This window comes from Zosterops lateralis (assembly GCF_965231275.1).
Source record: "Zosterops lateralis genome assembly, chromosome: 5".
NCBI lineage: Eukaryota > Metazoa > Chordata > Aves > Passeriformes > Zosteropidae > Zosterops > Zosterops lateralis.
The window spans coordinates 69179303-69323481 of NC_139766.1; the positions used below are offsets into that span (position 1 = coordinate 69179303).

Consider the following 144179-nt stretch of genomic DNA (forward strand, 5'->3'; position numbering starts at 1 on the left):
CCCATTCTTCCATTTATTATATAACCACATTAAACACAGCAGGTATCTTTTGATCAATCTTCATATGGTATCTAATTTTTTTTTTTTTTTCGCGGAGAATCACAACAAACTCGGCATGTGAAATGGCACAGGAGCTTGTGCATCCACAAAACCTTACTGCCACCCACCAGTCTGCAACCTGGAATGTGCTGGGGACAGCAAAAAGGAAAATGTGAAGAGCTCAACACTGCAGGGCCCAGGAAAACTGGAGTTTCCCTCTGCAGAGGAGGACAGGTCTGGTTTTCCCTGTCAGCAGCCTAAGAGCTTGAGCCTGCCTGCTTTGAGCCTTTATATGGATTTCAGTCCTTTTCTCTCCAACCTTCACTGCTTGAAACGGGATTGGCCTAGCTGCTTCTCTGAGGAGTGTTTTCTATTAAGCAGCTCTCTACAGGCTTTTGAGTCAATGGTGGTGACATGCAAAAACAAAGAAAACAATTCAGAAAATATTGTATCTAGAAATATAATATCTCAAAGAAATCTACACCATGGAAGTAACTGCAAATTAAATGAAAGTACTTGGGATTTTGGTGGCACTACCATTCTTGTAAATGGAAAAAGTACAATCTTTTTAGCTTATTACTACTGTGGTCAAACCAGCAGCATCCAGAAAGCAAATGCTTCCAATGACAATCCAACAAAGTATAACAAATGATCATACAAAAGATCTGCATGGCCTTTCTAACTCAGACTCCAAACCGCAATGAAACAGGAAAACTGAATTCAGTTTAAGTTTCAGCACATCTCTTCTGTCCCCATGTTTGTCTGCCCCCTTAGAATGTAAAAAAAAAAAAAAAAAAAAAAAACCACCAACAAAATGTCAGCAATATATAATCTAATATTTTTAATTTTATGTACAGGAATATAACGTTATGGCTACTTTGTACATGAAATACATACAGTATTTAAACATGAAAATCAGCTAGGTAAGAATTTACATTAGCAATGAAACTGCTTCATGTGCAGCCCAGGTAATACTTAGTTTAGATCTGTATTTTATTGAGGGAAGACTTTAATAGTTTACAATCATAGAAACATTTAAAACAAGACTCTATAAAATAATTTACAGAAACCCTACCATCTACACTGAGAGAAAGGGCATATGTCTGTGAGTTGTGTGTGAGTAACAAGGTGGACAAATGATGTATCTCAGCCTTTTAAAGTATAAAATAATTTAGAAGCAGTTCATGCAATATGGAAGCAAAGGCGTGCCAGTTCCTCCGAGGTTTTCTGCTACCTTGGACATCTACTGAGCATCACATGTGGGTCACTGGACACATGATAACACCACTGCCAGGTGCTACCAGACAGCACCAGCCTCAGTTCCTCTGGACAACAACTTATGTAAACATAAATATACAGGTTGATATCTTTTCTACACAGTACAAATACAGGGCACAGCTTCTCAGCTGTGCAAGTAGTCAATCCGTATACTGGGAAGCAGGATAATGCTCAGTCCGGAGTTCCCTGTATTCCTCTGTCCAAGGCCACTAACAGAACTTCCTTGTTTTCACCAGTTTGCTCTGGTATTTCACCGAGTGCCCACCGTGCCCTATCACATAAACATCCAGCAGGTAAGACTTGCCAGGCTGCAGGCCTCTGATTGTCTCTGTGGTCACTGCTTTCTGGATGTTCTGGCTGTGGAAGTATTTACAGAGAACCTTATCCGACTTCTTCCTCGTGTCTGGACCCAAGCACTGGTTCTGCTCCCTTTTCTTCTGCTCTTCGTTGTAATTGTCATCCACTTCCCTCTTGTAGATGCAGAATTTGTTCCTCTCCTGCGTGCCCAGCCACGCCACCGTGACCGAGGAGCACGTGCGGAGCTTGTCAAAGGCTTTGATCCGCGTATCTTCAGGGAGGGAAGGGAATGACTGCTTGTTAGGCCTGGTTGTAGCCAGGACCTTCAGCATGGAAGCACCTTTCTTGCTGCCCTTCAGCCTAATAAGGTATTTTGCTTTTGCTTTCCCCCGGAGCTGGAACTGCCGCACGCCCTCCACGCTTTGAGACAAGAGAAGTTTCCCATCCCTCCTAACTTGGATCTGAACAGCATCCAGGCAGGAATGAACAGAAAAGGTGACTTTTTGGTGAGATGAAACAGGGGCAAAGCGTAGAAATTTAGCTCCCTTTCTCTTGATGAACACATCTGTAACTTTGCCATCCTTCAGCTCGATTGTTTTCTGCTTCGCCTCCTCCTTGGTCCTGGCAAAGGTGCCGACATAGGCAGTGCTCATATTGGTGTTGGTGTTCACTGCAAACATGTCAAAGTAGTACTGCGTGTCTGGCTTCAGGTCAGACACAGTGAAGATGTTCTTGTTCCCAATACAAACTCTGTGCAGATCAACTCTCGGCTTTGGGGACATTTGCCGCCCAGACTTGGATGATTTTAGGAAGCCACGTTCTTTGCCGGAGTTGTTGTCTGCAGGGAAGCCAAAATGGGCAAAATCAAAGGGACTGAAATCCAGGCCTGGCTTTGGAGCCATCATGAAGGCGTCATCAGAGCTGAGCTTGGCTTCAACAGCACAGAGGCTTTTGAAGTTGTGCTCCTTGTTGATGACTATGCAATACTGGATGGGCTGTCTCAGCAGGGAGGCCGTAGGGCTGGGTTTCCATGCCAGCGTCACTGTTGTACGTCCCAGAGAGGTGACATCGATTCTGGGATCGTAAGGTAACTCAGGATAAGGCTGGTCTGACTCTGGAGTCGTGGTTGCATACACTTTAAAATGGGTGTCCTTTTCTGTTGACAGCAGATCCAGCTGGTACAGCCCAGAAGGGGAACTGGAGGACACAAAGTACTCCACGTCGTTGCCTTTGTAGGAGAAGAGCTCCGTGCCTTCCTCGTTGGTAATCTGCTGTTTCTGTTGTTCAAGGGGCTCTGGGTCACCTGGAATAGAAGCAAAAGGAAACATTTGTACAGACACTCTCTGCAAATGTGAAAAACAGACCTCTAACAGGCACATTTTACTGCATAAAATACAAATGTGAGATGGAAAAGGAAGGTTTTGTCTTCTGAGGAAGATGTAATTGATGAACACTTCTGTCAAATCAGAGAGGAAAATTGGTTTGGCACTCAGGTTCAACCCAAACACAATAGAAATTCCACCTGATCAGCGTCAATGGAGTCTCATGAATGGTAGCTAACACCTTCCACTGGAGTGTTAGGCATCCCACTTGGAGCTGCCCTGCAGTTTTCCCCAGGGGAAATAAACTCTCACCTGCCTGTTCCTGGATGTGGACCCTTGGCTTTGGCCATCTGAGTCACACTAAAATTTTGTTGCTAAACACAGTGGGGACCAGAGGTGTGTCTGCCATACTGTGTGGTGTGTGTGACAATTTAGCACATGTGTCAGAGGGTCTGGCACCCTTTTCTCTCCTGAGCAGCAGCTACATGGCTCCATGTCTGGAGATGAGCCCCTCCAAGGGGTGAGCTCAGTCCTGCTGCAGTGCCAGCCCTGTCTCTCCAATTCTTATCTTGTGTAAACATTTCACAGCAAAGCTCCCATCAAACTGAGTCACTCTGGGCAAACAGTTTGCTCTGGCAGCATCCAGACCTCTGTGACTGTAACCTCAGCTTTTATTTCTGTGTAGCCCTTTTCCTTTTCATGTTGCTCCCTGCACTGGAAGACCAAAACAGCAGATCATAAAGACAGGCCTGCTGTGTGACTCAGTGTTTGAGGAACCTTAAATCCAGGAGAAGAGCAGGGAAGGGGACAGGGAAAGTCACTGATGGTTTGTTACCTGATCCTTCCCCACTGGCTTCCTCTGGGAGCTCCTGCACACTCAGTTTCCACTCCAGAGGGGCATCACACGGTGTCACTGTCACTGCTAAGGGAGTGTTGTCCTCTTCAACCACAAAAAAATACCTAGAGGGAGGTTAACAGACACACAGGTCAGGAACTCCTGATGGCAGCCAACGGGCAGGGATTAACTTGACATGATCAGGGATGGTCCTGGTGGGGCCACAGCATCAAAGGTGCTCCCAGCAGGCAGAGGGAGCATGGAAAGGCTGGTGAGCCAGAGCTAAGGAGCAGAGTTCACACTTCTGTGTCAAGGCAGAGCAGAGGGGTTTCCGGCCTCCTACCCTCCCCTCCAGCAGCTTTACTTTCTGCCTCTGTACTACCTAAATACAAATAATCACAGAGATATAAATGAGGGAAACGGGATCTCTCCTAGAACTTAGGGATATGCTCTTCCAAGCAGGACACACATTTTACGTTGTGTCTAGGTAAGCACACAGAGATACACCCACCCACCAAGCTGCCCTCCCACACCCCTCCAGACACCACACATCACCTACTGTAAAATGTTCCTCACCAATGAAGGCTGGAGAAGGTATGTGATAATGAGGTAATGCAGCTCTTCCCTGAACTCTCTGGGGTGTCAGGGTCTTCCCCAGTCTAACTCTCAGGATTTTTTGACCCATAGGGTGGAGTTTGGGAAGTGGGGAGTTCAGACCAGGCTGCCTAATGCTGCTTCTTTAAAGCACAGTAGGGAACAATGAAGAGGGACAAGCGTGGTGGGTCAAGCCTGTAGTTTCTAATTTCCTCCCCGCTCCCATTGCCTTCAGATGTGTTAGCAGCCCCACTTCAGGGAAATTCTGCAGTCTGGGGGAGCTCTGGGCTTATCCCAGAAATCAAATAAGTTGGACAGACCCTCAGATGTGGAGGCCAGATTGGGATGGAGCCTCACATATTTACTTCACCAAACAGAACACTGTGGCATTTGTGTTTTTCTGGTTGGGATCCGGTTTTTATCTCAAAGCACCCAGCAACGAGAGCTACTGTCCTCAAAGCTGGCCTTCCTCGGGTCAGACAGAAATACCTTTTGGGGGTGTCTCGGAAGAGGTAACTGCTGATTTCAGCCCCGTCAGGGATGACTGATGAGTCGTGGAAAAACGCCTTGTCCCGGATCTGCATCTGGAAGAGCTCCTCATCCCTGGTGGGCAACTTCTGGGGCCTGGAGTGGAGTGGCAGCAGCAGCAGCAGGAGCAGCAGCGGGCAGCGCAGCAGGAGCATCCTGCAGCAACGACAGGGAGTCCCACCTCAGGAGGGGCACCACATGCAGCTCCTCTGTGCTGGAACATGGGCACTCACTCCTGCACCAACCTCATGCACACCTCGTGTTCTGCAGGCACATTCACTGCCCCACAAGCATCAGCAAAACTCACTGTGAGCACTGAGCTTGCACTGTCACGGTGCTTGGGTAAAGGGGGTCACCAAGAGTTTCCCACCCTGAACTGTGACTGAAGCAAGCCCAGACACTGATTTCAGACTGGAATCACTACCAAAGAGCAAAAGCCTTCCACATGCTTTGGTGAGTTACACGTTGGTGTTTTGCTGCAGCAGAGACAGAGCCCACTGGCTTTGGGAGCTACAGTAAGCACAGAGCAGATGGAGGGTACATCGGCTTCACTTCCTCCAGGAGGTTTTGGTTGGGCTTCCAACAATCCTCTGGAAAGTAAATATTTCCAGTGAAACTGTTCTTTATAAAAATAGCGAATTAGGAAAACATGTGATACAAACTCACACATATTCAAAGCACATTGGTATTAGCATGCAATTCAGCAGGGTTTAATCCTCAAGCCTGATGGGAATTGCAAAACACAGAAGTGGAGAATCCTTTACAAATTAGGCATAATAATTCATAATCTCAGCCTTTCATTATTATGTCTGTAACTAGGTCAGAAATTACTACCTTAACACGTAGGACAGGCTAGAAATCTTTCAATACAGTAGGTGATCTCATCTATAATGGCTCTGGGATGGGCAGGGGAAAGGGGAAACAGCCCATTTCTGGTACAAGTATATCAAGTTAAAATTGTTAAATGAGAACCATTTTTAATTAGGAGGGGAGAAAAAAAAAAAAGAAAAAAAGAAAAAAAAGACATTTAGGACATTTAGGCGATTACCTAAACTGTGTTAGCACTGATTTTAGAGAGAGACATGGTAAAAGCTGAGCTGGCAGGAACAGTTTTATCTTGTCCCTTGGCTGAGTGTGCAGTCATACACTGCTCTGAGTACTGTGAAGTAACTACTACTTTCTAGCAAACTCTCTCTTTTACCTTTAAGATCAAATCTGCTGCTGAGATAGTTCTTGTTCCCACCATCCCTAATATTTTATGTGAAAATAGCAAACATGAAGCTCCTTGAGAAGTGGCACACTGTGGTCCAAGCCAGCTGCTCTTCCTAAATCCCTCTCCCTGCTGCCTCCAGCTCCCCTTCTGCCTGTGCTGCTCTCAGGATAGCTAAACACAGCCCCCCACATGCTGCACAGCAGGGCTTCTGACACCAGCAAGGTTATGGAGGGCTATTTTCACCCTCATTTTGCTTCTTCTGCCTCTGTTGGTATTTAATCATTCCTTCAGACCAACATGCAGGTCTCCCCCACTCACCCTCTCTTGCTCTCCCCCAATATCAGCTCACTGCCTCCCTCGTTTCTAGTGTTTTCTCCAACTCCTGCTGTCCAGCTCAGATCCTTCATCTTTCTATTTTCCCACTGAAAATGAGGATGGGAGAGGGAAAACACATGGCAAACTCAGCATATCCACAAGCCAGGAGTGATGTGCACTTAGTACTCCCTCACAGGATGCAATTTTAGGTCTCAAATGCTGTGCTGTTATCATTTGGGATGGTTTAATGACAGGTAACTGCAGTGCTCTGCCCTACAGAAAGGAAAGGAGTCCAGGGCTTTACCTAACAATGCAATTGCTACCTGCAGGTAAATCCTGATTTAGCTTTCCCAGCCTTTGTCAAAATCTATCCCAACCAGGTCCTGAGTTCCTCAAATTCAGACTGAAGTGTTGATTCTTACCAGCAAAGCTGGAGACATTTGACCTTTTGGAGCAAAGATCGTAAGTCAAAATACTTGCTGGCTTGAGTCACCAAAGCTGGCAGAAAGCTCCCCTCACACAAAGCATGATGAGTTTTGTGTGCTCTAACATGCTGTTTATTGATTTTTCGAGTATTATTGTTGGCCAACAGGGATGAAATTCCTTCCAACTTAATCACAACAGTTACAGCAGATTATTTGGTTAGGTAAGAAACTCTGACACTTTCTGCAGACAGCGTCCTCCACATGAACCCCCTGAAATTGCAATCCTGTGTATTCCCATAGTCAGTTCTGGTACAATGTAACCTCTACTAAAATAAACCATTTTGATCACAGGCTAAGCCTCACTTCTTAAATAATTTCACTAGCTAATGCACTTTAAAAACTCCCATAAACAGTGTTTCTGCCCCCCTTACCAGCTACAGAGCAGTGACACAGTACAGATTTGTCTACAATTTCTTCTTCTAAATGCTTCTAAAAAGCATTTCAGCTTAAAAATAACTCCAAGAAGACACATTAAATTTAGTTCTGTGATCCCTGCCCATCCCACACATGAAATGCGTTGCAAAGTTGTCAGCTGTTACTGAAAAGGGAAACTTTTACAATCTCTGTTCTTTGGCAAATTAATAGAATTTTGAGTGCTTTCATTTTCACGTCTCTAACCTCAGAGGCTTAAAATGGGCCCAGTTTTCATTCACGACATTTCCAAAAGTGAGACAACAGCAAAGAGGCATCCAAACCTTGCTCACAGTTTTTGGAAGCTGTGCTGTCAGTGTTACACTGCCCTTTCACACCAGTTAATAAATAGATTTTAGTTTTTGCAGGGCACTCATTGTAATTTGGCAGGGTTTCAAGCTAAACCCTCTATAGTTTACTCATACAAAACATCAAGAGCAAAGCAAAAAGCCCATTTATTCATCCCATGTTTGTTTCTGGGCAAGCTCACCAATGACTTTGACAGAGTCCCTCAGAAACGCACTTGCTAGATGTGAGCCTGTGGATTTGTGCTCTGCCACCCAACCCTCAGAAAGTCCCAACAAACCATTTTCTTGTCTTGGATTTGTTTTTGGAAGCCAGGTACAAGCTGAGGCCTAGCACTGCACTGCTAAGCCACACAAATTACGTGAAATATGTTGTGTGACTTTTTTTTGTTCTCTAGGCTGTGCCGCCTCCTTAAATGTCTTTTATTCCATTTTCTACAAGTTTGTCTTGTTTTCTTTTCTTTTAAACTCTGAGTCAATATTTTATTGATATACTCCTGCTGACTGGAGGGATTTGCCTGCTGTTTATCACTGAATTTAAGAGAGTGCCAAAATAAACAGTTCTAAGTGAAATAATAAGCGCTCTTTTCCTTCTCCAGGATTGCAAAACTGCCCTCTAATGGCCCATCTGTACCTCTCACTTCTTCCCCAAACTCTGTTTCAACTGAGCCTTAAAGCCAGAGGGTAAAGTCCTGCTGGCTGACCAACCTAGGGAGTCAGACTGAGCATGGAGCACCCAGAGGGTCCCATCTCCCCCCAGGCAGGGCTGCACCCAGGGGATGAGGCCATTTAGTTTCTCCTGCCAGGCACCAGGACACTGAACCCGAGCAGGCTGAGGGATGCCAGGGTTACATGGCCAGGGTTTCCTTGGATTTGATCCTGGAATACGGCAGTGCCGTCCCCAGGTGAGCAGCTGCCAGGCTACATGAACACTCCGATAGCAAGAGCCACACCTCAGGAGAGGTTTGCTCAATGAACCCAGCTGTATTTACCCAGAAAGATCAACAGAAGAAAAATACATGCTGTACATTGGAGAGGGAGATACACGACTTTAAACACTTCAAAATTCACCACCTTGCCAGAGGCTTGGGGCTTTTCCCTTCTTTCACAAAATATAAATAACCATTTTATAAATGGCATTTTATAAACTTGAGCTATAAGCACATACATGAAAACAATCATTCAGTCAGGTTGTGGAGTTAATGACAATTACAATTAATTCCTATCTTTTTAATAATCTCCTAACCTAACTTTTCCAAAATCCCACCTACAAAAGCCCTACACAGCCCTCTCTCTCCTGCCTTTAAGACCTCCAGGTAGCAAATTCCATCTGCAAATCTCCAGGTAACCTGCAATTAGGACCAGAAATGGAGACAGTAATGGGATTTGCAGCTGGCTCAGGTTCTCTGAGGGACAAATTAGCTGGAGCTGTGGCAGCACCTGGTGGGGTTTTCCCAGAGACTCAGCAGGGTAAGCACATCCTCACCCAAGCCAGAAACAGGTGGCCTTGGGGACAAATGACCCTATTTTTTAATTTCCCTGCTCAAGCCTATGGTATTTTCTGATTGACCTTTCTTCCCAGCACTGACGTGTGGCTCTGCAGGGCGTACTCTGTAAGAGATCAGAGGCTCCTACATCCCACCACAGAAATCCCACCCAGCAAGCCAAGGACCCATTTTGTTTGGCTCTTGGGGATCCAAGCAGTTGTGTCCTCCTGTTTGAGCGTCACTGTGCATTTATTTCACACAGACACTCACAGGAAGGTTCAATCTCACCAAACACAACTATGCTGTGGAAAAAGAGAGAGAAGTACTGGATTCACCACATGCAACACTGGTACCTGTTCACACTCATCTTCCTTGATCTATGGAAATAATTTGCTTTACTCCTCAACTGTCTTCAGGTCACCCAGACCTGTGAAGGACTTAAAATACCAAAACAGAAAAGATCTGGGGTTTACCTGGTCTGGAATAACCAAACTCTTACATTAATTACAGAGAGTGGGAAGAGCACGACTGTAATTTAGTGAGGATAATTTCAAGGCACTGCCTGACACAGTGCTCTTGGGTTGCATTTCTTCTCTTTTTATTGTATAGATGGTTAACTTTTTTTCCTCCTTACATCCTATTTTTAAACTCTGGTGTGCTGGGGGTTTTTTTGTTTGTTTGTTTGTTTGTTTGTTTTTTGGTTTTTTTTTTTTTTTTTCTGTTTACATTACCCATGCTGCATCTCATAGTAAGTCTGCAGATTTATTGACGTGATTTAAGTCCAGCTTTGGAAATAAAAGGGCACTGTGTGACTTTGACTTATTATAGGAATGCTGCAAGTAAAAAGGCTATGAGCTTTTCCATTATACACTCCTTTTCCAGAGATAATGCCACAAATACATGCACCTCAACACACACAGTTACCACCTGAGCAACAGAGGAGTTTAAAAGCACTTATAAATTTGGATTGTAGTGCAATTAGTTATTTTTAATGTGCAAACAAGGAAAAATAACACCTTTGCAATTTAAGCATTTACTGGGAGCTGCTCAGTTTGTTTGTTTAGGGGGAGACCAAAGGGGAAAAGTGAAGGCCTGCTGTTTAATGCTGACTATTCCCTAAAGGATGTGGAAAACGTCTGGTATGCTTTTCATTTGGGCTTTTTTTGTGGCTCCTTTTTTTTTTTTTTTTTTTTTTTTTTTTTTTTTTTTTTTTTAAGCATTGCTTTTGAATACTTGTTGTCTGGTCCTTGCTGGTGCCTAGGCAGGGGCCAGGCAGGGCTGTGGGACCTCTCCAGGGGCTCAGGGCAAGGAATGCAGCCCTAACAGGGATGCAAGAGTGTATCACTCTCTCTGTGGATTTTAAAGACCAATTTTTTGTGTCATGCCACAGCCAGCTTGACATGGCAGCCCCCATTGGCAGGACCAGCTGTAACTGGGAGGGAAGGAGCTCTCAGGGACCTGTAATTGATGGATTAAAGCTCCATAAGTACACAGGGACATGATGGACTATAATGGTGCCTCTGAAGCATGGAGGGTCCAATAATCTGTGGATTGCCCCAGCACCTCTTGCAATTCCAATTCAAGCCACCACTTTTCTTTGGTGAGCATATTGTTTTAGCCAAGCAAATCGCTGTAGCATTACAGGGAACAAATACGACCATGTAAAAATAGGAAGGTATGAAGAAATGAGGGTACATTTCTACCAAATCTTAATGGACAACAGTAGCAGTGGGCTAGAGCTTGGGGGAGAGGTTGACTCCAAAGGGGCATCACTAGAAAATGCAGAGCTGTCTCAAATTAGACATGTTGAAAAGCAAACCTACTTGGGGAGATACAGTATCAAAAAATCAAATTTTACGTGGACTATTCTGCTTCTAAACTGAGACTTATTTATTTTTCCACTTTTAGTGGAAACAGATTCCACCCCGATCACATCAAAATCATCACCCTGGAGCTGGTGGCAGCTGGACGCTTCAAAAACCAGCTGAGCCAGGAGATGCCATTTGGGACGCTCAAGGAAATGACTCGTAGTTTTCCTTTTTTTCAAAGAGAGACCACATACCAGCGCTTCTCTCTCTCACAGCCACCTCTGCCCACGAGTGTCAAACCCAAACAAACAGCGCGCCCCCAGCGGCCCCAGTTACAATGCTCGGTTGTTCCGCGCCTCGCCTTGAGAGGGGGTGGCAGCGGCGCGGGAAGCAGGGATGTGCTGGAGCAATCCAGGACAGATGTTTCCTCCCCTGGCCACTCCAGCACCGGCTGGATCCCCGCTGCTGTCTCTGCTCGTCTTCCCAAGGCCGTACAGAGCCTCCAGGTGTGCTGGATGTCACTCCAGGAGAGGGCACAGGCGTCATGGGAGAGGTGACTGGTACCAGCTCCTCCAGAGGAAAATGTGTCACGCTCGGAGAGTCTAACCCAAGTCGGAGTAGAGGAATTTTTTCCATAGTCTCAGCAGAGGTCGAGCCCCAGTTGGAGAAATAAGGCAGAGAAATCTCAGTTTGCACAACTCCAGGCTGTTCAAGATAACCAGCCCTGAATGCTACACAGCTCTACCGCAAATCTTTCAGTGCAAGCGCTGGAGGTGTTTTGTAATGGAAAGTAATTATTATCCCCTTGTAACAAGCAATAAAAGTAGGGCAGAGACTTTCCTCGTTCAAGGAAATCCCAATATAATCCTTTCCTTTATTCATAAAACAATAGCTACTTTCCTTGGCCAAGTCATTCTGCCTTCAGCACAGCTCTCCGGGTGTAGGTTGCTCACTCTCTGTAATGAATTTCAGCGAGGGGATTAGCAGGGAGGAACACACGAACAATTACAAATTACAACCAACACCAGCCTGTTGGTATTTCCTACAATTTCCCACTGTTCCTCTGGAATGCTTTGTGATGACATTATGAGTGAGCATCCTCGCCAAAATCCTCCAGGGACAGAGATGAAATGTCAGGGTGTGATACTGTGAACAGAACCAGGAGCCTGCATCCTGCTGTGGCATCAAACTGCCAGGGCAGGAAGACTTAGGAAAGTGCTACATCACAATGCCAAAGTTGTGAACTTTGTTAACTACAGAAGTTTAGGTTGCTTGAGCCATTCCTAGGGAATAACACTGGCATGGCAGCTGCTCCTGGCCAACAAGGTGTTTGCTAAAGGGGAGAATACGAGAGGTAGAGACAGGCAGAGAGCTGCAGGTCACCAGAGTGACTCCCAGAGCAGGAGCAGGAGAAGCTGAGCTCCGGCAGCTCCAGCAACAACCGGAGCACTCACATTCTGTGGAAAGCTGTACCATGAGCACGCTGCAATTCCTTATGCACTTCTCCCCTTCTGCTTTTTGGTTGGTGATTAATAAAGGGAATACTGCTTGGAAAACCTGTCAGGTGCACAGGGGCTGATTCCCAGAGGTTCCATCAGACATGCAGTTTCCTTCAGCATCAGGAACACCACCACGCACGTACACTGGATTACAAACCACAGGCAGCCCACAGGTATTGCTATTCCCACTCTCCTACTTCTACACACACAGATTTCCCACAACAGCAGCTCAGGAATCCTCCTTTGCCATGTTACCACACCGCCCTTATTACCACTGGGGGTTTCTCACCTGCCATAGCACAGAGAGGAACAGCAGCAGCTTTCCAGAAAGCTGGAAGAGCAGAGGAGAGCAGCAGTAACAACCCACGGTGCTTCTCCGCAGTACCTGGGGAAGAGACTGCATTCCTGTGCTGCCACCAGAATGGTGCCCTGCAGTGGTACTGGCTCCAAAGGAATGGTGAGTTTGTATACTGAATTCAGAGTTTAGCCCATTTGAGAACGGTTTAGGTTGGGAAAGCCCTCTGAGAGCATTGAGTGCAGTTGCAAACCCAGCAATAACCTGTGTCCTCAAGTGCCACAACTACTCATATTTTAGATACCTCCAAGGATAGTGACTCCACTGCTGCCCTGGAAAGCCTGTTCCAGTGTTTAACAGCCCTTTCCATGAAGTTGTTTTTTCTAATATCCAATCTAAACCTCCTCTGGCACGGCTTGAGTCCATTTCCACTTCTTCTATTTGGGAGTAGAGGCCAGTACACATTACGTATGAGCACAGTAATATGTGTTATATTGATAGCTGATCCCTTAAAATTTCCAATCCCTGAATTATCATCAGAATCTAAATCTTTCTGATTGCACTTACAATCCAAAACTGGATTCAGTTTTAGTATTTCCTATCTTCAGCTTTAAAAGCATGCAAAGGAGGCCTTAGGCCCTGCAAGTCCTTAATGAACCGTTGAGGTGCTCTCTCATAATGATTTGTTGCATATCAGAGTAATTCATAGATTACGTGTCTCATTTTCCCTAGCTGGAAAAGGGCTGCTGAAAATATGTAAACATTTGTCAAGTGTTTGAAAACGGAAAGTATCAAATGTAGGGCTGAAGCTGTTGATATTTACATATTTCTACCAGCAGCTCTTTGTGTTAGAGCTCACAGATCTCAGCCACAGTTACAGCAGCAAAGATCCAGCATGGATATTGTCTCCCACACTGATCCCCACCATCCCCAGGAAGCAGCACACACCATTTCTTAGCACTGGTTCTTCAGGGGCTGCAGTGGCTGAGAGCACAGGATGGCTCATCCTGGATGAACCACATCCCAGGGAGCACAGTCACCTCAGCACTGCTCCTGGATGTCACACAGCAAATTCCCTCTTTTCCATGCTCACTTTTATACAGCACATGGATAGGTATGAGAAGGAGAAGGAATGCTCACACTGCCTACATTTTGTATTTATTCCCCCAGCATCCTGCTTTAAAGAAAGACACAGATTCCCACAGATAAATTAGTGAAATTAACTCAATAAATTAGTTAAAGACGTTAGTGGAGGGCATGAGCTGCTCCAAATTTCTTGACATAGCTACTTGCTGTCCCTACCATGGTGCCTGACACTTCCCACTGCTTCCAAAGAAAATCCAAACTTCCCCCAGCTGCTCACCCAGCATCATTCAACCCCTCCAGCACTAGGGAGCCACATGACAGAGCAAGGATTTGACTTCAAAGGGCAAAATGATGGGGAGACAGTGAGGCAGAGCCATGGAGGTTGCCTTGGTCAGAGCTGACACTCACACATGTTTAAGGAGTGGCTGTAAGACCCCACGAGTCCAACCACGGCTCACCAGCCACCAGCCCATCACACCAAAGCAGGACAGGGGCATGTTTGGGAGCTGCCATTCTTCAGTCTTCCTTCTGGCACTTTTTCGTTTTCTAAGCAGTGGACTTGTACATTTCCAAGCTGGAAAGTCCTTCCCAAGTGCAAAAGGGATGGGTGTTCCAAAGGGATGCGGTGCCAGAGTCCAAACCTGCCAGGGTCACCTGCAGAGCTGTGGTAAGGGGTCTGAAAAAACACATTATTGCAAGGGTTGGTTTCAGCTCCACTTGACTGCTGGGCCAGTGTTTATTTGTGCAGGCTGGCAGGGGAAAGGTGAGCCCTTTATGTGCTGGCTGCCAGCAGAAGCGGAGGGGACCCGTGTGGGCAGGGAGGCCGCGCTGTCATGGGTGAGAGAACATCCGAACAGCCCCAAAGCCTCTGGCCCTCCTACGGCAGCCACACATCCTGGGCTGACACGGGAGGAAAGGGGAGAAGGGAGGAGCTTCTGCATTCAGAGATGACTGAAATGTACACCAAGGGTGTTCCTCTTCCCAAAGGGGGAAGATGTGATAAGAGCTCTGGGGTGGGATCCGGTGCTGCCTTCTGGGGGTGTCCCTTTGCTGGGGACTGGAAATGGCCACGACATTCTGGGATGAAAGTTGCTGCTACAGGACAAAGCGTCATTCCAGCATCACTGCTGATTGTTGTTAAACCCAAAAAGGTGTAAATTCATAAAACAGTGTCTGCTTCTTGGTGCTTTGTCCCCTCAAAGCATCTCAGCAGAGGCTTGGGCTGGAGCCGTGTGGGGGGCTCTGCCCACAGGGACGATGCTCCCTGGTCTCACTTTGTTCCCACACATTTTGGGAGGAGCAGGAGTCAGGGCTCTGCCCAGGCCCTGGGTGAATAGACCCACAGTGAGCCCACAGAGCCCAGTGGGGATGCTTACGTGCCCTATGAGCAACAGGCTGAGCCAGAGCGTGTTTGGGGCTACTGGAAACACACTTTGCTGAGGTCCATGAATTTTGCATTTTCTAGTTTAAGCCCTAATTGCCTGGATTTTCTCATAAACACCTTGCAACTGCTTTTTCTTAGATGAGTGGGAATTAGAATGTGCTCCATAAGTTAACATAGCACGTTTCTTTCCCTGAGCCTGCCACCCTGCTATCACACACTGCAAGAGATGTCTTAGACTCCTGCTTTAAAATACCTGCTTAATTCAAACATTAAATTTAGACTTGTTCACATGATGTGAGAGGGTCTTAAAACCTACTTATTTTCCCTCTTATTATTTTTTCTGACTATTGTTCTATAACAGGATTATAAAAGTTTTAATCAACTGATATTAAATCTTCCCTGCAAAATTGTAACTTTAATACCCCCCAGGACTATTAGACTTTTATTCATTATTTCTCATTACTGAAAAATCAGTTTAAGAGAGCCCCTAGGGCCTTCCCAGAGTAAAGATAAGATCCTATTAGTCGTACAAATCATACTCAAGTAAGTAATTCTTATCCAGGAGAGAAAACCCCCAGGGAATTAAACATAGATTTAGTAGCCAAAGAAAGGGAAGGACCAGGGACTAGAAACTGCTCACTGATGTTTTCCTTCACATCCAGAGACCAGTTGGCAGCTCCAAGACACTAGGCTTTTGCACACCATCATCATCCCAATCTGTAAACTGCTTAATTTCCATCAGGTTTCTGGATTTCAGAATGCTGAGGCATGTTTAGGCTGTTTGACTATTAACAAATTAGCAGTAAATCTGCTGCACCTAAACGAAGTAGAGAGAGACAGAGAGAAAGAGAGGGAGCACTCACTTCTTCACGATATTCTGGCTGCTTTGTACAAACATCTTCCTTTCCAATCATCCCTGCAAATGTGTGTGAGGAACCCACAATCTCACCGTGCCTTGTCTGGTCTGGCACTGCTCTGTCTTGGTATTGAGCAAATTAAACGTGAGAAAGATGAAAAGCATAATTTTTCCCACCCCCTAATAAAGTTTCAACAAAATTGTGCTTTCTCAAATAATACAGGGGAAAAAAAATAGACTAAGTTAGGCAAACAATGCTTTTCCCCTGTAAATCACGGGGGAAGTGTTGGCCTCAGTGCTGTGTCACCTCGGGAGCGTGCAAAGATGACGCTGGAGGGGCATTCATATCCGGGCCCCTGGAGCAGGGAGGGAGGTAGGAGAGATAAATTATTGCCTTGTGCTTTTCAGTTTTCCAGATGCTCGCAGCAAGTACCCACTGCTTCCTATCTCAGCTGTCACACAAGCAACAAACATCTTTCTAACCCCTGAGTTTAATTACCCTGAAGCCAGAGCAGTCCCAGTTCAGGCCAAACAGAAACAACCCTGAGAAATCTGTGAGAAATTATCTGTGAGAAAATACCTACCTGGGTGGAAGGCCAGAACCCACTGTGAGGTGCTGTGTGCAGGATCTGCTGCACCCCTCTGGTAACTCAGGCATGTTTGTGTTTAGTGAAGCAGTTATAGAGCGGGGCTGGCTCCTCAGGCTGCTCATGTTGCTGATTACTGCAATGTCATTTAAAACCCATCCTGTAAAATGCCCTCCCCATCAGGTTTTTGGTGAAGTTGGACTGTCAGCTACCTCAGATGTGAGGTGACATGACACACTGCCTGTTTCTGCCGTGTCCCACATGACTGATGTGCTCCCTGTGGAGCAATCCAAGCCATCCACACAATTGTGAGATTTTCAGCTGGTCCCTGTTACAGCTCTGTGTTAACATTTATCCTTCTGCTGTTCAGTGGGTGTCCTTGCATGCAGCAAATGAGAAAATGAATTCTGAAAGAACTAACTTCTTTCTAATATTTACTCTCTTTCTCTCCCCTCTGGATGTATTTCCAGCTTTAAGCACATTCTCCTGGAGTTATGATTTATTATCCTGACCTGTTTCCCAATTTAAGGGCAAATACTTCCTCTCCAAATGACATCTTGCTAAAGTTTTCAAACATAACATCTCCTCAGCCTTCAAAGCTCCTTCCATCCATCCACGAGCTTATTTCAGTCAGCTTCTCAGGCAGAAACTATCCCTGTTTGATCTAATTAGGCTTTTTGCCACAGAAGTACATCTCAGTTATGATGTGAAACAGAACAGTTTCTGCACTCTGTCTTTTCCCCAAAGCAATGCTTACTGCTCCACTCATGAGTTAGCAGAGCTCAAGCAGTGCCTTAAGTCCCTTCTCACTGGTCTTACCCAGGATATTCTCCTTCCTTGGATGTAGTTCTGATTTCTTCTGGTTTATGCATGCCTATACAGTCAGTGACACCAAAATACAGAGCTCATCAGCATTCAGTATCACTCCAGGTGCTCCATGATCAACAGAAACACTGATTTCACACCCTCTGTGAGCTCTCGCATGGAATTTATATTCCAAACACGTATTCTTTGGTACATAACTGGCTGGGGTTATCCTCCCTGATGCTGGAGCATTCCTAGCAGTGTGTGCACCCTTATGTAAGGGCAGGCAAACTTTTTTTCTCATATAAAAGAGGCAGCCCTTCCCTCCTTCAGTCCAGTCTACTCTTCTCCTCTGTATTTTATAATCCAACAGAAAAAGAAAGCAAACCCTTTCCCATTACTTTAACTCTCACGAGTGGCCCAGAGCAGCCCTATGTCCCTGCAGGTTACCAACCTCAGTCCCTCCGGGTGCTGTGAAGGAGAAAGGCGCAGTTTTCACGAGGCTGCCCCTAATGCAGAAAACGTGCGCTTTCGGCGGGGGCGAATGGAAACCTGCCCGCCCTCCCCGGAGTGGCCATCGCTACAAATTAGCAAAGCTGCCTCCCGCCCAAGCGAGCCAGGCACCGAGAAGATAAATACCCATTTAGCGCAGCAAAATAAAACCGGCCCCAGAAAGATGCAAGACCCCGGAGGGGGGACCCAAACAGCCCCTTGCAAACAGTGAAGTAATGGGCTTAGAGTTTTATTATTCATATAAAGTTTAGTGACTTCAAAATGAAGGCAAAGCCAAGCAAGGCTTGTTATCCCACTAAAATCTGCGCTGTAACTGAAGCCAGTGCCCAGATGTTCCGTGGTAAAATCCACCGCCTCGCTGCATAAAAGCGCCACGAACCCTGACATGCAGCTCTGGCTCGCCTTTAGCCAAACCTACTCAGATTCTGGATTGTTTTTCTAGCAATCCTTTCGACTGCCATGGGAAGCATAAAAGGTGGTCTCCTACAAAACCATTTGGTACCAGGCTGAAATTTAACCATTTGCAGAAATAAATCAAGATTTCTTTTTAATAAACTGTTTATCACCAGCCTCTCGGGACATAAATCGTAGAAGAAAAAGTAGGGTCTGAGTTTAATAAACATCTCATCTTTTTATATATATTAAAGGAGAAGACCCTGGCATGCTTCAGAGTGAAACATCCGGTAAACAGCCTCCATCCAGCCCTGCTGAGGGCATGGGATGGAGCAGAAGGCCCCTGCATGGATAGAGCTTTCAGGAAAGGGTTTATCCCTTCGTTTTTAGGGGACATCCAAGGTAGGCAAACCTTCTAAGGAGGACAAAGGGGACTTGCAGACGCCCTTTCTGCCCCTGCACTCAGTTCTAACCTGTGAGTCGGGTTGCGTTGGGGCAGCCTGGGCCCTGGGAGCCCTGAAGGGGGCTCAGGCTCCAATGAGCGGGTGGAGCAAAGGCACCGACCCTGCCCACAGCGCTGCAGCCCCAGCCCGGCTGGCAGGAGGAGGAGGAGGAGGAGAGGGGTACTGGGAAAGCCCCGCAGATGGGCCGGGGCTGCGTGCCGGGAGCTCCAAACGACACATGAACACACCGGCCCTGCGGAGAAGGCATTTTAGCCGGGCGGGGAAGGCAGCGCAGGCGTGACGTGATTTTGAACAGCTTGCTTGACAGTTTGCACCAGATCGTATTTATAAACATTGGGGAAACCTCGGAGCTTTTCCTCAGCGTTTCCGAAGCGTTCACCCACAACAACACAGGCGGCAGGGCGAGCCTAAACAGCTCTGCCTCGCCTCGGTGACAAACTAATCACAATTAAATAAAGGGGCCCACGGTCATCTCGGTGGGGTCAGCATCCCACACAGTGCTCAAATTCCCTCTCATCTGACCACCAAACCCTGACCTTCCCCGGGGCGGCTGGGGCGTGACCTGCTGGCCCCATGACACCAGCGGCACGTCACACTCCTGTGCCACCACCTGCCAGGTGTGGCTGGTGCCAGGGAGGTGCTGGCAGAGCCCAGCATGGCCCCATTCAGGAGTGGAACATGCATATTTTGTCACTTCGCTGGTAGGGCTGCAGTGACATGCTGTAGTGCCCACCCTCCACAGCACAGGAATCAACAGGGTTTCTGTCCAGGGCTGAACGGAGACAAGGAGAGTGGGATGCACCCACAGTTCTCATCGTAGAAATGTGACAAGGAATTTTGCAGACATATTATAAAGCTCTTTCAAAATTCAGAAGGGCTCGTTATCTGCTGACACAGAAAGCCCAGAAGGAACAGATATCACTCTGCTCACAACAGGGTCAAATCCAGCCACAGGACCCTGGATACATCCACACTGTATCCACATGTGATGCAGTGCTGCCCATCTCACCACACTCCTAATGGTCAGACCAGAAGGTAAAAATCTCTCAGTGTTTTGTAAAGTCCTCTCCTGCTTCAAATATCAGCAAGTTTTAAATTCTAGGCATTGCTCTGAATACTTGAGGGAGTTGTAGTGGCACTAGAAAGCTGACCTGGGCAGTTCTCCTGCAGGTACGTGTTTTGCTATGAGGTAGGAGACCACGGCCAGGAGGATGAGGCATTCCTGACAAGAAGCAATCCGAAATGCCATTCCTAAAATAGCTCAGATTCAGCGATTTTCAAAGCAGGCTGAGCAGAAACTTTCCCCCCCTGCTCTCTCACGGCACGGCCAAGGGTGCTGATGGTGTCTCACACTCAACACACCTTTTTATGGAAACCAGGTTATGGCCGAGCCCGCAGTGCCCGGCCAGGGTCACCGATGCCGTAAATCACTCGCCGCCGACTGCCCGGGGAGGAATTCACCCTCACATCGCTCTCGCCCCTTCCACTTTTACAGACACAACTCCACTGTCTCCACCAAGCGTGGAACGGCTGGGAGCCCATCCTGAGTGCTGGATGCGGCTGTCAGAGCAGTCCGACTGCGGGATGTTCCAGTGGAGTGCAGTGCCACGCGTGCCACTGAACATCTCCTGCCGTCCATGGCTGCTCATAAACAGCCGGCTGGGGCAGGGAGGTCCGGGAATTTACGGCGGGGACCTTGCCTCCCCCCCTCTCTGAGCTCGCCTCCTGCCGCTCAGTCGAGCCAGAAGAACAGAGATACTGCTTACTTGTTCTAAATAACATTGTAACTAGATGCTAACCAGCTCCTTTGGTGGGGAGGGGAAATCCGAGGGAAGCTACAAGCTTCACGACCCGCAGTCTGAAACCAGCCGTGCAGAGGCTGCCTGGTCCGTGTCGGTGTCTGCCGGGATGATTTCCAGAGCAGCCCCGGGGGCACGGCACAGACAGGGTCACACTCACCCCTGGCACCACGCTAACCTGTCCGGTGAACCTGGGCATGCTACAGCTCAAGGGTTAATTCATCAAGAACAAACACGCTCAGAGAATCACAGCCTTTCAAAAATAATCTACGCTAGCCTTTAACTGCGAAGCTTTAAATGCATAGAAGTTCTATCTGCAAGTGATTAAACAACGCTTTGTAGCCATTGTCTCCGCGCTGTCGAAATAAAAACAGAACCAAGGCTGCACCTAGCGAACCTCAGCATTTACATCCTACCGTAGAGTTTTCTCTCTGCCTGAGAGGAACGTGCGATGCTGGCGGAGCCGGAGCCGCTGCCTGCCTGGCACTCGACCTCCCCGCGGCAGCGCCGGAGGACGGGCCGGGCTTCCCGCACGAGCTGTGGGGCACCGCGGACTGCAGAGGGGCAAAAACGGGGAGAAAAAAAAACAAACCTCGAAGGCGAGGGAGGGATCCGAGAGGGCGCCGAGGTTTCTCCCGGCAGCGTCCCGCAAAGGGCTCGGCGGAGCGGCGCCGCGACGAGGCGGGCTCAGCCCCGCAGCCGCAGGGACGGCACCGGGGTGGCCGCGGCCCCCGCCCCGCTCCGGCCGAGGGTCCGGCAGCAGAGTCTGGGCACTGCGGCCCCGCCCGCCTCGGGGCCACCGGAGGCACCCCGCTGCCTTACCTTGCGGCGTCCGCTCCCGGCCCGTCCCGTGCTGTCCCTCCCGCGGCGGGGGAGGCTGGGGTTGTTTTGACTTGTTCTTTAGGGGGGCGGGTGTTGACCGAGCCCCCCGCTCCGGCGGGGTCGGGCTGCGGCGGGGACTGTGTCACGCACGTCCCTTCGCGCTTTATAGCCCCTTCCCCACCCCACTCCGCCGGGAAGAAGGAGGGAAAAAAAAAAAGAAAAAACCAATAAAAATCTGGGGAAAGAAGCCGGGAGCGCCCCCAGGCACCCGCCGCCGCCCGGGGCGAGGGCACGGCTCCGGCTTCGCCTCCCGGGAGGAGCCGCGGGGCGGCCGAGCGCCGGCAAAAGTTTGGCGGAGGGGGCGCGGAGCGGCGGCGCCTCTCGCTGCTGCTGCTGCTGCTGCTGCTGCTGCCGCTGCTGCCGCTGCTGCTGCTGCTGCTGCCGCTGCTGCCGCTGCTGCCGCTGCTGCTGCCGCTGCTGCCGCCGGGGCGGGTGGGCAGGGGGTGCCCCGCGGGCGCGGCCGCCCCGCCCCGTCACCACTCCGCCACCGCGGGGGCGGGCCCGGGGAGAGCCCTCGGCACCGCGGGGAGCCCGGCACGGCCCAGCCCGGCCCGGCAGAGCCAGCGCCGCCCGGCTTTGTGCCGCGCTGCCGGAGCCTATTCAACATTCATCTTGCGGGGCTGGATCCCGCCCGAAAGCAAAGCCGGGACGGGGGAATGCGGGGGCCGGGGGGACGCGGGGCTCCCGCTCGTCTCTCTCACGCAGCCGCCGCCTGGAATCGGTCGGGGCTGCGGGAGCGCCGCGGAACATCCCAACAGCGATGGAGGCGGGAGAGACCGTCAAGGATGCGTGAGAAACGGGATTTATTAAACCCTGCTGCAAGTGAGCAAACGGGTCTCGAAGCTGCGTGTTCAGCCTCTCACCTTTTCCCTCGCCGCGTTTTGGTCAGAGGCAGCTTTCAGGTTCGGGGAACGAGGGACAATTTTCCTACCATTACCTGAGAGCTGCAACGAAAAGACAAAAACTACCCTTTGCCATTTAAAAAACAAACCCATCTCTTTCTGTTTCCTTTCTGGCACATCAGTCAAGAAATGTCAAGTGCTACATAAGCATTAAGCAAGTTATTATTGATAACAGCTGATGGGCAATGCCCAGAAATTAATCATTACTGCCCTATTATTTCAACAGATTTGGGGAGCAAAAATTAAATAAACCATTTTATTTTATTTTATTTTATTTTATTTTATTTTATTTTATTTTATTTTTTGCAAGACAGCTGGAGCAAATCTGACAGCAAAGCCTCAGTGGAGGGATGCAAATTGTCATATTCTGTAGCGTGATGTGTAGGGTGACAAACAGCTCCACTCTGAAGACACAACCCCCAGAAGAGCTCATGCCTTCAGGGACGCGTAGCTGTCCAGACCTCTGCTAATTGTCATTAGTTACTGCCACTTACCTCCCATTCTGTCAAGTCACAGAGCAGCAGGGTCCAGCCAGTCAGCATTCTGCCCAAGGGTCTGCTCAGAAATACAAGTTCACTGAAAAAACCCAGGATTAAGGAAAAAAGCCCTGTGGGAGCCCCTATCCAGTTATCTTTCTTTGTTCATATCCCTATTTGTACATATTTAACAACTCTCTATTAATTCTTTTCAAATAAGTTTTAAGGGTAGGAGTCTGGAGAAGGGAGAAAGACACAAGTTTAGGATTAATTTATGCACGTTTAAGGAGAACCAAAAAATACCTGGTATTTGCACACAGCACCCCCACTTCTCCCTTCCTAGAGGATCGTTTGCTTCCAACTGCAACACCTCAGTAAAAAAAATCTCAGCAAACTACATGTGCTCCTCTTCTGATGCAGAAGACATGGGGATTCAATCATCCAAAAATGGGAGAAGCTGATTAAATGAGAAAGCTGAAATTAGTGCAGGAAACCTGGTACATTCTGACCAGCCTCCCCCAAGCCTGTGGGGCGTGCAGGAGCCAGCAGGGAGGGATGTGCTCACGTGAAGGCAGCAGCTATCTCCGGGTGCAATTCATAGCACAACAAGGTTTTGTAGAGCCTGCAAAAATGGCTGGCTCGGGTCTGAGGTCATTAGAGGTAAAATATTGCTACCCAGCCAAAGAGCTCTGGAGACAGTGTGCCTCACACGCAGACAAACCGATTATTTTGAAGCCAAGGACAGTTTTAGTGCTATTGTTCTTAGGAGGTATCACTGTCTGTGATTCCAGGGGAAGCAATGTGACATCCCTGGGATATAATTTCCAGGGGTGTGTGCACACCAGCTCCTCTGCACAGGTAACTCTTGGTTTGGATGCCTGCAGTTCCACCTCTATTGCCACTGTAAATCTCCGTTGTGACTTAAAGCCCAGCACAGAGCGAGGCTCCCAGCCAGAGGCACAGTTAAAACACTTGCACAACAAGATTCCCCTCTCCCAAAATTTATAAGGTACAAAAACATTCAACACAGATACAGGAAGCAGATTTGGGATTTAGATGCTGGAAACTACAGGAATGTCTGGAAGGTACTGGGGCAGCCTCCTAAAGGGAAACCAAGCAATGAAAGCCAAACACGGAAAATTCTCCTGTGTAGATGATTCCTTTGAAATCCATTAAATAGTAGCTGGGATAGTCCCAGCTTGTATCTGAGCTCCCAGAAAACTGGCATTGAAGTACACCCCCCTGGAACCAGAGATGATTCACAATCATTTACAGGAACAGGTCCCAGGCATGGTCACGTACAACACCCAAGGCAAGAAGTCCTCAAGTGTCAAATGCTGTTCCTTATGTCTTTGGGGCAAAGCTGAGAAAACAGAACAGCAGAAGAGAAGCAAACCTCTAAATGATTTCTCTCTGGACACTCACCTTCTCCTTCCACCCTCTCAGAGGCTTTCAGGGAGCTGAGTGACCAAATTATTCATCCACATGCAGTCCCACATGCTGTCTGGAGCTGTGGATCACTTTGTCAGGGGCTGAAATAGCTTGGAGTCCAGTGAGCAAATAAATATCCCAAATTTTGAACATCTCTAATTGGATCCCAAGGAGGGCTGTAAACTCTCAGGGTAAAAACTACACTCCTCACAGTTTCCCAACACTGGGAGGCCCTGTTAGAGGGGATGGATAGGTGCTACCAGGAAAAAAGACGCATGTTACCTACAATGGAGAAAAAAAGCAGGAAATGTTTAATAAGCAATCTAGTGAAAAAAAAAATCCCGAATAATAAATCTTTCCAAAACAAAAATGGAAACAGGCAATTGGATATTCTAGGAGGGGAGAAAGAAGGATAATTCATCATATAAATAATTCATTGCAAGTTTTAGCAGCTGGCGCTGCCGTGCATTTGGTGTGGAAGACAGATGACACTGGGAGTGCCTGTGTGTGTGCTTAATTTTGTGTATACACATTTTTTTTTGCCCAATTATATGGTTCTCATTATGGTGCAGGTCTGAAGATCCATTATCAGTAGGCCATTGATTAGCATTTGTTATTACAGGGAGAGGGTATTGCTATTTTTTAACATCATAAACCGAGGTGCTAAACCAGCCTTGCAGATCAATGCTGCCTGATAAGGCAGGCTGTGATGGGTTTTAGTTATGCAGCATCACACAGAGCTCACTCTCCCTGAAGAGGGATGGGCGGGACAGCAGGGGCCTCCAGAGGCATCTTGGAAGCCTCTGGCTTGGGAGCTGCCACTGCCTTCCCCACAGGAGCCACACACGAGTGCCCAGGTGGAACCCGAGCAGCGACAGCGACAGGAAGGGCTAAAACCGAATGCTGTGAGTATGGAGATCGTGCTCCTACTTCCAGTAGGAATACTGATGTTGCCTACAGGTTCCATCTGAGGAAGAGGGGTTTCTTTCTGCCCTGCAGGGAGCAGGTGGGTGCTGCTTGAAGCAGTGACTTGTGACACAAGTGACAGCCTTGTGGGCCTGGCAGAGCACGGGCCTGAGCCAACACCTTCCCCGCTGTGCTTCTGCTCCGTGAGCACAGCCAGGCAGGGAGCACCATGCCCAGCACTCATGGCTGGCTCCCTGCTAGCCCCAAGCCCAGTTTCTTTTCCTAACAAGAGGCATTTTCCTTCCTCTCTCCTGAGGGAAATCAAAAGCACGTGCAGTGGTTGGTGTGCTGCTCATGACCGAGCCCAGCTCTGTCCCCTGGAAGTGCTGGCGGGAGCAGGATAAAACGAGGCACCCCAACGGCACAGCCCTGTTAATACAACACCACAACACCTCCAGGCTTCAGCCAGATGCAGTGCAGGCTGATGCATTGCCACTGACCCCAAGAAATTACACATTTGGGCTGCCCTCAACTCATTACTTGCCCATTTTATCCAATTATGTTTCATTTATTAAGCTACTCTTGAAACTCTCCCGGCGTTGACTTTTTTACACCTTCAGTGCATTTTTTTTAATCCTACTGTTTTATGAACAGATTAACATGACTTACTGCTCCAACAGTGCAAAAATACAATACAAATCTAAAATATAATCCAATTGAATCAAGAATCCAGCATTGGCTTTTCCATATCACCATTGGAAAACAACTGCTGTTAGACACTATTACAGCACTTGTTTTATTTTGCCAAATCAATATATTATAAAACCAGTTTGAAGATGAACAACTTCACTCTAAAATCCCAAATATGAATGTGAAAAATAATGACAAGCATAGCTCTCATGCTTCAAGCGTTATTTCTTAATCTTAATTTCATTCTACTTAGAAACAAAACCAAAGCTACTTTGCATAATTTAAATAATCTAATCTACTTTCCAGATAAAATCATTAACAAACCATTGATTTAATCTCAAGTGCCCAACAGATCCCATAAACTCTGATGCCAAATATCTATTCTTTTAATTAAAACAAATGAATTTAATAAAGATGACTGGTATGGTAATTAGACATGTTATGGAGTATAGGCTACTTTGATCTGAAACACACAGCCTTTAATTCTTGTGTGAAGGTATGCCCACAGACACAGCCCAGACCCAAGTTCTTGTTATGTTCCTGTCTTCAAAGAATAATTGTTTCAGATATGTCACTGCAAAGTCACTGTTTTCCCACCACAATTTACACAGTCACACAATGGAGCACCAGGATCAGCTGTTCCAATATGGCACTTGAAACAAAATGCTAAATTTTAATTTTTTTTTCTTTTGCATTTATTGCTTCATGTGCCCTCACCTTCAGCTCTGCACACATGTGGGCAAATAGAACCTTCTGCTGCCCATAAATCCTCAGTGCAAGAGCAGTAATTGCAATTTTTAGAGCCAATTTAAGGGCTCCATAAGTGGTTGCCTGTGAAATGCAAAAGACTGCAAAACCTAGAAGACTGGACTGAGTTTGAAGAACTGATTTTGGGTTCATGTGATGGCAGCTGATCAAGGATTTACCTTCACACGGGACAGACAAGGGAAGCCTGTAATGTCCTAATTCCTTCCACAGAGAAATCCACAACATCAACCTCCTCTACTTCTCCTTCCTCCCTCAAAGTGAGGACCAGCCTTTGATATCCTCAGCTCCCATTTCAAGACCAAGACTTCTTCCCACCTGGTTAACCAGTGGCACACAGGATTCTCAGGAAATTGGAATATGCAGTTTACTGAAGAGACAGAAAACACCGAGAAATAAAGAGAAAACGGAAATTATCACTCATTGACTAGCGATACCTTAACTGGGAGAACCTGAAAGGCAGCAGAGCTAAGATTTGATTCTCTGTCATTACTGACAGGGAGCAATGAGAGAACAAACCTTTCTCCTCTGGGGAGGAGCCCCAGGTTTCAACTTTGTCCATTTTCAAGGTCTGCACTACAGGCTGTAACAACACAAAGAGAGGTTGAATTAAGCATGGTGCCACATCTGGCAACTGCAGAACTACAGCCAGCACTCAAAGCACACATCCAGCCCTCTTAAAGCACATATGCTCCTTTTTTCCTACCCAAGTGCATGCAGCAGCACTCAGCAATTAGCAGGGATGTTTTGTGTGTTGGCATTCACATGCACACAGTGGAGGAGAGCTCCAGGCAATGACAGAGTGGTTCTTCTGAAGGCATTACTGAAGGCAAGCTCATCCTATATGATTTAGAATAAAAGCTCATCTGACTGGTTTTTGTCTCACAAAGCGAGAAATCCCATGGCACAAGACAGGAGGCCCTGCTCTGTGCTGGCTGAAATTAAAGGCCGTTCAGTATAAACACATTTTTTTGGTTGGTTGGTTGGTGGAGCTTAAAATAAATTTGATAGCAAGCGAGCCTAACTCAGCTAAACCTTACCCCCAAGGATGTCCCCAGTGCCACCAGGATGGGTGGCAGGGAGCAGAGGTCTGCTGCAAGGGCCTGTCTGTCTCATCAGGAGGTGAAGTCATCAAGTGGCATCCATTTGCTGTATTTTCCATGCAGACTTGTGGCCACCTCGGGCTGTGCAGGGAGCAGGGGCCGAGCCCCGCCGGTGCCTGCACCGCCCGTGCTGAAGATAAGCACCATGTCCTTGTAGCCAGAGTGTTTACACTGCTCTCTGATGTATTGCTGGACCAGTTTGACTGCACCAATAACAAATGGGCTTCTAAAAATGTGGTTTTAAAAGCCTTTGAAGCACAAGGCTGAGAAGTGACGTGCACACCAAAATTAGCACAGCAGTGATGGACCACTGAATTCACAGGTTCCACCTTTGCAGACTAAGACATGCTTCATGCTGCTTTCTTTGCCACACTCCAAAGTTTTATTAGCTGTCTTTTAGGTAACTAAGTTTAAGGCTGAATACTTTTCCTTTCCACTCCCCAAATGTTTTCTCCTTTTAAGGAGGAAAAACTAAGGAAGTTTTCCACTGCTTTGATTTTACATGGATTTAGTAACTAAGGAGTGAAGTTATTATAATTAAATATGAGAAGCACATTAAGGAACAGATATATTTGAGGGAATGAGTGCTAAAACAGTTCTACAAAATAAGACAGAGACAAGAAAATTAAAACATAAGTGAAAGCTCCAAGCACTTCTAGCTGCAAAAACATTTCCTTTTTCCGCATCCTTAGCATTGCATGTTTCCTGTTACAAGCAAGAGCTTGGGAAGCCAGGCTTCAACTCACCCCTGTTACTGAAACAATCCAATAAAAAACAGGTCTATGTCCTATTTTCCCACCTCCTTGCTGGGGCCTGATCCCTCAAGCACGAGCTCCATCTGGTGGGCTTTTCCAAAAAGTCGGAGCATCCATCCCGCTCTCCCCGAGGCCAAATATACGTGCCCCAGTAGCACGGGAATTCCAGCCATAACTTGCTCCGGGGGATTGATTTTGGTCCTCGGGGTCAAACCCAGGGGTACAAACAGTTCCAAGGAGAACTCAGAGGACCGACCATCCAGCATCAGCCCTTTGCCACAGAGCTGGCCTTGCTTTGGAAATTAAGGCACTTCAGTCTCTTGAAGAAAGCACCCAAAATCCTCTGAGAAATCTCTGGGGGTCTTGTCTTGCCACAGCTCCCTGTACTGAAGGGCAAATCCTCTCATTGCCAAAAGCATGTCTGCAGATGTTTTGGTTACCCAGGAGCATCTCTGATGGCACTGGGTGACTGTTTTTAGGTGGCAAAGTGAGCCAGGTGTGACACATGGCAAGCAGGGACAGCAGCCCCAATCCCTTAGCGCCTGCTCCAGCTGCCTGTGCAGAGCTTCATTGATGGGAGACAGCACAGCTCAGGAAGGACAAAAATCCTCTCTCCTATTTATAAAACATGGTGTCCTGTGAAAGACATTTTGCTGGGTCTAAGTAGGACATCTCTCTCAAAGATCTGTAATTGCTTCCTGACTCAAGCGAAGAGATGATAAAGCCAAATGCAGCAGATTACAAGTTAATTGTAATAAATTGCATTGGCCAAGAAAGCAGAATTTGAAAACACATGAGATTGAAATGACAGAGAGCACAATTATGCAAAGCTTCAGGCCCAACATCTTATGTAACTGCAGGAATTTGTCTCTGCCTCAAGAACATGGCGTGTGGGAACGCACATAACCAGTTCTCCTTTGGAAGCGCTCGCTCCTGCCCAAACTGGGCAGGGGAGCAGGATTCATGTGGATACAACCTCAGCCCTGTGTGTGGAGGCAACAAGCCCCACTGGTGAGTCTTTTTTCATAGCATTCGTATGTTGTGAGGAGCAAAAGGCACAGCAGAGACACTTCTATTGATTTGCCATTCCCTGGGAGCGGAGCACATCCGAGCTATTCAGAGGAAGTTGTTTGCCACTCTGGAGAAGCTGCTTGTTAGAAGGTGGGTAATTAGCAGAAAAAAATGCCAGAAGAAGCTGAGTGTCTGTGTGGTCCCCAGCAAAGCCCATGGGACAGCTTGCCTCAAGACATCTGTACAGACAGAAGAGCTGACTACCAAACGGCCAAGGAGGAATTGATGGGATACATTTAATTAATCTTTCCTGTCATTTTTACAACCCCAGCTGGAGGAACACAGGGAATCAACTGAACCAGAGAACGTGGAAAGAGCACCCCTGAACTAGGGCTGGAAATGCTTTTGGGGTGTGTTACTATTCCAAGTGGAATTGTTTGCTTAAAGATAATTATTTTCCTCTGTCGTGGTTTGAAAGCAAAACGAGTGAGAGGCCCCAAGTCAGAAATATAATTTAAAAGGAAAAAAGGTAAAAGGGTAAAAATAAAATAAATGCAATAACACAAAGGACCACTGACAGAGTCAGAATACAACCTGAGCAGGATAGTGGAAGCAGTCCAGATGAGATGGTCTTCCTAAAGCAGTGATCCTGCAGAAAGGTCTGGTAGTTCTGCTCCTCTGGGAATCCAGTGGGTCAGGGCTGCTTGCACTGTCTCACATACCAGCTTATATCCAGGTGAGAATGCTTGGCTCCTCCCCCTGGGCAGAGCATCTCACAATGGGATGAGGAGTGTGAAGTGGGTCCTTGATGGCCCATTAAACAGAGATAACTCCTGGAGGGAGTTACCTGTGAGTCATGGGCCAGGCGTTAATGGGCCATTAGCAGAAGAGGCAGGGGCTTGGGAGAACACTGCTCCACCTGGTTTCAACAGTTCATGAAGATGGTGATAGAATAAATACTTTGTGTACATCCTACACTGCAACCCAGGACATCTTCAGCGCCAGCTTTAAGGTTTTTCATACAAGCCAATGAAATATTTTCCAGCCTCACTTTCTTCTCCCACTTCTCCACACAGAACTGGCATTTATTGTCTGTAGACACTCCAAGAATCTCTTACATCTATCCCAGGGACAAGTCCCAGGAAATAAGGCCATCCCCTACCTGGCAATATCCCCAGTGTTGCTGAGAAAACGGGTCTTCCAGGGTTCCTGTCTAAGATTTGCCAGGGTTGGCTCAGCAAGGAGAAAAGGAAAGGAAATAGCATTTTAAAACCGGGCAAAAGCCAAATAGGAAACACACACAGCAGCCACTGATTTTCCCCATCGCCATCAGTCTTTGAAAGCAGGGTAAGATGCAGTACATTTGTTTTCAAATGGCATTTTACTCCAGTTAAAAAAGAAAGATGGAACACTAAAGAGAGAGATGGCTTTTAGCACCAGCTGCTTCCTTAATGGTCCCACTTTTCCAGAGAAGGTAAGAGTAGTTCCTTTGTTTAGCCATCAAGATGATGATGACCATGTCCACAAAAATCCCATTGCCAAATCAAGGGAAGACCAGCACCTTCATCAATGACATTTCAATGGATTGATGGGATCAGCTGCCAGCTGATAAATCAGCTCATTTATCATGCACTAATTCATCATGTTCTCCTGGTTTATTGACAGCTTTGCAGATTTCCTCTGCATTGGCCTGGATCTGGATTACAAACATCCCACAATTTACAAGCTCCTTCCCTCCAGAGCCAAGGAAGGTCCTTCCTAGTGCAAAGTCACACAGGTAATTGTTCAAAGAACTTTAAGATCCCCAAGGCAGACATGTGTCTGTACAGCAATGACTATATTTTGACACCCTTGTTCAGACAAAGTTCCCACTGATGAAAACGGCCAGGTTGGACTCCATCTTCTGACCTGCTCTGCCTGGGTGCCTTCCCCAGAGCTCCTAAAAATATTCTGTTCCCTGTAATGAAGAGTTTGTGCCTTGCAGAAGGAAACTATCTCTGTGAGGTGAGGAAATGGCCCCAAGAGCCTTTGGGGAAGCCAATTTTTGTACTGTATTTTCTCTCTACAAAAGAGAAGTGTTTAAATGGCCAGGAATGCTTTTTCAGGCTGGTCTAAAATCATGTCATTTTGGACAAATCTTTACTCTCAGCTGTGAGCATAGCTCTGCTGAGGAGGCACGAACCTTCTCCCTCCTGGTGAAACCCCACACGGTGCTGGGTGGAGGAGGCTGAGGAGAGGAAAGGTGTCCGTGCCCATTCCCACTCCAGAGATGCACCACGAGCCTTTCCACAGCCTGCAGGAAGGGAGGAGATGGTGGTTTAGCTCCAGAGGCCCCTCATCACCAAGGGAAAAACAGAGGCAGAGCAACAGCGCAGTTTTGTGAACAGGAGAGAGTGCTTTGGAGCCCAATTAAACTCTTCCAGTAAACTGGGAGCAGTCTTATAAAAGAGTAAATAAAACCCAGTGGAAACACAGCTTCTCCCTCAGCAGAGGATAAACATAAAGACCTCACTGAGAAAAGCAAGCAGGGTGGCAGTGGGCTCTGCCAGCCCTGAGTGCAACACATCCAACAACTACCACAGGAAAAGCTACTCAGCCTGGGAAGACCTTAAAAATCAGACTCTGGTGAAGTTTGAACTCCAGGCTGAAGAGAAACCTTCATTTTCTCTCACTGCAACATTCTCCCCTGGGGACACTGACTCCTGTTATGTGGCCAGGGTAAAAGTTTTAGCAATCTTGCTAAACACCTTTAGGAGATTTCTCTCCTAGAGGGAAGAGCACGGGTAGGGATATATTTAGTTCCTACACTCAAACCTTCATAAGTGAACACTTGTTTTCTATGTATATACTAGAAATGGTAAAATGCAAGTAGACACAGGAGCACAGAGTGTGCACAAACATCATCACCTGCACATTCAGGCCCTAGACCACCTGGAAGAGCCTGAAATTTCCACACACTCTTTTTCCTACAGAGCAAGGAAAATCCATGCAGTTTAGCAAAGCCAGACTCTGTCTGGGCTCTGCAGAGCCCTCCCTCTGGGGACTTCAGAGGCAGAATGTCTGCACAATTTCAGGGGCTAATATGTCAAAGCCTAAAGTAGCCTGAAGAATTTAATGGGGATTTAGATGCCTGCAACTGAAATGCAGTATTTTTGAGAACAGTTGGCTGAGATGAATGGCATCTGCTCAGGAGTCATGAAACATCCTGCCAGTGTCACAACCTCCCAGAAATCGAGGTGCAATGCCTGCATCATTTTCCCCTCCTCCTCCTCACAAGAAGAAAGGCTGACTGACAGCTGTCATAAGCTGAAGTTGTTCCAAGCCAAAATGAAACACTGCTCATAAACAGTAGTGGTGTTTACATAGAGAAACTAAACAAATTTGGGCAGAATAGGCTGAATGAATATAAACAAACAAGAAACTCATAAGGGATATTCCTTCCTTATTAATATCCTCCCCCTCCCTGGTACTGCTCAGGGTTTTGTTTGCATTTCCCACATCTCTTATCTGTGCTTTCAGATTCAGAAATTCACACAGCATGCCATAGCTTGAATGTTTGCATTCATCAAAGTAAAAATGCCTATTAATAAGAATTCAATTATTTGGAAAAAAGTTTCTGGCAATACAGCACCACCTTTCTAAGTTCTTTTCCAATGGGAATTTTACTTTCTGCAAACCTTGTTTGACTCAAAAACGAAAAGAAAACAAATTACAAATAGATGGTCTACTGTGACTCCAGAGTGAAGGGCTGCAAAGAAATGAGCATGAAAAGCAGAACTTGTCACAAGCATCTGTGGAACAGCAGGAAGTTATGGCCAGCTTGTGACAGTAGCACTAAGACTCCACATGGGAATACTATTAAATTAACAGCACATTGAGATTAATTGCCTTCTTTGTTTCTGGAGATTTTAATTTATTTTTTTTTTTCAGTTGCCCAACAGGTACCTTGTAATGCAATGGGTCTGATTTGGTGGGGAGTTTTTCTGGTTTTGCAGCTCCTTCTGAGCTGTGTTTCCAAGTCCTGCGTTATTAATTTATCACCCAGGAATAGAAAAGCATCTCCAGTGCTCTGACCCAACCACACCTAAATCCTCAGGGAAGTCAGATGTCTCTTCAGAAGTCATGGGCAGTGAGATAACAACATCACACACACACTTTGAATTTCAATTATCACTATTAAGGATTAGGAACAATCCCTGTGAGCAACCAATTTTGCTGGCAATACTAAGCCAGATTCAAGTCTGCTTTTAGTTAACTCTAATGCAATATTCATGCCTCAAACCTGATTTCAGCAAGTTCCCTTCCCTTCTGGAGCAAGTATATCACTGGAGGCTCCAAGTCCCCTCTTTGGCATCTCACCCTCACTTAATTCTTGACCACAGGGGAATTTTAACAGGGAATAAACTAATCCCTCTCTTGCTACTGCCAACATAAGAGAGTACTGTTATTCTGGTTCAGAAGAGATCAGCTTTTTTCTTCTTAAGCTTCTCTTTCCTAAAAGAAAGCTGGAAATATGAGGAGATCGACTGTCCCTCCAAAGCTGCTTTAGTGTTTGAACAGGTCACTTACACATAGAAAGAATTTTCTTTGAAATATCCTGGTGTCAATGACCGTGTTTTTCTGGTATCATTGCTAATCCCCTCCATTCTATAACTAGGATTGTTTCTCCTGACATTATTTCTATTATTTCTACAGATTCCACGCTGAGGCATGACTACAAAGGATAGGCTGCAAATCTGGCACCGAGGAGAAAGAGGGAACAAGAATAGGAATTGCAAAACGACCATCTCTCATTTTAACCTCCAGAAAAGTGCAGTTTTCCCTAACTTTTGGCACAGGGAAATAATCTGGCTGGTGCTTTGTGCCTAACCTTAAGTGAGAGTTTTAAGTGACTGTTATATTTAATCAAAGGGAGAGCTGTTTTGGGGAATAAGTTGCAAGGAATCTCTGCCTGTGCCAGCCCTGCAGGGTAATGCCATTGTCTTAAATGGATTAACGTGGGATTAACATGACCAACAGCTGACACACAGGATGTCTGAACACAGGAAGGCACAACACGAAAACTTCCTCCAGGAAAATTAAAACATCTCCCTCTCTTCTCCCAGCTAAACCAAGCAACTAAATGAAAGGAACCACCCAGATGACAAGAAGGCCAACGAAGGAGCTTTACCATTCGCCAGAACTGTCACTTCTCTCTCAATCAGGTCATGTGCTACAAACATTAGCAGCACACATCCTTCTTTCCTTCCACAGACTTCCCTTCTCCAAATCCTTGCCCTCGGCCTCCTCCTTGGGCTGATATCTCCCATTAGACCAAAGCTGCAACCTACAGTCTCACTGTTGTGAGGTCTTAACCCCTGCACTGATCAGCAGATGATGAGGAACCCACCAGGAGCCCTCCCTGGCTGGCCCAGCCCTGCTCTCCCCACTGCCAGCCCATGGCCAGCGTGGGCCCTTGGACAGGAAGCACCTGGGTGCTGCCCTTTTATAGGGCAGGTGGAAGCAGGGCTGTTGTTGCTGCTCTAAGTGAAAACACAGCATCGACCAGCATCCTGGCTCCTGGGGGGAAAGTGTTTTATTAATCAGAGAAAGGTTTTCCATCCCGTGGCGTCTGGCAGACCTTTAAACTTGCATCTGCACAAATGAAAGAAATTCTTCTGTCATTCTCACAACAGTTAAAATACAGAAACCACTTTTAGACTTCAGGATTACTTTTTTTTTTTTTTTTTTTTAAAAAAAAAAATAAGAGAGAGAATTTTACCCTGATTAGAATTACTCTCTCAGCTCATCACAGGGCGCTATGGGCAAGGCAGGATTTCCAGGCTACATTACTCCCCATCCATTAGAATGGGAATCTGAGATTGCTTGACAAAAAGGCACAGTCCTACACCACCTGCTTTTTCTCATTCTATTCTAGAGCAATGAAAGAGAGAGAGGGGATGAAGACCAGAAATATCGGGCACCCCATAATCCTGATTACCCAGAAACTGCTGCCATGACCAAGCAATGACTGGTACGAGGCTGGGAAGATGATGTGAAGGTAATAGAGTGCAAGTCTCTGGGCGTGAGGACCCAGAGCCAAAGGGTACAGAGCATTATTTCACCCACAGTGCTCACCATGCATTTCTAGTTCTACTGTTCATACTGTTCATTTCAGCTGAGAAGAAAAGACTTTTATGGATGGTGTGTTCTTGCTGTAATTCACGAGACTTTGTGTAAAAACAAAATATTATTCTCCACAGGAAAAAAAAAGGGACAAAAATTCCCCAAAGACCCCAAGTTTTTAAGGGAGAACGGGGAGTGTTGATATCTAGTTTTGGCAGAGCTCGAGGAAGGAAAAAAAAATCCCAGTTAAGAACACTACGGTTGATTTTAACTAAAATAATTCTCACCTCCTCAGGGCTGACTGGGTCACTGCAGAAAGCGTTTCATTTGGGGGTGTTTGAACCCGACAATGCTAATTCAGACAGATGACAGCACCTGCATCGGGGGAACATACATCATTCCAAGAAAATCAAGTGGAAAAGCAACTTCCAGGCATTTAAAGTGCATTTTAAAAGATACAAACCCTCTATCATACAACACCAGGAATACCCCAGGCTTGGCGTGATTAAGGATTCGTGTGAGCCAAAGTTTACAGTCTTGTGCCCAAGCCTGACAAACATTAAAAGCCTGTGACTAATAAAAATAGCCCTGCAAACACCATTTTCTCCCTGTGAATAGCTCGCGTTGAATCGTCCATTTGGGGCGGCTAATGCTGTCAGAGAATGAGTTAAGCACCACAAACGGCCGGAGCAAACCTTCGCGGCCGGCTGGGGAAAACAGGGGCGGTGAATGGAGCGGGGTGGCTGCCCCCACACCCAGCACACAGAGCGCGTCTGTTCGGGGGATTCCCGGCGGCTTTGAGCGCGGGGTGCTTTGCCCGCAGCGCTGGTCACCTGCTGGGAGCTCCCATTCAACGTGGTTACATTCTAATTGGATTTTCCGAATGCAGTGCATTAGCATTTTCCATGATCTCACCCTTATTAGCCAAATCACTAATCAGGAGGAGCGCGGCTATATTGTGTGCTTGGTTACATTGCAGTGTCTGCAAGCCAGCTCCAAATTCATGCAGAGATAAAAACTCCTCTCTCTCTAGCAGAGACTCGGGAGGCTATCGTGGAGCTGAGATTGCAGTCAAACTCCAATTTTCAATAGTTCACCAAAGAACAACTTCTGCCAGTGCTTTGCTCCTGCTCTTCCTGAGTCCATAGTATAAAAGTGAGGAACGTCAGTTCTTTCATCCCTGTTGGCAGAAGCAGCATTGCTCTGCAATGCAAAAGCAGAAGACTCCTTTCCCATGGACTGTTCCCCATTGAGTCCAGAATCAAATGCTGAACATGTTTAATCCTGTAAGGTTATTATTTCTATGCACAGGCCTTTGTATATTGAAAGGAATGGAAATTCCTGTTCTATAAGCAGAAATGACATACAGGCAGGCAGTCGTGTAGCCAATGACTCTTGTCTTTGCACAGCTCAAAAAACTGTTTGTGTCAGAACTTAAATCCACATTAAATACTCCTGGGCTACCAGGAAAGCACACAGGACATCTCACATCCTGCAAAAATCTGTTTCTTCTTTCAGCTGGGGTCCCAGCAGGTTTGGATACCTGTTTCTCAACAGCAGCCTTCTTGAAAGCCTGAAGGAAAGAGACAACCTTGCACGTAGATAACCAAGTAATGCTTGCTGGACATTCATCCACTAAAATGTTCTGAAAAATTTTCTAAATACAATTTCACTAAAAAAGCCAGGTTTTATTCTTGGTCAGAGGTTACATGATGATGTTCAGATTCATCACAAGAATAATTTGGAAATATAAAGCCATATTCACTGAGAAGTTAAACCCATTCCATATTTCTACTAGAATTCTTGCAATACAAATAAGTACACACAGAAGAAAACCCCCAAAACAACACATGATTATGTTTTACGTGTAATTCTAGAGCCAAAACAAAAGGAGATCTGATCTGGACTCAAGAATGGGAAGTGGGCACCTTTCACCTGGCCTGGCATTGGTGGTACCCTGATTACACTTACACAAACGGGTTTAAACAGTGAAGCAGATTTCCCTTTTACCAACCAAGAAGGAGAGGACAGAACTCAAGGTGATGTATCAACAAATCATTCACTGGGATCAAATAAAACCCCTCATAATTCCCAAACAACAACATCAACAAAAATCACACCAATATTGGGCTTGTAAGCTCTTGAATGTGACACTCAGAACCAGATCTGACACTCTGAATCCCCAGCAAGAACTGCATCGCTTCTCATCGGGCTTTTAAAGAGATTCTCATGAGGCAGCACAAACAGCATCTTCAGAACAAAGGGCAGTAACGCTTCCCAGCAGAGTTTAACTGGATCCTGAGGATCACCAGCCTGTATGAGCTGCTTTTCTATTGTCCTCGCAGGGATTTTACCAGACATAAATCACATGCACTGAAGAGATAAGGAGCTAGAGGCAAAAAAACCCAAACAAACCCAGAAGAAAACAGCATAATGAAGTTGCAAGAGTCCCTTGCAGCCTTTGGTTTACACTTCTCCAGGCCGGAGGCTGTCAGCGATGGGCTCCCTTCTCCAGGGAGGAATCTGCAAAAGCAAAATCAATGGGAATTATTGTGACATTGAGAAATACAACTCACTCAGGAGTCATTTTCCTCTATTTTGTAACACTTCCACACACACACCCACACATCCCCCAAAGCCAGCACTGTACTTCACATGACTAATCAAACCAATACAAGTGGCAGTAGGAGTGAAGAAGCAAAAGAGAGTGGGGATATCACAGAGTGCTCCAGGAGTCTCTGTCTCAACTTTCCTCTAATCCTGCTGGTTGACACAGAGCAAACAGCAGGGTCTAATGGCCTAAAGCCCCCCTGTAAAATCTTTCTAGACTTCTAAAAAGGTCAGCTAACATTCAGCAGTGCTCAGAGGTGTACACTGGCATTAGGTACACACAGCTAAATCTGACAGAAGGAATAATTAGGTGGTGGTACCCATGGCTAAGCAAGTGTCTGTGGTTCAAAAATGTGTTTGATAGTAAGTCACTCAAGTTAGGAAAATAAAACAAAATTGAAGAAAGGAAACATGCTATTGCTGGTGCAACACATGCTTCCTGAAGCTTCAAAACATTTTGGAAATGCTCTAACACATCTCTAGTGTTAGAACATGTGATAAATCTGGTGTAAAAATTCGTGGATAAAATAATAATCAAATGTATAATAAGAATGATGTTAATAAACTGTAAAGTCTAGTAGATAGAAATCTGTATCCCCAGTCTCCGCGGCTCCAGTTGCGAAACAGGACAAGGACCATCAGACCAAACAAAGACTCTAGCCAGCCCTGATAAGAATCACATCCTTTCCAATGCAAGGAGAATTCCTTCTTGAACGGCGAAGCAGAATTCATCAACGCCCTGGCACGATATGCATACTGGAATCAACATAAGACTGGCTGGTAGAATTGGCATAAGAAAAGACCTTCCTGGAACGGATCAACGGGACTTGGCAAATCCGGGAAGGCCATCGAGAAGAAATTTGGACTATTTGGCCCATCCTGGACACCTGTACTGCCTCAGGGCAGAAAAATCCTATAAAACTGTGGACTGAGAATCGTTCGGGGTGGATTTGGGCGACCTGTACCCTGGTGTGCAGACCCCTCATCCACCCGGCGTGGCGCTGCTAATATCCTATTTTGTGGTTTTCTCTTTTATTGGTGATTGATATCGTGTTATTAATAAATTGTTTCTTTGTTAATCTGATATTTGCCATTGCATTTATAACAGAACAGAAGTGCTCTCAGTATTTCAGTTTAAAAGAAACATTAGGAATGATGAATCCTGATGTGCTGGCTCACAGAAATAAAATTATCAAATCCTGCAGCTGTTTAAATCCCATAGCCTGTTCCTCCTCCCATGAGACTTTTCTGCCTGGTACCCTGAAGAACTACAACATGTTCTGTGATCTTCAGCTCAAGCTGACTTTAAAAAGCACTTTATCTGCACATGTTCTGGAGTTATGAATCAGAAGTGTGCTAATGGCCTTTTTGCAATAGCAGAAATGAAGCTGTATCGGTAAAAATGCTGAAAATAATCACATTTTCCTTCCCAATGGGGATGGCAAGCTGCTAATTAAATCTGTCTTGACTACTTGGAAGCACTGATAATTTCTCATTTAATGTATGCACTGAGGACAGGCTAATACCAAAAATGTGAAGGGTCTGGGATTTTTTCCAGGAAAATTAAGATGTCAATTAAGTGACTTTTTTTTCTGTCTGGTTTTTATTGAAGACCTCCACAAATCTCCTTTTTTATCAGGTTTTCATATTTTCCCCCCTTCTCCCTACAGCTGACATTATTTTCAGTGGCAAACCCCACACTTCTCCCTCCTCTTCTTCCAATTAGCTGTAATTATAAAAACATTAGCAGCAAATTAGGAGCCTCGAGGGCAAAAATCTGGGAAGCAGCAGAGTGTGGAAAGGAGGAGGAGGTGACACTGCAATGGAAGTAAGAGGGCACATCCATGTGCTCATCTGGGCACCCTTAGGGCTTTGCAGGTTGAGCTCTGCCTTCCCTGAGCTTGGCAAGATGAGGAGGTGACCAGCTGCTCCCACAAGTCTCCAGAGCTATCCCCTGGAGAGGGAAGCAAAAGGCTCCATTAGGGCTTCTCCCTGTGCCTAGCATCACTGGGCCCAACATAAAAACACCCAGTTCAGGCTGGAGAATCCCATTGGTTGTATCTGATGTTCTGAAGGGGTAACTGCAGCCCTCAAATGCATCTGCTGGAAATCTTTCTGCCAAGGAAAGAAATGCAGGAGGATTAATTGTGGAAGTGAAAAAGCCAAGACATGCCAGCAATTGCAGAATGCAAAAGGGTTCTTGCTCCGAGTAGGCTTTTGAGCAATAAACCTTTTTTCCAGAGAATTTTGCATTAAAACTCTGGATCCAGGGAAAATCTCCAAGATCAACCTCTTTTTCACAACTGTCTTTTCAATTTTGCACAGTTGGATAAGGAAGGAAGTCAATGCTGCTTGCCAAATAAAGTGACATTAAGTACATTTGCTGGAAATCTTTCTGCCTTGCTCCTCAAAAATTTAAGAGAAAAAGCCACACAAAAAAAACCCCCACCAAACAAACAAACAAACACCAACAAAAAACCTGAAAACCAAAAAACCCCCAAATCAACCTCAAAAACCAAACAGAACCACATAACCAAGAACAAAAAGGTCAGAAACTAACATCAGGAGTGTGACAGAGCACAGAGAGACTTAGGAGCTCAAGTCCCTCCTAAGGCAGAGCTGGTGGTCCAACAAAGCAAGGCTGGGAGAATTTAGGCACAATTTAGGGCTAAGACTTCCTGCACAGCAAGGTACCTGGGGAGGGACCAATCCAGAGGTGGGAAAGAAGAGTTATTCTCTTGGAAATATATTGCCAGCGCAGTAAGGAAATACCTCACCATCTTCCTTAAGCTCTGTCTTGTATTACTTACATTTCCACTTTTCTTCTCCTCCTTTATTGAGACCTTAAAGGAAACACTTCTGCTTTTTTTTGGAGGACAAGCTGAACTCTGCTATGAGTTATATGAGGTTCTAAGCAGTTTTTTGAGGGTTGGGGTTTTTATTTCCTCTCATGTTGCCCACCCTATTCCCCTCATCTTTTTCTGTTTTCTGATGAATTTATTCACAGTTTATTAGAAAGGGCTCAAATACAAAAGTGCCAGATCCAAACCATCACACAACCATGAGAGCTCAGTGCTAGACACAACATTGCGTAAGTGATCCTCTGCCAACTACCAAAGCACATCTCTGGGTAAAATAACAGTCTGGAGAGCAAACTTTAGAAAATAGCATCAAATACTGTTCATCAAATTTCTGTAGCAAAGGGTTGGGTTGTTGCTTTTTTTTTTTTAATTAAAAAAATTCTTCAGAGATAATCCTGTATTATTTAAACAAAATAGAAAGACAAACTGGGCTTAACAAAGGCAGCAGTCCTTTGAGACAGCCTCCTCTTACCATGGGAGCAGCTAAAGAAAGTGATGCCAGTCAGAAGAAAAGTACAGATATGGTTACTGGAGAAGCAGAAAATGAGATTACAGCTGGTTACAGAAGGACCTGCAGAACCCAAATCAAACCCCAAAGTACCTGGGTGCGAACACCTTCCACCCTCACAAGAGAGGGAGGAAAACACAATGAAGATGCAAAATTATACAAAACTACAGAAAAAAATAGTAATTTCTGCTTAGTGACATACACCTTCAAAGTTCCAATCACATTATGAGGCTCTCACAGATTTCAGGTATCTCCTAAACCAGGCTTTTAAATGGAATATTACCAAAAATATCACTTTCTGAAATAATTTCTCTTGTGTTCAACTCTGAAGTTACAACCTGTGATCTGGATCTCATAATTATTGCTTAAGAAAAAATGCCCAGTGTCAGAGGAAAATTTGTTAAGGGAAATTTAAAGGTTTTCCTGAGAAATATTTATCTACTGAGATAGTATTCCTAGAGGAAACTGCTTCATGCCTAAAAGTTGCTGCACTGCTGATTTGTTTCCTATAATGAAGGCCTAGCTCAGCAGAGAGAAGATTGATTGGTGCATTTATAATCTACTGAGAAAATGAAGGATGAGAACTGAGAATCAGGAATGCTGCTGCACATACTGGCTCATTTAGACCCACCAGTGTAATTAGCACTTGTAAAAAATGGAGCAAAGAAATGGTAACATCAAGAACTCTGGCTCATCACATATTCTTGGAGCTTCTATCTTGGAAACCCTTCTCAAAATACTTACAGGCAGATTTAATATAGACAATTATATATAATGCATAAAGCCAGGCTAGTGACTCAATATTTTGAGAATGGAGTTTGACCTCTGTGTGACTAATGGATAAATGATCAAAATCATCTGTTTTAGCCACAAGGATGCTAAAAATAAGAGCCCAGAAGGTGTTAAAGCAGACACACTACACAGCACTAGGACGGGGCTATTAGGAACTTCCTCTTTATAGGGACTGGAGCAAAAATGGAAGGGCAAAGTCCCCAAGTATCCTAATTCCTGTCCCACTGAGAAGGAGGTGCTTGGATATTCTGGCCAAGGAACAGAAACAGAAAGACAGAGCACAGATTTTGAAGAAGTTTTTTTTCAGGGAGTGAGAAGTCAAGTCACACAGTCAAGCAGGGTAGAAGAAGAATTCTCTTTCTTCAGATCCCCCAAGTGCACTGCCCTGGACCACAGCTGCAGTTGGTGGCTGGACTGGTTTCATTCCCTGTTATAAACATCCTCCCTGTATCCTCTGGTGCAGTAAATCACTTGGAGTTTGAGTGGGAGGAATGGCAAAATTAATCTCCTGTCCTGTTGTGCAGGCACAGCACTACTTTCCCTGTGACCACATCAGAACCCTCCAAAGAGCTGCCGTGTAATTATGGGATGCCCATCAGCCATTTTGGTGAGCTACATTCCCACCCTGCCCTCTCCTCTGGGCAAACATGGATGACAGCAAACAATGGAACAGTTCCTCTGTAGCCATCTTCTTCCTCCAGGTGTAACAAAACAGTTTCTGGACTCAGCAGTCCCCACATGGATGGCACCATGGGATGGCAGATTCCCACAAAGAAGAGTTTCCCTGTGTTGTCCATCTTTTGAGTGGTCTGAAACAAGTACTTCAAAACACCCAGGAATGATTTCAAATCCAGATTCAAATATTAATTACTCCTCCTCGTTTCCAAAAAATAGTTTGTACTGACCCTTTGGCAAGTATTTAACTCTGTTCACTTGCATGGCTCTATTTTCCAACCTGGCACCCTGAACTACCAGAACAGATCAGGAACAGTAACAGGCATTTTCCCTTTAAAGTGAAACAGCATCCTAAATCCTGCACTTTGTTACCATGGACTCCTAAACCTACCCCATGCTGGCCCTCAGTTTTGGCACATCATTAACTTTGGTCTTTGCTGGAGCAACAGAAGCTCTAAGGAGAATTCTGAGGATTATCTTTTCTTCAGGACTATTCCTAGGTGTTTAATGAGGCAAATGTGTGATCCTATAATGTGAAATAGAGATATTTTATGAATTGCAATAAAGCTATAACATAGATGGTATCACATCAGAAACCTCACCTGTTTTGCACACACACCAGCCTTGACTCTCCAAGGCAAAGCTGTCACATCAGCACTCAACAAATAGACAAGAAAGTTTACTCTACATCCCTCAAAGGCCTCCATTTGAAAAAAAGTACATTTAATACATGCTCTGTACAGCTGTTGTCTTACCATTTGCCTTGTGCTGCACATCTGGCGGAAGCTGGTCAGGAACATACCACTGATAGTCTGGCTGCACAGAACAATAAAACATTATTGCAGCAATATGGACTTCACAGGCACTTCAAACAAAAGAACAGTGACATGATAAAAACATAATTGTGTTGTGAAGCTTCTCATTAGCCATACACAAGCAGTTTACAAAAAAAAAAAAAAATCTTAAAATCTTGTATTTAGGTTGGTCTCCACCAATTCCAGTCTCCCAGCTTGCTTCCTCTCCTATGGCATCAGGAAAACTGGTGTAAATCTTTCTAGATCCCACAATCACAATGAAACATTAAGAGAACCAAACCAGATTTTAATAGGGCTAAGGAATAAAGTGCAGCAGAAGATACCAGCAGGTATCTCACTCTACCAAAGAACCCCAGAAAAACCTGGCCCACCTGACAGGTGAAGCTGTTCCAGCTTGAGTGCATCTGTAACAGCTGTAAAATGCTCCAGAGTGACAGGAATTAACCATGGAATAAAGTTCTCTCCCCTCCTCCCTTTCCTCACAGGTTAGCACTGCTGTTACTATAACATTATCTACTATCAAATAGATTCCTGAAAATACCGTGGGATAGGGAAAATTCCCATCTTTCTCATAAGAGAAAGTACTGGGAATGTTATGTCCATGCTGACATAGTTTTGTCCAGGGAAATCTTGGAAGAAATAGTGCATTACAGTTTATACCACCCACTGTGGTAAATGAGTAGCAAATCACCACTAGAGAAAACAACCTTGTGACCAGCCATTTCAGCTGAAGCTGTGTTAGGCTCTCTGTCTGGAATAAGAAGTCCACACAAGCTTGTCAAAATCTAGGTAATTGCTGCTCCAAATTAGTTACACTGGAAAAATGATTCTTGTCCTGCAGAAATTACTCTGACAAAATCATTGACTTGTCCCAAGGGGAATCCAGCAGATTTCAATTTGCAGGAAACAAATTTCATAGACTCCTACAGAAGTTTTGCCTGAATAAAGATGGCAGGATGAAGCTGTAGATAGAGAAAACAGATTTAACTTTTATGTTTTGCTGTCACTCATGCTTATACAGCAGTAATCACTCTCATACACTGTCAGAAAAAAAAAAAAAAAAAAAAAAAAAAAAAAAGGAGTTATTGTATTTTAACTTAAGTTGTACCAGTCACAGGAATAATTAACTAATTCTGTGCTCGTGGGCAAACAAAATGCACTTTGATACAAAGCTTTAAGAACAGGTATTTTTCACCAATGGCTCAAATTACACTCATTTGCATTGCTTTTTGAGTTTCTGGTGAATTTTATGTTCTCTGACCAATTCTTCTCTTTTTATGTACCTAAACCACGCAAACTTGAATGAATTTTTAGGATCAAGATGTGTATTTCACATCAGACTACCCAAAGTGTTTCTACTAGAGTGTAAAAAGGAAAGAAAAAGTGCAAGAACAGAAAAAGAATGAAAAAGCAAAAGCACAGCCTAAACGTGCAGGATTATGTATCAGGACACCCATTAAATTCTAACACCTTTCTCCATTGCTAACAAATTGCTCAGGGAGGTACCCAAAGCTCAGAGCAGCAACTCACACAGGCAAAGAATTGAAAAAAAAGGGTCAGAGTGAAACTAGGAGTTACAAAGCAACCAGTCAGACTGACACCGGTGCTCCGGCAGGAATGACAGAGTTGTAAACCCAGTGATCCCTCACAGAATTAGAAACCCAGATGATGAAAGTTCAGGGAGAAGAGCCAAAGTAACCTGGGCCAGTGTCCAAATTGCAGGGGAAAACATTCTGCAATACTTCCAACTTTGATAAATAGGCAGATAAGCACACTCCTGAAGCACAGAAATTACTTGTCTGACCACAGCTTTTCCATTGGATTTCTACAGCCTGAAAGCCTTACAAGCATTTTGCAAAAATCCAGCTATAATTTCTCAAATAATGAGCATCTTTCCATATGTGACAGCTTTATAGCCAGAAACAGATATTGTGTATTTAAAATGACATTCACCATGTTTAAATGCATTCTCACTAGATTGGAACAAGCCAGCCCGCTTAGATAACCCAAACCACTTCAAAAAAAAAAGTTCTTTGAAGCAGTATTTTCCTTGGAAAAAATAACTTCCCACTCACAGAACCTGCTCCAGTGCAAAGCTATCCTTTTTCATGCTGAGGAAGACAGGACCCTGTTGTGTTCCAGGAAAGAAGGCACATTTCCCATTGTGTTAGCCACACTCAGATAGAACTTCCACTTCTGCTGATTTGGTTTTTATTATCTTATGTTGAAGGCTCAGAGTAGAGAGCAGATCCCTGCTTCTGAAGTGAGGTAATTATACAGCTAGAAAGGGCTCTGAACGTGTGTCATGGAAATAAATTAATCTAAGAAATCAGCAAGACTCCAATCAAACAACCTTTTAAAAAAAAATAATAAACAAATGTAAAAGAATCCTCTTTTTCTTCTTAGTGCCATAACAGACAAAGAGTATTTGCCAAAGTAAATTCAATCTTGACCTGGACTAAACACCACACTAGGAAAGCATAGATTCTGTTGCTGCTGAGGATGGCAGGGTGATGGTCACCATGCTGTGAGAAAATCAATGTCCTTGTCACACAGGTGATGGGGGGAACCTTACCGAGCACTGTTCCTGCTGCTTCTGTGCCCTGCGAGGCACTGGGTGCACCCGAGGGTCCGGATAGTGAACAACCATCCCACAACCCTCATAACTGACACATGGAGAGAGGAAGAGTGGAGCTGGGTAACTGGGCCTCTCAGGCTGTACCAGGAGGTCTTTTGTCTGTCAAGAAAATAAGAACAAGAAGAAATGCATTTGCAGTGGAATACAACCAACAGAACATTCAGGTACAAGTGGGTTGCAGTGCTGCTTGTTTAGACCCTTCAGACTACTTATCATTTTAAAAAGTATTTAGGACAGCTGGCTTGTGCCACACCAGAGTCATGACACCTTTTATGCAAGGAAAATATTGGTTCCAAGATATGACAAGCACAGTTTTGTGTGTCTTTTATATTCCAAAACAACTCTATATTTTCATTACACACAGTAGCTTTCAATAGTTTGAAGCAGAGCTACATGGACAGTCACTTGCATGACAAGATAAGTAAATCATTTTGATATAGGACCAAAGTTGTTGGCCTCAGATTTGGGTCTGCCTTTTTTAGGCCCTCTGCTTTCCAGTAGAGCCAACAGGAATTTGCCTAAAGACAGAACAAGGAGGGGTAAAAGATGATTAATATTCTGTGACTGTGAGTCACAACTAAATAATTTGACTTAAGAAAACAAACTAATAAATATTTTATATGCTTGCTCTCATCTTTAAAATCCTCCACAAGCTCTGTTTAATCAAATCCCGAGGCAGGAAGAGACAAACAGTTCACAAACAGTGAACTGTTGGTGCACTGCAGGGACAGTCAAGCACAACAGCTCTGAAACTGGCCAGAGTGAGGGGCACAGGGCAGCACCTGGCCTCTGACACTTCAGCAAGACCCCTCTGATACATGGCTTGGTAGAGAATAAGATAATCCTGAAGTTTCTGTGTCACAGCAGTGTTGGGGAGGACAAAAAATCACCACAGAGCATTTTGGTAATCGGCCGTTCTTTTAAAGTATTGCACAATTTTGTCAAGGCAGGAAACCTCAGAATTTCGTCATTCTTAAATGGGGATTGAGAAAGCTCAGAGTTTTGCATGCCATGATTTTACTATGGCTTCCTACTGACACTACTTTGAAGAGAGAAAAAGGATGTTGCAAGAAAAAATTATTGCAGAGGCTGTTCAGCTAATTTGTACGGAGACCATTTTTTTTCCTCAGTGATATTAACATCACTCTGTAATTCAATTGCAGAGGTCAGGATTAACTACAGAAGCTCTTTATTTCAAAAGTTGGTTTGATCTTACAACTCTTACATCAAGTGCCAGTGAAACAATCAAAGTCCTCTGGATTTGTTTTTTGTTGTGTCCACCCTCCCCCTCCTCCATTTTCAGCTAAGTTCGAAAAGTTTTTGCAATAAATACTCCCTTCATCTACTTATTTTGGAAGTCTTCTCTAATCGTTTCTCATCTTCTTACTGCATTACTTCAGAATGATTTCATCCCAAGTGGTGACCTCATATAAAATCCAATGTCAATTAATGGAAGCCAGAAAGCCTTGAGTTGTGTGGAAAGTGAGAAAAAAAAATAAAATACACATGTGCTGGCAGTGGGAGCTTTCTTTTGACTCATACCTGAGAGCTGAGTTTACTCAGTTGAGATTGTAATCTCTCATTAATTTTCTGCAATGCTTCTTTCTCCTCATTAAGTCTCTCTCGGTCAGATCTCTCCTTTCTGAAGTCTTCCTCGTATATTTGGACCTGCAATCGTCATGAACCGTGTGTGAACTTCAGCAGAGCCACTCTGTGGTTTGGTTGCTTTCTAAGCACTGCCCAAGCAGAAGGGTGAATTCCAAGGGGATCCCTGCCCTGTACAATTCTCCAAACAAAAGTTTCCCTTGTCTTTTTTTGTGACCAATACGAAGTGACAAGCAATGGCCATTCTCCAGTGGCACACATCAGTTGAAACAGTCTCCAGTGCCAGTTTTTGTACAACCTTGCAATTCAAAAAGCTGAGACCGGCAAACATCAGTTTCAAACATTATAAACAAGATAGCAAATACTAGTATTGATCTTTTTAAGGGATTAGTAGTAGCAGGACAAACATTTTACCAATGTTTTTCCAGTTTTGTCCTCAATTATGTGCACTTTTAACTCCCTCCTGTATCTCAGGGGCAAGGAGTGAGGGAAGAACCTCCCCACCCCAGTGTAGAGACAGAGGGGAGCGTAATGTTCACAATTCCCAATGGAAATACAGATGTTTGACCTTGTTCCTAGAGAATAAGCTGCCTTGCAAATGCTGAAGGATACAGTGGCTTAGTTCTTTTTTATGTGGTCAGGAATCACAGAGCTTCATCCCATTAAAAATATCTGACCACCCCAGGCATAGGCAGTGAGCACACAGATTCGGAAACAAAACAAAAATCCATAAATTATTTGGTGTTAAGGTGACTGCCTTAATTCTTCAGCTCATGGGCAGGCATCCACCTGGTGAGAAGCTGGAGGTTGGTGGCACTTCTACTGACAAATAACAGCAAAGGCATGTTTAGGTGGGAAACACCACCAGAACTTTCAGAAGCCCTTTCATGTCCTCTTGGACATGAAGCCCTTTCATGTCCTTTTGCTCACTAAAGCCTGCTGACAGTCTCCTCCCAAAAAACTTCCTTGCTGTGGCTCATGCTCTGCCCATTGGACAGACCCAGTTTTCTTTCTGCTGGAAGCAGTGCTATGACTTCACAGAAGGACTAGAAAACTGATAATATCTAAGTGGAAGAAAAATATCAACATGGGGCTCTATAAATTCCTTTCCTGACCCTCCGAAGCAGAGACAAAGCTGTCACTTGCAGAAATCCCTGCATCCCTTGTCCATCTACACACTTCTCTCCTCAGCATTTCCTCATTTCTTCTCTCCCAATTCCTTCTCTGCTGTCCCACCTCCCTCCCACTCCCCAGCTGTCCAGCTCCTTGCTGGAGCTGCAAGGGAACCTCTTTGGCACAGTTTTGCCATTTATTCTGTTGCCCTGAGAAAGAGGGGACACCTCCCAAAGGAGTGAATGCCTTCATCTCCACTGCTGTGACTGGGGATGGGCTGACGATAGCCCAGCTCCTGTGGGACTCTGTCATGTCACTCTTTGCCTCAAAGTCCCTCCTCCTTCCAGTTAGAGCTTTCTGCTCCCTTTCATGTAGAAGGAAGTCTGGACTCACTGTACTGATTTATACAAGTAGAAAAACACATTCATAAAATGGATACCCCATGAGAATTTTGGAAAAAACATGGTTTACTCTATTTTATTGTGTAGAATGAAATAACTCATTACAGTACAATCAAGTGCAGGATTTTGTTCTCCAGCATGTGGCAAGCATTACATTAGAAAGAAAAATCTGGCTCTGCTGTCAAACGTGACAGAAACAAGTATCTTATTCCCATTGAATAAAATTCCCATTCTGATCACATCCATTTGTGTGTCAATAACGTTAACCCTGACACTATCCAGGACAACAGACCTGAAGTGTTCAAATTATCTGAAAACTGCATTGTTTTTAAACTGATTCTTTCATATGGGAAGAAAGAGTGCACAAAGCACTTGAGTTGCTCAGAACAAAGATGCAAAAATAAATACATGTCTGTAGTGCTTGGGATGCAGCTTATGGATGCAAATACTTTGCCTCACACTTAGAAAACTGCAACGCCAATGCTCTAGTTTTCCAAGACTAGGATCTTCGGATAAATCACTACACTGGCAATTTCTAAGATTAAAGAAGCAGAAGACAAAATCAGTAACTCATGAAATTTAGCATTCTGGATGACATTCAGCCCCTAGCAGAGAGCTGGCAGCACACCTCCAGGAGTCAGGAGAGCCATTCTGCTGCTTTTAGTCCTCCACAAGTCCTTGCTCCAGTCCTTTGCCAGGACTCAGTTTCACTTTGTGGACACTGATGTGGACAGCATCTGGGGGCACATCATTGGCTAAACTGGGTCTTGCTTTCAAAGGCTCTACATAGCAAGTCTACCAGCCACAATCCCTGCCAGAGGAGGCAAAATTATGCTGTGTGAAACCTATCCAGGCTCACTTGAGCTGTTCTTACCTGCTGTTTAAGAACTTCAAGCTGGGTTCTCATCTCCTCAATGCTGCTCCTGTCACCCTTCTCTGGAGGAGTCCCCACAACAGGCGGGTGCTGCTTTTGCAACGCATCCAGAAGGGCCTGCACCATCAAACAGCAAAATTACTAAACAGAGGTTCACTACATGAAAAAGAAAAAAAATATTCTTTAAAATTATTAAAAAGAATTGTTCCCCATCACTTGCAGTTGCTTCAATTATATACACCGGATAATAAACTCACTTCACTACAGTAAAGTCTGACTGAAACACTTTTTGCACTAAAAGCAGAGATTCCTCCACGTGGAACAAAGTAAATTCTCCTGTTTGAGAGGAAGTTGTGTAGTCTCGATAGCGTGTCACTAGAGGGAGTTACGGATACACACAACACCAGTACCACACTTAACTGTTTTACACTGAAATTCTGCCACAGCTCTTTGCAGACTTTGTTTATTTGTATTATCAGCACTACACAGCTCTCCCTCGGACTGGAATAATCTTTAAATCACTCCTACAGCTCTCTGTCCATAACCACACATTATAATTATCTATTATTTTCTCTACTCTAGCACAAACACCATTCAGTACTTCTCAAATTCTCTCACATAAGATACAAATCCCTAACTTCAGCCCTTTTAGAAGTTGAATTAATGCAAATGACCCTCAGCTCTCCCTCGATGCCCACACTCCATGCGGGAAGGATGGAAGATATTTGGAGGAGGAAGAGGCAAAGGAGGAAGAAGTGGCCAAGCAGGGGAACCAGTATCCAAAGCAATCCAAGGATTGGTATTTATTATTCAAGGCCCAACAAACACCAAGCACTTTCCATGGAAGGGACAGAAAAGGAAGATTTTTTATCTGATGAGCTGCTGTCCCCAAGAATTGTGCAGAAGTGAAACTGGTATAATAGTGGCAAAGCTTGTGTTCCAGGCCTGTACATAAAGAAGGTTGCACTAAACTGTGAGGGTGAAAATACAGTTGCCCTGATTACTGATAAACCCTTCTTCTGCCCCTTTGAGCCCCCCTTTAATACCTTTTTGAGAAGATTCTACAACTCAGAATTATGAAGGGGAATAAAAGGAGAAAAATCCAGAAAATTAAATGTTCAAAAGGTTAATTGTCAGGTGAAGATTATTTTCAAACTGCATTTGGAAACAATACTGTGAGACCCTGCTTTATTCATTCAGATAAAAAGAAGAAAAAGTTGTTTGCTTTCAGAGAATTTGTAATAACTTCAAGTGGCTGAAATAGCAGGAGACTAAAGTTAGAAGAGCACAGAGGGTCCTTTCCTGTCTCATGTGTATTCATGACATGAGGCTTGAAGGATGCAAATGCACAGAAAATCAGTTGGGAAAGTGTATATGAAATTGATGCTTCATTCAAAAGAATGCTCGATATACCCATCTGTCTTATTACAGCCACATCATAAAACAGTAAAATAAAACATTTAAATAAGTTGTTTAACAAACAAGGCCTTGAATTAAAGTTAGACTGGAGCTCTGAGCAAGTCCCTGTCAATGCATTTCAAAAAGAGCTAGAGACATGAGCTCTGTCAGATTTTTTCTTATGGCAGCATTATGTTTTTTGGCTTGACTTCTGTACATCATGGCCCTTTAGCTTATTAAAGCGTTTATTAAAGTTACACAGCAATGGTTACTGCAATGCATTTCCTCAGGAAGTGTTTGTGGCTCACCATGAAATACAAAATTGTTAGAAAACACCCACTGCTTTATGTGATCTTTTGATGAAACAAAATTACATTTATTACTTTCCCTCAGTTTAAAAAAAACCCATTTAGCTATTTAATGACAATTTCCTTGGTGAGACATATATATTCATATTATTATAGGTATGAATATGTGTATGTGTGCATATAAACAGTAAGGCAGGACCATGTCTTGTGAAGAGAAGCCATTCTTCTCAAACACAGAATACATATGCAACAACAGTTTTTAAACTGTGTGACCTTTCTTCTCAACCACAGTCTTTCACTAGATGCATACAGAAGCATCTTTGTGCCATTTCCCTTTTGCTCTGAGGAGGAAGGATGTAGAAAGGGCTTAGACATGACATGTAGAGGGTTTTATAGGAGAAGCCAAATACTCTCTGAATTTTTCTCCTTGCAATGCAACCCTACTACCTGCCAAGAGCAGCATGCACAGGTCTGAGCTGAAGTGAGGTCTTGCATGTTTCCCCAGCTCCCAAGTGATGATTTGCCACGTGTTTGCCACCAGGCTGTTCACCCAGGATTGAAAATATGTTATCTGGGAGGTCACTGACAACAGAGATCCCAGAATTAGAGGAGTCAGCAGCTCACTCCTGTTCCTACCTTGTTGAGACGACTTATTTCACTCTCATACTGTTCTTTCTTTCTGCTCATTGAGGCATTCTTCTGCTTCAGGAGCCTGTTCTCTTCCTTCATCTCATGGAGAGCTTCACTGAGGACCTCTGTATCTTTCTGGGAAGCAAAAATACAGAGATGCTGCAGAAATGCAGATGGAAACATTTTTCAAGAACTATTTTCAGAATACTCTTCTGTCTGACAGATGTGTTGCATTTTTGTTGTCCCAAACATAGTTGGGAAGGGAGGCAACAAGAAGGCAGATCATTAGTACATGTCGGAGAAGGGAGACGCGGACACCATTAGGTCATCAGCAGAACTCAGTTTATTCAAGTACAGTCTTAAGTTATATACTTTGCTTAATTAGCTCATACATATTGCAAAAGCCAAGCTCCTGATTGGTAGTGACTACACAATAGTTTACTTCATGTTATATCAGCATATTGCAACAGTTGTATCGCCTTGTAGCATTTAGTTCCTCTTTTCTCATGATCTCAGTTTCTCTCCCTCATCCTCATGCTGGCCTTGTCCTAGCTTCTAGTTCTGAGAGCTATTGTGTCCCTTATCTTTTTCCCATTTCTCAGCTATCCTCTCCACAATTCCCCCTTTTTCTTTAATGGTTGCAAGCACTTGAGAATGACTACGCATAGAATGACAATTAAAATCATAAACAAAAATCATAGCTCATCATTGGTTATCAGCTATTATCATCATAGGCACAGTTGGAAGCCAACTTTTACATTTTTGTGGATAACACATAACTGTCTGTTCCACTCACATCTCAAGGCTGCTGCAAGCAACAGACAAACCCGGTGCTGGCTGCAGGCCAGCGGGTGAGGTGTTTCTTTCCTCCCTCCTCGCTACACTGCTGCTACGGAAAAGGTTTTTTCCAAAGGTTTTTTCCCCTAGAGTTCCCTCCTCCCGTGTTCTAAACTCAGCTGTCTTACCAAAATCGAAGAATGCAGTGCAGGTGTTCTCAAATTCAGCTCAGAGGTTTCCTGATCACCGACCTGCAGATTTCAGGAGACGAGTCCTGGGCCCTTGGAACTCGTCCGTCCGAGGTGAATTTGCAAATAGCCGCCATCTCAGCATTTTGTTTGCTACATTTCTATACTTCTTCCATATTCTCTAAGTTGCTATGTTTTTAGGCTTGCTCTAAACTTACAGCGCTATTAAATCTACTCGACTGTGGCCTTTTCCTTTCAACCATTCCTCAACCAAATCCTCCACACTTTTTCCTTTTTCTTTTTGTGCCAACAGCGTGTTATGCCACATTTTAATCATTGTCTGCTTCATCACTTGTTGCATACATGAACAAAAGCATGGAATACAAACAACTAGCATCATAAGCACAGCTAAACACAACAGTCCAAACATGAGTAATGAACGCAACCATCCTGACAATCCTAAGCCTTTTAGCCAATCTAAAATATCCCATCCATTGCTAACTTGTAGGTGTTGCGTCAATTCCTGAAGCTTTTGAATTTGTTTGTGAATCGATTGTGAGTGATCAGACAAATTCATACAACACATACCTTCACAATTCAAATCATAAGCAAAAATCGTAGCCCTTCTTTCAAAGGCTGAGTTAGCCATGGTGTTAGACCAAAAGTCTGGGTTAGCCAATCATCTAGGGGATTTTGTGAAAGCTTAACCTCTGTCGTGTGCCTTTTTAGCCAGTCCAGTTGTGCATGTATTGATTGGCTATGATCGGATAAATTAAAGCAACACATCCCTTTGAACTCAGAGCACCCGTGTCCTTGAGCAAGAAGAAGGAAGTCAATAGTGGCTTTGTTTTCAAGAACCGTGTGTCTCAGGCTGTTTACGTCCTGAGTGAGTGCTGATATGACCTCCGTAGTAACATTTGCCTGCTTTATGGCCCAACATGCAAGTTTACTGTATTTGCTAAACAATCCTCTGTCCTTTGGATTAGTAAGATTAAGGGGTAACTCTATCAGGCAGGTTTTGAAAGGCTGTGAGACACTGGCTAATGACAGACAAAAAACATTAGTCCTGGTTGCATTTGCCCAAGTAACCCACACATTAGCATTTTCTCATATTGGAGGCATTGCGTTTGCCTCTCTTTTTAGATTTATGCTCCATCTTAGCAAAACGAGCACAAAGATCATTCCAGTCATTTTCTGGAATTGCCCACCTTCTGGGGACACTTACTGTTTTACCACAGCATGTAGCACAAATATTTGAGCGTGCAGCAGCAAGCAAGCGTGCAGCGTGATGCTTTATCTCCTAGCGTACTCCGGCTATTATTCTTTGTTCCGGAGACTCAAACAGCTGGCTTGCTAAGTGGGTGGGAGGCCCTGTATCTTTTTCTAGTGCAGTAACGGGTGTCTCCCTGCGGTACCGATCAAAGCACAAGTAACAAATTCGAAAAAGTTTGTAAAGAATCCCCCTCTTCAGTAGGCAATATTACTTCTTGCCATTCATTTCCCTGCTGCCATGTAATAGCAGCTTTTTGTGACCTTTTCCCAGCATCTGTAAAACTGTGATTGCTTCTGGGATGGGCTGTTCACTTCGTAGAGGTTTGCTCAGCCACTGTTGTTCTCCCACCTATCGCAAGGGTGGGGGCCACTTTACCGTTGTCACAACCGTGGCCCCTCCTCCCAGCAGAGCAAGGCCCACCTTCTCATGATTTTCAATGTACCATTGCAGTATATCTCGAGCTATTGGCAACAGAATAGTGCCTGGTTCATTCTCTGTAATCTGTCGTGCACGCTGTCTACCTTTATGGATAAGGACTGCCAACATTTCTGATTTTTGAAAAACAGTTTTACATTGTTGTAGGGGTGGCTGTAACCATTCTAATACCCGAATGTCTTTCTCCTCTCCCCTATTCTCACCCTTTTTCTTTAATTGCTGAACAAGGGCTCCAAGAAGATAGCATTTCCCGAGCCATATAGCCAAATCAATAGGCAGGAGAGGGTTACGACGAAAAGTACTGCTTTGCTGAATGATTTCAGCAAACCAAGAGCAATATTCCCATTGTGCTGTTGTCTCGTTTTGCCAATGAGAAATGTAACTTTTCCACGCTTCCCTTGCACATTCTTGTTTTAGACAAGTGCGAAATGGATTGGAAGGCATGGCAAGTGATAAACACAAATTATCCTGACCAGATTGATTAACCCAAGTGACCCACATGTTTTGCCTTTTGTCTATTTTTGGTAGCTCTGTGAACCCAGCGGTGACAACACATATCTGTATCAGCAGGATCCACCTGATGCATATGAGGTATTCCCACTCCATATTTGCAGGTTGTCTGCAATATGCGAGTAGCCTTTTGTGCCAACAGGCGACACACCTCTCTTTCTATTAAAAATACCAATTCCAGCCTATCTCTTTGACCTAAATCTTGAACAAGGTTTACTGCTTCTGGCACAGTACTGCACCCTGTATAATTTTATATGGCTGTTTGCCAATTATAACGATGCCAGTAAAAGGAGCAGCGTGGGCACCATGGCTGTGCAAGTTGCTGTTGAAAGACCCACCACTGTCTGCAACAAGCCCCACAATATGTTTTTACCCAAGCACCACAGTTAGGCTTGTCGCAGTGCAGACAGTTAGAACTCTTAATTAATCGTAGTCGGGTGCTTTGTAGTTCATGTAACAATGTTAGTACATCAGTTCTATTTTCTACTACAAGAGGATTAGGCCACACTGGCTGGAGCCGAGCTATCACAGGTTGAAGGATCAGGAGCAGGCGATGCCGCTCTCGTTTTGCTGGACTGCTGGGTGCTGTCATTCCCTGCTTGCGTCCAGCAGCTGGTAATCTACACAGGACCTGTGGGTGTAAGCACACACATGTGACCTCAACTAATATATTGTACTTCAGCAGGTCCAGTGTTAAGAATGCTGATCCTCTTGTAGAGTCAAAACTATAGTATCCTCTTTGTGTTTCCGAGCGATGTTCCGGAGCCAAGGTCGAAAATGGTAACAATTGAGCTATCCGGGTGCCAGCTGGAGTGAGCACTGGAGGATACAGTGTCCGTGCTAAAATACAAATCTTGCCTGTAAAATCAGCATCAATAAGTCCCACAGTAATGTCCAATCCTTTTAAAAAAGTAGAAGATCATCCCAAAAGTAAAGCAGGAACCGACTGTCCCTGATAGGTTACTGGTCCCTTTACTCCAGTGGAAACTGGCACAGTGCAATTGTCCTTAATAGATATGTCCACTGTGGCTGCCAAGTCCAGGTCGAGGCTTCCGGAGGTGGCGGGGTGCAGGTCACTGGCTGCTGTACAGCTGCTATTTGTGTCCCGGCGCGGCGGCTGGATGGCGCGCTGGTCTTGCCGTTTCCCGATTTCTTCCGACAGGCTCCTGTGTTATGGGTATCAGAGCGACATTTCTGACACCATACTCCACTTGCAGGACACTCTTGGCGAAAGTGACTTATTGCTTTACAACGGAGCACCTTCTTCGGTTTCTTTCGCTTTGCTTCGGCTGACTTGCGGTGACAGTAGCTTGGAGTGGAGCAAGAGCAGCAAAAACTTGAGCCTGACTACTCTCTGCCTGTTTCTGAAATGTTTCACCTAGCCCTTTAATAGCCTTGACAATAAATGCCTGAGGCCCAGAGGGCACAGATGCTGCTTTTTCTAGGGCCTCTTCTACAGACCAATTAGCTCCCAAGGTGTTAATTAGGTTTTTTGTAGCCTGATTACCATTTTGGAGTATACACTGTTTTAACATAGCTCCTTGCATATAGAGTGGCACTCTAGCTTTTTTTTTTTTTTTTTTTTTTTTTATTCCCTCTACTAGTTGATCTACAAATTTACCTAATGGTTCTTTTCTACCCTGTTTTATTCTCATATATATAGGGGTTCCATGTGGATCTTTTACCTTATCCATGGCAGCTCTAGCGAGCTTTAGGACCTCTCAACATTTTTCTGGTCCTAACAGAGCCTGTGCCTCTGTCTTTATCCAATTGCCTATTCCCGGCAATTCGTCTAAGGTAACCCCATGTAGAGGATCCTCAGGTTGTCTCTGTGTGGCAACTGACTCCTGTGCTAGGGCTTGCTAGTGAGCTTGAAATAACAAAAGTTGGTGGGGTGTAAACACAAGCTTAGAAATACCCCAACAACCGTGTTCCCTCTGGTGGCACCCATTTGCTCTGGAGGCACATGTACTGTTGTACATCCAGGAGGCAAGGGAAAGTCTGACTCTGATGAATATATCAGATTCATTCCCTGGGCTGCTACTGCCTGCTGAGCTGCTCGTTTTTCTACTTGGTATTGCAGCAGAGCATTATGTACTGCTTGCCACTGTTTCCGTAACTTCTTAGCTGTTTTATCATCATCTAAACTCGCCTCCCATATCTTATCTCCAAATTTTCGCCATTCAGAAAGTTCATGTACTGAATGTGGATTAACAAAGTAGCCTTTAGCATATCCCCATGCTAGTAATCCCGGAAGGTCTTTCCTTATGTCCTTAACCCCCCGTTTCTCTAACCCTGTCATAAATAAATCATATGCTGCTTGCCTGTCCATTATGTCGTCAGCGCGCGCTGTTGCAACTCTCCGGCTTCGGCAGCACGTATGGCCCAGGACCACCTATATGGCTCCTGGGGGCGTTATCCCTTCGTCGTTTAACGCCGACCCGGTTGCATCAGGCCCCAACCCTACTTCTCCAACCGTGGCAGACGTGCTTCCCCTTTTTCTTTTAGTCGAGACGAGAGGCAGCTTCAGATTCAGGTCCCTGTTCGGGCGCCATTTGTCGGAGAAGGGAGACGCGACACCATATGGTCATCAGCAGAACTCAGTTTATTCAAGTACAGTCTTAAGTTATATACTTTGCTTAATTAGCTCATACATATTGCAAAAGCCAAGCTCCTGATTGGTAGTGACTACACAATAGTTTACTTCATGTTATATCAGCATATTGCAACAGTTGTATCGCCTTGTAGCATTTAGTTCCTCTTTTCTCATGATCTCAGTTTCTCTCCCTCATCCTCATGCTGGCCTTGTCCTAGCTTCTAGTTCTGAGAGCTATTGTGTCCCTTATCTTTTTCCCATTTCTCAGCTATCCTCTCCACAAGTACACCCAGATATGATAAAGTCTGTAGGTATTGTTTTGACCACTCACCATATGATGAGACAGAGACAACATACCAGACTAAATCCCTGCTCTCTGCAGTTGCACAAAGGCGTGGGAACGCTGGCAAGCCAAGCAGATCAAAATCACATCCACAGTTACCCCAGACCCACATTTCTCTTATGTACTCAGAGAATAAGGCCAGGGTTAAATGCTGGTGGAATCCTAGCCATTCCCAGTGCCATACAACATTGAAGAAAAAAAAAAACAAACAGAAAAAAAAAGTATTTCAAATATTTTCTGCAGCTGCTTTATGTGAATAAAAAAGTGAGATCCAACAATCACAGGCACAGCAGTTTTTTTCTGTGTAAAAGGCACATCTCTGTGCAGCCAGTCACAGTTTGGGCTCATCAGAAGTTCATCACCCTGTGCTAATTGAGCCAGTGAAAAACACCCCTGAGTAACTGTTGCTTACACATGAGGAAGCTTGACACTACTGTGTTCTAAGTTACCTAGGACATTTCATTTTCTCCAAAAATTAGGCAAGATTAGCAAGGTATCTCTGCAATAAGTACAGGAATTCATCCTATACTTATACTAGCTTGAGCTAACTCAAGCTGACAAGCACTTACTGGCTGAGTGTGTAACTTGAAAGAAATTACAGATTTAAGACCAAGGTTTCATGCTGGTAAACCAGTCCCCATAAAAAAGTTGTGGACTAGATTGTCATTTAGTTCATTAGTATGCAGTAAAAAAATCTGATAGAGTGTAACTACTCATCCTTATTTTTATAAAATGGTAGCTATTTTCCCAGGTATCATACATTAAAAGGCAGACAGTAACAGGAACAGAAATATGGACTGTCTCACATTGAATCAACACTCAGAGCAAATATAGGCAGTGATTCAGCAAGTACATAACATAGTTTGTCTTAAAACATGTAAATTGCACTATGGATTTGGAATCAAGTATGTGCTTAGCTAAGACTCACTGATAAGCAAGTAAGATGAATGTTCTGCTTATGCAGATGTAAGCTAAGAGGGTTGCACTTCTTTTCCTGCAGCAGCTAACTCACATCTTATCAGAGTCTGGAAGTGATGCAATTGCCAGTTGTTTCAGGTTACTACGTGAATAGAGAAGCCCAACTTCAGCCATCATCACCATCCAGAAACTCTCACTAGAGGTCATGAAGTACATGATACCACAAAGCAGAATGAGAACAGGAAGCACCACTCTGTGGGGTTTCTAAAATGAAGCACCAAGTTTTGTGTAGGTGCCCATCATTCAGGCTGGTGGTTTTACTGAGGTGGGAATCCAGCTCAGGGATCTAACTTTAGATGCAAAAGCCCACCACAAGCACCAGAGCCCAAGGAGTCCTGAGAGAGCAGGACTGAGAGGGTGAGATGAACACCACTCTGGAGCAGCTGATCAGCCCAGACACTTCCAGCCCTGATAACTGCACTGACAGTGTCACTAATATTTGCAGGGAGCTGAGATAGCTAGCACATGTGTGAGAGCCTGTACTGTCAATACCAAAACCCGGGGAACTGGAGCTGCATTCTTTCCTGGAGCATTTCTTGTCAAACACTTTGTGTAACATCTGCACTGGTGCTCCTCTTCCATTTGAAATAATGGCAGCATTTTCCTTCACAAAGAAATTCACCCTGAACTGAATGGTGAGGAGGGAAATCTGTGCAGTGAAGATACCAACCCGCTCTTTACTCACCCACACACACACACACTAAAGCTGTGCTGTCTGCCAGTCATACTGAGATGACTCTCTCTACACACAGTCCTGTGCTGAGGCAGCTCAGCAGCCGCTGCCTTGGGTAGGATACTGAGGAGCCGCAGTCTCACCTCTGGGCTGCGCACAACCCACGCTGTGCCTCATACAAGGGGAGAGAGATGAAAGGCAGGAGAGAGCTCACCACAGAGCACAAAAGGCTTGCCGCAGGGCACCCTCCTACCTTTTCCTGCAGCAGCCTCTCTCTGCCCAGCACTCGCCACCTCTCCTCCTCTGGATGCTGCCGGTGTCTCTCCTGCTCCAGCTCGCTCACTTTCCTCTCTGACATGTCCAGCTTTGCCTTCACCTCTGTCAGCTGAAAAGCAAGTGACAGACCGTGCTGGGCTCACTGGGGATTCTGAAAGGCACAGCACCTTCAGGGTGTTGAGCCAGAGGCATAAAACAGTTCCAGATTAAATGAGGAAGAGCCATTTGGATTCCTCTTCTCTTCAGGGGAAAATGAATGATTCAGATCTCAGTAAAGCTTTCAGGAAAATATTAGAGAGAAAATTTTCCTGAGAAGCATATTAAGTCATTCTATAAACTTCCTTTTCATAGCAGGAAACAGTAGATGAGAAATGTCAGTAAATGAAGCAACCTGGGTTCTGGAATACCAGAAAAAATTGTAAGCACTGAACTTCACTAGGCAGCTGATGATGTCTGCAGCAATGATGCCACACAGACATAAGCAAGGAATAAAAGCTACATCAATTGGACTTTGGATGTAAAAAAAAAAAAAAAAAAAGGAAATTAAAATATTTATTTACAATTCATGTTGAAAGACTCTGCTTAGACACGGCAACTTTCATGGAGAATTTACCAGGGAGCTCCCAGGTCTTACAAGAACCAGCACATATATGATGATGTGGCATACCAGGCTGATTCTCAGTGAATTGTGCTCTCAGTTATGTGCAATTTTTACCACAGTGTGGAGGGCATGAAGATGCTGTCATGTCTACACCAGCCCCTACTACTTTAGGGACACCCTGCTTCTCTGGTGAAGTTTGCCCTACTGAAGATTGACACACATTGGCTTCACTTTTATATGATGAAGCTTTTTCAGTTTATGAGCTCAAGACAAAGTAAGATATTTACCATGGCTATGGCTGGCTGACATTTAAACAGACTTAACTGTCAGCAGGTGGCACACATATTGCAACAGAAGTTGCCAGCATTGTTACCTGCTTTTCATAAAGCTGTTTCATACTTCTAAATTGATGATCCCATTGCTTGTTCACCTCCAGAAGCTGTAATTACCAGGAATGCACAGTAAATAATCCTTATTTCAACATTTTCAGTAAATCAAAAACAGACTGGCATTCTAATCCACTGTCAGTGAGTGTCCCCAGCCTCCTCATCATCTGGCCAGTGCATTTATTTCAGAAGAAGCAAGTTTAAAGTTTGGCAAGTCTCACAGCCCATCTGCCAGTGCTTTGGTATTTCAGTTAAAGCACATGAACATTCAGGAAGCAATACTCAGGAAACATGCAAATACATGATAAGCTACAGGTGGATCATTTGCAACCCTGCACAAATCCCAAGCAACCCCTAAATGGCCAAGGACTTTCCTGCTACTTTGCTACAAGTTCCATGAACACATTTCCAATTAGAACATCTTTGACTTCAAACAAATGAATGGAAGACTCCTACTACTGGGTGCAAACCTTTACTATTCCTTGGCCTTTAGCAATAATGGTCATTAATAAAATTTTCCCATTGAACTAAATAAATCTCTGCTCTTTCAGATTCATGGACATGGTACAATCAGTCACCATATGATTAAGGGTATATTTAGGATTACCTCTCGTCTCTGTCTTTCCAGTGTGAGGATCTGTTGCTCCAGAGAATTGGATGATAAAGGCTTCTTTTTGCTCAGTAATGTGTGTCTTGACTGGAGAAAAGGAATGTTCAAAAATTAAAGCTTCTGGCCTGTCCTCTTCAAGATTCTCATGTAAAGCTCCCATCCACCCTGACAGGTGCACATAAAGAAACTGAAACAAACATTTTCTTACACCAAATTTGTATCTAAATACCTCCACACCTGCTGACAGCTGATTCTGGAGTGTACATCTGCTTTAAACCCACCCAGGCTGTGTTTTAATTGAAGCATTATGCAAACAGCCACTGAAATACACAAAATTGCTTCTATTTGTACCATCTGAGACACAGAACACAAAATAGGATTTTAATTATCTTGCAGATGACAATACAAACAAGTAGTGCAAGCCACAAAAGTTGAGCATGACTTGGAGTGGGTGTAAGTAATTCCCCTCATTTACAAGAACTAGAATAATTAGTAGGATTGCCTCTGCTGAGTGCTTGCAGGCCCAAGGTGATTAAACTTTAGGACAATGGGTTTAAAGCAAGCAACACAGAAAACAAATAGACCATTTGGAGAAATTTAGAGGATCAGTCTGTAACTGTTACATTTTTTTTAAAGTGTGGAGTTTCACCCATGCAGGACAGCAGCAGCTAGACCCTCATTTTATAATGGCAGTGTTGTATATCATTATTTCCAAGAAGCTCCCATGGATTATCATAAAAACATACATGTGATCTATTAGAGAAAGAAAACTGTACTGGAAAAAAAGAGACAGCCTGATAAAAACAGAACATACTCCATTCAAATACATGCTCAGGGATTTTTGTTTCTCTCCCTAAATTCTCAGCCAATACAAGAAAAACAAGAATAATAGTGTGAGCACTTCTGATGTCCGGAATAAATTTTCTGTAGATAGAGAATTTAGTGCTGAAAACCAATGAAGATCAAAGGACAGTTTTGCTGTGTCTTTTCAAAGGCAAAAATCCCAACCACATATTTGCCCCATGGCCAGTCTTGCTGAACTCTGAAGTGGAGCCCTTGACTTCCAAGCCAGAAAACACTTAATCCCTCTTCTTGTAGTTCATAGACATGTTTAATTTAGAGTATCTGAAGCAATACCTGGCAGCTAGTGGAGTTATTCCCATGCTGAATTGCTTTCAACATCTGGGCCTTAGGCCTATATTGAAGAGCATGTTTAAGAATAGTAATAAAGTGAATAGGACAACTCACAAATCTAACAACTACACATACACTTGGCACCAACAAGCCCAAATACTGCTCACAGAAGTTGTGGGGTCACTCAAATGAACCACCTTGCACCCTTTGTGCAGGTTCTGGAGGGCAAAAAAACCTTATTAGGAAAGGGCTGCTTTCCAAGAATGCCATCTGCAAAAATATTTCTAACATTTCCTTCCACTCTTACACATTTCAAAGAATTTAGAAAAATTTACTAGAACAAGAAGACTGGCCCATAATTGTCAACCTACAAAGTGACCTGCCCCAGCTCCTGACAATCAGAAACCACTTCAGAGAACAGCCAACACAGTCACTTACTTCCAATGGTTCTGCTGGAGCTTCCATGTCACTCCCACCTGCCCAGGTGCATCCAAGCCGGCCTGGAGCTTTTCCTTCACTGTGGGTCTTTGGAGGAAAAAGAGCAATGACACAGGGATTTTATGTTGGCTAAAGGAGCAGGAGAACTGCTTTCAGATCTAGAAGATCCAGGAGTGCTGCCTGTGGAAGCAGCCAAGATCCAGACAGAAGTGGTGGAATTCTGATTTTAACCTTTTCCTCTTTCCTGGCTGGGGCTTCCCAGAGTGGATGAAGCACAATGCCTATGACTAATGTGCCAGGCAAGGCAGCTCTCTGCTTTGTGTGCATGGAAATCACAATTGTCCGGCCAGTTCCTCCCAGAGAGGAAGTTGCATGTGTAAGGGAAAGAAGGGTATTTGCTTTTTCAGTAAATAAGAGGACAGGCTTTTCTATCCCTGCTTCCAGTTATAAAAAAGGACTTAAGTAATTGCAACAATTATTAACACTAAGAGTGAACTATCAGAACAGAAAAATGAGTGAGTCATGCTTCTAAAGGAGCAGTAACAAAGTCTGTTAACAGCTACAGGGAAGAGCACCCCCACAGAAAAACCCCAAGATGTTTAGGGGAAAACCAAAATTGGAAAATTTATTTGTTTCCCCGAAGAAAAGCTGCACAAAGATGAAGAATGACAGATGTTTTATTTGCACTTCTCCTACTTGCCTTACCTGAGCACAGATCCAGCTTCAAGCTACTCAAGACTTGGGTACTCAGAGGTACCCAGCACTCCAAACCTGTGCTTCAGTCCCCCATTTGGAGGAACAGGTTAGCCTTACCAAATTAAACTCACAGAAAAGATTAACAAAGAATAGGCTTCCACAGACTTCCTATATAAAGTCAGAATGAAACAGAAAAGTGCAAAGTGTTCTCATCTTCAGTCTTGGAATTCTGAATAATAATGGATTTTAGAGGGAAGCACGAAAGAAAAAGTCTGCTCCTTAGTGTGGAAAGATCTCTGTGTCTGTGGCTTTTGCAGTTGCTTATTTCATATGCAAGGAATGAAATGAAACCTAGCCAGTGAAATTTGACACAAGATAATAGAATTCCCTCTTTCAATTTCCAAAAATGGATTTAGACAAAGTAAAGCAATCCTGTGAAATGCTGGAATTTTGCAGCCACATTCCAGGTCTCTGGTTCACAATGTTTGACTGAGCAACTCCTCTTTTGCAAGATACAAACTCCAATTTGGAAGAAAGCTACTATTTTATAATATTTGCATATGAAATATGTCCTGCTACCCTGAGGTTTTTTCCATTTTTTTCTCTCAGTTTATGGAGCAGCTGGAAAACTTGTGGTGTTCCAAGAGAAAAAATAAAAAAACTCAAGTTATTTTAATGAGGACATTTTAGATTCTACATAGGAATCATTCTACTCATCAAAATTAGAAGAATTTCACCTGTACCTATATCAAAACTAGACATTGGGCATATCAGGTACAGCATTGAAGACTATAAACTGGTACAGAAATCACCAGCACTGGGCATCTGATTAATAAAACCACAATCACAAACCTTCCACATTACACATCTGCTCTTGAGGGTCATGCTTCTCGAGCCCAGACACTGTCCCTTCCCCAGCTCCCACTCTCACCAATCTCATCCCCACTCCAGAAGCATGTCCACTTTTGGAGAAAGCCCAGGTTGAACAGCTGCATTTTATGGTCTAGCCTGCAAAGGTGAAGCAACCCCAGTCTCTGGTTTCCTCCCAAGAGCAAGCTGGGATGTGGTGAGTGAGGTGCTGACAGTCCCCACAGTGGGGACAGAAGACCAAACCCAGGGCACGGCCCCACTCATGAATCACAGTTCCCACTTGAAAGATATTAATGCTCAAATTACTTTGAAGAGAGGATGAGGCTGAGACCTTGGTTGACACTGTAATTTAGGTCACAACAGTTTCCTGGAGAGCTGAGTGGTTTTCTGGAAAGCTACCTGGACATTAGGACACCAAGTGCTTTGTTAGTGATTTCTTCAGGACTGCAATAATGATGACTTAAAGATTTTACATAAAATTGCACAGAATAGAATTAAGACTAAAGTACTTCTCAGTGCCTGTCTCATTCACCTTAGCATTAATAGGAATAAAACCAGTAATAAGTAATAAGATAATCTGTAAAAACAGATTGGAGAGAGAAGAGTATGTCTGAAATCTGTATGAACAGAAGAAATGTCAGCGAGTAGGGAACAAAAAGTCAAGCTCTTCAGAAGAATCTTGGTGGTATTCTTCCAGCAAAAACTGGGAGGTTGAAGCAAAATCATTCCCTGTCTCTGGTGAAAACACTTAATAGCACTAAAAAGAGAAGGAGATGACAACATTAATTTTCACTGATATTGCAGTGATTAAGACACTATACTTGTTTGTGTTTACTACTATCAAGAAAAAAAATCTTGGGTGTACAACAACACTCCAGAAACCTGAGACATACAGAAATCCTTGAAAAAAAGACACTTTCAGACCTATCAGGTTTCAGAATTCAAAAAGCCCCACAAATATTTTAAAGCCTTTATACTAGGTTTGAAGCTATTGAACAAAACACACAGTTTTAAATTGCTTGGAAAATTCCAGTTGACAAAAAGGCTGTAAATGCAGCCACAAACCCAAAAATCTGCCAGGTATGGAAAAAGCTGCTCAGGAAGTAAATGGGAGAATTTGCTGCCCCTCACACTCCCTAAATTAACTCCCAAGTGGCATCTAACAGCAACTTAGAAGCCTCTTAATTTTTTTTTTTTATTTCCATGATACTCTGTAATTTTTATTAGTAGCAACTTTGAGATTGTTGTTTTGTTTTATTTTAATGTCCTGTTTAAAAATGAGAAATGTTTTAGTTTGTATTCTAGGATGACCTGGACTTCCTGAGCATAAGGGCCTTTTAGGCATCTTTGGGAAGCTTGCAGTGGGAGAAAAACCAGAGCTTTGGAGCTGTGGCCATCATTGAATCCTCTCACAAGCCTCAGCACCACAAGAAGATAAAAGATCTCATTTTCAGAGCACTGGATCTTAATTCTGGGAACAACTTGTGTCACAGTATTACAAAATATCACTCAAATTCAGATAATGAAAACCATTTCTCACTTCTGAAAATTCTGTCTGTTCAGCAACTGCAATGAAACCAAGAACCATTAAAAGGCTTAATGGAAGCAAATGCGAGGCTTTCCTTGATAACAAAATTGTATGAAATGACAGTCCTATTTTTTCCTAGCTGATCATGCATCCACTGTAAGGTTTGTTGGAGATTTTTTATTTTAATTTTTAAAAAATGTATATAAAATATTTGTTCAGTTGCAGACCTGTAAAAGATAGATTAACTCTGAGATTACTTGGGTTAAAATTTGGTGGCTTTTGTGGAGCCTTACTTTTGCTTAGGTTTCAGTTGAGCTTTGTTTTTGGTTTTACTGCTGAAGCTGTTATTGCAGCAGTGTTTGCCACGATATCCATTTTCCCATACTGAGGAATGTGGTAAAATGGTAAAAAAATAAGATATTTTAGCTGAAGAATAAAATTGGCTCTTGAACCAGAAGAATCTGTCTCTTCCTGCCTCAACCTGGCCCCTGTGCCTCACCAGAGAGGTGTGCTAGAAAGGGATTTTCCCTTCAGTGAGTGTGTCAGCCTCAGCCTTTTGTGCTGCTCAGTTACGTACTCCTTCTGACAGAAAAAATAGGTGCAGATGCAAATTTGTGTCTTAATATGTTAAGATAGAATTACAGCAAGACATGGTTTCAGTGTAAATCAAATTATTTCAGCACAGGCTCCTGTTTCACAATTTCCTTTATCCACTAACCATAAGGGCATGGACTCCTAAGTACCTAAGCATTTGCAAACTCAGGCCTGCTGATGAAAATCCAAGTTTCATGTGAAAATAATTGGATGACAATTTGCAAATATAAAGAATGCAAGCCTATTTCCTTTCCTGGAATGGAGAATGCAGCATCAGGACAAGCTGCAAACTGAAGGAATCATAGAGTGGAAGGATGTGCTGAGAAGTTAATTCTGCAGAAACTATATTTACTCTCTCTCAAATATTTGCATTTAAAACCACATTAATGTCATACATATTTATGGAAAAAAAATCCTGGCAAAAAGGGGAAATTGTTTATGGACATTTACAGATCAGTCTTGAAAGCGATTTAATGTCAGATGGAAAGGCCTTTCTGCAAAGTGCAATTTGTACTCTTCATTCCAGAAAAAAAGTTACAGAATGAAAATGACTTGCTGGCTCTGACAAATAACTTCCTGATGAATGACTGACACTATAGGGAAGGGTACACTTTTGTTTAATTATTAACTTTTCCTTAACTCCTAAACATATAATTCACCCCTCATTTTAAGTCCAAATCAGCATAATTTCACAAACAGATATTTTCTAGTGTAGGCTTTTTAAAATATTATTTCATGATCTTCACAAAATCTACTAGGTGTTAAAAATAGGACCTTCTTTCCCACAACGCACAATCCAAGACAGGTACTCCCAGCGCCTTACACTGAGGTGGTTGAAGCTCATCAGAACTGTCAAGCTGTCACTCACTTGAAGCCCAGCTCAACAACCAGCCATGTGAAAAGCTGCTTGACTTTAAAAAGAGAAAAAAAAAATATAAAAAAATAGCTAGCATGTGTCTAGTGCAGAAATATCATGAAGTGTCCCTCTTTGAGCTCTGAAAACCACACACACACACTTATTTTCTAGGCAAGAAGTGCTATAAATGCAAACAGCATAAAAGCACCGCAGATTAAATACTGTGCCACAGTCTCCTGTGTGAAGCACTGCAGCACTCCTCAGAAAGGGTCCATGTAAGCACATCTGTTCTCTTTCTTCCCCATATGCCCCCAAATCCTTTCCTATATCTCCTTCTGCTGGAGAGAGGCTGACATGTGGAACCTGGTGTTTCCACGGATCATCTGCGGCTTGTAATTTCAAAGCTTAATTCTGCACTGGCTTCTGCTTCGCCATGCTTATTTCTCCCCTGCCTCCGGGAATCCCCATCCCTCCCTCTGGCTTCTCTCTCACCGTTTCTAATCCCACTGGTCTGACCCTGCGGTGTCTCCTTAGGCTCGGCTCAGCTTCATGCCTGAGGTCATGAGTCATTCTGGAGATGGCGGTTTGCATGTGAAAGGAGCCGTGTGCAGTTTCGGGTTTCGTAGAAGAGTCATCTCCCTTTTACCTCCTCACCAATTTCCTGCATCGCGCCTCGGGGTGCAGCCTTCAGAGTTTTCCTTTCCCCATCCCGTGCTGGAGCCACACAGGTAAGAGCGTCATCCCTTGCAGGTGGATCATTCCTGGTTTAATCACTCCTCTCCTCTGCACCCCTCCCTGCTCCTATTCCCAGTTTGTGGAAAAGGGGGAAATTCCTCCTATTCTCGCTGTTTCAGGGGAGAGGAGCGAAACTGAGAGGGAAACCCAGAACAAGTTTCTGTCAGGCTTGTTAACCACTGCTTCACTGCAGGCAAAGACAACCGCCTTAGCAGGTGGCTTACGATTTTCTGTTCGCAATACCACAGAAGTGTGGGTTTGAATCATCATCATTTTCCTTCTCCTCTCTTCCTATTCATCTAAAAGCCTTTCTGACACTTCCACAGGTCTTTGTGTCCCACACCTCTGCTCGTTCCCAGTTAAATCAGAACTTCCAAATGCATCAAATATGACAGTGTTCTGGGGGTTACACAGGACCTGTGTTATCCAAAAGGCACATCTGGCCACAGGGTTTGTCACTTAGGATAATAATCAGTGAGTTTAACTGACCTTTTGCAGCACTATAAAATGAACCTTCTCAGTCACTCTTCCTCATACCAGAAAGTAGCAATATCAGGGGAAAAAAAAAAAAAAAAGTGTAGCAAGTTCATTGCATCATTTCAGAAATCCTAAAGTTTCATGCATAGTCAAGTCCCGCAGGGAACATCCCCTGAACGTTCTTTCCTGGCAGATAAACATTGCAAAAGCACACTGTGATTACCTTAAGGGAACACGAAGTTCTCTGAGGGCTCAGCCTCTCTTGGGCAAGAGGTTTGGGGTCCTCGCACGACTCAGAAGTGTTGCTCTTCCCTATCAGGTTCCTTATTGCAACATCCAGCTCTTTACTTTCACACCTGCTTAGGAAGAAAAAGCAGTGCTAAACTTTGCACCAGAACCTGAGGCTTTCTTCTGAATGTGAGAACCCAGAGCTGGTCCTGCACCAATCTCCTGCCCCTTTCCTCCCTGGTAACACAAGCAGAGAGCACCAGAACAGTGACACACCATCATCTCTAAGTGCTTTGTGGCAGAAATTCATTTAAAATACTTACATGAGAAGCCTTTGTGAACTGTACCACTTTTCAGCTCCAAAATCCAAATTGACCCTTTTGGGGATTATATGAAGGCTGCCATGTGCCCCCAACCTCACCCACTCAGTTTCAAGAGTTTTAAATTCAACTTCAGCAAAAATGCAATCAGAATATTTGAACAGGTTTAGAACTGTAAAACTAGGTGCTCCATTCACAAAGTCTTTTGATGGCACATTTTGTTTCCTCTAACACTTTGCAGCAGACACCTGACATGCATTTTCAATTTTTTTCCTTAAAGGTTCCTTTTAAAAGCATTTGTGTCTTGTAAATAAATTTGTCTGTTGCAAAAATTTAAAATTATCTATTTTTAACGGGAAAATTCTTTTCTTTCAGTCTCTCTGCTGAGGACATACAGGGCTTAGGTGCACATAAGGACTTGTACCAATTTCACAGAACAAATTTGCAACTAGGGCTGATTCACTTGATACACTGTAACGGCAGAATGTGACTTCCAGATAATTAACTGAGATGTAATTAACACAGTCCCCTAAATCTCCTAGATCAACCCAAGTTATCAAGAATGATTCATCTCTTTTGCAAGCTTAGATGTCATTGTTTAATCAACTCAAACCAATTCTAAATGTAAGTAATGCGTGACCAGAAAGCAAACTGCAAGGCTCAATAATGTCACCAATCTGTTATAGCAAGATTACTTCTTGATTTAGGCAAAGAATACAAAATTGTTTATTTGAACCACCAGAAAAACTGAAAGCTGTAGGAGTTTATCAATTATACCTCCTGAAGTTTAGACAGGCAATCGATCCTCAAGGATTCTACTGCAGGTTCTGAGGAAACTCCCAAAGCAAAATTGATAAAACTACTCAATAAACAAACCCATCTATCTTAATCGTAAGAATAAATAAGCGTGGTGAATTTCATGCTGATAGTCTATTCATTTAATGCCCCATATTTAAAACACAGAGACTGTAGCAGTAATATATTTTCACTAAGCATGGATACAAAGCCATTTACAAGAGGAAATAAAATACCAACAGTAGCAAATAAGGGCTAGTAAATTTCTAGAGGGGTTTTGTGGTTGTTTTTCTTTTTTGGGTTTTTGTTTGTTTGTTTGTTTGTTTGTGTTTTTGTTTTGTTTTGGGGGTGTGTGTGTGTGTTTGGGTTTTCTTTGGTTGTTTTCTTTTTTCTTTACTTGTTGCTGGTAGTTAGATAAGCGTATTTGACGGCCATGAGGATTATAAGCAAGGCCTTCCCAAGGCACATTTGCATGAACCCCAGGGTGGTGCAGGAGGCTGCAGCTGCTCTCAGGGCTGGGGGCAGTTTCCAAAGCCTCAGCTGTGTGTGGGTGGCAGGTGAGCCCCAGCAGCAGCACGGGCACCCGCCTGGCACCTCAAGGAGAAAACTGCAGGGGGAAAGCAACGAGCCTTGCAAAAGAAATCCAGCCCTTCTCTGTCTGGCTAAACGTTGCAAAATCCTGGATAAGCCAGGGCAAGTGGCACTTTTTCTAAGCAATTCTGTGCTGAGGTTCCAGGACCCCAGGCACCAGCCAGAGTGAGCACTCTGCACTCTCAAATGCACTTCCCTGGAAAAAACAGCACCTTCAGCCCATTTAGACTCCAATTCCTGATACCATTCGAGACAGCTTTGTGTAACAGAGGTGCACATACCCTGTGCAGAGCCCTCTCTGCTTCTGAGGCTGCTCAGAAGAACTGCAAAGCCACAGCACGGAAGCAGCCACTCGCTGCTGCAATTTACCACCCCCGGCTGCCACCACGACCTACTCCCCCAGCTCGGGCAAAGTAGCCAGCGCTTCTTAAACTCTTTTAAAGCCAAATAAAGCAGCCTAGCCTAAGAAAAAAAAAAACAAACTCAGAATAAAGTAACAATGGCCAGGTGCAGCCGTGAGGACAGTAAAAGATGAGCAGCAATCTGGCAGGAGTGCAGCAGCAAATAAATGCAGGCTGCACTCGGCTTTGCTGCTGGTTCAGCCAAAGCAAGTGGAGACGTGTGACCACAACCTCCTGAGGTCAGAGCATGAACCAAGCTGAGAAATAACCCATAAACATGGGGGGTTGGCTTTTAATATCCTTTTTCGGCCAGGAAGTGTTCATTCCTCTGCTCTTCTCCCCACATTTCGATGTTGCAGCTGTAGGCGATATTCACCTGTGGCTGCTCCTACCCTCGCCTCTCTCTGCACTCATCTTTCTGGATTTACCTGGGCAAGAGCATGACCCAGCTGTGCCTGGGTAAAAGAAAGAGAACTACAAAAAGCTCAGATCTCTACAAACCAATTTCTGCTCTGTAATATCTGTGTGCTTGATGATTATCATGAAAGTCAGAAAGTTACTTCATTTTTAGACTGAGAAAATACTACTGCATTTATCTGCATTTTATTATCAGCCACTTGGATAATCAGACGGATACATTTATGGTGAGCTAGAACATTAATCATATTTGCTGTGTAGATCTGATTTAGAATCTGGACTTTCAGAGCACACAGATGCTGTGAGTGCTTGAACATATCAAGGGACTGGTGATTAGGAGCGACTCCAGACGAAGACACGCAGACTACCAGAGCTCCCCCCAGAGAGCTCTAGAAGGCACACAGCATTGAGATTCTGGCACACAACAGTTTTTAAAACTGCTTTTGGTTTCCTGGACTTCACAGGTACACCTCTGTGCCATTAAAACTTTTCAGAAAATATTAAAAGCATTTTTCTGTGGTCATACAAGACAAAGTATATCCCTTCTATGTGCTAAAGCTTTCTAAAGTATACAAAGATATAAAAACTACACATGGTAAGCAAGCTGTGATTACTGCAGGAGACAACAAAAGATCAGAATGTTAACTCTTCTTTGTAAACTTTGAGTTACTTGCAAAATTTCCCTCATATTTTGAAAAATTAAGGTATTTTACATGGAAGCAGAAGGTACAGATGTAATGAAAGAAGCTGGATTCCCAGCACAAGCTTTAGCAGCTTGCAGGGAAAGAAGAGAGCCCAACCTTCCTCACAATTTCCATGTCATACCCAAGAAGCCATGTCCTCCAAGAATAAAAATCAGGCATGTTCCCTTTGGTTTTCAAGATGTCATATCCATGCAGAACTTCACTGTGCACATCATTGAAGGTGTTTTCATTTCTCCCACGTGTTCAACTTGCTGCCTTTAAAATGGTTTTCATTTCGCGCCAGCTTTGCACCACTTCAGTTTCTATGCTCTACTGCCCTATTTACAATTACTGATATTATTCATAATGGTATAATACTCTAAGTAATAATGATTGGTTTTTTATAAATGGTTGCAAATTTTTTATAGCAATTCCATTTTTAAGCTGAGAGCGAGAATATGATCAGCCCCATGCTTTGGGGTTGAGCAGCACAGACTGAAGGTTGAAAAACAGAAGTTTCTCAAATAAGAAGGCAGAAGCTCCATAAGAGTCCCAGTTTTACATCTCTTTGCTTTTCCCTGTTTTTCACTGGAAAGTGGCATCACTCCTTACTCACAGCAGTTACATGGCAACAATGGACATACCTACAAGACATCCCAAGGCATTTATTGCACAATATTAATACCCAAGCCACATAATTCTATTTGAAATATTAATTTCAAGGCTGGTGTGTCAGGGTCATTCTCTTGTGGTGCTGAAAGCAAAAATACATACCATAAACAATTGTGAAAAAAGGCTTTAAGCCAGGATTTACAGCCAGACGCCAACACCATGGACTCATATTTTGATGGGAAATGAATTCCAGAGTTTAATGGTAAAACATGTGCTTCATCCCCTTGGGTGGGCATTTGGGATGTAGGATTCTTGCCTGGCTAAGCCTAGGAAGTAAATTCATGGAAAGAAAGAAATTTCTGCATTTGAATTATGGAGAATGAACTGGTCAGATAAACTACAAATGTGGCAAATTTCAAGAAAAATTGTTTAAGCTAATATTTCCCTTATTTATGATAATAGACTTCATGTCAGAAAAAGGCCTGTAGAATAAGGGAGAGAATCTGATTGAATTACAGAATAGTTAATGTAACTTGTACTAGGAAATAGATTTAAAATCAGGAATATAATTTTTAAAAATGACAGTTTATCTATGGAATGAGCCTATTTTTATGTTCCATGTGATTTTACAGAATTTTTGCTCTCTTTTAATTCAGTTTTAGAGAATTCTTAGATTTTTTTCCCTGCAAATACACTGGGATTTTTATGTTAAAATCTTTTCCGGTTAAGACTAAATAACAACAAAGAATTTCCAGTCCAGTTAGCAATAGGAAGAATAAAATTTTGCCAAGAAGACAAAAGGACTTTTGTTACAGGAAAAAAATTTTGCTGCCCCATAAGCTCTTAAAAGTTTAGCAGACTCTGAACTGATAGAGAATAATTAAAATGTGGTGCAACTCCCTTTTCCAGTACTCAACACTCTGCTCAAAGTTTAGGCTCAGGAATTTGAGCCAAAACTTTTGAAATTGAGCTCCACTCATTCCATGTTCCACCTCACATGTACCACCATAAAAAATAGTTTATTGGGCATAAAGCATACTGTGCAGAGACAAACACAAAAAGAACACCTGCCTTTGATGATGAATAGACACTTAAAAAGTGAGTTTAGGAAAAAAAAAAAAAAAAGGCAGAAGGCAGCACATTATTTCAAATTGTTTCTAGCTAAATATTTTAACCTGAGTCTCACCTCAAAAAATGAACCAGTATTTCAAGACCATAGCTAGAAAGCCAGCCAAGCATCAGCTGACATTTACCTGGCAGAACTGCACTGTCTTCAGAATGAGATGTCCCACAGGTCAGTGTGGGATTAGAAATAATCTCACTCCAGTGCCAAGAAGAGAGCTCCATAAGGTGTATGATAGGGGTTAAAACATGCACTGTGACCATAGCAGAGAAACCACTTAAAACTTTCCCTCAAATCTGATGTAGCCAAAACATCTGCCTCTCACCCCATAAACGTCCCTACACTTCTGTTCCCTTTACGACAAAGGAATGGGCCTTTTAAGGCACATTTAATAGCCAGCAGCTGTTGGGCTGTCAAATGCCACATCTGGAGAAGCTGTGTGCTGTTAATGTGAGCAGAAACAATTATTTCTTAATACTTTTGCTTAATTTTAAGAATTACACAAATTACAACAAAAGGGGGGCACGTTCTTAATGGAAACACATCTGGTTTTCCGTGAAAACAAGCTAAAGGAAAAAAAAAAGAGCAGGAGGTGGGGGGCAGTGATTAAGTGAAGCTGCACTTATAATCCATCCCAGCTCAGTGAGGAGAAGGACAGCTACTGATATACAGGCACTCAGCGTCTTTCAGTGTTTGACTACTCCCCTCAGGAAATTTGCAACACGCAAGACGACCGTGGCTGTTGGTTTGCATTAAATGATGTTACTTATCACGTGGTGCTGTTCTCTCTACCTGGATATTCCTGTCCCTTGAGGAGTTTCCACACTACTGCCTCACTCCTGTTACCCTACACAGGTTATACATCAGGAAAAGAGCATCATCCCCCTTTCACTTGGATCTTCTACTTAACTATACTACCAAGACATTGACTGTCTTCCTGATGGACAGCATTTGGACGGTTTTCAAACCTTGGGAAAGCCACTTAAATTCTTTCCACTAAACTTCCTCAGGCTTCAAATGAGCCGTGAGTGAGTTGCAGACAACTGTCTCCCTGGAGAGGCAGCGAGTGGGGCACTGTCACCCAGATTCCTCCCCAAGGCCTCACATAGCTGCGTGTGGGACACCAGTGGAAAGGGAATTGATTTTTACCATGAAAATCAATCAGCTGGAAACCCTGGCCAAGCAGAGCCACCAAGCAGCACGTGCTCTCTGAGCAGATGATTTCCCCCACTGAAAAGCACACATGCAGAAAGCTGTGGGGAGGTGGCAGGAACGTGTTGAAAGAACTGAAAGCTAAAAGGACACAAAGGGAGGCAAATCTAGATGTTTTCAAGTGCTCACTCTTTTTCTGTGGAGATGAATGCCTAGGAAAGCTGTGCCCCTTTCAGGGCACTTTCCTGGCTTCAGTATGTACCTTTTTGGAATGGTGTCCCTCCCACAGCCCCTTCTGGACTGGCTGCTTGCCCTGCAGATTCAGCTGGAGCCCCAGGAGTCTGTTCACATCTCACATGTGCTTGCTCCTCTGGAAAGCTGGGACTCTGATGCAGTGCAACTGCAGAGAGCTGACATTTTTAACTGGTACTTGACACCCCTACTCTCTTTTCAAATCAGGCATCACCACAAGCAGCCCATTCTGCCTCCTACTTCAGCCTGGGCCAGGATGGGGATGCTTCACCAATGCCTCACTGAGGTGGGCTCACAGCTGGGATGAACCTTTGGAGGTAAACAAGCCCATGATTCATTTGAGTCCATATCTCCCACACAGGGCTGAGGTATTTGCAGTGATCTACTAACAGCACGAGCAGGACAGACAAATGAAAACAATTTGGAAATGCAGCCAGGAAATGCAACGTACAGTAGCTGACAGGGGACAAACAGCTCTTTAAGTCAGGTCAGCTCCTTGCCTGTGGTGGCTGCCAGGCAGCCTCAGATGAATTATACTCGCTGCATTGTACTTAATATTCTCAGTATTATCAGTAGAACTAATACTATCTTGTAAAACTGCAGGTGCCCACAAAAATTTTAGCAAAGGAGTTTTTTCATGTAACATTAACACAGTACCTTTCCATCTCAATACACTGATGGGGGCACAGTTCTGTGCAACCCTCTGCATCTTTCTTCTTCATTTTGAGCTCCTCGCAGTGAATCTATTAGGAACAGTAAAAAAAAAAAAAGGAGCTTTTAAGGGAAAGGAAAAAAAATCAACAATCTCAGAAGAAAAAGTTAAGTATCCAATTACAATGAGAACAGATAACAGTGCATTGTATTTCTATTTTATGCTTCATAAACTACAAATGGTTGACAAGCAAACCAGGAATTTACTTCCTCCTTCCCAGCACCATCCTCTATTTAAGTCCACCACTGTGTCAGGGAGAGTTCTGCAAGGGCAGGAGCAACAACAATCTCTGGCTGTGGTGACAAAAATCTACCCAAGGAACAAAGCTGCCTGCAGTCACAGGAACATTGGAAGGGTTGCAAAAAGGACTTTTATTAATCATCCTAAAAGAATCAACTACTTTTCATACTCTAGAATTCAAGCGTGTCCTCACATTGTCCAAAAAATTCCTATGCTTCATGGAAGTGCCCAGTAAAACTACTGCTCCAAAATTAAGAGAATTTGAGTAATGACCCTGATCTAAATAGCTTGGAGAGAAAAGGAGTCACATGTAAGTTATTGAGCACGTGTGTGTTGTTCAAGTGCTCCACAAGCTCCTAACAAGCTTCCCTCTGGTCAGGCAAGTTACTCTCTAGCACTGCATTTCCAAAGAGAAGGGAGACAAATAAAATGTCCCAAACCAAGCTCCCAGCGAAAAGAGCTGATACAGGGCAAGAGTAAGCATTCCACATTAAGATAATCCCTTGAAACTGGAGGTTTTGAATTAAAACCCTGAAAATGAAAAAATAAAGCACTGCCTCTCCATGTCAAGTGGGAAAAGAGATTGTACAAAGAGTGAACCAACGTCATCTCATCCAGAGCTGACATCATGTCATCCTGCTCCTGTGCTGCAGGCTGGTGACTGCCCTGGGTATGTTTCCTCAGACACACTTAGATCATCAGAAAAGGAGCCCAGAAGCCTTATTCTTCTCTTTAGATCAAACAATATCATTATGGTAACGGCTAGAACTGAAAATCAATAGGTTTCGTAAGACCCATCTTAAGGACAGCAAAGTGACCACTGAAATGAAGTGAGGAGCCATCCAGAGCTAAACCCGCTATTTATAAGCAAATAAGTTTTCAATTACAAGTCACTCTCTTTATTGGTAACATCAACTTAATGTGAAACCACAGCTGAACATTTTTTAGAAACCATGCTGCTTCATCTATGTGCAGGGCAGAAATTTAAAACGAAAGGTTGCCAGCAGAAGATCTGAGGTGTTTGGCATCCCTCCCCCTTCTTAATTCCAATTCCTGCAGGCATTTCACACGTTCTAAATGCATCTGGTAATCACTAATTCCAAGGATCCTATTAGGAAAAAAAAGTCAATTCAGTTTCATGTGAAACTTGATTCCAGCTTGTCTGAGTTTTATGAGTGTCTGTTTAATCATAACACAATCACGTTGAAGTATGGAAAGCTGCATTTGATTGATTTCAATGGGAGCAGCAGACACTGGGGACTAATGAGGATTAAGCCTTATTTTGGAGTGCCTGAACTTGGCCTGCATGTGTCTAACTTAAAAATATCAAATTTGAAAAACACTGACCTGGAATGAACACTCTTTACCGCCACTGAAACAACAAAAAAATAAAGCAAAAGGACTAAAAGAAATCAGAAAGAAAAAAACCCAAAATTGATCCAGAACACCACAGAATTCAGACTGCTACTCCAGCTCTAATTTGTCCCACTGAGCTTTGACATTTCACCAGTCTCAGGTATATTTTCCAGGCTGGGCACAGTAGTGCAGCCAACATTAAAGGGATGCAGGTTACATGTTACTGAAAATATGAGTAAGCAAGAGTCATGTAAAAAGCAAGCAACATTCTGAAAGACTGGAAAGGAAAAAAAAGCATTGGTGAATGAACAAAAATATATTTATTCAGTTATTACATGTGTTCTTTCCTGGTTCTGCACTGTGAGCCAGATTTGGAGGCCCTGCTGGGGAGCTCTCCAGGGCTGCATTGTGGGTGCTCCGGGTTTTCCATGTCCCCACTCTGTCAAGCCAGGGAAACACAGAAAAAGCTGCAAAAAGCTGACAAGTCCCATGGCCCAGCTGCACACCCAGGGAGCATACACATGCACTTCTCCAGAAGCCCTGCTGCTCACCTGGGTGGGGGATGTTGAGCAGGTCTCCTGACTCTTACTCATATGCAGATTTTGCAGCTAAAACCCAAATCCCCACCTGAGAACCTGAACGAAAGAGATGCTACCCAGTCGTTGTACCCCGTGCAAGTGTTTGTTATTAGAACAACCAGAAGTTTTTACAACCATAATATGCAGTGTAATGCTGTAGGTTTTTATTAGATCTGGCAGACTGAAGCCAAGATGGATAAAATTCAGCTACTTCAAAGAATTAAGGCTCTGTAAAAGAGGGGGTTGTAATGGTCATGTAAAGGATTGCTCAGAATTACATAAATTTTCTGCTTTCTGTCAAGGCTTTTAAGAACAGGAACACCCTGAGGTAAAACAGGATCAGTTCTGCTCACAGATTTATGGGGTTCTGCAATAATTGGAAATGTTTGTCCAAAAGCGTGCAGAATTTCCTTGGTGCTCACCCACTGAATTTATCATGGCTCCAAGCTCTAAGTATTTCCTAGATACATCCATAGGTCAAAAAGGCACCTTTTTGGCTGGAGTATTAATTTGCATTTAAAACAAGTTTCCCATATAGCAAAAACACATTTGGAGAGGAACAAAAGGCATTGTTCAAGAAAGACAATGAGACTCACTAGTTTTAATAAAATCTTAACTGTAAAATTGATTACAACCAGAGAGGCAGTCATCACACTGGTGTTTCAAAATATTTTCCAAAATGCTTTTCACAAACATCCTTATTGTAAATGTTAATCCTGCACTGCTTTTGTCCCATTCTCTTTTTCTTTCTCCAAGTCTAGTTCTAGCTTAAGAGCATTTGATGTTTCCAAACCCTTGTTCATTTTACCCAAACTTGCTCAGTAATTCACTAATATTTCATTTGTACCAAAGCAATATTTTGTAGGAATGCAGTGTAAAATGAATGCCAGTGATGAGCCAGACTAAAAGTGCAGAAAAAAGGAATGGAAATGTTTGGTTTGGCTTTCCTGCCTAGATCAATTCAATGGCTCAATTTTACAGATCACCACCATCACCAGACATTGTCCCAGTAGAGAGAACAGAAAAGAAAAAAAAAAAAAAAGGCAAATAAATTAAAGTACATGCTAACAAAATTCACATAAGGAATAAACCCACTCATAAGTCACCTTTCCAGTAATACACATTTTTCTTTTGTGAAAGCTGCAGGGCCTGTCACAGCGAGGCTGACTAAATTTACCTCATTTAAGCATTACCCATATTGCAAAATAGCTCCAAAACAAAGTGGAACAAACACCATCACCAATGCTGTTGATAAATAAGCCATCAGGTTACACATTATTTGGCTGTCGTGTAGGAGTGGGAGGGAGAAAAGCATTATTACAGTAAATGTGATCAAAATGGAAGAACAACCAGAGAAATAAAAGAGCATTTGATGAAAGAGAGCCTAAGCAACACTCACTGAAACTAACCTAAAACAGGAATAAAGCCTTCAAGGCTTTTTTGGCAGGAAGAAATCAAGCATAGAACATTTCTGCCATCTTCCTCTGCCTAGATTTTCCCAGGTTTGATTCTCAGAGTAGCACCTGAACCAGCCAATACACTGCTTGTCTGTCTGCCCTTTGCTGAAAACGCAGCTTTAGACACAAATGCTGCCTAGAAAAAGCCACAAACACGGTATGATCTGCCAGTTGTCTCCTCCCCCTGTTATTTCCTGATTAAGGGCTGAAAGTTCAATATAAGACAGTTTCTAACCAAAATTTTAAATCTGAGGCTTGATTTCAGCCAAAAATAAAGAGTAGATAGTTTTCCTCAGTTCTGTCTTGCCTAATTTAATTTGGACAAAATGAAACTGGTACCTGCCATGTGTGAATGCAGGAAGATTTAATGCTGAATACCTTAAGCTGATCTCAACATTATGTACAATTCCCCTTTGACTGAGGGGATTTTCGAGTAGATTTTGAGCAGCAATGCCCCCAGAGAACATAATTCCCAAATGCTCTCCCATGGAGCTGTGATATCCACAACTTGATAAACAGTGTGGGCTATGCTCCCCCAAACTGGGTGTGTGAAAATGCTCCTCTTGACACACACAAGTTCCTCTCAGTGGTGAGTGCAAAACATTGCTCTAAACTACAGGACCTTATTCAAAATCAATACAACACTTGTTCCTTGAACTCAAACTGAGACAAACCCAATTTACAGGCATGTTTCTCCCTTTGCCAATCAGCAAATTCCTAAACATCTTTGGACTAAAGATCTCAAGAAGACCTAAAAGTTAGAAGACAATTCCCCAACAAGTAAAAATCCCTTCTTCAAGTAGAAATCAATTGCACAAATGCCACCAAAAAGCCACCACAGTCATTCTCAGCCTCGGGTGACACACATTTTACTTTTGGGCTTACCATGTCAGCCACTCCACACAGGCATCTGCACAAGTGAGTTTAAAGCACAGACTCATTTGAAAGGCCACGAAACACCAGCTCAGTGCCAAAAATATCATGACCACACTTCCAACATGCAAAAGAGTCACACAAGAAGTGACCAGAGGAAGTTGCAAATGTCATCTCTCCAAGCCATCAAAGTCACACACGGCCTACCTCAAAACACCCTCAGTACTTCTGTTAAAATGAGACTCCTCAATTTCAGTATATTTAGAAGAAATCTTTTCTTCATGGCAAATATGAAGTTCAGCTAAAGCCATTTAGTGTACAGAGGTCTGAGTGCAAAGTCCACGATACTTTGAGCACATTTACTTGTACACAACTTCTGTGGAAGCAAATTGTTAATAGAATACAAATTAATTTTTAAAAAACTATAAAATATGTTGATAAAATAAAACCTTCAACAATTAATATCTTTCCAATGCTATTTTCTCATTATCTGTGTCCAACTTTAATTTTATCTACAAATTATTTGGAGGTGGGTGAGATGGGAAGGAAGTACTTAGTTATTTGTTAAATGTCAACTGTAAATTATGCGGGAAAAAAAAAAAAAAAGGTTATTGTGATTTACTGCCAAACCACATATAGGAAGCCTTCCAAAAGATAAAATACAGAAGTGAAAAGAAAAAATGCTGCAGGATAAAAGAAAGATTATTAACTATGATATTCATTGATAGCATCCAAAATGTGGGATTTTTGCAAAACAATTTTTAAAAGAGATGTCACTGCAGTGAAACTGTGACATTGTGGCAGGAAAGGACAAAACTTTCTCGTACAATCCAAACCAAGAGACAAAAGTTAGGCGGTATCAAATCCATGACTTTGGAATCAAATCTCTACAGTATAAGGAGGAAGAATATTAAAAAAATACCAGAAAGGAGATTGCTCCAAGTATAGGAGACACGTGGCTGTAAAAAAAGGCACAGGCAGCCCTAGCTACAAAGAGCCTTGCATCGAAAAGAAGGGAAGTTTAACAGCAAGAAAACAAGGGTTGATTTAGAAGAGGAATGCAGCCCTGTTCTATGTAAGATTCATGCCCTCCAAACAAGCTCCAAAATCCCAGGACAAAAAAACCCCACAAAAACAAAGGCAAAAGAAGAGCCCACAGAAAGGTAGGGACAATCCAAACAGCCAGTTGCAAAAAATCCTTGGTATTGTTTGGCTGGCAGGAACACCAGTCCTAAATGAGCCAGAAGCATATGTTGCTTTCCATTCCAGCACTCCCATACTTCTGGATATGTGCTACTGCTGCTGCCAAAAATTCGGGCTCTGCCTGCAGCATGTCACGATGTCCTGATGATCCAAATCAAGGCAAAGGGAAGAGGAGAACTTTTGATTCATTTTGGGAGGGAGATAGAACAGTCTAGAGCTCTTACAGCTGCCCCAGCAAGAACAGGAATGTGCCCCCTGGCAGCAAAGAACACCAGCCCTGGAAAAAGGAGGCTGTAATAATACAGCTCCAAGTATTCCTTACTCAAGGTTAGGATGCATCAAAACTTCTGAGGTGCAGCTTTAATGCCAATTTAGAACTGCAAGGCAAGTGAAGTATCACCAAGCCCATTCTCAAATGCTATGTGGATTTAAAAAAATAATTTGTAGTAGATATCCTAATGATACAACTACCTAAGGAAATCCTGTGCCTGTTCCAGGCAGAGTCAGTAGCTCAGGGAACATCCCAAACTCCACAGAACAGATGAAGCTTACAAAGTTCTCAGTAGAAACCTTATCCAAAAAGAGGGCTTTTTGTCAAACCCAGCACAGGTGCACTGAATCTTTGTATCACTAAATTTACCCTAAAACAACTGTTTAATATAATCAGTAATATAACTGTTTAATATAATCAGTAATATATATGGCAATATATCTTTTACTATGTCTGTACTCTTCATTTGTCCATCTTTATTCAGGCAAAGTAAATAAAAGAACATTCCTATAATCATTCTATATAAACAGTAGGAAGAAATTGAAAAGCCACTTAGGAAAAAAAAACAAAACCCAAAACCAAACCCTTTAAAATATCAGGTTTTGGATTTGAGGTCTTTTTGGTAGATGAGAAAGGAAAAGAGGCACACAACTTCACTCTGAGGCTAGGAAGAGACCCACCAGTACAAATTTCCAAGGAATGCAGATGTTACTCACCATATTTAGGGAAGGAGTCACTCTCTGTACTGCCAGGTTAGGACATCCCAGTCACAAATAAAGGCTCTCTGAATCAAATGAGAACTAAGTGGTTTGGAGGCAAAAGTGTATCTGTGTATATATATCTCAAGGTTTAACCTACACCCCAGGCTTAAGGGAAACCCCTTTCCTAAAGTCATTCTACCATTGAGAGCACATTCATCTCTCTCAAACACAACCCACACAGACCTTCTTGAAAGCACTGCTTTTAAGAGACCACAGAGGATTCCCTCTCATTCTTCAGATTAGCACGGAACAGTGACACGACGCTTCGCCCACGCACCACAAGAGCTGCTCTGTGGGAAAAGTGGTGCCCTATCATGGTGGAAAAGCTGCATCAACCCAGATTGAATAGAACACAACTATCAATCTAGAAGCAGAATAATTTACTGTAAGGGGCAAATAGGTCAGGGAGCCATTTCTAGGAATGTATTTTATTTAGAATTATATTTCAAAGGTTTCCCTTACAGAATCAGTGCTCAGTTTGACCAACTACAGTCTCCTCATCAGCAGTGACATTCAGCTCTACCCCTGACCAGAAACATCACCCTATTATATCTGATTTTCATTCTGAGAAAGAGGGCTTAAAGAGGTGAAGGCTGCAGAAATGTCTCCCCTTCACCAGACAAGAAGTGATGCAGCATTTTCAAGAATCTACTATTCATTCCAGGCTATAGCTCACTGCACACAGGAGTTGATTAATCAAGTTTCACCAATGATAAAAAATTAACATTATCATCCTGTCACCTAAAAGTGAAAGATACACGATAGATCAGCTCAGAAAAAAACACTGTCTAAGTCTGATTGTTGTATCAGTTTCAGTTTTGATGACAACAAAACCTGTGCAGTTCTGCACCGAGGACTAAAAACACTGATGAGATTTTTAGGAGATTCCTGTTTTAACACTCGTGATCTAACTGCTCTGCGAGCATTCCCATCCTCCTTGCAGAAATATCTCACCTTCTCAGGAGTGCAGGGTGGATCTTTTTCTGTCAAAGCACTTACACGCAGCTCCTCAAATGCACACAGAGAGCAGTCATTTGCAAATTCATGTTCAATTCACTACAGGTTTGTTAAAATAAAACTGTTCTGGATGTATTTGCAAATGTAACAGAGGAAACAACAGACCAGGGTCAGGATCATGATGTGGGAAATGGAGATCCAATTTCTTCCCCTGCCTTTCCCTGAAGGGAGTTTAATTGTGTTTGTACCTCCTGGATCAACGTTTTAACTGCTGGAGGTGCAGGGTGATTTCTCCAGTCTTTTGCAATAATAGTGTTCCACTCCATTTGAAGCATTTACTGTCACCTTCCCAGATAAAATGTTAATGACTTCAGTTTGCTTGTTCACACATTTACCAACAAGAGTTCAGATTTACTGGCTGCCTGCTTAAAATAAATTAGAAAAAAAAAATACAACAGCATCAGCATCTTCTACTTCTCAGAACAGCATCCTATACACACAGCTCCACATCAGTCACTTGTTCTTACCCTGATCTCTTGTTCAATTTTATATAAGCATTTATAAAAAGCTGAATAGCCTCGACAGGAGACGTTTGAAACTCAGCAAAGGCTCAGTAGCAAAGTGCTGGAGCAGTGTCTTGAGGGGTGAGTGACACTTACTCAAATCCAAGCAGCAAAAGAAATTAAAGCCAAGAAGTAAAGCTCTGAGGGGAAACTCTTTTCCCATTGGATGACTGAATAAGAAGGGAATAGCATTAAATATTACTCAGCAATTTATCCACACAGAATACAGTGAGTTTAGCCTCATATGTTTTTGGTTTACACAGCCGAAAGCTTTCACCTTTGGACTGACCAACGTGCTTAACTGCAATGGGACTGGAAATAGTTCAGGGTGTGATTGTCATTTTGTCATCATCTGTCAGCTCCACAGTGATGGGGATAAATGAAAACTTCATACGTGTGCAGTGCCTGGGTTTATTATCCATCACCTGTTCTACTGAACCACTGTGGATTCTGCCAGGGAAATATTCTGCAGGAATAGCTGCTTTTCTCCTCATGCAGGACAGGACAGGGCAAAGCCAGGACTGTTAAGGCTTTAAGACCAGGTGCCTTCTTATGCCATCCCGTGTGACCAAAGATGAGAACTGATCCTGGGAAGCATTCCCTGAATAAAATACAAAACACTTAAAAATATTTTAACTGGAGTCCTTCTGAGCCTGGACATTTCCTGTTCTGCTGGGCTACTCCAAGCACCAGCCACGCCCAAGGCAAGCACAGGCAGGGCTGGGATGCTCAATCTGTGCAGCAGAGGTTGACAGGGCACAGCACCCTTCCTGCTTCCAGAGAAGTGCAGATGAACACATGGGCCCCTTCCTTTCTTGTTAACAGCAGCTTCACAGCCTTCCTGACTCAAACAATTAGAGGGTTTTCTTTTTTAACTCCTGTAAACATTGGTGATATGAAAGTACTGACATTTTCAGCACAGCAAGGCAGGCACAACAAAGTGTTTTGTGGAGGCAGAGAAAAGCAGTCAATGGAAAATTTGAAGGGGGAGCACTTTCTTTTAACCTCCAGTGGAAAACTGTGGGGGTACAGCAGAAATCACCCTTTTACCTGACTTTCCCACTGTCCCCATTCAGAAGAAGAAAACCCCTTTGGCTACACCACTCATAATAGAATAATAAAAATTTCATTGCTTTTTATGAATGCTCAAACCAGTTTTCTAAAAAAAGGGCAGGTTGGATGGCTGCCATTCAAATTATTTTATTGTCCACTGAAGAACTGCTTGTTTTGGGGCTTCCCATAGGGGAAAAATAAGGAAATGAGTTAGAGAAAATTTAATAACATGCAAAGACAACAGCTTAAAGTACCAGATCCTTGGTGACTTGTAAAGGGCTTAATTGACATGTAAGTATTATTCAGGAGAGAAAAGACCACTACAAAGAAGATAGAATACTGGGGGGAAAAAAACAAAAACCGTTTCAAGAGTGCTCAAAACACTTTGGGACTCCAGTATTCTGGAGAGGCAGCTTAAGACACATTTGCTGCCCAGAAATGTTCTGAGATTTACCTCGAAGCTGACACTTTGATACCACACTTAAGGCATTAGGAGTTTGTTCTGCTGAAACAAGGCAGCCTGCTGCCCTCCACACAAGCTTTACTTATTCCCTGGCTGTCTGCAGCTGTCCTCCTCTCTCTCTGGGGCACAAATGAGAACCGCTCCCACGCATTCAAGGCTTTCTCAAGCTAAAATACTCTCTTCTGCTTCACTCACAAGTAGGTTGGCTGTTCTTTTTTAGTTATATTTGTCTTGAACAGGTTTGCATGCCTCATATCAGGAAGCAGCAGTGAGACAGCCATCCCAGCTGTCAGGTTTTTGAGGTGAACTAAACACTTGAAGGTGAAGTTATCTCTCATCCACTCTTCCTACACTATTAAAATATATCTTTGTGCTCACAGAAGTGGCTTTCTGAAGGAGGGAGATGCTGCTGCCCAGCTCTACCCTAAATTTTAGCGAAGTACTTTGATTTTCGTTTGGACTAAAACAGTTTTTGCCTGAGATGTGTCAAAAGTCAAGGCACTTCCCACCCATTTTGTCCCTGCTAGCTGTGTGGCTTCACTGCTTAGCTGCGAACAGAAGACCACCCACAACAAAATCTCTCTTCCTTATGAAAAAATTGGAAATGCCACAGCTCCTTTATGAGGTCTTAGAGGGTGATTCTATGAATTCTTTACTTCTACTCAAATATATTATGCTATTTCACTGGATTTTCCTGAAGATGTTCATGACGTTGATACAACATCAAGTATGAAAACAAGCTTTACATCAGGCCAGCAGCAGGTTCCAGAAGACCATCCCTTCCATCACATTTGTCAATCCCACAAACTTTAAGCATGTAGCTTAGTGTCAGGGAGTCAGAAACGTTTTTTTCTTGGAAATAAGGCCACCTTGTTCTCCAGCTGGTTGCTCACCCACTGGTATCTACCACTATATTTTTACTGAATTACTGCAGTGTTTAAATTACGGTCCAAATTGGAATTAAACCTAATTTTAAGTAGTGTCTAAATCCTCCAAGAAAGCATTTCCTCTTTCTGCACCAACTTCTGAGTGATTTCTCCCCTATCCATATGCACTTTCACCTGCTTTCCAATTACCAAGAGAGAAAAGTCATCCCTGGAGCTATACTAAATTTACTACCCTCTATGTCAATGAAATCTTAAAGCAACATTTAGTGGTTTGAGAGAAAAGTGACCTTTACCACATGGAGACATGGTATTTTTGCAGGAAGCAAAGCATTTTCACCCAGATTCAGGGACTGCCAAAACCTGCAAGCTGCAGACACTTTCCTGCCTTTTGCTATTTTTTTGGCTGAGCTGCAAAAATAAAATCAGACACAGAGCCCAGAGGACTTAGAATTTTCCCAACAACTTGATCTGCCACAAAACTAAGTTTTTCTGGTCTCTGACTTTTATCTCAGCAGTAAGGAGTGCAATCAGCTAACTGTGTTCACCCAGAACAGTGGATACCTCCACAGACAGGGCTGAGAATGGAATAAGGTGATAGACAACAACACGAGTCTGGGTTAAAAGTGAAAGGACAAAGGAAGCAAAGGAAGAAAGGAAATAACTCTGATGTACCCAGTGGGAGATGGTGTTTGCCCTCAGGACAGGTGGCTGAATAGAGGAAGATGCCTCCACCTGGGTTTGGAGCTGACCAAGGGCAAAGAGAAGTGAGGGTATCTCAGAGGAGGTATCCTGGCTGAACAGGAGGAAAGGCACTTTGGAGGAAAGGAAGGTGGGGAGAGGTGGCACATCTACATATTAGATGAGACTTGTACTCTTTCCCAGCTTCTCTGGAGGATCTGATGACCTTTCCACAAGCACCAGCATTCATCATAGCACTAAAGCAGAAGTTGCTTGCCCCACCTTCCTCATGAAGCATATGAATCTAATTTTCCCTTTTTGTGAAATCAAGAGTAATATCTGCTTACAACTCTGCAATATTGTTCTCCAAGTGTGTGGTAAAGCTAATAACCACACAAGAGAAAGCTCTCTGGATGTTAGAAGCCAGATCCAAATATTCCTAAGGCAGCTCTCCATCACATAAGCATGCAGACACACACACACAAACCTATAAAGGCAAACAGTCCTATATATCCTACAAGCAAACTGCCTTAGAGTTGTTTCCTGTTACCAAAAGAAAGGACTGTAAAAATGAAGGAACTCCTGATCTTGGGCTGCTATTTCCACCTCATATGACCTTAATTTTATGGAAACTGTACCCTTGTGTTATTTAGATTTTTGTCATAAAACATAGACAGAGGCAGTGTATAGGCATTGGGGAACAATCAAGAAAAATGTAAAACTTCTTTGAGAAGTAAAGAAAAAAGTTGTTTAAATGATTAATTTTTATAAATGGTGTAAGGAAAAGCCATTTACTGGAGTGGAGATAAGGGGGTTTTTTTCCTTTTTATTTTTCTTTAAGAAGAAAAAAAAAAGAAAAAACCCAAGTTCTTGGAGGACTGAAATGTTGTAGCAAAGTTCTACTTCCCTTATGTATTTCCCCAGCAATTATAACCTAGAAATAACATTAAACACTGAGGATTGTTTTATAATGTAGGGATATTTATCTACCTATTAATCATGATTTTACTCTAAGCTTCTGCTGTTCTCTGTGCATCCTATTTGGAAGGAAGCCTTAAACCACAGCAAAGTGCCAGTGAGTCTGAGAGATTATTACTTGTAAGTCTTCTAAATGTTCGCAAGCATTCAAGGTTAGTTCAACCTAAACTCCCCAAAAAAGCATATTCAGCCTTTGGCCCTGTCACCTGAGAGGATTGCAGCTAAGAAAATCAGGCATTATATGGCATTACTATGGGATTCTGAGTCTTCAGCATTCAATACCTTTGAAGAGATGCAAACCCAAAAGCATTTTGGGCCTTGAGGGATGGAGCTGTGTCCTCCTATTCAGCACAGGCACTTCTGTCAGGAAGCTGGGAATTGACTGTCTCCCAGACAATCAGAGCAAGGCCCTCTCAAGCATTCTTCCTAAGGAAATCCCCCCACCTTCAGCTCAAAGTGTTTTTTTAACTTCTTTCTTACAGAATTAGTCAAAAGTTATGGGAAATTGTACATCTTTGTGGCTTTTATTAACTTATTTCCTTTCCAGCAATATGCTGTAAAACCAGTAGTGAGACTCTTCTTAAACTCAAGAGTTGCTGTGGCACTATCAGCAGCTTCATTGTCCTTTTCAATGCCCAATAACCACAGCCTTCAAGATCTCAGGATTGAACACATCAATATAAAATGCATTTAAATGGTGTCTTTTGTGGTTTGGGGGGTTGTTTTGCTGTAGGCTGTGGAAGTTCTCAGGTGAACTCTGAAAATGAGGAAGGAAATCCAGAGCTGAAAGAAGGTGCAAAGTCAGCATTCAGAGGCTAGACCTGGATGCCTGCACCTCTGACAGGACCGAAGCTCACTTCCAATTACAATCTCCATCTCCTATATACACACATAGGGATTTGGAAACTGGTTAAAACTCCAGCATGACAGAGCACTGCAGCAGTTATTTCAGATGAAAGAAAGTGATAGACAATGGTTTCAGAACACTGCAAACTTAAAGCAGCAGAGATAAAGCAACAGTAATATAGAAATGAGGATAGTCAGATTTATAATGAAGGAAGAAAATTGAAAGCAATTTTCCATGTCTAAAAGAACCATTCTTATAGCAATTCAATTTTGAATCCCTAATGAACATACACAAACACACAGAAGAGCCCAAACCAAACTATAATTCTTGCTGAACTGATTTTAATATCCATTGCTAGAAACACACAAACTGTTATGGTTTGGGAGTTGTTTTGGTGTTCTTTATGCTCAGCTTCATAGATACAGAACTGCTTTTCAGCTGGAGATTGGTTTTGATCTACTGGACTTCAAAGCTACTTGCTTGTTACTGGAATTGCCATTAGGCCCCTAGTAAACAAACGAGCAGCAACACTGCCTGTTCACCCTACAACTCCCCCAGACCTTTCTCTCTGCTTTCAACTGCAACCTACGCAATGGAACAGGATTCTATTTTAGCAATAATACAATTTCATAGTTGGAATCCCCTTCAGTTTGAAGCAAACAGCAGCAGTGACTCATCACAAGGCATTTGAAAAAAAAAAGGGGGATTTCCTACTGAAGTAAAGCACCAATGAACATCACAGAAGGCAAAAATCAGCGAAGATCACACTAAAGAGGGAGACCGAGGATTCCTTAGGGAGGTGATACAACTACAGAACAAAAGGAATGGCTTTTATTTCAGCTGGAGGCTCACGATCCAAACTGGGTTTGTTATTCTAAAACTGAAACCAGACACACACCAGAGTGTGAGGCTTCACTCCGAAACTCAGCTAAGCCAATACAGAGCTACTTTCAGCAGCCAGCAGTGGTTTTGGAGCTTTTGATTCATTCTGGATTCTGGCAGGGACAGAGCCATCATACACATCACCTCCAAGATGGTACCTGAGACAGAACTAGGCTTGGATTAACTGCTGAACCGGGCAGTAGAGGGAAATGTTCTTGTTCCCCTGTACCTGGGCTTCTTCCATTAGTCACAGCCAAGCACTCTGCTGCTTTCAGTAAGTATGAAGGTCACCTTTCAAGTTACTGTTTCTAGTAAAGATAAACTCCCTTGCACAATGGAGGCAGGAGAGTGGTTGCAAACGACGTGGGATGTTTCATAGTAGGTTATTCACAGGAAGGGGCTGCCTCCTGCCTTGAATACAGATGCCAACTCTTAGGATTTTTAGTAACTGGGTGTTTGCCCAGTGGGTGAGGTTCTCAGAGCACTGGCATACCAGAAGTTCGCATTGGCATCATGTTTTTGGGGAAAGATCAGCAGGCAGAGCCCAAACCTAGAGTTGTTCTGCCACTGGACCAGTGCTACCTCACCAAGTCACCAGTCTGCTTCAGTCCAGGAGACAATGAAAACGGCATAGAGCTTCATGGCCCTCCTGCATTCAGCCCCCCAACAAGAACTGCTTTAGGTATCAGCTTTGTACTAAGTTTGGCTACAAAACTTCTAATTCTTCACTACAGATGGAAATTGGAGGCAACATCAGCAAGTCAATCTGTCTTCTGCTTCTGCCCTCTACCTGTGCTATCTGCATGCAAACAAAACACCACAGAACTGAGCAACAGTTCAAACATCTCACTTTCACATGCCAGGCATGGAAAGCAAGAAGTAAGCAGGCAGTATCAATATACATTATTTAAAAGGAAAGCAATATAAGGGGTACAAAACAGCTTCATTTCTTCACAGGAGCTGCAGAAGAAGACCTGGCCAAAACCTCCCCCAATTTGTTTGTGTATTATTAATTACTGTATCAATTAGAGATCAAACTCACCCCCCTTTGTAAAACTGTTATTCTTTCACAGCAGAGTTTTGTGGAAGGTCTTTGAATAGAAGAGGTCCTCTGGACTGATTAGTAGGTTCAGGTGTTACAGACCCCTTTTTACTTTCCTCAGGCTCAGCTGGCCCAGTGCTTCCATCTAGGGAAAAGACATGGAAACAAAGAGCACTCTCAACGGAATCAAGGGCATCAATTAAAGGACTAATCACACAACTCCACAGAAGCCTGCAATGGCTAAGGGAAGGGTAGAAAGCCAGAGGCATGCAAGGGAAGGAAAGGCTGAGTGTTTAGACAAAAAAAACCAATCAATCCAGCTGGGCTGTGTGGGAACTCAACCCACAGCATTTTCTAGAAGTCTTCAAATCCTCCTTCTCAGTCAGTAAAGGATCAAGCTAAATTTCCATTCATTATACTTATGCACAGGCAGAAGAAATATTCTTCAAGGGCAAGTAAAAAACAGTAAATCTTTCCCAAATCTATTTTCAGTCTTCTTTCCCAAATTCTTTTTATCTAGCAATTTATCTTGCTACATCTCACCCGCCATAACCTCCACACCCATGGGCCAAGCAAGAAAAATTCATTTTTATTTGGTTCAAATTATTTCAATTTGGTTCCCATTTTTCTAAAAAAAATGGTCTGTCTCAAAAATAAACGTGCTCCGTTCCCCCAGCGTTAGCTGGGATTCATCTTCTGACCAGCTCAAGGCAGCAGGCATTTTGAAATGCCAGATGGGTAAAGCTGCAACCAGCACAGAACTTTAAGAACATAAAAGAGATCCACTTTTTACATTCTCTACAGGAGATTTTGGTTACCCCCTCAGACTTGGCCATTTCTACAAAATGAGAGCAAGCAACAGGAAACAAATCCTTCAACACATCTAGCCAAAATAGTTCTCCAGTATCACTCAATAGGAAACAAAGACCTTACAAGCAGGTGAAAATCACCAGAAGGTTCTAAAAATGGATTATTGGATATTGAAATATCAATTTAAGTTCTCTAAATACTCATTTTTGAACAGAATTTAAAAAATTGTTTGGGATATTTTTCCTGGCCAGTTTTTTCCCCGGAACATCAAACCTTTACCAGGCAGGACAATAAGCTGTGTACTGAGTGCACCTAAATCATATCAGCTACAACTGATCCCCAACACTCCCATTTCTCATTCTTTCACTCTGAAGTGAGTCTGAATATATTTAATTCTAAAAGTTAAATTTTATTTCTAGATAATATTATCTGCATATCCACAACGGGTGAAGTATTTAACACCTCAATGGACTAAGGAAGGACAACCTCAATAAGAGAAGGTGTATCTGTATAGTTTATTTTTAATTATTACAGGTGAGTACAGAGATTTAGGTGCATCCCAGTATTTGGGCAGCTTTTCGCACAACAAACCTTCCAGTTTATATGTTGCCCAAAAGAGTTGTAGGCAATTCTGTGTAACATCTCACAGGGTGTCACTAGAGATGCATCAGCCAAAATACTCCTTGAACGCCCTTCTCCATCCTTGCTCCCCCTTCCTTGGAAACATGTTAGAGAGCTTTGGAACGAGATCAGAGAGTTCATACCTGAGCAGGAGCATCCTGGTGCACCAGGGGCCTTTCAGCTCTAAGCAGCAAGGCAATGATTTGAACAGTAAATTAACCAAGTGCACACAGATCAATGGGAAATGCAGACAACTTCAGGCATCAACTTTTAATGAACTACCTCAAAAAACTGACCCCAATACAGAAAAAGAAATAAAATCGATCATCAGCTCTGCCTCAGTTCCATGCTAATGCTAGGAAAGATGGTTTGTCTCATTTTATTTTGATCATTCACAGTTTCATGGCCATCTTTCACAACTAACCTTGAAAACTACCGAGATGTCTTGCAAAAATCTGCAATCAGATATAATGGTGTGCTTGTTCCTCATTTGTAGTTATCACTTAAAGCCCTTTCTATTGAACACTGCAAGAATTCAAAACTACTGTGCTGGATTTAAAAAGAATATACCCCCTATATTCCCCTTTCTACCACTCCACTGTATTTCTCTTTCTTAGAAAAAAACAAAACAGATCTCACTTGAGAGAAGGGTTGCTTAACATTTAAAAACCATCTCTCAGGCAGCTCTTGGGCACAAATTACAATCCAGTATGTAGTTTTTCATAATCTCTAAAAAATCAGTAGGATTTGGAGCCTTAGAAAATGACATAATTATTCTCAGGTGAACAGAGGCACAGCTAAGTCAGCACTCACCAAGATGTCCCAAGTACACCAGATGTAAGGACCTACTTTTCCTATTGCCTGGCAGACACACAGCTGCAACACTTCTTCCAGGAGCATTTGGGATCTCCAAATTTTATTAAAAAAACCAGGAAGGAATAACATGGCTACTCTGTAAGTTTACTTTGGAGAGGAAAACACCACATGCTCAGAAAACTAACATTATGTTCCTTAAAAAAAAGCCAGTGTTTGCCTTGATTTTCACAAGATTATTGAATATTTCCACTCAAAAGAGCTGATTACTGTAAATTCAGAAAGTTACTTTGCAAACAAACCACTTTTGTGGTTACATCCTTCTCTGCTCTTCCCCCCTCATCAGTAAAGTGGGTTTATTCTACTTCAGACTTTATGAACACACATCAATACCTCACTGAAAAAATATTATCATTCCATGAGCAAATTATGACAAAGATTTTCCACTTCTTCTCATGGTTTGTGTTACCTTGGATAGCCAGGAGTCCTACTGTCCTTTTACATTCCTAACAAGGTCAAATAATAATATCTCCATTTGCCCTAGTATACGTGGAGCTTAACTTATATCACTATGGCAAGACTTGTATTTTATAGCTGGTCTTGACAGGCTGCTAAATTTGTTTCCCTGCACAAGGGTATTTTTTGCTTTTTTTAAACTTTACTATTAAAGTTCTTCCACTCCCTTTGAGAATTTAGAGGGTTTTTTAGTGAGCATAAAATATTTAAACGAGTATCTGTGAAGACTGTAACAAAAACAAATCACGTTTTGAGACCCTTTATATTTTTAAGTTCATCATTTAGGAACTGAGATTTCTCCTGATTGCTAATAAATAACACTTGATTCTCTCCCATTTGCATTTCCCCTTTGGCTTCCCTCCACTATATCCCCACATTTGGGAAGGGGGATGCCTACAGCTACAGGCTTTTTAGTACACTCAGGGGAATCTGGAAATTACTTGTCTGGAATGGTATCAGAAAGCCTTGATTTCTATTATTTTTTTTCCATAGATCCATTCACTAATTTGTATTTCAAATGCTCAGCTTCAAAAACAAGAGAGACCTAAGAGTGGTATTTTTTTTAGAAAACAAGTTTGCAAAGCAAAAGGGATGATTTCTAGATGAAAATTTAAATATGTGAGATACAATAAAACCAATTTTGACTGGGTTGTTTATACCCTTGCTCCTCGTTCATTCACGAGCTCCAACTGCTTTTCAAAGCACTATTTCACAAAGCGGAAAAAAAAAAAAAAAACCAAAACCAAACCAACCCCTCTCTCCATGTTTCTCCCTAGTCCCGGGGAAAGAAAAACTCCATCAAACCCTTACCAAGTCCTACCATGAAACACATCCTTCCAAAGGCCGGCAGGTTAACAATTCCCTTGGGAGGGAATTGACTGGAAAAGTTCGGCTTTTCGTGCGCAGCAACGGTGCCATCTACAGCTCGAGCTGGGCTACAACAACCCCACCGAGCTGCTGGAGATAAGTTTAGTTTTCAGATGTGTTTTACCTGCTTTTCCAAAATTCAGATCTGCCTGAAGAAGAAACTTTAATATGATATTTAATAATGATATTTAGTAGGATATATTTTATACTTTACCCATGGAGACACAAATTATTTTTTAGCTGTTTATCCTCTGGTTGCATGGTCTTTAAGATTCTTCAGTTATAGACTGAACTCACTAATTAGCTAAATTGGGTGTTTAGCAGATGTATCTATGGAAACCATGTGTTAGAGGCAAGAGGCAGAAGAACATTACATTTTTGTTGTCACACACACACAAAAGATGCTGCACAGGGTGTATTTTACAGACTTCCAGAAGAAAGTTACTGGACCTTTTTATAAGCCATAGTTTAGCTGTCATCTGTACAATAAAGACTGACAATTCTATGCTTGTTATTTAAACAAACAACAAAAAAATCCAACTCTCCCAGTGCAGCTGGCACATTGCAGAAAAGCCTCACTTCCTAGGAATTAGAAATCTGTAAAGCCAAAGAAAAAAAATATTAAAATGGAAATATGTCAATAAGCAGCCTGAGAAATAAAATGTCAATTATAAAGCCAATTCAGAAACAAAATATACACATGAATGCATAATGTAACCAGTGGAGTGGGCAAGGTCTTTCCAAGGGTGCCTGAAATAAGGACTAGAAATGCAGTTTGTAATCTGATAATCAGACTTGACAGAAAAGAAATTCTGAACCACAGGGCTGCTTCACTTTGCTCTCAAAATTCATTGGCTGGTTTTTCTAATCTGCACAAAAGAAATAAGGTCACAAGGAACTCAAGGGGTTGCTTCAGAGAAAGCAATAGGGGGAAAAAAGGACAGACATTAAGTGAAAAAGTAAAACGAATCATTGAGATAAAAAAAAAAAAAAAAAAAAAAAAAAAAAAAAAAAAGGAGTAAGGCAAAAGGCAGAAGTCAAAGCTCAACTTCCTACTAAACAAAGTTGAGTTGTTAGGAAAAGAGGGATCTTCAGCAAAGCCAGCTGTAGAGTTCAGTGACACCATGAAAGCAGAAGGTTCCCAGGGATGCCAACAAGCAGAGCCCAGAATACCCTGATACAAACTGAGAACTATAATTCAGCCTCTTCCCACACACTCCAGTCAGCAGCTTTCTCACCCTGCACAGCAGACTATGGGTACTAGGGAAAGACACCTTAAAAATTAAGATTTATTTTTTTTTAAACCCCAAACATGCTGACCTTTTTCTTTTACAATTAGAAAGATTATTTAGGAAAAGAATATTTTTTCCTAAAATATTTGAAATCCTTTTCCCCTCCAGTGTGATAGATCTATAAGTCAGTGCACTTCTGCTTTAGTAAGTCAGTCAATAATTTATTTGTCAATACTGAAAAATACAGTTCAACCCTGACTAATTTGTGCTTGAGCAAATTGGTGAAGCAGAAAATGAAATGAAAAGATTGCACCTGTGATACCACATGAGAACTATCCCTGATCCTGGAACAGTTCTATGCCAATACATTAGAATATTTATCAAGGTGGCATAAATGCAAATAGCAAGCAAATACCTATTTCAGATGGGAAAATGAAATAAATCAGATCTGAGAGCACTGAAAAAGCCTGAAATCTCTCATGACTTTCCAAGATGTAATGAGAGATTTATGGAGACTGGGCCATAAATTTTAAATCATTTAATTAAGGCTTTTCTCAGGAGCATGGGGAAAGATGGTGCAAGACCATACAACTAAATAAAGCATGGAAAAGAGGAGAAAAGGACCATGTCCACGAGAACAGGAAATTCAACTGAAGAGAGAGTCCTGAGGAACTCTGGTGAAATTAATTTAGAAAAAATTAGTGACGGCATTGGAAAGAGCAAATTATAATTAGAAGATTAGAAGGCTGGAAAGAGATTTCAACAGAAACCTTAAAAAAAAAAAAGACAATTTCCTCTAAGAAGTGCTAATGTAAAAAAGCATTTCAATGCAAGCACATTATGTCCTTCTGGGACAGAGTCCCTTTCATAAACTGAAGATATTCCACAATGTGTTTGGGGAAAAGGTTGTATGTTTTTTCTCCAAAGAATAAGAAATAAGCAGAAGTTTCTGCTTTGTGGGAAAAAAAAAAAAAAAAAGGGAAAATGCAAGGAAATAAGAGCTTGTAATACAAAGCTTTGTACTACTCCACGGGAGGCTGACAAACAAAATTCTACCTTTTTTAGGCAGCAAGACATCTTTTCAAGTCTTGGTTGGCATTTTAAGTACCCTACAGGGCACAGATGCAATTTACAGAATTTGTATCTCTACTAGATTTCTTCTTTTATGAATGCAGAAGATACATGCAAATACCCTTAAATCTTCTCAAAACCAACCCTGGCTTGTAGGACAGCACTTTTGTAGCAGAACAAACATTGTGTGAGCCTAACTTGTGAGAGTTGGGCCTGTATTTTTTTGGAATGAAAGGAACCAGGTTTTACTGCTTTTGACTGAGCAGGTTTTGTTGTACTGATGTGGAGGAGGAGCTGGGAGGAGTAAATAAACCAGCATGTGACCCCTCATCTCAAACCACACCAGATCTTTTAAAGTAACTTCATAATCCACCAGCTTCACTGGAGCTTCAAGAGAGGAAGCTCATGACAGCTTGAATGTCCAGCAGTCCTACTTCTGGTGGTCAGTTTTGGGTGATAAAGCAGGACTTTGAGTAGAGATAGAAATGAAGAAATTGTTATGTCAGGGTTTCTGAAGGGATATCCCTAATGGCACCTCTTTAGTGTGCATTACATCCATATTTACCTGTCTCCTCCTCAGGCTGGCGAAGCTCCCAGTCCCTTCCACTGCTCCCACCTGGAGAGGTGCACAAAAAGGGCAGCTTCCACTCTTCACAGCCTCTTGCCCTGTGCACTGAGATACTGTTCTGTTCACAAAACTGCTCTCTGAATACAGTTCCTAAACTCTCCCAACTTTTCTAACAGTCATATCAACTCTAAACAAAAATACAGCTTGCCATGATTATCTTCCTCTCCCATCTCTCCAAGTCAACAGCTCTACTAAATCCTTTCTTCTGCTTATTCCTTCTTATTTTTTCTTTTACCTGGAAATAATAATCTAGGTCTCCTCTTCCATGTGTTTCTCTGGTCTCTCAGGTGTCCCTTTCACTCTGCTGGATCACTTGTTTCAACACCTTCTGCCATGCTCAAAGACTCTGCCAGCAGCACATCCAAGCACTGCACCTGAGCTAACCCTGTAATCAGCACACGGATGGGGCTAACACATCCCCAGGCTGAGAATTTATGTTCTTACTCCCTGGATGCAGGCACATCACACATCTCTGCTGCTTTGGCAATCAGTTATTCCTTGGAACAGGCCGATACTGGGTATTTTTTAATTGCTACTGTTACCGTTACTGAGAGGGTTCACTCTCTTCTATTCACTGGTTTCCTTTATCTGGTATCAGTTGAACAGCTGACAAATCTGACACTTTTTCCTCATCAATTCCCAGTGTCTCTGTTCAGTTGAATGTGTCCTTTCAGGGTCCTGTCTTCATCAGTTCCTGGCATCATCTCACTGCAACTTTAGGGCTTAGCCCCCTGCAGCTGGGAATAAAAGAAGTCACCCTTTAATTTTATCAAAGAAATTTTAAGTAAATCAAAACTAAGATAATAAAAAACTTCAAGAAATATTTCTCGTCAAAGAACACAATGGTTTTGACAAATATTCTCAGTTTAGGGAAATGAGTGTGGTTATTTTTTCTGTTCTCTGATAAATTCATTTGCCAGGAATGTTTTTGTGATCAGATGAACCATGTAATTCTGTATACAGCTCTCAGGATTACAGGAGCAGCTGGCACCTGTAACAGGACTGGAACTGAATCACTAAAGAGGCAAAGATAAGCTCACATGAATCTTTAAACAAAGAGGGACTCAAAGTGAAGTTTACAGCAGATATTCCCTAGGGCAAAACAGCACCAACAAAGCCATAAAGGAACTTTAATAAAAATAAAATTAATATTACAACAATTATTCACTGACACAACAGAAGAAGCAGGTAAGACAAAACAAAAACATAAGATACTTGGAAGTTTTAGTTAAATGCTTGTTAAAATCTGTCACTGAAATTAGCACTGCAAATAAATAAATAGCTTAAAAAAAATTAGTTTTCAGTCACAGATTCTATCCAAACACATAGTTTGCACCATCAGGCAGTTAAACTTTACATCTGCTGAGGAAAACTATGATAATAACCCATGAAACTCTTAATTCCTGGCCCTCAAGACAAGTCAGGAACTTTCTGTGATTGCACAGGAGTGTACCATATAGAATATAAAACATCTCTGTAAATACAGTGTGTCACAAACCCATTGCATTCTGTAGACATGAGGAAGGATCAGATTATTTCCAAATTACACAAGGCTATTTTATCCTAAGTTTTCATTTACAATGAAGTGTAAAGCAGCAATGTAAAAGAATCTTAAATTGACTGCCAAAGCAGTGCCAGGGTCCCATATGTGAAGCAAGGGGTGACAAAGAGAGCACTGACATTTTACAGGCTGTTAAAGGATCCAACCTAACTTCACTCAGCTGGAGTGGCAAATTCTGTATTTCAAGGCCTCATTTATGGGATCAGATCCCAACATACCAGTCTAAATCACACTTCTCCCCCACTTCCACAATTGCAAATGTACCTTTGGTTTGGCCCGCTGAGAGCAAAAGCATTTAAAATTTATATGGATATCAACCCCACAATTTACTGTGAACCCTGAAATAACAAAGCACTGGCCCAGTTCTCAGACAGCAATTAATCTCCTTCGAAGATGACGGACAGACAGAAAAATACAAGCATGTCTTCAGAGAAGTGCCTGGTCAAAAGACCATGATATTCCATTGAGAACAGTCTGTGAAGTCCCAAGAGGCTCTGGATCAGGCCCTTATAACCCTCCAGAAAATGGCAACACCACCCTTTCAACCTGAGAGTCACACGTCTGAGCACAACGGGAAGTTCAATTCAGTGTTTTCTCTACAGACCACACCTCCTGCCTCTGCACTCTCTCCTACAGCACTTTTTCAGCTTCTCCATTTTCCAGCAGAACAATGCAGTTTGCAGGGCAGTACAATGGCATTGAAGTTTGTACCCAAGAATTAACCTGTAAAAACAGCACTGTAATTATGCATGCGTTGTTAATTACTAATGTGCTTCCTGTTAACAAAATCTGAACATGCACACGATGTTTAAACCTCAAACCTCTTCAGAATCATCTTCTGGATAACTCTTTCATATTTCCTTTTTTTTTTTTTTTCTAAAACAGAATTGCATCTTAGTCTCCATCTTTCCTGAACTCAGATCTGAAGCTGCTCTGTCCTCAAAGCTGCAGAGAGCAGATCTTACAATGTCAGTCCCATGTCAGACTTCCAAGTTGTCCCAAAAAGGTGCACATTATCTCCATAGTTCCTGTCTTCTGGCATTCAGCTGTGTACAGTCCAGACACAGAATAAATGAAGCAAGCAGCAGTTGCTTTGTCTACCTAAAGCAGAGGGCAAACAAGCCCTAAATTAGCTCAGGAAGAATTTTTTTTTTGTCCTGGAAATCATACAGTAATGTTGTTTTCCAAAGCTTTACTCCTCATCATTACAAAATAAATATTACATTTTCTCTGCCACTATCCCAACCTTATTAGAGTCCACACATCATTTTCCCCCCTTCCTTTCAGCATGCAAAGTAGCAAACCCTTTGAAATGGCTTATTGAAATGATGGTAACAGGAACGACTTCTCCATTCCCAAAACCCCTTGTGATGCTACTGCCCATTTCCTGCTACAGAATGCACAGTAAGCTCAGAGCTGAACAGGACCAGGTGCCTTTTCAAATTCCTTTTGGGAGCTGGCTGATCACAGAACTTGACCTCAATGTTGCCATCACTGAACGCCTCCCTCCTGCCTTCGTCCAAATCTGTGGGATCTCTCCGAGATGCGCTTGGCTTTTGCCTCCTCATGGTCATTCCTGAGTTCCCAAGCTGCCTGCTTGGGGATGTGCTGTCTTTCACAAGGCAGAAGCAGAGGGCAGATAGAAAATTCTTCTTGAAGTTCTCATTCATGAAAGCATACACAATGGGGTTGCAAATAGAATTGAAGAATCCTATGATCTGGACAATTGCAAAGATCATTTTGATTGTCACGTCATCATACTCCTTCTCAAAATTACCTGCAGAGGAGAACAGAAAATATGCTGTAAGCACAGAATGTCATAAATGCTTACTACTTAGCCTATTTATAGCCAGTTTAACATTAAATGCTTTGGTTTAAATCAACAAAAACCTGTGCTGGAAGTTCTTATCATTAGCAATTGAGTTTCATCAACAAGATGAATTCAAGATCTATCACACAGTCCTGCTTTGTATGTAGGTAGTAACAGAATGAAATGAAAGAGAAAATTTATGAGCCAAAAAAGCAGACTGGCTGAACTATTGATTTGTCTGCTGCAATCTTATTTTTGATAGGAGACAAAGAAACAGCTTCTGCCTTTAGCAAGTAAGGTACAACTACTAAAAATTTCCTCTTGTTCCTGCACATAGGCTGCTCCATGTATCTATGGAGGAGGTGGGAGATGAACAGTGGAAGATCCCAGAGAATAAGGCAAATAGCAAAAAAAGCCAACACAACAAGCATTGAGGGCATTTCTAAGCCAGTTTTCAGTAAAGAGCCCTGACTAACTCCAGCTGGATTTGTTGGGTACCATCACTGTGATGTGCAGTATTTATATTTCCAATATGCCTACCTCAGTAAAAGTTTCATTTTAACTCAAAACAGTTAAGTTAAATCAAATTTAATAAAAAAACTTCAAGAGGTTTTATGCTCAGAAGTAACTTTTACCTTCCAGCCAAGTTCTTTTGACCTTTCAGCAAATGAGGGCAACATAACAGACATGGCAAGAACAAGAATCTACACAGAGATGCTCACCCCTCTGATAGTCCTGTTTTACCTTAAGTCTCTCTTATAAGCAGAATATCAACCTTTGCTAGCAGAAGGTATTCTAGAGCTGAATGATGCAGCATCATTAGCTTTTTCACAACCTGAAGTTCCATTACTAACAAAATCCAAATCACCCAGACTTTATTCTGTGTGCTATGGCAGGTACTCACTGTATTCCATCATCATGTGGATCACGTGGAAAGGGGCCCAACAGACTGCAAAGAGAAACACCACTGTCACCATCATAACAATTGCTCGCTTCTTCTTCCTGAAATTGCACCAAGAAATCCACACTGAATCACTGGGAACTGGCTGGCAGTTACATATCTCTCTCCACAAGTTAGATCTGTGACTGTGTTCATGACTGGCATGGCTGCAGATGCAAATAAATTGCTCAAGGAATGCTCAGAAGTACACAATTCCCTTGGAAACAAAAAAAAAAAAAAAAAAAAAAAGCAGCATCATATAAATCTAGCATTTTAATTCTCTTTTTTTGGGACAGCAGAGCAGTTTGCAGCATGACATTCAGCATGTCTTGCAAGGCCTTTTCAACTCTATTCAAGAGGAATATGAAAGTCAGGGAAAAAAGCTTTCTAGAAGTCAAAGTTCCAAGTGTATTTTGCTTACAAACCTTGATATTTTAGACATTTCGCTCCCATGAATGGTTTGAAGAACTGAAGCATCTCCCACTCGTTTCTTAATCCAGAGTTCATAGCCAATTTTAGTGTACAAAAGAAGCATCATCATCAGTGGAAGAAGGAACAGTATAACAAGAATAAAGGTTGTATAGATCTTCTGATAAACGGGACTGGCCCATTCTTCCAAGCAACAAACGTGCACTTTTTCATATAGAAAGTCATATTTAACCTGTAACAAGTGCAAAGAAGATGAGTCACTAAGGTGTTTAACCCCAGCACATTCAGATATTTCTTGCTCTTACTGGAGCAACCAAAATTCAGCAGATTTTTCAAAGTGACAAAATTCTTCCCAGCATGTTTCCACATCGAGTGTTGGGTTCTATCCAAATTGACAAAGAGAAGCCAGGAGATGCTCTGATTTGCACTCCAAAGGAGACCTTGGCTACACATTTTGCAAGTAAAGATGGACATATAGAAACCTCACACGTTAGCCACTTTAAAAAGAAAATTATTAACATTCAAACTCACAAGCCGCAAATTGTGCCAAGCCTCCTGCTTAACCCCCAAACATGTGTGGTAACTCATCAGCTATAATGAGCAGATAATTAATTTTAAACTAAGCACAGCTCTTCCAGATCTTGGGAAGCAGTATGTCATCCTGAAACAGCATTCTAAGCCTCTGTTGCTATGTGCCAGTGCACCTATAAATCAAAAGAAATCCACAGCGGCAGCCACAGATGTAATTACTGTTCTTTGACATAATTAGGGAGAGTAGGCATAACTAGTCCCTGTTGGTATTCCTTCTTCCAGTGCATGCAAGTCCTAATCCTTAGCCTTTCCCAGGCTGGCACATAGCACAGCAGCTCCACCTCCCTCATCCCCCTCTAATTTCACAGTAGTTGATTCAATTTCACTGAAAGGTACAGGAAGATCTAGCAAGAACTGAGTTGAATAAGCAAATCCCCATTTGGCCTAACCTACCTCAAGCCGCTGCACGTACCACATGGGCGACCCAACAATAAGAGCCAGCAACCAGACTATGCCTGTAAACAAATACATTTTTTCATACTGTGTCCAACAAGCAAGATTTGACATGAAAAATTGAACAGCTTTGAAAAGTCAGGCAAGGCAGAAAATTGTAGCAAAGAACAGGGTTTCCTATGAGGCATACATCAGTCAACATTCACATCAATAACAGCATGCTCCTTTGACATCAGCTTTCTGTCTCTCAAACTACCTCCATTTATTGATATTGCACAGGAAAAGCCACTTAATCTGCATAAGGAGCATTAAGTAAACCTCTTTGTGTAACAAGGGAAGGACCCTGTCCCAGTGACATTGCTTAAGCAGTGCTTGTACATTTTGAACCTTTCTTGAAAAAACAAAACAAAAAAAGAAGATGAAATGGCTGCTAAAGGTTTATTTATCTTAAGTATATATTTGACTTCAGATGCTAAGTCCCTTGTGAAAATTTTGGCTAGTAAATACTGTACTTGTAGGGGCTATTTTTGATCTATTTTATAAAGGTCAATGAAGTCTGCCTCTGAATCACTAGTCATATCAGTGCCTTCTGTTCTGCCATGCCATCCACACTGAAGATCATTTCTCACACGCAATTACTGGAGATGCTTAAAATCTTACCAAGCACCGTGAAAGCTCTTTTATTGGTGTACTGCCACTTCATTTTCAGTGGATGCACAATTCCCTGGTGTCTTTCCACAGCAATGCAGGCCATGGTAAGAATCTCAGTTACAATAGCAGTGGACTGAACAAACGGCACCATCTTGCAAGCGAAGGCACCTGCAATAATCAGAAAGCAAGGGATGCAACAGCTAGTCACACTACACTCCATAACTAAAACTAGCAGGCCAAGATTCTTGGACTTTTTGTAACATCTAAACTGCTAAGTCACTTTTTAAGCCATTTGTCAAATGCAGCTCTCCATAGCCATTCTTCATTGTACACGACTGCAAAGCCAAGATTTCTAAGGACATATTCACTTGCTCTGTTACCAGTCTGACACTTACTCCTATTTCACTTTTGACCAGATCTTCTATCATCTGATTTCAAACACGTCAAGTTACAGAGACATTTATAATTTTTATTATTTTGGCAGATTACTCTGCAGTTTAGGAAAGTCTGAGTGTTACCTGTTTAAAAGTTTACCTTTTCCACTGTTGCAAACACAGTGGAAAGCTCATTTAGATATCACTCTATCTGTACACTTCTGCATTTAATGCATCATCCTGTCAAGTGAGATATACAGAGGAGGAAGCATAAGACTTCAACCTCTTCATCATCCTTTTGGTTCTCCAAGTCTCCCTCTCTGCTGCTGATTGCCAAATTATGTTAGTGCCCCTTTCCACACCAAATGCAATTTCCTGCCTGCATTTTCTAAGTTGTACAGATTTCTGTTGTGTTTATGCCACTTCAAGTTTTATTGCTGCCACAGCTTTCCAAAGTCCACATTAAATCATTAACATATTAGTCATTCTCCATTACCCATTCTCAAGTCCTAGCCACCACTAGAAAGTGCTATAAATTATTCTGTAAAAAAATCTTACCTTAATTCCCTTCGCAATCTAGTTCTCATTGACCCGTTTTCTGACCCTGAGATAATTTTCCCTGTCCATATTTCTACAGTTCCCTCACACTCTTACAGTTCAATATCAGCTGCTCATTTCAGCAACAGTCAGGGGTATTTTCCTTACTAGGCCATTATTTATACCTTACTCAGATATAATCCATAAACTCAAAACGGCCTAAGAAGTAACTGATCCAATTTTCAGTCAAGCTTTAAGGTGCTATGGACACCTTAAGAAGTAACAGCATAGAAAACAGAGAGAAAACAAACAGAAAACTCAGAAAACTTAATCCATGAAGGGAACAAGGGAAACTTCTGCTTGCTAGGCCAGACTAAAAGCTTTCAAGAAGGAACTGGTTTGCTACTGGTCTTACCAATTCAAGTTGCCCAAAAAAATCCCTTTTTCTTGTGGCTCCTCAAAGGGAAGGAGAGGACAAGCAGCAATGGGTGGAAAATAAGAACCTTTCAAGCACATATACAACACCAGCAACAGGGATGGATGTGCACACAGATCTGGCTTAAACCAGACTAAAAACACACCATGCAGCCCAGTTTCAAGCTCCTAGAATGAAACCTTAGCATGGCCAGTAGGAGCTGCATGTCTGAGGATGCACTCATCAGTTTCTCACTACACCCAGTGCAGAAAGTGCTGCACATGCAGCACCAGACCCACTCTGTCAAATTCACATCCTTCACCCAGTGGGCTCAAACTTTTGTTGTGAGATAAAACCAAAAGCAAGCTCAAATCCTACCTACTCTGCACATGGCAAATGTGAATGCGACCAAAGGGTTGGTTTTAAATTTTTGCTTCACTAAGTTAGAAGGGACTCCTACAACAAATAATAAACAGAAAAGCAAAAGTTGTTAATGAAACATTTACGTTCCTGTTTCGCTGAGGAAATGAGTTCCAGCCTGAGTGCTGATGCTAGGGGAAAACCGAAAACAAGTAAACAAACACGAAACAAAACTGAAAAAAACAACCCAAACTTTAACCATAGGCTATTTCTTACAGTTTGAAAAAGGCCAGACTTAAATGAAGTCCATTTGAGCTATACCTGTCTATACTACCACTCACTATGCCTTTAGCTGAACTCCCAAGGAGAAAAGGCTGCAAAAAAAAACCCTATTTCATCTTTTTGAAGACAAACACACAAAAAGTAAGCACTTAAACTCTATAAAAGTAGCTAAAAGCAAAAAATCTACATAATGCCTGCAGGTTAAGCCTACTGAGCTGGAAAAGAAATGACATTAGCACTCTCAGAAGTGGGAAGCAAAAGGATATTTTCCATTAGACACATAGAATGTGTCACATGGAATAGAAACACCTGCTCTGAGGCATACAGCACACAGTCTGGGGACCAGAGGCCACAGCAAAACAGCCTCAAGGTTTTGTTATAAGCAAGAAACAAAATTGATACTTTCAAATGAATAGTAGATAAAAGCTACTCAAAAAGCATCTCTATGTACCAAAAGTAAAAAAATAGAACAGAACTTGAGCTTCCCTGAAGGTTCTGTTGCCACCAACATGCACAGCGTCTCTGGGTATAACTTATTAACAATATAATATCCCTTCAGGGCTCTTGTGCTGAATTGTCACTCACTACACAAATCCCTCCCATCTTCTGAAATCATGAGACCCTCAAAGTGCCTTGAAATTCAAACCTCCATCAAGGTTAAGAGACTTGAGCAAGAAATTCAACTCTCCTTCACAGAACTATTTAAAACATATTTGTCTGAGGGAAAAAGGAAAAGAAATAAACTGTTTAGAATGTCAGGGCCAACTGGAGAGCCATCAACTTCGATGGAATTCTGACATCAACACACCTGAGATCCAGCTCCACCATCCTTACTGTGCTTGAATGGGATTTAATCCAGAGATAACAGGAGCCCTAGGACTTGGCAGAACAGTGAATGTTTTTCACATGGAGCCTCTTCTTAGTTTTCAAACCCATTGTTTTATTTATAAATATATAGCAGCCATTCTCAATGGCTTAAGTAATTACTAGAGACTTTCTCCAGATTTTTCAATACTTTAAATTATATAACTAATGTTTTCAAACTACAAACATTAACAGGCCTATATATGGAAAATGAAATTTACTGTTAAGTATGGTAATTACTTCAGAATAATGCATGCACATTTCAATTAACAATTTAATCCACTTGTGTAGAACAAGTTTCACCTGCAGCAAGAAGAAATTGATCCAATCTCAAGTGCCTGTTAGTTGTAAGTTCCTTATGGAAAAACTGAGAAAAAGTGCCAAATTTTACTGTAAGGAAGACGTGGTAAGTTTTGAGGAAAAAAAAAATGCTACTATATCATAGTAAATACAGTGTAATTAAAATAAGACTGAGTGTCCTGGGTTGTAGTGTGGGATGTACACGAAGTATTTATTCTATCACCATCTTCATGAACTGTTGAAACCAAGTGGGGCACTACTCTAGTGTAGGGCTGTCTTCTGCTAATGGCCCATCAATGTCTTGCCCATGACTCACAGGTAACTCCCTACAGGAGTTATCTCTGTTTAATGGGCCATCAAGGACCCACTTCACACTCATCATCCCATTGTGAGATGCTCCACCCAGGGGGAGGAGCCAAGCATTCTCACCTGGATATAATCAGGGATTTGGGACAGGGCAAGCAGCCCTTACCTACTGGATTCCCAGAGGACCAGAGCTACCAGACCTTTCTACAGGATCACTGCTTCAAGAAGAGCACCTCATCTGCTCAGGTTGTATTCTGACTCTGTCAGTGGTCCTTTGTGTTATTGCATTTATTTCATTTTATTTTTACCTTTTTACCTTTCTTCTTATTAAATTGTATCTCTGACTTGGAGCCTCTCACTCGTTTTGCTTTCAAACCACAACACTGAGACAGGCAAAAACCAGCTGTGTCCAAGACATACATCAAAACCATTTCAAGTGAATCTTCACATTTGTGTTCAGACTTAACATAGAGTAAAAGAAGATTTTGAAGGAATATACTAGCTTAAATCTTTGTTATAATTCAGCTGATAAAAAATGTGGCTGTTTGGAGATTATATGACTAACAAACAAACAAACACAAAGAACAAAAGTCTACTTCAGTGAGGTTCAGTCAAGGTTATGGAAATATCACTCCATCAGTTTTCCTAGTGCTGGGTTAAAGGCTAAAGTGCTGGGATCACCTCAAAATCACTGGAACTGTGTTAACGTCTGCACTGGTGGCAGTACAGAAAAGTGTTGACTCTTCTGAATAATTTAAATAACAATAAGACTGATTAATATCTTAAGTACGTATCAAAATGTTTACATTTCCAAAGTGTTGGGCTTTCAGAGAACACTTCCAACAGATTGTCAGCCAGGACAGCACTGCAGCATCTAATACTGACCATTTTCAACTGGGAAAGAAAATAACTTGCAGCAGAACACTTGGAATGGAAATAACTAATTGCTTCTCTTTTTCAAGAGGCTAGAAGTATTCCTTATGCACTGCTTGCTAAAAACTGCATAGATTATTCAAGCAGTGTATAGTTTTCCCAATAATAACATATTCAGAAACTGCAAATATAAGTGGCATTCCCTCAAACAGTGTTTTATGCCTTCATTATCAGACATTGTGCCTGGAACTGTGATTTAGTCATTTCAAATACCACTTTTTCTTTTATCAGGGTAACAAAAGTAAATGCCTGAAAGCGTTCTCTGATAAAAGTTAAATTGCTCCTTCCTCTGGTAAAATGCTGTTGATCAAGCCCTTGCACTAGAATTTCTATCACAGTTTATAATGAGCTCCTTCCACCTCACTTGAAGCAAGCAAGTTGATTTTTCTCACATTTTGTGACTCGGGGCAGTACACACCAGTCATCATCACACAGATGAGATCCTTAAGGGTGTTCAATAACTGGGCAATGCATTGTTTTACATCAGTTCTTGGTATAGATGCAAGATTTAGTTCTCATCCCTCAGCAAGGAATGTTTATGTGTTCTCACACAGTGAAGTTCCAAGGTAACACATGGCTTGACACAAGACAAGTAACAGAAATCACCTTAAAGACTCAGCTGGGTGGAAGGTGCCACTTAGTTCTTCACCAAGCCTTTAAAGAAGAGGAAGCTGTCACATCAAGAGGCACCAGACATAACAGCAACATACAGAATACCCACCCCTCTCCTAAGTGGCAGCTGGAGGTCAGACAAGATACAGGAGGGCACCTCAGTACTCAGGAGGGCCTCAGACGACTCACTACTCTCAAAGTGACAGGCACCTGTCACCCTCTGACACCTGTCTTGAGAATACACATTCCAAATGATAGGAGGCAAATTTCCCAAGAATGCAGCACGGTGCTGTAAGCTCAAGTTGTGCCCTCATCTCCTGCCAGGACTGTTCTATGACACGACATTAAATTAATTCTCCCATCGCCCCAGGCGGATCTGTAAAGACAACACTCAGCTAACTAAGCAGTGTCAGGAAATAAAACAACAGTTGTCACACTTGACCCAGAAACAAAACCCCAAATTGATCTTTAATAGTGCTGTCATCACTATGACAGGACCACTACTGCTGCTTCTTCCCACCTATGACTATGTGAGAGCAAGTCCTCAACTGCTTCATCTTGCACTAAGACACACTACTGCTGTATGCACACATTTACTCCCATTTCATCCTTCTTATCAATAAATATCAACCCAGAGATCATTAATGACAAAGCCACAATCTGCATTTTCTTCTGCTTTACAAAGAGATGAGAATGCTGGATTTTCATTCAAAGCTCCTCCAGAGATCGAAGCCATTTCAGCTGCAAAGTTTAAATTTGGAAATTAAATTATATACTGTCACTATTACTCTCGCACAACTACACAGACTCTTAAAGAGATCAGAAAATCAAAAGCAGGACCAATTCAAATCTTTTTTTTAGTCAATATGGTGCTGCTTCCAGTTGCTACCCATAGAGAGTTAAAGTAGTGTTTATGCTGCTTGATCAAAGTGAGGCACACAGATTTTTAACTGCAGGTGAAGTTAAGTGTGTATTAGTGAAAATACCATGGAAAAAAGGACAGCTTCAACTACTTTGAAACTGTGGCTGTTCTTTTTTTTGCATTATGGTGTTTGCAGTTCTCTCCTCCCCTCTCCCATTCTTCTCTGGGTTTCTGAAGGGGAAGAAACACAAACACGCACATACAAGCATGGAAATAAAGAACCAGTCCTAAATTAAAAACAAGCACAAAATATACACATCTCAGTTCACAACACCTAGTACAGACCTTGTTTTAGTGATGCGAGTAAATCAAGATATATAAAGTGACTAAAGGCTCAATAAATTTCTAGTATCAAGTGTCTCAAGATGTGCCACTTTGTCTACCAAGGATATATCTCAAGTCAAATCACCTTTTTTATAACAGAGTTGGATCTTGCACTACTCGGTGATGTTGCATTACAATGGATGAAAAAAAGTTTTTTTCCAGACTCCAAAATGAAAGGCAAAAGGCAAATTAAACCAGTTAAGCTAGCTGGGAAAAGACTCCTCCAGGACTGGCAGGCTCTGATTTGCAGTACAACTGTAATCACCACTCACGCTTCACTGTGTAAGCATCAGGAACCAGATAGCCTTGGGATATCAGTTCATGTGTTTGTTTTCCTCAATTTTACTTCACACCCCTATCCCCCAGAGTAAAGGGTTAACAGTCATCAGTGAGATTATTTATGTCCTCCCAACACGGTGTCAGTTCAAGGCAACGATTTCACCAGATCAAAACACCTATGGATTCACTTGCACTGAAAACCTTCTAGCACAGCAAAGAGGGCAGGCAAAAAATACAGTAATCCCCAGAGAACAGTGTACTTTAGCAACCCAAACACTGAATATCTGAAGAGATTTGTTGTAACTAGGATAGACCTTTTACATTCACCACTTCTAGATTTTTGTGTGGGATCCTCAGTAATAGAGTGTAAATAAGACACTTCTCATATTTTCCCCATCCTGTTCCACATGGCCATGCCCTGTCTCCTGTAATTCAACCCACACAGAGGTTTCAGCTGCTTCTGATCAGTTTGGTCAGGCTGAGAGATCAGAGCCTTCCTTCGGAGAGAGAAGAATCACAAAGGTTTTCTTCCCCAAAACAGCTCACAAGAAAACAGCATAGTTGTCCTTACTACCAGTAGTCCCAGGAGCTTTGGATTCATCACTTCTCACTGAAGCTTCTGTAATAAAGCACATTTTTCACATGTGCTCCAACTCTCCTCTGACCTATCAATTCCCACCCGGCATTCTCGTCTGTGGGAAGCCAGGGAATTAAATCTCCACGTTTTGACAATAACCTTCACTCTCTCCAGACAACAAAAACACAGTAAGCCTTGGAAATTGAAACATAAATGTGTCACTTTATCAACATCTTTCCTGATCACTCCAAAATATTCTGAAAAATATTTCAATTTGTGGTTGTACAAGATGTTGTCTGCTACTTGCTGCAGAACCACCCCTTTTATTTTTCCACTTACAGTCGTCATCACTGTTTTAAGAACAAAAAACGAAGATAAATACCATATACAGTTCTACTGCACCTTTCTCTGCTTGCTCTTCACTACTTTGTAACTGGGATGCATAGAAAAGGGGAAAAAAATTCCTTCTTTCTAGGCATCAGGAAAGCTTTGCCAAAAGGTTCTTCCAACCAACAGGAATAAAACATAGCCCCCAAGAAAAAAAAATTAATTAAAAAAATATTAAAGTATGCATTATTTCAGCATAAATTCTATATGTTGTCTCAATCACCTGTTCCTCCAAGGAAATTCTTTTTCCTCACAGAAGGTTAAGGAGGTCTGTCTCCCAGCTGACGGCTACCAGAGGAACTTAAGCTGTATAAAGGCTGATACCTCACTTGCCAAGGCTTCCTGGCCAGCTCCACACAACGAACCGCTTCCCACAGGCACACACCACAACTTTAAAGGAATACAAGCAGGAAGGCGCCCTGGGTTATTTTAACGTGACCTGAGGGAGGGATGGAGAGGACATCCCTCGCTGGGGGCGGGAAGGGTAAGGGTCCCTCACTGAGGGCAGGAAGGGTCCCTCACTCAGAGACGGGGGAAGGGAGGTCTCGGCGGGCCGCTCTCCATCCCCCCCTTTGCCCCCTCCCCGCAGCCCGGCCCGGGAGCGGCACCCACCGCCCAGCCAGTTGGAGGAGATGTTCTGCAGCATGGTAAAGGGCACGCAGAAGAAGGCGATGAGGAGGTCGCTGAGCGCCAGGGAGCAGATGAAGATGTTGGTGACGGTCCTCATGGCTTTGCTGCGGGTCACCACGTAGAGCACCAGGCAGTTGCCGAAGAGCGCCAGGGCGAAGATAAGAACGCAGATGAGGACGAAGGCCACCTTGGTGCGCCCCGGCAGCTCCGGGATGTACACCAGCGGCTGCAGCCCGTAGAGAGCAATGAACTGCTCCCGCGTCACGTTGTTGTCCCTCAGGAGCTGCGCGAACTGCTCCGGGGTGATGTTCAGCGACCGCATGGCGCCCGCTCGGGGACCGACACCACCCTCCCCAGCCCCGCCGCCCGCACCCCGCTACGGCCGGACCACTGCTCCTCCGGCACTCGGCCGGGCAGGATCCCGCGGTGGGCAGCGGAGGAGGGAGCGCGGAGGGCCGGGACCACCCCGCGGGCAGCGGCGGCTCCGCCTGGACACAAACTTGGAGCGGCGGCGGCGGCGGCCGCCGCGGCCACGGCGAGCGGCAGCCAATCAGCGCCGAGCGCGCGCGCGCCCCGGCCCCGCGCTGTGGAGCGGGACGGGCGCGAGGTGGGGAGGGAGCGCGCGGAGAGCCCCTTGAATCGCCGCCCCTCGCAGCGCCAGGACCCCCCTCTCAGCGCCGCTGCTCTCCCGCAACCCCTCACAGCTATGGGACCCCTCCTCACAGCGCCGGGAACCCCCTGACAGCGCCGCTGCTCTCCCGCGACCCCTCACAGCGCCGGGAACCCCCTCACGGCGCTGGGACCCCCTCACGGCATTGCGCCCCAGTCACCGGTGTCTCCCCAAGTCCAGGCTCGAAATGGTCAAGGGTGGGTGCTGAAACTCCCAAACCAACCTGTCCCTCACGTTGCGATCAGTCTGAGAGGGAAAGGAACGAGATGAAGCTGAGGGGAACGTGGCCTCCTGCGTGAGGGGAGGCTCGTGGGACCCACAGCGGGTCAGGCTGGTGCCGGTTCATGCCCAGCCCCAACGAGACAGCGCAGGGGTTTTATCTGCCCCTCCAGCCCCTTTTGTGCCAACGCCACTGCAGGCCCTCCTCAAAGCTCAAACAGAAAAGCAGTTTTCCAAACTCTGGCCACTGAACTCACCGAGAGGACAGAAGGCTCCTAAAGACCCCTTTTGCAGTAGTACAACCACTCTTGCCAGAGATGTGACTGAATTCCATCCCACACACACCCAGCTGGTGAGGCTACTTAGGTAATGTCATGGAGGCTACTAAGGTTCATTCAATTAACTGGCTGCAAAAATAATCCCTCTGCAGTTTAAATATGAGTAATAAAGTAATAACGACAGTTAAGGTCTAACAGAGGGACTGAGTTGAAAATACGCATTGATTTCTCTTCCAGCCTAATTTAAATTGCCCAGTACGGCTTTTTCACTAGCACAGGTAATAGCCCCTTTTTACGGTATTATATTGAATAGCAACAATTTGCTTTAATCAGGCACATAAGAAATTACCAGAACATATTCAGAAAAGGCAATAACAATATGAGAAGCCTGTTCTGGCAAAGATTCCCACTCCTGCAGAGATGGATGTTTCATAGGGAAACCACATTGCCAGGGAGAATGCTGCAAAATTAGATTTTGTATAGAAATATGGATGCTCCATGCCTTGGGTACATATCTTTACCTGTACAAGGAAACTCTAGAAAAGAATTAAGAAAAGTCTAGCAAAAGCTACACTTTTAATAGAGTTTTTATAGAGTTTCTGGCTTGCCAAGGAAAATTGGAGAAGGAAGAATCACCAATTCATTTTCAGCAAAATAAACTGATGCTTTGGGAAGGCTGACCTGAAACAGAGACTGGACAGAGCTAGAGAATAAAGTAGATATTTATTGGAGGGCCTTTAAAGGGTACACCTTGGGCAGGACAAGAGCCTGACCAGGGCTACACAAGACCAAAGATATTTTGTCATCTCTGAAAACAAAAAAAATCAGTGAAATGGAAATCAATGGAGAGAAGTTCCAATGCCTGCACTAACCTGTACTGCTTCAGTCCTCCAAGTGCTGATAACCCTCTCTTAAGGTCCATGGCAAAGAATGTCTTTGTTATCCCATGGTGAGTGGAGATGTCAGTTTTCTTTGGTGCAACATTGCCATGTGTTTTCCACTCGAGACCAATGTCCATCCGGCTCCCTCTCTGACTGGCTTTCTAAGGGTTCTGGGAGGCAAATGCTCATTAGACTGACTTAGATGCTTTCACATTCCCTTAGCCCTGCTTTTTTGGCTAGAAAAGCTTGGTCTTTTATTCCCATTATGATCCTGCTGAGCTTATGCTCCATAATACACAGAGTTCTTTTGAGATCCGTTTTCCCAGCACCTTGCCTTGAACTATCCATTAACTGCACCAGGTACAGCCTGAAGCCACCTTCGTGTCTGTTCACACATGTTTTCCTGTACCTCTTTTTATTTTCCTTCTTCTGCCTCCACTTTGTGCTGGTAACACATTGAGACCTCATTTAGGAGCTCTTCTATTAACAAACAAGCCAGATGTGTTTCAGCAGGTTTAATTTCTGTCACAATAAAGGGCCAAACCTGGAGGCCAGTCTGTCATCGTGGACTGCAGCATTGTGCTGTTCATTGTAAAAAGCATCCAAGTGTGTCAGGAACAAATAAATGGGAATAAGCTCTCACCTATATACTGCAGATATAGTCTGGGTTTACGGTTAGCATGGACATTTGTTTTTTCATAGATCCTTATTTTATTACTATGATTGCTCATTACAAGTAATCAAACGGCATTAAAAATGAACAACATCTGAGTGGTTATTCCACAGAATATAAGCAAATCTTGAAGCTGTAGGCAATGGAAGAGTGCCACTGCATCTAGTGCAGTTTTAGCTGGGTTTTTTTGCGTGCAAAGAAAGGCACAATGCAGATCATTTTACAGATAACTTTCCTCTTTAATACTTACCTACCTGGAGAAGATAAATGTAGGATTTACAAAAGCTTTCATTTTCTTTGAGCATTATCCCTCCTCTTAGCTGAAACAGTAAGAGAAGAGACATCATACAGGTTGTAGGGCAAATCACTACTAAGTGTATTTCCCAGCTCCTTGCCTTGCATGGAATGGTATTGAGTTACAAAAGGTGACCTCTTCTCAAACCTGTTGAAATTACTGAAATGACTTCTCTGCTTTCCTGGGCTACAAATAATTGGCAGGTAGTGAAAAGTGTTTACTGTTCAAGGCACAACTCATATTCTGCCTTATCCTGCATCCCACCTCTCCAGCTCCTGCTGCTTCCTGCAGCCACAAAGCGGAGCCGTGTGGGGCTGCCCTGACTCCCCCCACACAGTGAAATCACCAGCCTTGTAAATGTGTTTTGTCAACAACTGGGAAGAGAGGCTGTGCAAGTCTTCTTAACCAAAAAGGTATGAAACTGTTTTGTCAAACAAAAGGGGTTCTTTTCCTTAATTAACCTTCCTAATTCCAAGATTTGAGCAACTCCCCTGCTGCCCTTGCTGCCCAAAATATGTACATACACACATACCTTGGTTTGTCCTGCACGACTGCTTTCAGATTTTAATGATGGTTTTTCCCAGTTCTTATCAGCAACCTGCAAATCCACTGCTGGTACCATTGGAAGCTGTGGAGTTCTGATGTTTGCATCAATGGGACACAGGTCATGCCCTTATATAGTCTTTGCAATAACAAATCAATCCCCACTAAATTTTCAGAACCTCTAGTGTGCTGTAAAAAAAACCAAACTATTAGTTGCCTGTAGATAATAATAATAAATTACAAGGCACTGTTTTTTTCCTTTGACAATTATTTATTAAACTGATTCATTTACATATGTAAAGCAGGATTTGAAAAAGCCCAAAATATTCTTGTAACTAATTGATTATATGGAAACAATGCATTTCTCATTATTCTCAACCAAAAGAAAAATTAAGCCTCCTACTAATTAACTGGCTAGAAATATTTTACTTCTGTATCTAGAACCCAAGTGAAAAAACTTGGGGCTGGAACAGAGATGAAATCTTGGGTAATTCTTCTTTGGCTCCATAGGGATTGTATATTCTTTAGTCACTAACTGCCAGGCTGATAGACACAGGAAGTTGTTGTTATATGTGTGTATTATAAAACTGGCTTTTCGCAAGATGTGTGCTATATGATTAATAACATAGTAAGGGTATAAGGATATAAGTTTATTTCTGCTATTGGTAAGACTAGATATAAAGGGAGTAGTTGATGTAGCAGCTGCTTAAACTGTCTGTTTGGTTGGGATAACATCCAGTGAACATGTAAAGAAGACTCTGCTACTGATAACACCAACTATCAGCATCTACCACCCGCAGAAGGCACGGACCAAGGCCCAAGCTGGACGCGATAAAAAGGACACAGCCACGAAACACGCATGCTCTAAAAAGGCGGACGCAAGGAGGGACCATGCAAAGCAGTTCCTGGAATATGGAAACTAGTTTATGGAATTTTATGAATATTCATATATCGATATAACGAAAAGGGTATTTAACGAGTATCCCTGAGAAGGCAAGGTGTGGACTTGGCTGAATGCCAAGTCACCCGGCCGGCCGTTCTTGGTTTTTTCTTATCTCCTAATTGTCTTAATTATTTTATTAAACATATTCCTTAAAATTTACTAAAAAGTGAACCTCGTTTTTCACATTGTGAAACGCATGTTGTACCAGATTGCACTCGTGTCAAAACCACTCATTGCTTCCTGCCACCATATGCTAATTTGTTTATTGCCTACATGATTTATCTGCATGACACTTCCTTCTCATTCAAAAGAGAAAGTGGATTTTCTGCAGACTGGGAAATCCTGTTAGTCAGTGAGTAACCTTTTCTTTTACAGAGAGGAAAGAAGCTGTACTTGTGCTCTGTTTCCCTTCTAACAGCATGCAAAGAGACCCACGTCTGGCACCTGTGAAAAAAACACAATGTGCCTTCATAGTTTTGCATAAGTTGTGACAACTGAGGGTGAAGTTTGTAGAAATTGTGAATAGCAGGCACTTGGAACACTGAGAAAGCACATATACTTACTGTATAGTCCTAAACCAGAAATTTTAAAACTGTTTTTTTTTTCCCTTCCAAATCCTTACTCATACTTTCTAGTTCAGGCAAAAGAGATGGCAAAGCTAACAAATAATCCATTTCTTCTTCCTCTTTCGTTCCCTTGACATGACAAAATACTTGGGAAGAGACAATTCAGATCCACATTACCAACTTTTAAACAGCCACTGCAACTAGTGATTAGTAAACCTTCCTGGTCTTGGATCCTTTGGTAGGTACATTGGGGTGAACTCCCCTCTAGTCCAGATCAGCGCCACACCTTTTAGGAGGATTCTTTAAAAGCAATGGAACAGCTTACAATCATCATAAGGTGATTTTAGATGAGGTCAGAAATAGAATGGCTCTTAAAATTATCAAAGCAGCTGCTGAAACATAAATTTAGATAAAGCATTTGCTGTTGTTGAGAATATATGTTTGGAGAGAGCACTGAGGCTAGAACTTCAACTTTAGATTTACTTGCTTTTATACGCTTAACTAAACTGTAAATTATCTTGGAAAGGGAACACTCGACACTAATTGGACTAGAATCTTACTTGGTGTCTAAGGATACGGCTCAAAGTTGGTCTGATCAGTGTATACATAATTTTGGCTATTGTCTCATCTTCATGCATGCTTTTATTTTAATCCATCACACTGGAGACAGGCAGCTCCCACAAAACAATATTTATGAAGAGAAGTATCAATCCCTAAAGCAGAGTAGCACACAGTTGCAAAATATGTTGTAGTGACTCAACAGAAAATAAATTTTGCTAACTTAGCACATCAGCTTAACTCCAAATGTTTCATCTCCCACTGTGTGGCTGTGCTGATAAACAGTGCTGACTGCTAATCTTTATTCTTGTGGAGCCTGGTGTCTCTGCACCTCCAGATTTAGGGATCCCTACTGAGCTTTATTACCCAGCCCCTTCTATCAGTGATATTAACACAATGAGTGCATGGCAGGGTGGAGGACACAAACCTTTCACCCCCACAGAACTTGCTGGTCATACTTGATACAGCAATCAAATGATGAAGAACTGCATGCACGAACTGGTCTTTGTTTAACCTTGAGAAGTCCAGCCTCACCAGGCTGCAGGTACTCCAACAATTCCCTATAGGACCCTGCCATTGTGACACCTGTGAGGAATTAACACAGAGACTGGCTTGATGTCTTAGAGAAAAAGCAGTCACCCAGCCCAGTGCAGGCTCTTATTCACCCACACCAAGACTTTGTTGCTCAGGCTGTTCTGACATTATTTGATTTACAGTTTCTATCCCAGATTGTTCAGCTGGCATGGAGGTTGGTTCGTTGAGCAAGAGTCTTTTAAAATCACCTTGAGAAATTGTTCTCTTCCCTCAAAAGAGGCACATTTCTCATAGTACCTGGTGCATGTGACACTTGCCTCCACTTACTTTTACCCCACCTTTTGACAACCTTCTCTTGGGCTCCTTCCTTGGGTTTTCTTCCTGCTGCAAATAAATACTTCTCTTAAAGTCTGTGCTAGAATAGGATTTATTCTTTTAGACACTTTGACTCCTCCTGCCATTTGTCATCCCAACAATGTTTAGAGAACTTGTGGAATCAAAAATAAGCCGCAGCAAGCACAATGCTCAAAGCAAATAATTTAATGTACTTGCTTTTTCTATTTTCCTTCCTTTTCTCCCCTATTCCCTTTCCTCATGCAAATGAAGTAAAAAAAGAAAATAGTCAACTGTTCCACAACTTAAAGAAAATTACATATGTTATATAAAATATTTAACTTGTGAGGGTTTGGGGATTTTTGGAGAGTGAGTTTAATTATAAAAAAAATTTGCTAGTGATGATGCATGGGTAGCATTTGATGTACATTCCAAAATACTACACCGTGTAATGACGGGGTTTTTAATTTCCTTCCTTGTGCTGAGCAGCAGTTCGTCCATCCTCAATTCACTAAATTTTTCCATTTCCATAGACAATTCCAAGTGGTATTATCTTTTATACACATACACAAAAAACCAGCTATTTTTTGCCACCAGTTATCAACTGCCACCAAGGTTTGCCTAGATATGAAATTAAATTTCCTCATCTTCTGATTTAATACTAAGTCTAATGCCTGGCCCAGTCCCATTTGTTAGGAACAGTCATGAGTCCCAAAACAAGCAGTGTTTTCTCTGGCCAGCCACAAACCTATTTCTGTTGTTCTCAGAACATCAGGAGACAGTGGCAACAGCACCATGAGGCAAATATCCTCACTCCTTGTAGCCCTCATGTAATTTTCGTTTCTTCCAATGATTCCAGATGACTTGTACCCAAAAATCAGTTCTAAACCTGTTAAAAATCTCATGTGCACTTACTGAGAAAGGTGTGCAAGAGTGACTCTTTTCTTTCATCTAAAATCTTCTAGCTACAAATATATTAGAAAGTCTGAATACCCCTTGCTTGTTCTTCTTGTCACTTTAAGTAACCCTTCTGGTAGTAATTTCTAAGACTTTGGTTGACTGTCACACAAAGCCTTACCTAATTGTAAAAGGCCAATTACCTGGCACAGCTTTTAGCTGTTAGCATTCTATTTATCTTGTAGCAGAATTAATTCTTCATCTAAGAGCAGACATAGTCATCTCCACATTTTAATTCAAGAAATAAAATATAACAGTAATTTCATTTTCTGCTAGTCCAGTTCTCATTTTCTTCCTTTCCATTGATGCTGGTACCCAGCTTTATCATTTGCAAAATACGGTGTTAAATGTCTGTACTGCAGTGACCTGGATCTTTTGCTCATCACGAAAAAACTGATTCAATTCCAGATATCAACTTAAAATTGAGGGAGACTTTGGATCTAAGCCTCCAGAGGGACATGCAGAATATGGTGCTAGAGGGATTGAAAAGGGAAGTTGCACCATTTTGGAAAAAAACAAACCACTTATGGGGACTGTTATTAGCATTTTAAATTTAACTTACCATTGTGATTTGGTGCAGTATTATTAAAATACTGTGAGATATGAAGAGCATCATACTGTAATGCTCTCAATAATTTCAAATGTTTCTATTTTTAATCATTAATTTCATGTTGTCAAGTAGAGATTTAAGCTGTTTTCACCTATAATGAGTGTGGGACAGAATTTCAGTCTCTCATTTTCACATATCAGATACACCTTGGGGAAGGTTCTTTTCTAAAGAATATAATGTTGCAGTCCAATGTGTCAGGTATTCAGGGATGACCCTAAATTAATTCTGAAAGAAAAATCTCTGTTAAAAAAATATACTTTAAAGGTGAAATGAGCTCATTAAACTTCTGTAAGCAAGATACCAGAATCCTACCTTCTGGCCAAGTGAAAACACTGATTCACCAATGATCCTTTAAAAAACTCACCAAAAGAGCTTGAAATATACAACAGAGATCAAGACAGTTCACTGCATGGCAATGATCTATATTTTCCTTTAGGATAGTGGATTTCATGTTTTATAGCTGCTGCATCTGCAAGAATGGCTTTTGCTTTCTGAAAAGATACTGGTAAGAAGTTAATGTATGTTCTGACATTTTACAAGCTCTAAAGGCTGTATATTCCATACTATGGAGCAAAGCAATTTTCTGACTGACTCCCTTTTTACCCTTGTGTTACATAAACACTTAAAAATCCAAACTCCTGTTGGACCAAATGCCAGGTAAAGAGAAGATGCTATAATCACTTCCATGTAATGATTTTTCTCTATGTTAGATCAGTATTTGAAACCCTTTAAAAATCCTTCTACAAGTTACAGCGGCTTTATAAAAGAAAAATAACCACCTCAAACACAAGAGAGTGTTGCTGAGAAATTATTTGGGGGAAAAGCTGATGAATAGAATAAGAAACCTTGGAAATACAGACTGCAACAGCAATAACTAGGGAAGATCAACATAAAAGTATTAGCAAATTTGGTAGTATTGTTTGGCCTCATAATTCCCTTCCACAAAAGAGCTTTCAGAGTAAAGAGAGAGAAATGAAGATAGCCCACAGGGAGATAGAGTATTTCTTATCCTTTTTGATAAAATCAGAATTAGATTCTCAGACTTGTTTTCATATAAGAGCCTTCCTACTGTGATTAATCTGCACTTTCTCTGAGAAGGTAATTAAAGCAATCTCACTTGTACCAATGATTTTCAAAAACCATCTGATGGCTTAACAAGTACTAGTCCCAGGGAAAGGCACCACCACTTAGGAAACTGTCAGGAAATGGCTACTCCTATCCTTTTTGATATGGGAGCTTGCTGCTTTGCCATGATTTGAGCAGTAAAAGAATTTGTCCCTCTAAACTCCAGAGGGTTTTATTACACCCAAGAACATTCTAACCCCCACACGTTTGGTCCAATTGGCAGCAGTTTCCTAATTAAAAGATAATCACAATATTTCGGAAAGGATTAAAGCAAAATCAGTTCATAAAATACCCTGTGCACCACTCTAATTCAAACAATCCCTATGGTATTCAAGGATAAATCCCAGGCACAGCAATGTGGGGCTCATGGGAGTGCCAATGAGGCTCTTTGGCTGTAAGTTGGTATCAATAAGCATTCTTTAATACTGTTGTCACAACAGTGACCTTGCTACAATGCTATTGCACCACGGTTTAGTTAGATGTGATTAATTTCATATAACCCTTATTATTCCAAATTAGATCAGCTTGCTCTGAATAAGCAATTTCTTTCTTTCAATTAGAATATTGAATCATTCTTCTTCCTTTCCAATGTTTTGCATAATGTCAGCTAGACAGGGCGGTTTCATGTGCTACACAGCAAGAGGCTTGTGCTAGCACATTGCTGCTGCTTGCATTGCTGTGACCACCTGCTGTCCCCAAAATAAAATTTAAAGAAGGAGATGTATGTGCAAACACACAGATTTCAACATACAGGCAGACTCCAGGGTGTGATTATAAATAAATTGTTTTAAGACATTTAACTGAAAGCATATTAGAAATGCCAGGATCAACAGCATACAGAAGCAATTGAATTTGGTTTGGGGGTTGTTTTCCACTTGGCTGAAAGATGATGGTGATGACTTCGGGGACAGGTTCAGTAATTTATTTTCAGTTAGCACATCTCCATGAATCAAGTGTCACATAATGCCATGTAAGGTTAACAGTAGGAAGAGGCACAATTTGTCACACAGGCACAGCAGATTAATGAGGTCGTCACCAGGTTGGCAAAAGCTTTGGCAAGTGGAAGACTGAGGAGAAAGAACAGGAGTGGGGAGAGATGGGACCTCATTCCCACTGTCACTGTGGGCAAAACAAGTACCACTTCAAGTACCACTGGGTTGTACCTTGCTTTTGAATAACAGGTTAAAAGTGAATCTAGTTACGAAAGAATTAAAAATATTCAAGTATTGAATAAGCAAATGTCATAGTCAACTAGAAAAAGACATGTGGGATTTTCATTGTCTGTCACAGAATTTCAGTTGAAAACTGAAACAACAAAAAGCTCTCCTGGGTAGATGCAACCCCCAAGGATCAGAATTTTGGACAATTTTATGCACTGGGGTGGTATTAAACAACAGGAAGCTTTTATAGGCATAAAACCTAAAATGGTCCTTAAGAGAAGAGTTATTTGCACAGGTAGCAACTTCTTCAGAGTAGTCCAAGGATAAAAAATGTCAGGGAAGTAGGAAAAAGCATTAATTATTAAATTGTGTAAAAAATCCTGAGAATATTAAATTAGCTGAAGTGCAATGGAATAATCTAATCTTTAAATGGTGTCAGTATCAATAAGCATTTTATTGATATATTTACTTTTAACACTACAGAAATGTATTCAGGGCCACTGCAGTCTTTGTTTTGTACAAATGTGAGTGGTTTACAAAGTGAACACCAGGAAATAAATCTGAGAGTTTTCTCCTGACTGTAACAGAGACAAGAAAAATAGAGCTATGAATCAGATCTTTGCCATTTAATATTTCATAGCTATTGTTATATTGTAGGCTGCTTACAATGAACTTCTAAATAATTTTATATGAAAAAAAAGTTCAGAAAATATTCAGCCTATTAAGGAATCAATGGCAGAGAACTCTCTATTTTTTCAAGGAATATTTTGACCATGGCTCCGTGAATGGTTCCAGTCATTTACTGGATAAACAAATTATTTAGTTGAAATAGGCAACAACATTTGGCAAAAAAAAAAAAAAAAAAACCAAAAAAAAAAAACCAAAAAAAAAAAAAAAAAAAAAAAAAAAAAAAAACCAACAAAAAAAAACAACTAGTAAATCAGGAAGTCTTATGCCAGCACACAAGTTAGAGTCCCAAATCCTCAAAAGTTAAACCACTTGTGTATGAGTTTTCCAAAGCAGCTGATTTGTTTGGATAAATAAGCCTTGGATAAGCTTTTGTGTTTCAGGGGGCCACAGGTAGCAGGGCCACAGATGAGGCATAACTCCTCTTCAGTAAATTCCTAGCAAAGTTTTCCAATTTCCCCTTTGGCCCATATCCAGAACAACCCCACAGCTGCAGTCCCAGGTGTAACATCAGTGAACAAAGACAGGTTTTAACAAGGAGCTCTTCCTTAAATAAGAAAGGACAGAGTAATGTTAGTTATAATTAAGTTAACAGCAAGTGCTTGTGATGCCTCTGGAACACAATGTGGCAGGTCCACAGAATCTGTCATCAATTGACATCCAAATGCTTGACAAGGAGAGCAGTAAATGCTGCTAAGAGGAAAGCTGAGGTACAGAGATAAATGATTTCTTAAAGAATATTCCATAAACAAAACCAGCCTTGGCACCTGGGCATTAGGCCAATGCTTTTTCCACTAGACTACAACTTTCCCCATCAGGAGAAATTCATCGCATAGATTTGCTCTTCTTTCTGTCAGCTCTTGCCTAAGATAAAGTGTGGCCATTAGACAGTGGCTGCCTTGGCATGGGGAAAGAGGATTCTCATCTAAAAAGCTCCTCCTTTTCCTAACACCATGTCCCATATCCCATACTGGCAGGCTGGAAAACTCATCTGGGACAGACACGTGTGGAATCCTTTTAGTTTAAGAATCAGGAAAAGCCAACATTTTTACAAAACCTTACCAATGCATCAGCCTATGCAATACCAATATGTTGGACGTGAAATGCAGTTCTGATTACTCTGTTTAAAGACAATCAAACCAGCTGGAACAGGTGTGCAGAAAGGATGGTTAATGGGACCAAGTTCTCCCATGTCCAAAACTCTTCAGCTTGGAAATGCACAACTAAAGGGAAGAGAGAATAAGAGTCTAAGACCAACACTGAGTGACAGAAGCTGGTGAAGTGAGTGTGGCTGTTTCTTAATATAAACAAACAAAAAAACCCCACCCAAAACCAAATTAATTTCCCTGATTGTTTTCTCTTTTCAAGTTGACTACAGCATAAAATATTAAACCCACAATTCTGAGAAGCCAAATAGCATTTAGTTTTCCAGGTCACTATTAAGTCCATTATGATGAAATATTAAATGCCACAAAAAAAAAAAAAAAAAAAAAAAAAAAAAAAAAAAAAAAAAAAATTACCCAGACCAAAAACTAGAGCTAGTCATTATTAAATATCATACCTTGTCTTTCCCAGCTCCAGGAAGCTGCCAAATCTCTATGACTTGGCTTTTTGTTCATTGCTAACTTCAGGTTCTAGGCTGACAACACTTGACAGGCTTTGAAATTGCCCTTCCTTATCCAGAGAAAAGTAAAAATCATCCCAAACCTACAAGAGTCATTAAATGTGAAAAAGAAAAACTTTTAAGCACAACTAAGTCCAACTGTGGAGTGTCCCTGCCCAGCCTGGCTGAAATCAGCTGCCACTTCAGTCTGAGCCCTGGCATGAGACACGGAGCAAGAGCTGTGCCACGGGTGACAGCTGGGCCGGGGCCATTGCTGGGAAACAGCTTCTGATCTGCTTGGGAAAAACAGATCAGCAAGACATAGCAACCAGATGGGCTGAGGCTTGAGGAAGACTGAAGGAAAAGCAGAATCCCTGCAGGAATCTTTTCCCTAGTGCAGGCTCCAGCTGATTTCCTGTCTGGAAACCCAAGTCCTCTGCCCAAGGGCCTGTTTATGAGTTACCTCCACAAATGGCAGCAAACAGCTTCACCTAGTGCTGGTGGGGACATGGATGAAGAAACACGGGAAGAGTAGAGAGAGAGCAGGAAGAGGGTACTGGACATGGAAACAGCATTTTCACTTACTGCTGATTTTAAATAACACAGCTGAACTTTACCTGTGTTCAGGAAAAAAAGTATAATTTTCTAATTTCTCTGTCTTCCACATCCTCAAGTTTATGACAGTCAAGCTATTTCAGTGCACAAAAGACTTTTAAAGTTACTTCTTCTAATAAAAAGCCTGCAGCTTAGAGAGTTTTGCCTAAATACATTCTCTTCCTAAAATAACATTTGAAATAATTACATTTTTTAAACATAACCTAAAATTTTTTGAATTGGTAATTAAGCAACAACATTGTAAAGAATGAAAACCACTGGATGAGGAAAATCACTGACCAAGGAATTGGTAATGGAGTTTTTTGATAGCTGTCCATGTGAACTGTTATGAATTAGTCCTGTGGACTTGGCTTCCCTGCAAATCAGCTTACCACAGAAGTTACCATTCAGTGCAGCTCAGCTGCTCTTTGCAAACCGATTAAGTATGAATGCTAAAGGAAAGGAAATTTGGGTATGAAAACATGATTGCTTCCTATTGCTTTAAATCACATGGCTTTTATATCAGTCCTCCTTATTTATTCTTATCTTTTTGCCTTTGCAGAAAAGTATCATTGAGGCCCTTTTCTTATTACTTCCATGTAAAAAGAAAGAATATGTTTTCCAGAAGATATTATGGATTTTTTAAAAATTCAGAGACAAAATAAGTACAACAGCAATCAGACACCTAGCATTTAATATTTGATAAAATTAGAGACCTTCAGATAACCATCTGCCAGAAATCAAGATTTCATTTCAGAAGGGTATATCCATCTTTTCTTAGCTTTACAGAATTCTGCTAGCTCCAGAGATTACCCTGCCTCACCACGTGAAGCTTCTAAGGAGAGCACTGCAGAAAACTTTTTAATATATTTTTCCTTGCCATCTCTCAAGATCTCACAGAGCCCTAGACTGAAACTCTTCCATTTTAATATGGTTCACTGAAAATATTCTTATATAAACACAAGCTGAAGCCTGAAACACCACAGGCAACCAGATACCTAAGAAATGTTTCAGGAGAAAGTGATCCCTGTTTCACCTGCTGCTGAGCCACATTAGTTTTCCCAGCTTCAAGTAGATGCTTGTTCTCTCAAGTGTTCTTAGTGTGCTTGGAAAGAGCTGCCAGCTTCTCCTTCAGACACTGTTTTGTTGGCTGTTTACTGGAAAAAAATAACTCTGGAGGGAACCTCATATGTGCCATTTGTCAGTTCTGGTTTTTTCTTATTTAAAGGCATGACTCACTGAGCTGAGGTATACAGCATAAATAAACAGCATGTCAGACAGTAAGTGCTAGGTTGGCCTGGTATCCCTTTTTGCCCTCTGTCCCTGTCACTGAAATCCCCAAAGTTTTGCTTTCTCCTGACTACAGAGGGCTCTCAGCCCTCTGAGAATGAGAAAGCCCAAACTGTTTTCCAGAACCACAGTCCTTTGGGCATGTGGCATAAATAAGTCACTATTACTGTTATTCCACTGTCTCAGACCTCTCACAGGTAGCCCACAGTAGCCAGGCTGAGCCCTCCCTGTCACAGGGGCTGCTCCAAGTGATGGCTGGCACAGTGGCAGCACAAGAAAGGATGCCTGAATTGTGAATGAGCTCCCAAGAAACACTGCCAGGTGATTAAAAGTGTAATATTGTGATGATGGACAAGACAAACACCTCTGAACAAAGATTCCGTCATGTTGTCACAGGCTGAGTGTAGTAGGTTCAAAAACCTGCTCTAGTTAGCTGGCACATGGGACTTAATTTATACTTTTTCAGGTAGATCCATTCTACACATGCTTTTTCCAGGTGTTGAATTTACTATATTCTAAAAAAAAAAAAAAAAAAAAAAAAGAAAAAAGAATATTTTATGTTTAAAAGATTTTCAATTAATGCTTTATTTTGCCGAGCCTGAATTCAAAGTTGCAATAAGAGCCACTGGGTTCTTCTCTCTGTTGTGAAACAAGGTAAAACACCTTTGAAAATAGGCCCATGTTGTATAGCTAGGTAAAGGAAATTCCTTCCCACCACTCTTCTGCTAGCCTTTATTAATCTGCATAGATGGGGACATCAGAACTACAGTAAATATCTTTAAATTTTGAAATCTATCATGTGGTAAACACAAATGCCACCATTTATGAACGAAACCAAGAAATAAAACTTTCATTATACCAAACTAATATGTATTTATTAATTTTGACTCAGGTTTATGCATTACTCTGATTAAAAAAAAGAATAATAAGTGGTAGGAGGAGCAAATCAGCTTCTTTTTGTGTGTGTTAACCTTATACACAATGTCTGCCCTTGGAAAATAATTTTCTAGTTTCTGTTTAGCAAACCCATGTGACTGTATGCCAAAATGGGATTTCATTTGGTCAACCTAGATTATATAACTGAGTCTTTTCACTGATTTCTACATGCCAAAAATTGCAGCTCAGAATATAGTTTGTTTCAAGGAGCTGTGGTAGCAGCTTTTCCCTAAATTAGCAAAGTTCTTTCAGTCATAATGCTTGTAATCCCAGGATAATTATTTGGATCTGGTACCATTACCTACAGTACACAATCTGTACTTATGTCTGGTATATTTTCAGTAAATAGTTTGACAGCTGCAGCTAACAATGAATATTTTTCCCAAGACTGAAAAATGCAGTACATGCTCTCCTTCTCCTACAGTTCATTACTAATTTCTAATATAAGACTAGCTGCATTCTCTCTTCAGCTTTTTACATACAGCTCTTGGTAACACATAGTGATAGGACTAATTAATTTTAACACTATTTTCCAACCAGAGCTGGAAATGTCATCCAATTTCTTTTATATGTTTACAGTGAGTTTTTAAAATGAAAAAAATAGCACTTGGAATCTATTTTTGAGTGGAATTCACAGTGAAACTGTAAGATATAACTCAAGTGGGCGTGCTCCAGGCATCCGACTTTCAAGTGCCATGTAACTATTGGGTTATGGTTCAAGACCTTTCCAGTAAAAAACATTAGGAACAAATGGATACACAAGTTTCCAATGCTTCTCAAAACACTAAGTTACCATCCTTTAATTGGGGGATTTGGAGACATGAGGAGGCTTGACAGGCACTCAAGTTTAAAAATAACCCACAGACTTTTCATTTCATGTCTCAGAAAGATTTGGTAACAATTGTTGACATACAATTCAAAGCAACTTTGTTTTCAAATTTCAGATGCAATTAGAGGAAGCAATTGCTTTGATGGTAAACCTGGCCTAACAAGCTCTTGATTTTGCCTCCTGTGCCCAGCTGCACAGTCGTCCTGTGGATTCATGGATTTCAGCCCCACCACTGAGACAGGAAGCCAAAGCACAGAGATTTAAATTAGGATTTAAATTATTACGGGAATATACCTTCATGGCTGATGCCATTACCTTATGAAATTATGAAATAATTTTTTTAAAGGTTAGGAGCAGGATCTTAAACTGGCTTTGGAATTTGGCCAGGACAACTCAGAGGACTGAACATAGCAGCACTATATTCTTGGAAAACAAGTTTTCAAAGAGTCAGGCCATTTTGTTCATTCCTGTGGACAACAGGTACCATTTTCCTAAAGACATCCAATAATACAACTGGAGGTGACCAGTATATGGATGACCACTGCTAGGTCCAGGACTTTTACAAAGCAGAAGGATCAGGCTATTTGATCACCTGTGACTAGCAATAAATTCAACAGGAATTCCAGGGGTGTTCCAGTTACAATCAGCAATGCTTGTATCACACTGGAAAATGAGAAAAAAGGCCAAGAATTTGAATTTGCCAACTGCTTCTAACCTCAATTTGTATGCATGCAGATGCCATTTCTGCCAGAAAATTGGGAAAACTTGGTTTTGGTCACGAAACCTCTTTATTCCCATGATAACTTTCCTTCCAAACTTCAAATTATTATTTTTACTAAGAAAAGGCAGCTCAAAATAAATTACAGAGAAGATATCTACAGGGCATTAATTTCAAGATAAAATCACTCTCACTTTTTCAGCAGCAGCAACTTAATGAAAAGAGCAGGTGTTTGGCAATGCTTTACAGGCTTCACAAAGGCCTGGCCCAGGAGATGTCACCAATCCCAAGAGTCACAGTAAGAGTCAAATCCTTGAGGCAATATTCCTTCCTTCTCTAGCTTCTCAAACTTTTGAAAACAGCTAACAACAACAACAAAACATCAATAAAGATGTTTTGTTGTTGCTGTTAGTTGTTTTCACACATATCACACAATAAGAGTGATTTCTGCAGGCATTGCTTGGTCTGTTTTCAGCTGAAATTATTTCCCCAGAAACAGCACTTACTTGTATGCTTTCAATGGCAACTGGCTCCTGGAACCACTCCTAATTACTATCCTGTTCTTCACTGGAAGATTTCTTTTCAACAGTGCTCTCATGTTTTTACAGGTGTACTTTATCTCAACTTGTTCCCCTCAAAACTGGATATATTTGGCAACAGAAAAGATACAAGAGGAAATAACTGACCACATTTAAATCTTTAATCTCTCAGCCCACTGAAGGGCTGGTTTTGGGCTGCTTAAATAACTCTGCCTCATTCCCTCTGAGAGCAGTGTCCTCCCTTGCTGACACCTGAGTGGCACCTGAGAAGTCTGCATATAAAAACCAATATAAACACACACTGTCAGGCAGACAGAAAAGGATATGGGAAATTAGGTAGCCTCAATGCTTTGGAGACAGTGAGAGGAATTAGCACCACCAAGAGAGATGAACTGTGAGGACAGAGCAGGGAAAGAGAACTCTACCCTGTTTACCATCAATTTTGAAAGCATTAACTCCACATATTTTTCACTTGTCAACAGAATCAGTCATAGAGGAGCAAGAATAACCCTTACAGCATTATGTTTGCATAACTGTAATCAAAGTTTCCGGTTTTCTCCAAGTTTAATGACTAAAAAACATCTTGAACTGATAGGCTGGACTTAAGTAGTTTATCTTTCATACTTATCCCGCAGAGAAGCACCTCTCTTGCAATGCACTAACACTTGCATTGACAAACAGGGTTTCTCCTAGACCTGAAATGTCACAGGATTTTATAAAGTCAGGCTCACTTCTCAGAAGTGTTTCTCTTGAATGGCTACCAAGCAGTTCCCTTTCTTATTCATTAACTCCTTTAACTCTGCCCAGTGGAGGGTTACAAAGCCCTCTTATAGCTGTTGGTGAAGTGACAGTCACCTAGGAGGCTGTGACGGTGCAGAAAGGTTGCTGAGCTCAGACACCTGCCCTGCAGCACACCAGTGAGTGAGAACTGTTCCCAGATGGAAATGTGACCATCTATACCTGTGACAACATTTATTTCTGATCCTGTCCGTGAAGAGGACACTGCTCTTATTTTAATGCTCTGGGTCACTGGTTGAACATGGGGTGAAGGACAGCAGAGTAAATACTATTTGCTGTCCCAGAGCTGTGACAAACTGGGGAACTGCTGACTCCTGCGGTGATGCTCATTTCCTTCCATAAGTTCACTGCTTTCAGGAAAGACTCCTTTTCCCTGAAAGATGCTTTTGTTTTAACACTGGGCTCCATTAATTTTGAAGTAGCTGCTGTCCTCCTCACTGCTGAGTTGAAGAATCACTGCTTTTATTTCTGCCTGAGATTTGTAGCTACTGACAACCTCTTCATCAGATAGTGCTTGAAATTTCAGCCACAGGAAGGCATAATTATTTCTGGTTTGTTAAAAGCATATATTACCATGACAACCTAGTGTCTCTTTTTCTTAAAATTAATTTAAAAAACCAAAAAACCAAACAACCAAAAACTCCAAACAGTAATAAGGCTATCCTGCTTTACATTCATACCCACACCTGCATATTTGAAGTCAATCATTATTAAAGCATTATGAAATACTTTAAATTGCTGGAAACACAATTTTTTTTTTTTTTTGGCAAATTTTCCTGTTACTGAGCACTTCTACAAAAAGTCTGTGTTGAAAAAACCCACTGGCAGCAGCAGCTTTGATGGTAACTTTGTGCTGTCACCCACAACTCAAATCAACAAGAGGAGTGATCCTTTCCCAACAGGCACACTAAGAGATTATCTTGGCATTCAACAACATCTTCATCTGCAAGGGCAGGTATTATTTCCTTCTAGGAAGGACTAAGAAAAGTTGAATGGCAATAACCTGTGAAAACATTCTTCTCTTTCAGTCCTTAGAAATGCATCAGCACTTTTGCTGCATCCTGTTTGGTACAACGGAACACTTCCTTGGCTTAGGGACTTCACAGCAGCACCGGGTCCAGACAGGAATGCTGTCAGGGGGTCTCGGGTTAGTTTTCTCACCCGAGATTCAAGTTGTTTAAAGTCCTTGCCCTCTAAAAGCCCTGAGTTGCGTTGGTACAAAGAAGTGGAGTCTTCAAGGCCTTGTTTTCTGGTTTCTCGAGTTGTTTATTATTTGATATCACAGAGTTTTTTCCGCTCCCAGCCAAGGTCCAGACAGCGGCTGGGACACGAGGTGACTGCCCACTGATGGGACATCACCTTACATTTATACAGATAATTATGTGTAGGTTATTTACTATTTTGCACCAATGCCTAGTGCTTTCACTAAGAGGGTCATTTCTGCTTTGACCCAATCCACTCTAACTACCTTATATCATCACCACCCCAGAAGATGGAGGACGAGGAAGAAGGAGAAGGAGGTACCACCCAAATTCCACCATCTTGTCCCCCATTTATCTCTATTCTAAGAATCCTAAAACTACTGAATTTTGCATGTTCTACTGTGCTAAACTACTATTTTCACTTCCTGGTGATTTGCAATTCCTCTCCTAATGCTGGAAGTTTCTCCCATGGGCTAAGATCAAACTTAGTGTCTTCCTGGGCTCTGTGCCAAGGTCTCCAACCCCCGTGGACCAGCTCCACACCCCCCTGTCCAGGGCTCAAATTCTCTTTCCCAGGTCCCAGGTCATCCAAAGGGATGTCCTGGACTCCAACAAGGGGGGGAACACTCCCCTTCCAGCTCGGAGAACCTGCAATACCCACAATTTCACCTTCTCTTGGATGTTTTTTATTAAGCACCACAAGGGTGTTTAATAGACATGACTTAGAGTCCATTTTGTCTAATTAGCAAGGCAGGGTTCACCAATACTTTTAGTTCCAAATACAAGTTTCCAAAAAACACAGTAGGACACTGCTTCCACACACACTGCAGATAATGAACATGCCCCTGCTTTGTCTCTTGACAGCAATCAAGAAGAAAAAATAATGGAGACAATTTGAGATTGCCAACTGGTCAAATACTGATTGCAATTAGCTTCAAGGTCATGAATGGCATTTTCATCCCCAGAAAAGACCCTCGAACCAAGCCTAACCACTAAGCCAGCACTGCCAAGATCAGCATTAAACCATGTCCCTACATGCTGCATCTACACATCTTTTAAACACCTGCAGGGATGGTGACCCCATCACTTCCCTGGACAGCCTGTGTCAGGGCTTGACAATCCTTCGGGTGAAGAAAGTTTTTCTAATATCCAACCTGAACCTGCCCTGACACAACTTGAGGCCACTTCCTCTTGTCTTGTGTCACTTGCTACCTGGGAGAAGGGACTGACCTCCACCCGACTACAAGCTCCTTTCAGGCAGTTTGTGGAGAGTGATAAGGTTCCTCTTCCCTAGGTTAAACAAACCTAGTTTCCTCAACTGCTCTTCAGACTCTTCACCAACTCTGTTGCTCTCCTTTGGATGTGGAGAAAAGGACTAAAAGAAAAAGAAATGGGAAAGAAATAGTTACTCTGAGTCATTCATCTCTGTCACACAAAAATCAAAATTTTCATTAAATTAAAGGTGGGGAGGGAAGTCACTTGATCCTTAAATTGAAAGATTAGTTAAAAATTTAATGTCATTTAGAAGTTTTTTAAGAGGGAATGTTAGCTCTGCTCTTGGAGGCCATTATTCTTACTGCTTAGAATTACATTTTATTGATAGGTGTTCAATATAGCCCACCTACTGCCTTTCTTCTGAAAATTCAACTGCAGCTATTTATTTTACCCTAAATGAGAGGTACAGTGTCGTCCCTTGCATTTCTTGGTTTCAAGTGTTTGAGTCTTAGCAGCCTGGTTCTCACGCTGCTTCATGTAAACAATATTGTATTCTTAGAATTTATCTGTATGTTTTGCATTCTTGTTCTCTGAGAGAGAACTTGACGGATGGTCATATTGACCAATGGAGTCAGGAGGTTGTAACCTCTTTGGGCCAATCTTGGCCCTCTGTACAAAATGTATATAAGCCTTTGGAGTCAGATAATAAAGGAGCCTTCCATGTTTCACCAAGCTGCTTCCTGCCGTCCTCTGTGAGGGTCCGCACCCACATCACAATGTGTTGCCCCTCTAAAGGCATGGGGTAACAGTACAGAATTATCAAGATATACAAAAGAATTACCATCTGCTAAAAATAATTAGATCCAACATCAAATGCAGCTTCAGAAAAGCTTACTGATCCTTAATTGCCTTCCTCCATTAGTGGCTGCTTGCATTGTACAGCTCACACTCATTAACCAGTGGCATTTCTGTCACCACATGAGGTGCCACCCTGTAAGCAGCACAACAAAGCTGTGGCAGCTCCAGCTGAGGTGTGGATTGCTCCCTTCACATGGATTATTATCCAAGGCAATTGGCTTTCAGAGCTCAGCCACCACACTGGGGTGGGGACAGCTCCCAGGCGGTTCAGCAGCACCACCACCCTCTGCAGAGACCACAGTGGGGCTGGAGGCTCCATAGGTGAGTCCAAGCTATGTAAAATTGTCCCCGGACAAAGCTAAGGGCATAAACTACCTTTGTGCAGAGTAAGAGCACAAGTTGCCTTTGGAAAGTGATGGTGTATCCATTTCAATGTATCCTCTCACAATATCTAAGGGAAGAAATTCACGTCTCCTCTAGTTTCCCTCTGAATCACCTACACAAAGCCCAGAGAACTTGATCTAAAGTGCTGCAGCTATCAGGAGGCTCCTGTTTCCCAGAAAGGGACAGGACAATTATTCCCCAGGTGGCAGTAGTAGCAGAGAAGTGATTGAGTGACATAAGCCCTAACAGCTCCATCACTCCAGGCTTCAGAGGAAGGTGGAAATATGACAGATCCCCATGAGACAAATTAATTTCCAAATGAATGGAAGAAAGATGCTCATCTCAAAGAAGATGCTCAAAGCTGAGCACATACATGGAAGCAAAAATGTCAGTGAAAGACCAGAAAAAGAATCCTTTGTGCTACCTCAAAGATCTGTCCCATGGGAATCTTGTGCCTCATCTCCAGCTAAATTCAGTCCCAGTGTGCCAGAGGAAGGCAGGAAAATGGATTCTGTTCCAGTCACAGCTGAGGAATGAATTGTTCCTGGCCATGACAGGAGAGCCTCCACAAGAATTTGTCTTAATACAGACCCAGTGACTAAAGGGAAAGCAGGGGAAGCAACTCCAATTACCTTGTGCAATTGTGATTTTAAATTGCTGAACATTAGAGCTTGATTCAAGTCACGAATTCCAGTTTTAGTTTGCATCTGCGTTTTTTAGTAATTTGTTGTTTTCAATTTTCTCAGAAATTGGAAGTAGAACAGGAGCATAGACACTGTATTGAAACCAGTTCTACAATTCTCAAAACAAGAGGGAAGCTTTAAATATACGCGTTAAAATGGCAGCCATGGAACTCAATACTTATTTACTACACAATCAGATGATACTTTGTATAAAAAGTCTAGGTTACCTGCCAATGCCTATTGAAATTATACTAAGATAGCTTTTACTATTTATTAATGTAACCAGCACTACTTCATGACTGCTGCAGAGTTCCTCAGGGGCATCACAAGCATACACACAAGCCCCTCAAGGTATCATTTTCTGTTTTTCTTGTCATGCTCAGAACTGCTGCCTTTTCCTGGGCTGGCACAGGTGTGCTCTGTACAGGAGGCTGCTTACACGATTTCTTGGCAACCTCTTCTTTAAATTTCCTTCCTTCCTCTTGCTTCTAAACGAGCCCAGTCTTTGTGCACATTCACTCCCAGCCTTCAGCAGCTACAAGGTCACCCTGATTATCTCCTTTTCTGGGGGCTGAGGTAATTCAGTTACACTTCAGGTTTGCCTTTAGCCATGAACACATGTAGTGTGTAACACACCCCTTCTGCTCCCTCAATTTACATCTAGAGTACAAGGTCTCTACTTTCTAAGAAAATTTCTCAAAGATGTCTTGCATTCTAAAAACCGGTTTATATATTTTTAAGTTTTCCCTACTTTAAAACAGACCTCCATCTATACTCCAGTTCATGTAAACGACCCATGCTTATCCCGCTTGCATATAAACTAGGGATTCCACTGAATTCTTAGAGAAACTAACAGGAAAAAAAAAGTTCAAATTTACATTATATTTAACTTGTAAGTGCTTATTTCTGGTTTTTGCTAGGACGAGTTTTCTCATATCATTAATTTTAAGAGCATAAATTACATTTTCTTCCTGCTGATAATCTTTATTTTTCTTTACAGCAAGCAAACAAATACACATCTACAATTTCCAAAACTTTTCTGCCTTTGGAATTGACATAAAGAAACTCACCCTCTACTCCATGTAAGAGAACATCCTGTTGGTAAAAAACAGCTGGTTTCCAGGCCTCGAGAGCAGCATCCCTTTCCACAGGTCTATCCATAAGGACCGTAATGACACATGATGCCCATGAGTTGCTTGGCTTCAGTAAAGACCACAGCTATGCACATCACTCCAGCCTCCAGCCAGAGTCCTCCAGAAAGGCTCAACGCCTTTTTCTGGGCAACTGTGGAAATTAAAGGTTTGGGTGAAATTCTTCTATTTTCATCTGCTGGGCTAAATCAGTGTTTTCACTGGTGCCGGCTGGTAGAATTTATTTATTGGTGAATTTGCCTTTGTGCTGCTGGGCAGGAATTGCAAATCTAATTACTGCCAAAGTGGCTCTTGGAGCTTGTGAACAGGTGTTTTGCTTAATACTAAATCTAAATAAAAAACTCACTAGCAGGGATCTGTTCATAATAATCTGTGATGTGCATGCTCTTCAAGAGAAAAGGCACAGCTTTCAGCCCCCTCTCTCCCCTCCAGCCCCTTGCTATTTAATTCTTCAGGCAATAGCACTGTGCAAATCAGCAGTCATCACCACACCATTTCCAGGTAACCACTTTCAGAGTTGACAAGCAAACTTGCTCAGCTGGGGCTTTCCCTCTCCAGCACTGCTGACAATGAAAACTTAATTGACCTGTGAAGCTTTATCTCAATGAGACAGCTTTGGTCATTTTCCTCAAGCTGTGTTCTCAGTTACATCTATATAGTCCCACAGGTGCAACTGTCAAGAATAATAAATAATTCCATTCAAAAAGCCTGAGAAGGAATTGAAAGCCAAAATGCTTCAAAAAGCAATTCAAAATGTGTTTGTTACTCTACAAGACACACTTTTCTTTTTTTCAGTAGATACACCAATATGCACAACAGAAATTGCCCTTTTAAACACAGTGTAGCGTTTCTCAGTGACACCACCAGCATAAAAGCCTTGTAGTCTTGAAACAAATGAAAAGAAAGTGCTGGAGTTTTCAGAGCTTGACCCCAAAGTTGTGATGCAAATAGCACGGCTGTGACCAATAAAAAAGTACTCTAGAAGGTGTTAACAGTCACTGTTCTTCATCCTGTGCTTCAAGATTTGATATTAAATATCTGTGTAGGTTAGAGGGGTCTTAAATGAATGATTAGCTAATTTATTAACAGCTGTACTTCTCCAGCTCTCCCAGCAATTTATATTACCTGATTAGAAAGTTATGCTCCAAGATGTGATAAAAATAGGGTAAAAATTCGTGTATAAAATAATAATTCGATGTATAATGAAACAAAGCTAAAGTAAAATTGTAAAATCCAATAGAAGGGTAACCGTTCTCTCTCAGCCTGCTAATCTCAGTTGCAAAGACAGGACGAAGGTCATCAACTTAGACAAAAGACACTGGCCAACCCTGATAAGAATCACTTCCTCGCCAAGGCAAGGAGAAATTCCTTCCTGACGACGATGCCAATTTCACCAACCTTCTGGTGCCACAAGCGGAATGAAATCAACATAAGACGGACTTTTGGAATTGACATAAGAAAGGAGCCTTCCCGGAATGAGACAACTAGACTTAATGAGGTCCGGGAGGGCCATCGAAAAGAAATCCGGACTATTCAACCCACCTTGGACACCTGGACTGCCTAAGGGCAGAAAATTCCTATAAAACGGTGGACTGAAAGCTGCACCGGCGTGGACTAGGGCGTCTGGTACATCGGTGCGGACCTCTATCCACCCAGCGCGCGCTGACAATTTCCTATTATTGTGGTTTTTCTCTTTTTCAGGTGCTCGATATTCTGTTATTAATAAATTGTCATTTATTAACCTGAAATTTGCCTTTGCATTTATAACAGATTTGGTGCCGTGACTCGGATTCGGAGGAAGCTGCGGGGACCTGCGATCCAGGAGGGTACCCCCGCTGATTTCGGCGGCCTGGTGAGTGAGGAGACCCCGCGGCTCCACCCGAACCTCCGAACCAAATTTAGGAGCAAGAAAAACCACAAAAATAGGACAGGGGAAAGAACGGATCCGGGGGCAAAGAGAGCTCGGGAAGGCACAGGGCCTTTGGAAAAGTCGACTTGCAATTGCTCGTAAAACGTCTAAGTGCACGAAGACATCCACGCAGGAAAAGGAGCTGTAAGTACTGCTGGTTGAGCGGGTGATCGGGCGAGTGTGTGAGACGTGATCTGATCACGAAGCGAGTGTGGACTTCAAGGTCGCAGTTCCGTCTTTTCCCGCGAGGGGAGCGGTCGGCCGCGAAGGAAGCGATTTCGTGTGAAACTCTCTCACATCGCTCGTCAAAACCGGGACGAGGGAAGTCTCGGGGACCGATCACGGAGTGGGCAAAAAGGGGAAGGGTACGTCCTGTAGAGCTCGGGAATTGGTAAACCCTTTTTGCCAGCGGACCAAGGTAAGGGTCCAAAGAAAATCCGAAAGGATTATAGAACCGATCAGGAACCCTCGGCACAGCTCGCTGGAGGGGGAGTGATCGAAAAGCCCCATCCCCTGAGAAACAACCAAAGACACAACGCACAGGCAGAAAAGTCGACTTGCAGGGAATTTCGAAGATTTGGTAAGGAAATTCGCGAAACATGGGACAGAAAAAGAGTAAGCCCCAGAAAAAAACCCCAGAAAGACCCCCCACTGGTAAGGGAAAGGGAACCATGAAAATCCCTCGAAATAGTCCCTTGGGGTGGATGTTGGAGCATTGGGGAGATTGTCCACAGAGGAAAGAGAAATCTAAGGAAAGAATGATTTACTATTGCATGGATGTGTGGGGTGGAGAGAAATTGGGGGAACACCTCACGTGGCCGGTAATGGGATCATTTGAAAGCTGGACATGTAGTAAGTTAAATCGCTATGTGAAAAACAAGAGCCCCTCGGACCCCGAGGAGAAGGAATACGCCCGGCTTTGGCTAAACACCCGAGCTGGCTTGTTCCCGATAAAACAGAAAGGGCGGCCCGGAACTGGGACCGAGCCCTGGGAGCCCCTAGATCACCTCCCACCTCCCTACAATGGGCTGAATTCCCCACCCTCTCCAGAGCAAGTGGTGCCCACAGCCCCCTCCGATCCTCCAAACCAGCTTTTGGGGGCACAGGCACCTCAGGTGGGGAGTCATGCCTCCCCTCCATTGTCCCCACTGGCAGCTCCCTCACTGCCACCCCCGCTCCTGCCTCTCCCGTCTGGCCTGGTTCCGTCGGCGGCGCCCCCGCCGATAGATGCCATGACCGCGGGAGCCCCCTCTGAGATCCCGTCTGCGCCAGCTTGGGGGCACTCTCGGTCACCTTTTCCGCCGCAACCAGGGTTGCTCCGAGCGGAGGAAAGACCCCCCTCTGCTGCACAGGCGGCAGTCCTGCCCCCGCAGTCCAGGAGAGGGAGACAACCCACTGCTACCAGTTCTCCCCCTGCTAGCAGAACCCGATTGAAAGCAAGGAGGATGAGTGATGAATGGGGAGAGAATGAGAATGTGGGACACAGTTTACTTCCATTAAGGGAAGTACCAACTGCCCCAGGGGTCATTGGATTTGTGAATGTGCCTCTCAACACGGGAGACGTAAGAGCGTTCAAAAAGGAAATGGGGCGATTGTTGGATGATCCTTTTGGTGTGGCGGACAGGTTGGATGAGTTCCTAGGGAGCAGCATTTATACATATGAGGACCTGATGGCAATCCTGAGGTCTTTATTCAACAGTGAGGAAAGAGAGATGATAAAACAGGCGGGTATCAGAGACTGGGACCGGAGGAACCCACAGGGGACACCTGGGGATCAAAAGTGGCCCAGCTCTAGCCCAAACTGGAATGCACAAACAGAGGACGGGAGAAGGAGCATGGTAGATCTAAGGAACATCATAATTCAGGGCATCCGGGAAGCTGTCCCAAGGAGTCAGAACATTAGCAAGGTTTTCAATGAATGTCAGGGGAAAGATGAGTCCCCCACTGAATGGATTGAGCGATTAAGGCGAAGTCTACAGATATATTCTGGGACGGACCCTAATTCCCCTGTGGGGGAAGTTCTGCTCAAAACTCAGTTTGTGGCAAAGTCATGGGAGGACATTCGGAAAAAATTGGAAAAGATAGAGGGTTGGCAGGACAAAAGCTTGCAGGAATTGTTGCGGGAAGCCCAGAAAATATACATGAGGAGGGAGGATGAAAAGCAGAAAGTACAAGCTAAGGTTTTGGTAGCTGCGGTGAAGGAGGTCCAGAGACAGGAACAGGCTTCAGGGAAGTATAAAACCTTACCCCAAAAGTCTCAAGGCCCCCGAAAAGCAGCCCCAGACACGAGAAGGGAACTGCCCGAGTGCTACTATTGCAAAAGGGTAGGACACCTTCGGAGGGACTGCAAAAAGAGAATGAAAGATGAAAAAGTATTTCAGGAAGATTAGGGGTGTCAGGGGCTCTTCACCTTGGGGACCAGGACATCTAATGAGCCCCTGGTAAAACTGAAAGTAGGTCCCCAGTGTCAAGAAACCGTTTTTCTGGTGGATACCGGGGCAGAAAGGAGCACTTTACAAAATCTACCAATAGGGTGCACGGTCGGTAAGGAGAAAGTTGTGGTGGTGGGTGCAAAAGGGGATCCCTTTAGAGTACCTGTGATAGAAAGCGTGGAGATTGAATCAGAAAATAAAGTCTGCCTAGGGAATTTGTTGTTGGTAGAGGAAGCTGATTACAACTTGCTAGGGAGAGATATGATCATCGCTCTTGGAATTAGCATAGTTGTAAGAAGTTCCGATCTTGTGGTGAAAATGTTTAAACTCACTGAGAAGGATGAGGCAGACATCAATCCAGAGGTATGGCACTCTAAAGGGGAGGTGGGGAAGCTAGAAATAGACCCTATTCATATTATAATCGAGAACCCCGAGGACCCTATACGGGTCAAACAGTATCCCATTCCCCTGGAAGGGAGAAAGGGATTGAAGCAGGTTATCGATGACCTCTTGAAGGGAGGAACAATAGAGCCATGCATGTCCCCCCATAACACCCCTATACTGGCTGTAAAGAAGGCAGATGGAAGCTATCGGTTAGTTCAGGATTTGAGGGCAGTGAATGCCCGAACCAGGACCAGGTTTCCGGTAGTGGCCAATCCGTATACTTTGTTGAATCGGCTCACGCCTGAGGATGTGTGGTATAGTGTGATTGACCTGAAGGATGCATTTTGGACTTGCCCTTTGGATGAGAAAAGCAGGGATTACTTTGCTTTTCAGTGGGAGGACCCCGATACCAACAGAAAACAGCAGTTGAGATGGACGGTGCTTCCGCAAGGATTTGTAGAATCCCCTAATCTATTCGGGCAGGCCCTGGAGCACCTCTTGACTCAGTTTACCCCAAAGGCAGGGACAAAATTGTTGCAGTATGTGGATGATCTGCTAATAGCAGGATCTTCAGAGGAGCGGGTGAGGGAATGTACAGTGGAATTGTTAAACTTTATTGGAGCTAAGGGTCTGAAAGTTTCAAAATCCAAACTGCAGTTCACGGAGCCCGAAGTGAAGTACCTGGGGCATTGGCTGTCCCAAGGGAAAAAGAAATTGGACCCTGAGAGAGTCGCGGGAATTATAGCATTGCCCGCGCCAAAAACTAAAAGGCAAATACGCCAATTATTAGGGCTCCTGGGATACTGCAGGCAGTGGATTGAGGGTTTCAGTGAAAAGGTAAAATTTCTGTATGAAAGATTAAACACCGACAGGGTGAAGTGGACCGAACAGGATGAATTAGATTTTCAAAAATTAAAAGAGGTTCTCATGACAGCCCCAGTACTGACCCTTCCAGATGTGAATAAAGAATTCCAGTTGTTTGTAGATGTTAGTGGGCAAACTGCACAGGGAGTCCTGACTCAGGAATGGGCCAACAAAAAGAAACCCATAGGATTTTTATCAAAAATCCTGGATCCTGTGAGTCGAGGTTGGCCTACGTGTTTGCAGGCTATAGTTGCAGTGGCACTCCTGGTGGAAGAGGCGAGAAAGATTACCTTCGGAGCCTCTCTGGTAGTTTACACCCCTCACAATGTGAGAAACATTCTGCAACAAAAAGCGGAAAAGTGGCTGACCGATTCCAGGCTTCTGAAATATGAAGCCATCCTAATCAGCTCCCCAGGATTGGAGTTGAAAACCACCTCGGCACAAAACCCTGCACAGTTCATGTTTGGAGACCTTTCTGAGGAACTATTGCATGATTGTGCTGAGATCGTGGAACTTCAGACAAAAGTAAGATCAGATTTGGAGGATCAGGAATTGGAGGGGGGAGAGAAATGGTTTGTGGATGGGTCGGCAAGAGTAGTCGAGGGGAAAAGAAAATCAGGATACGCAGTGGTGGATGGCAGAACAGGAAGAGTGGTGGAATCGGGTCCCCTAAGACCCGAATGGTCGGCCCAGGCTTGTGAGCTTTATGCTCTCCTGAGAGCTCTCAAAGGGTTAAAGGGAAAGAAGGGGACCATATTCACTGATTCTCGGTATGCCTTTGGGGTGGTTCACACTTTTGGGAAAATTTGGGAAGAAAGGGGCTTGATAAACACAAAAGGGAAAGGTTTGGTCCATGGCGAAATGATTCGACAAATCTTGGAGGCAATCAGGGAACCAAAAGAGATTGCGGTAGTGCATGTGAAAGGGCATCAGATCGGATTGCAATTTCAGACGCGTGGGAATAACCTGGCTGACCAAGAGGCAAAAAGGGCAGCATTACTCACAGTAAGAATCCCCGAGGTGATTGGGGAGGAAAACTCCGGAATCCAAATATGTCCCTCTGAAAGGGACATTGAAGGATTTAAGGAGATGGGAGGGGCATTGGAGATGGGAAAATGGAAATTGCCGGATGGAAGGGAATTGGTCCCGAAAGGTGTGGCCAGAGGGATCCTGAGACGCCTGCACGAACAGACCCACTGGGGAACACGGGCATTGGCTGACCAGTTTCTGAAATTCTTTGGGTGCAAGGGGATCTTTGAGTTGGCAAAACAAGAGGTACAGGGGTGCGTGACTTGCCAGAAAGTGAATCGATCCAGATCCAGACAAGCGGCTTGGGGAGGTCGTCCTCTTTCATACCGGCCGTTTGAAAGGATCCAGGTGGATTTCACTGAATTACCAAAGGTCGGGAGATATAGGTACTTATTGGTTATTGTGGACAAATTGACACATTGGGTAGAGGCGTACCCAAGGGCAAAAGCCACGGCTCAAACGGTTTCCAAAGTATTATTAGAGGAAATAGTCCC

General features: G+C 42.8%; 3 protein-coding genes across 8 annotated transcripts; all 3 read right to left on the reverse strand.

The window, feature by feature from the left end:
- Positions 1-609: 609 nt before the first annotated feature.
- Positions 610-22012, reverse strand: NDNF (neuron derived neurotrophic factor). 4 transcript variants are annotated; one of them, XM_083862135.1, is made up of 4 exons: positions 15822-15904; positions 4855-5049; positions 3772-3896; positions 610-2917 (listed from the first exon to the last, which is right to left on the reverse strand). In XM_083862135.1, the coding sequence occupies exons 1-4, from the start codon at positions 15890-15892 to the stop codon at positions 1527-1529; spliced, it is 1782 nt and encodes a 593-aa protein (XP_083718261.1). In that variant the 5' UTR covers positions 15893-15904; the 3' UTR covers positions 610-1526. The 4 variants fall into 4 exon arrangements, with proteins under 4 accessions (XP_083718261.1, XP_083718258.1, XP_083718259.1 ...); XM_083862132.1 differs by lacking the exon at positions 15822-15904 and adding an exon at positions 14206-14389; XM_083862133.1 differs by lacking the exon at positions 15822-15904 and adding an exon at positions 21420-22012 and having other exon boundaries at positions 611-2917.
- Positions 22013-37030: 15018 nt separating this feature from the next.
- Positions 37031-82322, reverse strand: TNIP3 (TNFAIP3 interacting protein 3). 3 transcript variants are annotated; one of them, XM_083861982.1, is made up of 13 exons: positions 81628-81702; positions 77057-77142; positions 70049-70181; positions 64070-64156; positions 62495-62584; positions 61875-61940; positions 60878-61009; positions 52858-52986; positions 50516-50632; positions 48065-48190; positions 46460-46621; positions 43825-43885; positions 37031-38146 (listed from the first exon to the last, which is right to left on the reverse strand). In XM_083861982.1, the coding sequence occupies exons 1-13, from the start codon at positions 81628-81630 to the stop codon at positions 38115-38117; spliced, it is 1224 nt and encodes a 407-aa protein (XP_083718108.1). In that variant the 5' UTR covers positions 81631-81702; the 3' UTR covers positions 37031-38114. The 3 variants fall into 3 exon arrangements, with proteins under 3 accessions (XP_083718108.1, XP_083718109.1, XP_083718110.1); XM_083861983.1 differs by lacking the exon at positions 81628-81702 and adding an exon at positions 81823-82322 and having other exon boundaries at positions 37032-38146; XM_083861984.1 differs by lacking the exons at positions 70049-70181; positions 77057-77142; positions 81628-81702 and adding an exon at positions 69106-69342 and having other exon boundaries at positions 37032-38146.
- A 19370-nt stretch (positions 82323-101692) lies between these two features.
- Positions 101693-113557, reverse strand: QRFPR (pyroglutamylated RFamide peptide receptor; the record flags this gene model as incomplete). The annotated part of the gene is made up of 6 exons (XM_083860824.1): positions 101693-102096; positions 103034-103131; positions 103495-103730; positions 104483-104544; positions 105143-105301; positions 113218-113557. The coding sequence occupies 6 exons, from the start codon at positions 113555-113557 to the stop codon at positions 101693-101695; spliced, it is 1299 nt and encodes a 432-aa protein (XP_083716950.1).
- Between the last annotated feature and the right edge of the window lie 30622 nt (positions 113558-144179).

Excerpts from the sequence above, each read along its gene's own strand:
- NDNF (XM_083862132.1), bottom strand. The coding sequence starts at position 14,294 with ATGCCCCTGTCCTGCTTTGGTGTGATGGGCTGGTGGCTGGTGAGCCGT. Across the intron at positions 5,050-14,205 it reads CAGCCACTCCTTAAACATGT|GATGCTCCTGCTGCGCTGCC; the intron begins GTGAGTGTCAGC and ends TCGTTGCTGCAG. Across the intron at positions 2,918-3,771 it reads AGCCAGTGGGGAAGGATCAG|GTGACCCAGAGCCCCTTGAA; the intron begins GTAACAAACCAT and ends CTTCTATTCCAG.
- TNIP3 (XM_083861982.1), bottom strand. Across the intron at positions 48,191-50,515 it reads TTGAAGTTCTTAAACAGCAG|GTCCAAATATACGAGGAAGA; the intron begins GTAAGAACAGCT and ends TGACGATTGCAG. Across the intron at positions 43,886-46,459 it reads AGCAGCAGGAACAGTGCTCG|CCAGACTATCAGTGGTATGT; the intron begins GTAAGGTTCCCC and ends TGTTCTGTGCAG.